Source organism: Erpetoichthys calabaricus, chromosome 6 (genome assembly GCF_900747795.2).
Source record: "Erpetoichthys calabaricus chromosome 6, fErpCal1.3, whole genome shotgun sequence".
NCBI lineage: Eukaryota > Metazoa > Chordata > Cladistia > Polypteriformes > Polypteridae > Erpetoichthys > Erpetoichthys calabaricus.
In genome coordinates this window covers 73,613,203-73,715,173 of record NC_041399.2, presented here as the reverse complement: position 1 = coordinate 73,715,173, position 101,971 = coordinate 73,613,203, and the positions used below count along the sequence as shown (strand labels likewise).

Below are 101,971 nucleotides of genomic sequence, written 5' to 3'. Positions count from 1 at the left end.
TTTTTAATAAAATGTTGTTCAATAAACCACTTTTGTGAGTGAATGTGGGCACATTCAGACATGACGCCCTTCCTCTCACCATTACGTTTACGTTTGTGTGATATTCGTGGTAAACTGACCTGCTTGCTCGAGGCGTGCTGTTCATTACTGTTAGTCTTCTTGTACATCTCCTGGCACACTGCCGATACCACATGCAGCCTAATGTGGGCCAGTGAATAAGCTGTTACTGGGGTGGTCTTGTGACCAGTGAATTGGGGGGGCAAATGCTTGAGCGCATCTGAGTGTCCCGTGTTAGTTCACAAGAGCGTTTTCACACTTTGAGGGGATGAAGCATCAGTTCAAAAGCTACAATGAGAAGTAATCCTGTTTGTGGACTGTCTTCATTTTACAGAGGGGTTTATTTAACAATATTTTAGCAAAAATGCACGTATTTTGCACTTTGTGAGCATGTGACTGGATGACTTGATTTGTGCCATGGACTCTGCTGGCCGTAGACCACCATTCTGTCAAACTTCATGTTCTCCGTTCTGCATGGAAACAAGGGGAAGTTTTTCTCAGCTGCAACTCCACGGGCCAAGCAACTTAAAAAAGAGATCTTTTGTAGGTGGAGTATTCACACGGCTTCTTCCTTAGTTTTAATGATCCTGCTATCCAATGTCAGTGCTGTACTTGTGATTTTAGCCATTCATGTTGGAGTATGGAGGCAATAAACAAGCCAGGCTTGACTTTAAATATCAGTTTGTACTGCAAGTGTCCCACTCTGATCCCCCACACTTCTATTCAGACCACTTTCTCAAATTGTAGCCAAGTAAGGGTGCTTATGGGACCTGCTGCTTTTGGGGTCAGTTGAAAGGACATTTTTGATGAGATTTAACGGCCTCATTTTTTTTTTTCCAGCAGCCAAACAATGAGATGCAAAGTGAGCCATCATGGCCCGGGTAACTTGAGCCTACTTGCACCTAAGTGTCAAGCATAGAAGATCTGTTCCAATAAAGTATTTTGGAAAGGGAAAAAGTGAAGGGCTAAGAAGTACTGATGTGCTGTGAGCCACAAAACATTACGATGGAGCCGTCACAGAGAAAGACAACCGAGCACAGGAAATGTCAGGTGAAATTTGCATTTAATACACGAGATTTCTACTGCATTTTGGAGAATAAAATATTAACCTAAAATCAAGGAATTCATAACAGGCTTAGTCACATGTAATAATGAGCCACAAAAGGCTGAACTTGACTTTTAAGAATCAGATTAATGCAAACTTAATCCACAAATACTGTACATTATACCAAGCCTGGTGGCAAGATGGCAGAGGTGCTTATGTTTAGGCAGAGCATGTGGCCATAGCACAGCACAACAGAGTCACTGAGCTCGGAGCGCCTGTTTGTAAACACGGTCAACCCCGAGGGTCTCTCAGTTCAAGTCGTCACGATGGTCAGGACAGTATGCTGCTGCCACCTAGTGGAGAAAACCACATACTGCAATAAAAATGGATATCTCTTTGTGTTTTGCCACTCTGAGTTAACTTAAATATTCATGAGTGGGGTGAAGCGTTCAACCAAAACACAATGGCATGTGAAGGAGAAGATGTTAAGCCAGTTTTAGAACAAACTGAAAGTGAACCATACGTTGAACTAAGGGATAGTGATGGCAGGGTGATCTGGTCATCAGAAATTGACAAGCATATAGCACTGTAAGACTGAACCGCCATGATAGGCCTGGTGACTTCAGTCACAGAACACTGCAGGCGGGTGGCAAAATGGCATTAGTCTCCAAAGCACTGTTCCCAATGCAGCAACTGGCAAGGTTAATGTCAGAGGAGTTGTGGAAGTCGCAGTCTTGTGCTGTGGGCATCGCTCGTATGCATCAGGCACTGAAATTCTAACGTCTCGAGCGCAAGCAATAGGAAAAAATATTAGAAGTGTGCAAAGAAACACGCTTGTACTGTCCTGATTACGACAGCAAACTGAGCATCGGCGACCATCTCCAAACTTGTCACATGAAGGCCGTGGACTAAATCTGCAGCAGTACAGCAGTGGAAACTACACACACTTTTCCTACTACATCTATGATGAGGTTTTGGTATTTAAATGTTTATCTTGCACATTTTCCATGTTAAAAATAACATTTTTGTCTAATTTTCCAAAGGGAAAGAATGCAAAGGAGGCTACAGGACTTTCAGGTTCAATTCAAACATTTTCTGAATTACTTTTCTTCTGCAACTGGTGATGGTTCTTGTAGTAGTTTTGCACACAAGACTGGAGTCACCCCTGCACCCAACCTAACTTGGTGTCTCCAGTTACCCTAAGGCTGGGTTTATACTTTACATATACTTCTGCATATACTTTTTTTTACATATACTTTTGCATGCTCCAGCAGACGCTCCTGCTACGGAAGTGTTTTACTGTTTATACTTTATGTAAATCTGGAGGAATCCACCAGGTGGCAGTGTGAGATATCACGGTGAGAACAGGTTTGACTTCGCTGTGTTGTGAATTGCCTGGAACACCCATTAAATTCTGATGACACCTCACCGTAATATCTCTGAAAAGGATGTTTAATGATTAAATCCATCAATCCAGGGATGTGTCCATTCCAGCTAGCATTGGCACAAGGCTGAAACAATCGCTGGTCGAGCATCAGCTCGTTGCAAGGTGAATACAAGCACTCACATACACTAACGTCATTTTAGTGTAACCAAAGGAAGGAAACTGGAGCACACTGAGGAAACCCAGCAGGGAAACATGCAAACAGGCAGCCATGATGTGTGCGCATATGCGTTTTGAGGGTGAAGTATAAATGAGCCCTGACGTATATTTTGGAGATTAAATCATGGCCAGAGGGCACACGAACCAGGGGTGCTGGGCCAAGAATTGAACTGAAGTCCCCCAAGGTGCCAATAGCAACATTTTATTTTAAGACTGCCCTTCCTAAACAGGAGTAATCTTTGCTGGGTGGGTAATTACAACTAAATCTTCAAGCCTTAGTCAAATCTCTTGTGTCTGCTAATACCACACTGGTCAACAGAAGACTTTAAATCCGCAGTCTGCAGTGCTGCGTTAAACTAACTGCTCCTTGTCATTTTCAGATATGGTCCATCTTGTCAGACATTCATTTAGTTCTACACTGATGAGCCAAAACATTACGAGAACCTGCCTAATACTGTGGTTGCTCCTGTGTGCTGTCACAACAGCTGTGAACTGCCAAGTCATGGACTACACATGACCTCTGAAGGTGTCCCTTGTGAGATCTGTCAGCAGGGCATCAGCAGAAGATTCTCCAACTCCTGGAAGTTGTGACATACAGCCAACGCATGGAGAATTGCAGCTACGGCAGCACCTTGAACTCTTCATTATGGTCCTCCAACTATTCCCAAAGTCTGCTGAAATATGTCACTTCCATCTGGGAAATACTATTGCCATGAAAGGATGTGCTTGGTTTGCACCAATGTTTAGGCAGGTGGTATGCATCAAATTAACATCCACATGGACGCCTGGACTTAAGGTTTCCTGGTAGAACATTATGTTAAACTGTCACACTCCCTCCAGCAGCTTGACTGTGTTGTTTACCTGGGAAAACTTGGTACTAAGATGTACAGTGCAACAGAAAACAGCATTCCTCAGACCAGGTGCTGCCTTCCATTGGTGCAAAGTTCAGTTCTGACCCTCCATGCCCACCGTAGGAGCTTTTGACAGTGGACAAGGGTTTAGAACAAGCACCCTCATGGCACTGTGGCTCTGTAGTCTCCCACACAGCAGATGCTATGAACGGTGTGTCGTGACACATTACTCCTGTAACCGTCACTAGATATCTGCTATTGGTGGCACAGCAGTTCTGTTGGTTCGTATTCATGCCAGGCAGGATAAATTTCACATCTATAAGTCTTGACTGCCCAACCCCCAGCCAGCAGTTTGTGGTTTTTCCCTCCTCATACCACCACCCGTTAAGTACTCAACCCCCCAGCTCACCACGAGCATTCTTCTGAATTGAACACACTGCAGGACCAAATCATCTTACTCCGGATACAAATGCCAGCACAGTAGCACAACAAACAGGCCCACTTGCCAATCAAAACGATCGATCCCCTCCAACAGCGAGCCATTCTACGTGTGCCCACCTCTTAAAGTAAGTGGAAACTCAAGTTCTCTGCTACTTCAAGTCCTGGGCATTCATTTTCCTCTCCAAGTCGATAGCTGCTTGCACAGCGCTTACTATTTTGTTGACGCCAATAACGTGGGATGTAAAATTCAACAGACAGGATTACGAAAACTTTGTACATGTGCATGTTTAATAAAATAATAAAGTTTACACTTTGCCTATACATTCTGATATCAGTAACTTTACAGTTCAACATTAATACCTAGCGCAAGAGGCAAGATTTGGTTAGCAGTGCGTTAGTTATTAAGTTGAGAAACATGGTTACAAGAATATAAAAAGGTCATTTGTAGTAAAAGCCCAGAATGGGTTCTTTTCTGTACTTTAAGGAAGTTTAAAAAAGATAATCCCTAACTTGTTGAACATGAAGTTCAAATCGCCCTGTGAAAAAAAAATGGAAAAGTCCTGATTAGCGTAGTCGGCAATGCGCTTTACCCCTTCGTCTCCCACTAATCACCCGAGTTACAGAACAAGTCGCCATGTCCACAAAAAAGAGCAACTGTCCTCCAGCCTGCTCATCCTGGCATGGACTATGGAAGTGACACGACATTGAAGTATGTGCCATTGTAACATATTTTGGGAACTCTGTATTATGCTTATGGTGGTGTATCCGGGATTGGGTGGAGGGGATTACAGAGTCCACTGAAATAAAACAAAATCTCTGCCAGCGTTTCATCCATCATTTAACACAACGCATAAACTCAGAAGCAAATCTTGAATGCACCGATCTCGATGCACCTTCGTTACCATCAGAAGTAGGAAACCCCAAAATCAAAATGGTGCCAACAATGTGGATTTTGGCAGGGAGTGACAGAGAGGTGGATGTCAGAGCTCATGGACCGATCAACCTCAAGACTTCAGCCTTTCACAAACACAGTCACACTTTTCCAGAAATGGTTAGGATGCTCATCACATCCTGACACAACACCAAAAGGTGTCAACCTTCCCAATGCTTTCCGTATGAATAATACGAGCATGAAAGCTGAGCGATGCGCCAAGAGACTGAAAAGGGTCATCCATGCCAACTCTGACAAATCACTAAAAGGTTTTGAAGTCGTTTGCTTTATTTGAAAAATTACTAACAGTTTCCATCACAATTCATTTTCATGATGCTCGACCAAGTTCAGCTGGTGACTTGTGTACAAAATCTGAAAGAAAAGAAAAGGCCTTGATGATCATGAAAGAGAGCACCTTTGTGATTCAAGTTAAAATATCTTCAAGTATACGCGTGTCCCACTTTGATTTGTTACGCTTTTTAACAAGTTCTCATCATCTGGCATTTCATTAGCTGATGCCGCTCTCAGGCACTCGGAGGATCTGCATGTGGGAAAGGGCGGCAACACTTCAGGTAAACCAGGACTGGGAAGGCAGTGGACTACACGTCATAAACTCCAGCAAAGCTAGCGAGACTGCTGCTTCCGACAAATTCATTAAAAGCCCTCCTTTACGAGATTAGAAACTGGACATTTCCAGACAGCAGTGGCAGCGTCGCTCGATAAAACGCAACTGTTCTCCTGCCTGAATGGACTGTTCTTAAAACAGACAGACAGACGACTCCTCCATTCACAGAGACGCCCTCTGCAGAAGAGACCCCCTGCTGCAGCCCCCCACAACGCCAACTGCTCCTCTGACCAAGAGAGCTCGAGGCTTTCAAGTATTTACTTAACTGAGGAAGACGATTTTAAGGCTTCACCGGCAAGTACAAACATTTGAGAGAAGTCCAAAAATGTTCACAAAAATTAAATAAAAAAGTGAAAGATAAAACCGATGTCTTCTTTCTTTAAAGAGTACTCTGGGGATCCACAATGCAGGGTTTCTTTTTCTTAAATTGTGCCAGAAACCGCTGGACAACCAAAAAAGTCTCAAACTTTTGTAACAGGTTTTTGGTGATTCTGGGAAGTTTTGGTGCAGACAAGCGAGTCCCCGATAATACAATCGGCCTCAGTAAACAGGAAGACATCTTGGAACGACTGTAGGAAAGGCATTCAGTACGTCGAGGAGGCTGTGCTCATGGCATCATCCGCTATGCGAGTGCTGGCAGGATGAAAACTGGCAAAGTATTTGACATCCTTGTCATGATCCATCTGGAGTGCCACCAAGGTCTGCTCTAATGACTCCTGATGGGAGTTGGCAGAGTGCAAGAAATAATCTGGAAAAAGAAACAAAACACATTAATAACGGGACTGCTGCTGGCAATCACAGCGACTGCATGCACTGGAGACTTGGGGCACTTCGGCCTCATTCCTTAGAGAATACAAAGAGTATCCACTGTGTGTGTCCAAGTGTGTGACTGTCGTTTCAACAGATGGCGCATCACACACGTTAAACACTGCAGTACAACGCTCATATGAAATGGCACTGGACAGAGACGGGCACAGTGGTGCACTGCAAACGTCAACTCTGAGGATTACGGACCTGTGCTTTATTGGGAAAGCAGCCCAATTTTCGGGATCAGGCACAAATATGCAAAGTTGCTCTGTGACATTTTGGTTTGGGGTCCATATTTTTCCCCCCAGTTAACTTATTTAGTGAATGCACCTGGCACTGTTGTGCCTCACAGTAAGGGCACCAGGGTTCACAGGTCAGGTGAATTGTTCACATTAAACTGGCCCGTGTGTGTGTGTGTGTTTGCCCTTTGATGGACTGGCACCCTGTCCAGGGTTTGCTCCTGCCTTGTGCCCTGTGCTAGCTGGGATAGGCTCCACTCCTCCAGGAGCAGATTAGAAAATGACTGACATGACCTGGCACTTTATGCCACCCCAGTCCTGGAGCTCTGCATGGAAGGATATCGGATTTTACTTTTTGTTTCTGCTTTTTAGTGTTAAAACATAAGCACGTGAATACCAAAGCATCTGTGATGTCAACAGTTTTCTGGGAGAAGCAGTGCATTTTTACAAAGAAGTGCTGGGATGCCAATATTTTGGGTTATGAGAACACATTGGGGGGTTTCGTGTTTACCGAGGGTCACTTTCAGTTTGTTTTTTGTACGGTTTTCTGGGAGGTGGTACCTTTAAACAGACCCACATTAACACATTTAAGGTTCTTCCAAGGGAGTTCTGCGTTTTCCACGGAATGTCAATAGCCATTTTTTTTTTTTTTTAACTGCAGAGAGGCGAGTGTTGACAGCGAGTCAGTTCAATTCATAACAACTCTAAACGCCGCAGGGATCTGCTGCAGAACAGCATTTCTAAAAAAAGAAAAAAAAGATTATACAGCTGCTGCTGAAGAAAAAGATGGGCTGGAGAAAACCTCTGCATGCATTCAAAGTCCAGAAGAAAGACAAGAATGCAGATCCCACCAGGACGCAACATCTTTCCAGAATTGTCTGCTGGTAACATCATCTTTTTGGAAAGATGTTCACCAGTACACCAATGTGTTCACAACAATGATCTGTTAGAGTGCAATTATGAAACAATCGAAAGGTCATAAAGCTACTATGGCTAAATAAGTGCTGGGCCTCAGTCAGAGACAACAGTCTGCCATTGAGTTAAGAAGTCAATCACTTTATGGATTGGTTACCCTGCAAAAGTAACACAGAGCACTGATGTAAGAATGAAAGATCTGCAGGCACTTGTCTGTACCTCTGACACAATAATACGATAAAGCAGGTTATGGTGCTCACACAAACTTACCACAAAGAAATACAGTAGACCCCCGCGAAGTCACAGTTCAGAGTTCGCGGCCTCAGGTATTCGCGGATTTTTCCTTAGAACCTAACTAATAATTGTTAGTGGAAACTGCAAATATCCTCCGCAATTTTTATGCATTTGTTCGTTGTAATACTGTACTGTAGAGAGAACAGGAAGCAACTGTAGAGGAAATGCCACTTGGGATGGTGAAAGTAGCCAATAGAATTTGAAACTGCAACTCCCAGCAGTCCCTGCAGTGGCTGTGATTGGTCTTCTGCTGAGGGTGCTGGGGCTGTTGGGTCAAAGGATGTCAGCGCATCTTTTAAAAAGGGGGCTGGTGACCAAAAGCAAAAAAAAAGTTTTTGTAATTTGTGTTTCAAGTTCCTGTCTCTCTGCCCTTCTGTTGGGTTACCTGTACTTATTTGTTTTGTCCTGGATCGTTTCGTGTTTGGCGTCTGCATTGTCTGCCTGTGTACATGAGAACTGTAAGCGGATTCGTGGCCATCCTGCAAAGAAAGGAGCACACTTGAACCTGTCTTCACCATTTCAGGAACTAGCGGTAGGACTATCTTTACATTCCCATTCAACGTGCGGATCTCTGGACTATCTACAGTATTTTCATCATTACATTTCATCTGTTGCCATTTTTCATGAACATTTTTCATGATTTACTGTGTGTTTTGTTGTATTTAACGTGTGATCACTGTAAGGGGAACGGGGTGGTATCGTTGTTTTCATTTATTTCATTTGTTTTCATTACATTCTTTATTTGCTGTTTCATTACCAGTTTGCTTTGTTTTTGTCTCTGAGTGGGTGCTGGTCGGGCCAAGGTTGGATGCATCCCTGGAATCTCCACCATAAAAATAAATAAATCGCCGTCTTCTTGATGGTGTGAATCTTAGCGGCACCAGACCGCTACAGCGTTATTCATTTCTCTTTGCTGCTGATTGACTGTGATGCTTCTCCAGCTGAGTGCTCTTGTGTTTTCTGTTTAGTTCCTCTTAACCCTTAAACCACCACAACCGGTTAGTAGTCATTTCCCAGGGCCATTTGCGAGCACGCAGGAGCATTCGTTGAGCAGCCAGCTCATGACCACTGCCAGCCCCTTGTGAGCAGGGGGGCTGAACGCACCCCAAGAAGACACAGATACTCCTCAAAAAAAACCCTCTTAAACTCTGATCCACTACTTTCACATTGCTTCCTTGCTTGCTGGGCTTACTTGTGGCTGCGCTGTCTCGTGATATGCTACTTGCACGACGCTATACATACTTAAAAGCCTGAACAGCAGCTGTCCTTTTTGGCTGATTGCTTGGTTTCTCTCTCCTCCCTCAGACATCCTCTGCTCCTGTTGGGGGTCCCGCTCCCGCTGTGCTCCCCATGATGTTTGCCTATTCTTTTAATCGAGAACTAACTGCATACTGAGCTCATTTTACTTCTGAAAGAGACATGTTTGTTTGAAGTGTTTGAATAAAGTTCCTGTCTCTACCATCTCCTGTGTTTCTGTGACCCAGGCGTGACACCCTGCAGCCTCACTGTCTCTGGGATTGAGCCGCTGCACTAGACTAGCCTGCCAGCGTCAGCGCTTATCTCTGTGTGCTCGAGTGCAGCCAGTTCAAACGCAGCTGGCTCGGTGATTTACTGAATTTTATCTATGCCGTCAGTTACACTTTGTACATATTGTTCCAGTAGTTTTTTTAAAATAGTTTTTACAGTTCATTAGCAGTGTGTAAAATGATCAGTGTTGCAGTAATTGTGATGCTCTTTGCAGTAAAAAAAAAAATGTTCCATTAAAATGTCACTTTTTCTTTGTGAATTACGACGTTTACTTAAAGTACAGCAAAAAAGTATTTGGCATCCAGGGATGCATTAACCCCCAAGTATGTGGCAGTTTAAGGGTTAAAGCCCCAAGATGCCGTTGAAAGGCCCTGCACCTTCTAAGGCTTCTGGCAATGAATACACACTTGCATGAATTATATGCACATATAGCGGTAACATCAGTATTTTACATTCTAGCACTGCGGGAGACAGTGTACAGTATACAGGTTTACCTTTAAATTCTTTATTTTTAGGTAATGTAATAAGCTGAGTTTGAAATTAAAGTGTTTTGGGGGCATATTTAGGGTGTAAACAATAAAAATAGGCATTTTTTTTTTTAACAACATCCAAAATTTGCGTTTTTTCATGATTTGCGGGTGCTCTAGGAACATAACCCCCGCAAATTTTGAGGGTGTACTGTACACCACTATTCAGGCCAAAAAAAACAAACATGTAAGTCTTTCTTATGAAGTTATGCCCCATGGTTCTGGGGCAAGATGTCACAAGTTTAGGTTTTTGAAAAAAAGTACACAGCATGATGTTAGGAAAGCACAAAACATTGCATAGCACCAACAAAGCCTTCAAATGCATGGCAGAGAGCTTAACAGGTGTGGGACTGCTTCTGGTCCTTAGAGTTTTTCCCTCTGGACCTTGGAAGAATACAAAGCTTAATGATGATACCTAACAGAGGAGTGAAGGAGGACAAAGTAGTTTAAGCAGGTAAAACGTTGCACTTTAGATTGGCCAAATGAGTCCTGACCTCCATTCTGATAAAATGCTTGCCAAACACACCTAGAAACAGAAATAAACTGAAATGGCTTCAAGTCCTACATAGGCCTCAGAAAGCAATAGCAAGCACCAATGCCCCATAGACTCCTTTTTAAAAACCACATAAACAGGCATGGGATGTTTCAGAATTTATACACAAATGCTTCACTTTAGAATACACCGTGCCTTACTGCATAAATATATACCATGAGTGTGAAAAGGTAATCGGTAACTGATGTAAAAAAGTGCGGCTTTATGCAAAGATGGCTTTCAAGAGCTGTACCTTTGTCTAAAAGACTTTGCTGGAGAGTCTTTGCAAGTAGGATTCGGACATTTGGAACTGGATCAAAAACTAACTGAAGCAGAGGAGGTAGCATGTATTCAGCAAACAGGTCCATAGTTATGCAGTCATCTTCAATCACTGACTAGACAGAAGAAAAAGGGCACAATTAAAAATGAACGAGCCAATACAAGCATCAAAAACCCAGCATCCTAGTGAAGGGTGTTACATAAACAAATGTTTCTTGTTTCTCCTCCATTTCACTTGAAGCCAACATAGTCTATATGGAGATAGGTCAGGTACTGGTGGTCTAAATGGATACGAGATGTTAAAGAAAAAAATATAACCATAAGTAGACATAAATACAACAGATGCAAAAGTAACAGTGACAACCAGTCCAGTGAATTACCTTGTTTTTAGTATACAATGCCTATAAAAAGTATTCAACATCTTGGAAATGTCCAAATTCATTTTGACCATGTTGCACAGATGTGTTTTCACATTGACATTAAAGAGCTTTTATTTCTGTTGATCAGTCAGTGCTTTTACATGCACTTTAATAACCCAGTTATTCAAGGAAACCCAGTTTCTAAAATGCCATGTAAACACTTATTTTGGTTAGAAAAACCAGGATATTGGTGTCTGAGAACGCAGATTAGCACACGTGCATTTCTTTGGGAGTAGCCTGACTGTGTAAACCCTTAAGGATTCTGAAGTCTGGGCATGTCCATGGCCACCAGTCATTGCTTTGCACACGCATCCAGCAGCCACAAGGATAAAGGCCATGTCACATTACACGACAGTGATTTTTAGATGTAGTCTTCACAAACACAATCTTAGCAAGTTGGAGGCTGGCACAAGCATGCTGCCTTGAATCCACTTGTGTAAAGTGACATGTCCAGCAACTCACTCCACCTAGTCCGCAACTCACCCGGACAAAATCAAAAAGGTCTGATTGACTTTTTGAGTAACTATTTCCGATTAGACCTGGAGCGCTACCTCCATGGGACATGCTATATCACTGAAGACAGTCAACTCAACAACGTAAGCAGCACAAAATGCTGAGCCTGAGCGGCTTAGAATAGCACTGTGAATGTAATAAAGTGCATGAACCTTCACGGGCTGTATGTTAAAACTTGTTCAGTTTTACTGTTGTTTATCCCTGAACAGGAACAGTCAGACTCATAACCATTTGATCACCTCACATTTATTTCAAGAAAATCCTAACTAAGATTTTAAACATTCAGTTTTTAAAGCACGTCATGTTGCGAGAGTAGTCTTACCTGACAAATGAAAGCAAAAGCCTGTCTACCTGACCATTTTGGACAGTGACAGAACTTCTCCACCAACTCAATCAAAAAGTTGATGGCTAATGTAGAATCTGTAGCAAGTTTTCTAATGATTTCACTAATCTGGAGAGAGAAAAAAAAATATTTATAACACTTGTTATTTGAGTCACGTTACTTTTATGTTAGCAGATATGGTAAAAATAAATATCGCTCACTTAGGACACCGTGGATTACAAGACAAATATTTATTTTTCTTAAATGTAAAAGAACTTAGCCCTGATGTTACATTCAAATGGTGGTTGTAGGCAACATTGAAATAAATTTAAAAATAGCCAAGAACTACAAATTCTTATATAAAAGAAAGATGTCCATTATTATTCAGGATGGGTTTGTGTAATATTTTTAGGAGACTTTTTATGGCCTGCGCTGAAAAGACTTTGTAGCATCCTTTGTCACCTGTTCAGTCTATCATTAAGTCTACAAAAAGTGTCACTGCTGTAAGAAACATCTGGATTGTTCATTTGCAAAGAAGGCAGACACCTCTTCTTCTAATGACTACAGACCAGTGGCACTTGCATCTCACATTATAAAGACCTTCGAGAGATTGGTTCTCGACTATATGGTAGACCACCTGGACCCAATGCAGTTTGCCTATTGGACAAACATTGTAGTGGGAGACTACAACTTGCTCCACACAGCTTATTCCAAGCAGGCAGCACTGTGAGGATTATGCTATTTGATTTCTCCAGTGCCTTCAATACCATCCAGCCATTAACATCAGCTCACGTCACTTGCAGGAATTTTCTGATGATTCTGTACTTAGTGTGTATTGGATAAGGATGATGAGACAGAGTACTACCCCAGGAGTATAGGAGTCAGGTGGAGAAAGAATTGTCTGCAACTTAACATCAGTAAAACCAAGGAACTGATTATTGACATTTCTTAGGAAGTTGTGTTCCTTTACATTTCCTTCAAATTTTCTATGACTCTGTTATGGCCACTGTAATTTTCTATACTGTGGCATCTAGGGATAGTAACATCACTTCAAGAGAGGACCACTGAATTAACAAGCTAATTAAAAGGGCAAGGTTAAGTTATAGGACGACGCTTCCCAGGTCCTCCCTGCGTGGAGTTTGCATGTTCTCTCCTCTTGTCTGCGTGGGTTTCCTCCAGGTACTCCGGTTTCCTCCCACAGTCCAAAGACATGCAGGTTAGGTGCATTGGCGATTCTAAATTGTCCCTACTGTGTGCTTGGTGTGTGGGTGTGTGTGTGCCCTGCGGTGGGCTGGCGCCCTGCCCAGGGTTTGTTTCCTGTCTTGCGCCCTGTGTTATAACATCTCACTGTAACTGCCAAGTCAGCCTTTTTCTTTCTATTTAGTCATTCTGGTACATATTTAAGAGAAGGTTATTGTTTGCCATACTGTAATATCATATATTTATTGAACTTCTATAAAAAGTCAAATTCCACTTTAGGGACCAAAAAATGTTCAATATATCTACCTGACAATAGGTAATGAGTCACATGATAAATCGAAAGTTATCCGCAGGGCTGGTGGAGTATGCCAGGGAAGTTCCCTCATTCCCCAATTGTCGTGGTTTTTTAGAATGTGTATATGAGCCAGTAGTCTATCCTTACTCTACTGCTGGTAATTAGATATACCACATCTCGTATTCCACTTCATGTCATAATCTAGCAATCCAGTACTACAGTCTTCTGATATGCTCTCATACATACTGTAGTTCTTCAACAAGAACACATTTTACAGACCTATTTGCAATGTATGCACTAGAGTGAAGAATGGTAATTAAGTACCTGTGCAGTACAGTAGGTGTACAGTAGCTATTGATCAGCATAAAGAGAAGAAGCTAGTATTGTGCAAGTCTAGAAAAGCCATTTGGGTGAAACACTAAATGATATCATATTCTAGTGAATAGACTAAAACAACCACAAAATCCTGTGCTTTTTAAATATTTAAATAACTGTTTACGGACATAAAATGTTACAAAAAGAATAGTCACCAAGATAAATCATAACTAATCTTACCAATTTATAAGAGATCCATCGGACTGAAGAAATTCTATCTGTACATAGGCTGAATGCTAAAGGTCTCAAGTACTCGTATACATCCTTGCCACTGTAAAGCTCTAGTAGTAAAATTAATTGCCTGCAAACAAACAACACATTAAGAAATCACTAAAAGCATATAGCAGAAAATGAAACTTCACATATAACTCTTTGAAATAAACACCTTTAACTCTGTAAGTAAAATACAGTAAATAGACAGTAATATGAAAATTCTTAAAAAAAAAAAAAAAAGCTTATTCCAAGTCTGAGCTATTTCTCACTGAATGGATAACCAAGATGTGCCGGGTGTCGATAAGATGGGAAAATGAGAAACAAGAGTCAGAAATCACTTAAGTGTTAACTAGTAAAGTCTGAAGAAAGAAACCCTATAAAAAAAAGTCTACAATTCGCCTATTTTGTCCATTTGTGCTGCCACTTTCACAAGCTAGTGAATTAACAATAATTATGTTTTTTTTAGACAGGAACCGGTCCTTGCATCATGATTGGATTTTTAATATGTGTATACAGTGGTGTGAAAAACTATTTGCCCCCTTCCTGATTTCTTATTCTTTTGCATGTTTGTCACACAAAATGTTTCTGATCATCAAACACATTTAACCATTAGTCAAATATAACACAAGTAAACACAAAATGCAGTTTTTAAATGATGGTTTTTATTATTTAGGGAGAAAAAAAATCCAAACCTACATGGCCCTGTGTGAAAAAGTAATTGCCCCCTTGTTAAAAAAATAACCTAACTGTGGTGTATCACACCTGAGTTCAATTTCCGTAGCCACCCCCAGGCCCGATTACTGCCACACCTGTTTCAATCAAAAAATCACTTAAATAGGAGCTGCCTGACACAGAGAAGTAGACCAAAAGCACCTCAAAAGCTAGACATCATGCCAAGATCCAAAGAAATTCAGGAACAAATGAGAACAGAAGTAATTGAGATCTATCAGTCTGGTAAAGGTTATAAAGCCATTTCTAAAGCTTTGGGACTCCAGCGAACCACAGTGAGAGCCATTATCCACAAATGGCAAAAACATGGAACAGTGGTGAACCTTCCCAGGAGTGGCCGGCCGACCAAAATTACCCCAAGAGCGCAGAGACGACTCATCCGAGAGGTCACAAAAGACCCCAGGACAACGTCTAAAGAACTGTAGGCCTCACTTGCCTCAATTAAGGTCAGTGTTCACGACTCCACCATAAGAAAGAGACTGGGCAAAAACGGCCTGCATGGCAGATTTCCAAGACGCAAACCACTGTTAAGCAAAAAGAACATTAGGGCTTGTCTCAATTTTGCTAAGAAACATCTCAATGATTGCCAAGACTTTTGGGAAAATACCTTATGGACTGATGAGACAAAAGTTGAACTTTTTGGAAGGCAAATGTCCCGTTACATCTGGCGTAAAAGGAACACAGCATTTCAGAAAAAGAACATCATACCAACAGTAAAATATGGTGGTGGTAGTGTGATGGTCTGGGGTTGTTTTGCTGCTTCAGGACCTGGAAGGCTTGCTGTGATAGATGGAACCATGAATTCTACTGTCTACCAAAAAATCCTGAAGGAGAATGTCCGGCCATCTGTTCGTCAACTCAAGCTGAAGCGATCTTGGGTGCTGCAACAGGACAATGACCCAAAACACACCAGCAAATCCACTCTGAATGGCTGAAGAAAAACAAAATGAAGACTTTGGAGTGGCCTAGTCAAAGTCCTGACCTGAATCCAATTGAGATGCTATGGCATGACCTTAAAAAGGCGGTTCATGCTAGAAAACCCTCAAATAAAGCTGAATTACAACAATTTTGCAAAGATGAGTGGGCCAAAATTCCTCCAGAGCGCTGTAAAAGACTCATTGCAAGTTATCACAAACGCTTGATTGCAGTTATTGCTGCTAAGGGTGGCCCAACCAGTTATTAGGTTCAGGGGGCAATTACTTTTTCATACAGGGCCATGTAGGTTTGGATTTTTTTTTCTCCCTAAATAATAAAAACCACCATTTACAAACTGCATTTTGTGTTTACTTGTGTTATATTTGACTAATGGTTAAATGTGTTTGATGATCAGAAACATTTTGTGTGACAAACATGCAAAAGAATAAGAAATCAGGAAGGGGGCAAATAGTTTTTCACACCACTGTATGTCTGCTGAGTTTTCTATATCAAAAACAACAAAAATATTCATTCTATAGTGCATTCTCATACACAGGGTGCAGACCAAAGACACTTTACAAGATGTCAAAGAAATAATAAGAAAAGAAAAACAAATTAAATTAGGCAAGCATAATAATGTAAGTAACAAAAAAAAAATGTATATTGTGTTATTAGTTATTGTTTCCATTATATTATTTCACTGGGGCTTGATTGCAGTACTGCCACATAATGCAGTCAATTTTTCAATTTACAAGTACACTTGGGTCCCAATTTGAGGTGGCCCATCAAGGTAGGCGAGTGGAACATCTCGTCTCTCCAACATGATGATCATCTAACTCTGCTATCGGAGGAGCTTTGTAAACTCCGTATTTCAGTGGCGGCACTCTCTGAGGTGCGCAGACCTGGACTGGCCAGATCTGTGTTGGTGGGTACACCTTTTATTGGTCTGGTTACTCTGATGGCTGTCATACTGAAGGAGTAGCTGTTGCTGTGGCAGATCAGCTCTTTCCAATGGGGTCTGATGTCACTCCTTTCAATGACTGTTATTTGTGAGACTCTCTAGGTGCCTTGTCTGTTGTCTCAGTGTATGGTCCGAATGTGGTGAGTGACATCTTGGAGAGGGAAACATTTTATTTGCAACTTCGCTCGGTGGTTGATGGGTGCCCGTGAGGTGACACTCCTCTGGTCATTGGTGACTTCAGTGTGACCACTGACAGGACTGGCTATGAGGATTGTGTTGGATCCCATGGGTATGGCGACTGTAGTAAAAGTGGCTCCATGTTCGTTGACTTTGAAAAAGGTCAGGGGCTATGGATCACTAGATCCTGGTGTCAGTGCCCTGAGCCACATCGTTGGACTTGGTACTCCAATACTGGTGGTGGAGTGAAGGAAATCGATCACATTCTTGTTGGCAGATGCTAGAAGCTCAGTTTGTTGCTACTTTGAAGATCCAGCTTAGGTTCAGTAGGCTACCACCTACTAGGAGAATGACGCTGGACCTGGCCAGGCTCCAAGATCAGGCTGTTTCTAATGGGTTTGCATGCAGCTTGTGTGAGGAACTTGCAGACTCTGGTGCAACTGCTGATCCTAATGTGATGTGGGAGACCTTCTGTGACAAGACCCTGAAGGTTGCTGTGGGATGTGTTTGTATTACTGGTGTTCCCAGAAGGAGGTGTTTCATCTTGCAGAGCACCCTAGATATCATCAAGAGGAGTCACAGTGCACAGTGGGGGGCAACTTCGGTCTGTAATGGGAACTGATGGTGGATGACTGAGGTCTCAGAGCAGATAAGGAGGTGTTTGTTAGAGGAATCTATGAACAAGTGACACACTATATGTGGTCTAGTGATCCATGCCTGCTTACAGAGGAATTGAAGTATTACGCACATCTGAATCTGTCCTCGGAGAGTCGCCGTCAGGGTGGGTGATAGAACAGTCGTTAAGGATGACGCTGTAATTGTGACCTGCAGAGCTAGCTACTTTGAGCAGCTGTTTAAAGCTGATCTTCCGGCTAGGATGTTGGACATTTCTGGGTCCACGGTTCTTGAGACTGAACCTCCAATTAGCTGTGAACCACCCAATCTTACTGAGACTGCACAGGTGGTGAACCAGCTGAGAGGAAAGGAAGACTACAAGGATCTGTGGTATCTGGGGTGAACTTCTCCAGGCTGGTGGTAAGGCTGTCCTCCTTGCATTGCAAGCAATCTTTGCTTCCATTTGGGAAACGGGCATCATCCCAACTGACTGGAAAACAGGACTTGCCATTCCTATCTGGAAAGGGAAGGGTGATGGCCTGGATTGTGATCTGTGATCACTTGTTCACCTACCTGCGATCGTAGCAGTCTGGTTTTATGCCTATGAAGTGTACCATCAACCATATCCTGACACTAGGGGTTCTCATGGAGCACTAATGTGAATATCGGCAAAGTTTTATTACAGCCTTTGTCGATTTTCATAAAGCGTTCGACTATGTTGATCGAGCTGCCCTGTAGGACATCCTGAGACTTTGCAGGATCCAGTAGAAGTTGCTAAATACCATGGCCGGCCTCTACACTGGTACTGTGCAGAGTAGAAGCAGAATCTGTTTTTCCCAGTTGATTCTGGGGTTCTTCAGGGGTATGTGGAAAATCTGTTGGTGAAGAAAGATTCACTGATCTCAACTTTGCCAATGATGCTGTAATCTTCAAGGAGTCAAGGAAGGCTCTGATCAGGGCTCTTGAGAAACTGAGCAAGGAGTCTGACGGTCTGGGTTTGCGAGTGTCCTGGATAAAAACCAAGATCCAGGCCTTTAATGACCTCTTGGGCACAGACATTAGCAGTGTGTAAGTCTGTGGAGAGAATGTTGACTTTGTTGAGAGGTCTACTTACCTCGGCAGTGACATTCATGTCTCTGCTGTCTCCTCCTATGAAGTCAGTAGACGGACTAGGAGAGCATGGGGTTGTCATAAGGTCACTGGAAAGGGGTGTGTGATGATCCCAATATTACTGCATTGTGAGGAAGCGTCAGTTATGGCACTACGGCCATGTGGCACGATTTGGCTCACACGATCATTATTGAGGACCCGAGCGACTAGACCAGGCCAAGGGGATGCCCATGAAAAACCTGGCTGTGGCAGATAGATGGTCATTTATTGGGGGGTGGAACTGGACTTCATGTCTGCCTGGGTGGTTACCAACCAGGATCCCAAGCTGTTTTATTGTTTGGTGGGTGCAGTAATGCATTGTACCAGTGCATGCTCCCCAACCTGACCTGACAAGTGCCCTTATGGTTGTTTTTTCCTCCTGATGCAAGGACAGTTGGAGCAATTGCCATTAGTGAATGAAAGGTCAATAGGAAGGAATCCCTCGACAGGCCTACAGCGAGTTCCCAAGTGAATGTTTACAAGTTTGTCATCAACACAGATTTGCTGCAGAAGAGAAGCCTTCTAAAAAAGGTCATAAGAAGCACAAAAAAAAACAAACTAAAAAATGAGTCACACAATTTTTGTAAGTGAAGAAAACCTGCACGTGTACAGAGCTGCAGCTATCCGGGGACAACAAAACTGGAGGATTATGAGCTGGGGGGATCACTGGGCAGGAGGCCATCTTAAGCAGCAAGTATAGACGTACACTGGAGTAGTTATAGCAACTGAAGGTAGGATCGGGGTCATGCTAAGCAGCAGTGAAAAGGAGCTTCCCAGAATCAAACACTATGAGACTAATCCAGTTTAATTTGTCGGGGATAGAGTCAACTTTATCTTGTCTACGTGGTTTGTTTTCCTGTAACACTTTCCATTTATAACTGAAGTTACATTTAAACTGGACTTTTCTGTTTTGATCTAGGACGGTCTTATTTGAATATTATATGCGTATATTTTTTTAGATCATTAGGAAATATAGTAAAATTGGGAGTGTTAAGTTTTGTGGGATGAGTTTAGGGAGTTGTTGAAAGTGTATTTTATGTATTTTCTGTCATCTGTTCCACAATACATTTTGAACTGCTCACATGCTTAGAGTTTCTTTCCTCATTTTCCTTGCTGATAGGGCTGTAGGTGGATTTTGTTAGGGGATAGGAAGAGCTTGGGACAAAATAAAGTTGTTGTGTTGGCTGCCTTTTCAGACTTCACTCTGTCTTAGGTTGACCCTTGATTGATGGCATTTGTTACATGTTGATGGTCTTTCACTAGGATGTAATACAATACTCCTTATGTAACAGCTCATACCAGTTTCTGTGTTAAACCAGGTATTGTTACAAATTAATTATTGTATTAAAAGAAATGACCAACATCTTGATATATTTTCCTTGCTATTCTGGCATTACTCTTTGATATCCTAATAGAATATTCAGGCAGGTGTCGACCTTAAAGGCAGCAAACCAAAAAAGACATTTTTTCTACAAGTTCTTCAGACACTTTGTGTTATTTTATTTAGTGATGTAAACTTTCATTGTACTTGTAAAATGTCGTCATTTATCTGTAAAATTTGTTGATTTTACTTGTATTTTGACTATATAATTAGAGGAGAAAGCAAAAAGCAGAAATGTTAAATAAAAATTCTCTTATTTGAGTAAATATAAAACATTCAAAGACATTGCATGAATTACAAAGATCTGATTTTGCTTTAATTAATAAATCAAACATTTCAAAATAAGCAGAACAATAATTTCATCATGAAGGATGCATACAGGCAAATAATTCATAACAGGCTTAACCTTACATACATTTTCTACAAGATTTAATAATAAAAAAAAAATACATAAAAGTTAAATAGGTGGACAACAAGATTAGATGGGCTTGGGTACAAGAAAAAACGGGTAGCTCTATCACTGCAGAAAAGAATCAAAAATATAAACATTTATCATTCCATTATTTGCATGTTTGGCTACAAAGAAATCAAACTTGGCTAAGGGATACTTACTCAGCCAGTTCAGCTCTGAAACGCCAGTTTCTGCTATTATCAGTGATCAGGAATTCCTGCAGCTGGCATAAATATTCTCTCCTCATCTCCTCATGAAGCAGCTGGACACAACACAGAGCATGCTTGTTTTAACCTTACACAAAAAAGCTTTAGAGCATTTCAGGCTGATTACTCCTCAAGAAAGCTAGTAAAGTGCAAGGTGATGTCATTACATTGGAGTTAAACTCAAATGGATTGAAAGTCAGAAAAGACTTAGCCACTAAAAATAGATCTAAATATTCAACCCTTAATACTACTATACATTACATATACTGTATTGCAGTCAATACTCCAAAATGTAGTTACTGTTTTGAAGTTTTAATAATATCTCCGTATCATATTTCAAACAGTGCACAGATTGGCAAGAATGGCACACTCATGATTTTTATTTTAATAAATGATGTTGGTATCACACACAAATAATCAGAATCAGAAAACTTTATTAATCCCGAAGGAGATTACTTATGTTACAACTTAACAACAGACAAGGGACATGTTACATTAAGAGCAAGTATAAAGTAATCATGTAAATATAAATAGAGTATAATAAATGTAAGTATCAAACTAGAGTGCAGAGTGTTGCACCTTAAGTTAAATTGCACATTCTCCCATTCTGAGAACAAATAAGGTTATTCTCATGTGAAGAGAAGACAATTTATTGCACAAGAACAGATAGTATGTTGCATATTTCAAGTACTTGAAAAATGTACCTGGATATCCAATAAAGAAAAAAGGGTAATAGCTTAAAGTATGGGTGAGTGACCGGAAAAGGAGTTATAGAGTGATGGCTGTGGGTAGGAAGGATTTTCTGTGACGTTCAGTGGAGCACTTGATGCTAATCAGTCTACTGCTGAAAATGCTCCTCTGTCCAACCACAACACTATGAAGTGGGTGATTAGCATTTTCAATAATAGACCAAAGCCTAGACAACATTCTCTGATACTGTACATCACTGATAATGAACACACTAAACAAATTGTGATCCATAATATTTAACTAAAACAATTACAGTATTTTTAAAAACAAATATTTTTCCATTTTCACTCACGTTTGTTACAGAAATTCAATTCAATAATTTACTAAATAAGTAAAAGAATATAGAATGCATATATTTTACCTAAAGCCAAACCTCCTCTTCCTGTTGTATAGTGTCACACACATGCGCTTGGGGAACAGCTTAAGGGCTTAATTGTAATACAGTGGAACCTCGGTTTGCGAGTAACTTGGTTTACAAGTGTTTTGCAAGACGAGCAAAAATTAATAAATTTTGCCTTGATAAACGAGCGAGGTCTTGCAGTACGAGTAGTCTGTATGCTCTTTGTCTGCCGAGCGTCATGTGATCACAACTGAGCTGATGGTTCTTCTCTCTCTCGCTGCGGGATTGTGGGCAATCGTCTCTTATTCTCTGTCTGAGTCGGCGTGCCTCACTCATAGTAAACATCCGTACGAGCGTATACTGTTTACTACAGCATTAGCATTGTGACTGTGTGTGCACACATGCTTGTGTGTGTGTGTTGTGACGTGCGAGTCCCCGTCTTGCACACTAAAACACAAAGCTGAGTCTCAGTACTTTAGCAACACCAGCTTTATTCAGCTTGAAACAAGACACAGCAGTCAGGCAGGGCCCTGCGCATTTACAATGTTCCTTGTATCACCGATCGACGGCAGGCGCTTATAGCATGTCAACGATCTTTTCGTATTCGCTTTAATGGTGAACTGCTACAGTGCTGGGAGACTGCGATTGCTTTGGGACGCTATTCCGCATGTCATCCCATTGGGTGGAATCCCACAAGAGTTAGGAACTCGCTCACACCAGCCATGATTCTTTTCAAAGGTAAAGTGCAGGTTAATTTGTTTTTATGTATTTTTACTTTATATTTTGTATTAATCATTTTTATATGAATAGTTTTGGGTTGTGGAACAAATCATCTGAGTTTCCATTATTTCTTATGGGAAAATTCACTTTGATATACGAGTGCTTTGGACTACGAGCACGTTTCTGGAACGAATTATGCTCGCAACCCGAGGTTCCACTGTACTCTGCAGAGACACAAGGTGGTACAGACTAATACCAATCTAGATGGAATTCTGATATTCTGATAAAGTGCATGGTGTCAGAGGGAAAAGCCCAGTGGGAAGACTCCTCATTTCGGCCTGGAACACCCCGACACACAAACAGGATGACAAACATCCTGTGCGCATGGTAACCAAGGACTGAACAGCCATATTACAGACCCCAGCCCATAAGTTGCAGTCTTTAAATTGTCAATGCGGTTTAACATGCACTGTTCAATGCAGTCTGCAGCAGCATGGACTTCTTGCTTGCTGCCCATTGCTTTACAAACCTTTCACCCTTAAACAATAGCCTACTGCTATTATGCCAAGAACACCATCAATGTCAAAATGGCGGTGCATCACATTGTGTTTGGTTTTCAGATAAGTCCCAGTTCAATTTACTGCACCTTGACAGACTGATCCATTCATGCAGGAAGGCATCATGGCGTAAGGCTCCTTAAGGCAGGCATTTTACAGCACCATAAGGGGCCAGTAATACTGTACATGTTATGGAGTGAGGTGCTGTTGGCCACTCCCTGGTCCGCATATTTGTCACCAAGTAAATCAGGTACATGGTTGAACAACAACTGGAATATTAGAGACTACCATCAGTTAACATGGAAGTGCTTTAGGCATGTATAGAGAGGATGCATAATGTGCCAGTCCACCAATACAAATCCAGAGTCTCTTCATGTCCATACTAGGCTGTGCACAATTTCTCATCTCTGCCTGTGATGAATATACCAAACTCTAATTATTGTGGGTTCTGCGTGCGAGATCGAGCTGCTTATATTTATGTATGCCACGTATCATAAATAATCTGCCATGTAAATATCACTTTGATAACTCATTTCTGTCTTGGTGTTGCAATTTTAATGACCAGCAGTGTATATATTTTATAATTCTTTGCATTTATATAGCGCTTTTCTCACTACTCAAAGCGCTCAGCAATTGCAGGTTAAGGGCCTTGCTGAAGGGCCCAACAGAGCAGAGTCCCTTTTTTGGCATTTACGGGATTTGAACTGACAACCTTCCGATTGCCAGTGCATATCCCTAAACCTCAGAGCCACCACCCCGTTTTATAGCAAAAACCCCTGAGGATGGCTGCGTTGGTAACATGCTAAACAGCATATATTAGACAACAATCATAGTACTGTTATAATGTTTAAGTGTAACTAAGGACTACGGCTGGACGGTATGACCAAAATTCTATATCACGGTATTTTTCAAAATTATACCGGTTTCACAGTATTCAATGGTATTTTTTTCCCCATGCATGAGTGGATGTTAACCACATTTTCCACTGCAATTACTGCAGTAGACTGGCAAAGAATAACCTATTCCACTGTCATGAGAATTGTAGATTGTACAAACATACATTTTAATGTGCACACAAGTATTAATACAGGTTTGCATGGCCCCATAAAGTGATAGTTTTCAAGGGGGTGGCACTAATGAAGAGAAGGAATCACATTGCATGACAGTTGCAGTCAAAATATAGAACCTTTTTATTGAACAAATTTTGCAAACAACTTAAAACTATAATTTTTACAACATATTTTCAACCATTCAAAGAGGCATTTAGACTTCGTAAAATATCCAGAGGTGCTTGTCAAACGTTATATTCCACTGAACATGTCTTAGAAAAGGAATAAAGAGTAAATATTTTTTGTAAACCAACTACACTTTCTGTTAATGTTACCAATCTCTGTCCACTGACACATTAGCTATATGGATTGTAATGGTGTTGGTTATCTCGATCCACTGCTTGCTTTTTTTGTCGTAGGCAGTCCTCTAGCAAATGCGTCTACAAGTGACGTCTGACTGGAGTGTCCTCTAGCTTTTTCAGTTTTAGCTGAGGACGTGGAAGGTGCCAATCTTAGTTCTATACATTCATGGTACTCCAAAGCATGTTTGTGGCTAAGATGGTACAGCAAATTGCTCGTGTTACTGCCTCCAGCGACAACTTTAGCTCAACAGTATTTGCAGTAAATAGTTGTTTGGTCCACATCTGACCTTTTAAAACCAAAATCTCCAGACAACAGATGTGGCTCCTTTTTTCGGCAAAAGTTCTTCTGTGTCATCATGTTCAGCTTTATCATTTGCTACAGCCTCAATTTCGGAATGTTCTCTGTCAATTTTCACCGCTCAATACCTCCACTAACGCATGTACTCCGTTGCATGCGTGTTTAGCAGTGTAGCAGTGAAAAAAGTCCCCCCTTAAACGGTTTCCCACTGCGCCACGTTCTGAACATTGTTTAGGCTATTTAAACCGGTATTGCGGTATAAGAAAAATCCACATCATAACAAAAATAAAAAACGGTTTTCGGTATGAACCGGTATACCTCCCAGCACTACTAAGGACTTACGCACTGCTACACTACTGCTAAAAAGTCTTGCTGAATACCTTTGCTGATGTAGTGTTTTTGGGTAAATGCACATATATAGTAATTGCAACAGATTAGCCTAAAATGGAAATCAAATAAGGCAACAACTAGGATCTGTTGAAATGTTTTGTGGTTACTAAACCATTTCCAAGACTCTAGGACTCTACTGCCCTACAGTAAGGGCTACTATGTTCAAATAGAGAAAATTTCTAACAGAAGGGAATCTTCTAAGGAAATGCTTGCCTACCACAATGATCGCAAGGGCACACAGCGTTGACTCATTTAATAAGTTAAGAGGATTGTAGAAAAACATTCAAATAACTGCAGGTCTCTTTAACTTCAAGTAAGGTATGTGTTCCATGACTCCATGATAAGAAAGACACTGAGTAAAAATGGAATTAAGGAGCAAGTAGCTAACCAGGACAAATATTGGTACTCATCTCCATCTCTCACTTGCACCTAAACACCTGGATTATTCCCCAAGCCCTTTGAAATAATGTTTAACTTTCAACTTTGTTATTTGAAAACAAATTATTAAAAAAGTATATTGTGTGTTCACTCAGGTTCCCTTTCTTTAGTACTGCATTTGGCCTAAAGGTATGAAGCAAATCACTGCATAAAAAAGAGGCAAAAACAGAGGAGGTTATGAATAGGGCAAATACTATTTTATAGCACTACATTCATCTATTCTTTCTGTTAAAATGTAAACAAAACATACTAAGTTTTTTTCAAGCGAGCAGGGGGAAAAGATCCCTAGTACCTCAAAAAAATTAAATGACATTGGTATAATTAATGACACATTTTTTTGTTCAGACGAAGTAGAGGAAAAAATGTGGAATAACTTGTTGTAGTACAGCTCTTTCCAAATGCTCACTGATCTGTTCAGCTCATTCAGAATTCTGCATTCCCTTGATATATTCTGCCCACTGGTATGCTCATACTATTATAAAGGAACAATGGAACACAAGAAAAACATTTTGGATACAATGTATTTTTGATGATCTGTGTAGTAGTTTGATCAAAATATTTGAGATGCTAATCGAAGGAGCAAACCAAGACAGCAAAATTTCTTGACTGATGTAAGAAACATTGGAGAAAAGCAGCTCAGTTTTCCCTTGCAACATTGCAAGTCCTTAAAGAAATGACTTACAAGACAAGAGAGTTAAAATGAAATACATTTTGAATGGATTAACAACGGCTGTGAGGTCCAACTTAAATCAGGTACTGTATGCTTTTCTGAATTTTAAACTTATTAGTACTACAGGCTTCACCATTCCTGAGTAATTTTTAGAATGCAAAGTCCTAACTACCATTAACTTAAATGAAAAACATTTAAGTGTATCCTTGCTCCAAAAATGACCCAGCTTTTTGCTCAAACACCACTGATATAAATGAAAATTGACAGAATTGCTTTAATAACAATATTAATCAACAAAACAAACCCTAAAATGTAGTTTTGCAAAGCTGCATACCCTCTCTTTACCCCTTCAAGATTCCCATTTGAAGAAATGGTCTTTCAATCTTTCAGGGGCTTTTCCAACCATTTAGCTCTTTTGGAGCTATGATTGTCAGAATAATATGGGAAGACAGGTGAGCAACAAACATGACAAACTAAGTGAGCTATAGGTTATGAATGCAAAAGTTCACCTTGTTGCACCACATAGATCCTGCTTCACCTCATTTGGAAGACTGTTATAAGGAGCACTGCATCAGCTATGAGAATGACTAAGACTGGGACTACTCATCAACCACATCTAGTTACACACCAAGTACCCAGCCACACTCCGCTCCATAGGCTACAGTGAGGTGTAACTGGAATGACTATACTACACTAGGTTTTAGCTACATGTGTTGCAAAATTAAATTATAAAAACCTTCATTGCATACTTCAATTTTCACAAAGAAGCTGTTCGTAAAGCAAAGAAAGTCTTCATTTCAACCACCAGAAGGCAGCTGGAAGTTTTAAAAAAATAGAGATAGATATTATATATGAAACAAATTAACGTTGCCAGCAAAATATGTCATTCTGGAACACATGCTCATGCCTCTGTGCTTATGCAAAAGTATTTACTTTTTAAAGAAAAAATGTATTAGTCTTATTTTAGCATGAGCTTGTATGCAGAGAAGAATGCTCTGTGAAGACATGATGCCAAGTCCATTTATAGCAAAACTGAGAAATACATTTAAAAAATGACAATTTTCCCCTCAGAAAGCACTGTCCAGTTTTATGTATTAATATAGACACATTCATGCATCCTAACACTATACTTTAATTACTGAATGCCATAGAATTTCAGAATAAAAAAAATGGAACAGAAACCCCTCTCTCTCTGATTTGACAGCAAGCAAACTCCTTAAGTTTTACAATGGCTATTACAATTATGAAAAGACTGACTCACAATTATCTTACTCCAAGATATGATTATATTAAAAAAACATTTCATTAATTGGACATTTAAGAAAATGTGGTAAAGCACCAGAGTATTTTGCTGTACCCCAAATAAAAAAAGAGCTCCATGAACACCTTAACAATATCTTGTGTTTTGGGTTTCTTAGGAGACATCATATTTAAACTTGTATTTAACTATGGTGGAAGTGTTTTGTTCCCTTATCTAACCTCCCCCTATTTGTTTCCTTTTCTCATTTGTCCATACTGGACTAGGCTATGGTCTTGCATTATTTAATGGATATTATTTGGATAAAGTATTACTTGACTAATTTTAGATACCATTCATTATGAAGTTTGTATTTAGAGTTTTAATTTGGATGTTTGACTGTAGGTTGAAAGATTTTTTTTTTATGTTTAGGATTGGGGTAAAGGATTATGGTAAATTGGTTAGTATTAGGAATTTTCACTCTGTGTCTGTGAGTAATGTTAGGGTTAGTTTAATAGCTTTCTTAAAATTCCACAAGCTTAAATTAACTACTTTCTTCTAAAGTATCTGCACTGTCAAATGTATGTAGCACCCTCCACTGGTAAAATTACAATGAGGCTCATAGCTGAATGTTCCAGAATGTGAAATAAATTGCAAATAGAAAATTCAAAGAGATAGCTGAAAAATAAAAACTTCAAAAATATAACAAAAATGACTGAATATTTGCATTGAAATGCCCCTTAAAAATCAGATTTTTTCTAATAACAAATACCTTAAGAAAGTCATACAGGTGCTTGAGAACTCCAATCCTGACTTCATCCAAATCCTTAAGGAACCCATTAAAAATGGGAACAAGGTCTGCAGCAGTTAGCTGGTCTCCAAGAATAACTGCCAACTCATGGATTGAAAATGCGAGTGTTCTTCGGACCTTCCACTGTTGTAAAAATATATTAAGCAAACTGACTTAGAAAAAGATTAAAAGGTACACAATTACAAAAAACATGTTACACTAAAGTTAAAATTCATTGCATGGTTACTTGGGTACCAGAAAGATTTCAATGCAAAATTTAAAGAAGGTTCAGATAAAAAGTAGTAATGAATCCAGTGTTTTTTGCTTCCTTAGAATTACTTGTGCCATATATAGTGCTGAACAAAACATGTGGACTTCACTTCATCTTGAGTTCAGCAAAATCATGTAAATGTGCAGAAACTTTGCCAAACTCAGCGAAATGTAACAAAGTCAATGGAGAAGAAGGAACTTAACTAGTTTTAAGTGAATTATAATGGTGAAATGGTACTTTAAGTGTCCCTGACGGCTAGTGAAGCATCTGCCTGCCAGACTGGACTTATTATAGTGCCCAAAATGTGATCTGAACTTTGAGGAGACAAAATAAATATCACAGACACAATACAAGAAAAAGCCACAAATTAGCAAAAAGTAAATAAAATATAGATCATTGACCTCACAGTGTTCCAGTCTTAGAACACACATTAGCCGTGCCTTAAAGCAGTGTCATTGGACTGTCTCATTCTATTGTTTGAAGATGCAGCCCTGGGCACAACTTCCCAGGTATCTGTGCAGATGCTTCACACTTTTTTCTGCCATCAAGAAAAAAGAAACAACTTTCTATTAGTAGTAAATCTTTTGTTATTATTTAATCGGATCTCTATCTAACACAAGGAGGTTGGATCCTTTAATGCTTGTTTTGAGATCATAGTTTTGCACATGGCTAATTATGCATGCAAAACCAACATTCTCAGCTATGGTCAGCTAATGCAGTGTTTCTAAGCATTATGACATGCAACCCAGTTTTGCCTTATTAAATTCAATGATGACTCTCGCTCGCTGTCAATGCAAATCACCCGTGAAACTGAGCATAATCAGAACACACTTGGTGGGGGTTTAATTCACCCTTGATGAAACTTGGCTGATCTGATTTGGGGTGTCTTCTGTTGTGAGACAAGCTCAATTAGAAACAGTGAAACATATCATGCAACTCTAGTGATCACTTAGGAACCCCCACCGGAAACAAGCTACAACAACCCACCAGCAGCAACACATATCCCCCACAGTGGTTAAGAAATATGGCACTAATGAACCCCACAAATGATACACTGCATTTTTTTTTTTTTAAAATGATGGATAGAAATCCAAATGGAGTACTTGTTACTTTTAACCTGAAAAGAATGAAATTAGGATTGCATTCTGCTGTTTATTAATTTATTTTGAAAATAAGTTCATAATTATATTTTGATGTAATAAATATTATCTGCAATAGCTAATCCTAAAAGGATAACCATATTGCTTAACTTTATCATAGATATTTTGATTCAGTATTACTCTAACGACAAAACAAAGCATACCATTTTTATATGCATATAAACATGCCATACAATGTCATAAATTGATTTAATAATGCAACAAGACTGTATAAATCAAGGACACTTTAGAAGTTCTTAAATATACACTACTGTAAAAGGGCTGCATACAATTCATTACATTTCATCATTTTCATGTCAATGTGCATGCTGCTGAGCACACTTACCTGCATATCAGATGCCAGAGTTTCATATGTATCTTTTAAGCAGTGCCAGTTCTGTCTGCCAAGGGTGAGTGCTACACCAGGAAGGCTGTAGGCACAATGTTTAGCTATTTCTGTATCAACAGTCTGGGCACGCGATGGATCAGTCATGGACAAGTACTGATCCAAAAGCACTTGCGGTACAACATCCTTAAAATGAATAAGATGCATGTAAATGATCAAAAACGACAACAAACCTCTTGCTTTAGGATATTAAGTTTTTATGTCACTGCAGGAGAAAGCTGGAATTAAAGTTTAAAACTAATTTAGAATATATTACTTTTTGTCAAACACTATGACATTTTTTTGATATTCTAGATCTAGACCCTACATACCTAAGTACATTTCAAATAACTTTATCTTCATATTTGCCATATGCACACAGTGCAGTGACAGCATTTTTTGCAAGTCTCTGAAAGACCAATGAGAGCAGTAAAATATAAACAATGAATATTTATATTAAATACAGCAGAATATAAAGATAACACATATTCGGTATGCTAATGCAGTAGATAACAAAAACAGTTGTTGAGAAGCCTTATGACCGATCAATATAAGCTGCCCCTGAAGCTGGGGGTGTGATAATGTACAAAAAAGTCACAGAAATTGACAGCAATGCAATTTGTACTAAAAAGCTGCGCAATTACCATATAAACAGTGGAGTGCAGGTCTTAGTGAACACTGTGCTAAGATTTACAAGAAATAATTTGGGGCACATAATTTGGGGCACATTAACCTCATCATATTCTTGTATCACAGCCAATGAAACACACAGAAGGTTTGATTTAGAGAAGAATGAGCTGTACAGTTTCTTTTCAGTAGCAAATTTTGTGAACATACCACTTCCTTGAGGGTGGAACAAAGGAAATATGCTTGAAATCAAAACAAAAAAAATCACTATTTTTGAAACAGGTTAGTTGGTGGTGATGTTTATTATGCTTCTGATTTGTGCATGTAAAACATAACATTTTTATACAATTCCTCTCCCATTGTACCCATTCTTTCAATATGCCAGCATTCCTACTATTCCTCTTAAAACTGCCACTGTCTATAGTCATGAAACCAACATCAGCCAGGCAGATGAGGACAGATGCATCCAGACAAGAGGTAGGTGCCAGAGTGAACAAGTGCTTTTAATAAATCAGAAGGAGGAGACGCCCAACTGACAGTCAGAGCCAACAATCTTCTATAGGTCTGGGTCCCTGCTGTTCCATGTCTCCGAGCAGGGCTCCCAATCTGAAATTCATTTCCTAGGCCCAGGTCCCAACTGCCATCAGTGGCCACCACTGGACTCCCAATCCAAACCTTAATGACTCCCACTGCCTTCTCGGACTTTTGAAGGATCAAGTGCTGGGTCACTCCAGCTCCCTGGTCGTTCACATATCAAGACATCCAGTTATATGCTCACAAAGTGCAAAATGCATTTTTTTTTGCTAAAATTCTGTCAAATAAATACCTCTGGAAAATGAAAACAGTTCATAAACAGGAAGCCCCTTCACACTAGATGTGCTTTTCATTATAGCTTTTGGAAATGATGATCACATTTGACCATATTTCACAAGAACATTTTATGCAAGACTACATGTGTTTGGGATGTTGTGAGCACACAACTGGATGACTTGACATGCAGATTATTCAACACAAGTAACATTTTTGGTACTGTCTGCTGTCGTCTAGTGCTGGTAACCATAGGCTCCTGTTCTATCAGAATCGTTGTTGTGACAATTTGCCATGAAAATAAGACATGAAAATTTGTTCTTGGCCATCACTACAAACTATATGGGATAAATAATATAAAAATATATTAAAGGAATTCTCCACCCGAAAAAAAAAATATATATAGTGAACAACCAATTTCTACATGATAAATTTATAGTTATTTTGGATAATAGAACTTATTATAATACCTTCAGCCAGACATTTCCTGGTAGTAACATCAGAACCTTACAGTGGTGTGGATGAAATCTTGCCCAGTCTTCATCTTCCTCAGTCTACATGATTTCAGTAACATCTGTATGTTTTTGAGTATAAACTTCTCATTTTAAATCCTGTCAGAATACTGAAGTGGGGGTTTACACTTGGACTTTAAGTCATTCCAAAACACTATTTCCTTTCTAACAACATTTTGATGCAGACTTGTATGTTTTGGATCAATGTCTTCTTACAGAATCAAGAAATAGAGATGGCTTGATATTTTCTTAAAAAAACCCTCTGATAAAGATCATAATGAATAGCTCCTTCAATGATGGCAAGTTGCCCAGGCCATATTTCAGTATAAAATTCTCAATCCATGACACTGCTACCCATCATGTGAAGTTATTACTGTTTAATGTAGTGTCTTTGACTCATTACAGGTGGCACAGCTAGATACTCTTAGGGCTGTGCAGTAACTGGATAAACCACTTACACTCAAATTACTTGATGCTATAAACTCACTTCAAAGTGTGAAAGCAACTGGCTCTGATGGCTACCCAGTGGAATTTTATTAAAAAAAAAAGTTTCATATAAAAGTTAGCTCCACTATTATTAGCAATGTTTACAGAAGCTAAAGACAACAAAATTCTACCTCAAACTCTTCGCCAAGCATTAATTTTTGTCTTTAAGAAAAATAAGGAATTATTACAATGTGCATCATACAGGCCAATCTCACTCCTGAATAATGACATTAAGATACTCTCCAAAGTTCTAGACAGGATTGAGAAAGTGTTTCCTTCTCTAATATCACAAAACCAAGCAGGATTTTATTAAAGGCAGACACTTATCTTATAATCTCTGAAGTTTATTTAATATGTTTACCCAGTAAATCTAACAACCCAGAGATCTCACTCTCTTTGGATGCAGAAAAAGCATTTGACATGGTGGAATGGGACTACCTATTTACCATATTGGACAAATTTGGGTTTGTCCCAAAAATATGTGCATGGATCAAACTACTTTATAGTAGTTCAGAAGCCTCAGTTCGTATTAACATCAATATTTCGGACTATTTCAAACTAAAATGCGGTACTCGACAAGGATGTCCTTTATCACCATTGCTTTTTGCAATTGCCATTGAGCCATTGGCTGTTTATTTTCAAAATGCATGAGATAAAGAGGATTTTCAGGGAAGTACTTGAACACTACTTCTTTATATTTCCTGTTCTGTGCCCCAGTAAATGTAAATTATCGTTAATACACTAATCCAATTCCCCTTCATTCACTCAGAATATGGAACCAATGTAGGAAGCACTTTAACACTAGAATTACCAGAGTCTACAAAAAAACTCGTAGATCCGGCCCACCTTAAAACCGTTCTCACCTCTCTTTTGTCTTCTAAATGTGCCGATTAAGAGGAGCAGCGAGCAGCCGGCTATTCCATCCCCCACCGTCGCAGAACGTTCACTAAGTTTTCCCAGCTCATGCCTTGTTTGATTACCTGGGAGTGACTGAACTGCTGGAGTTTTAGAATAGAAATAATAGATCACTATTTGGAATACATGCATTTCATGCGTGTTCCATTTCTACAGTAATCTGTGTAAACACATTGCTAAAACAGAAACTTTTTCATATTTTAGTAATAAATGTTACAAAATGTAGGCATAAACTATAGAATGTGTAAAGCCCGAGTTCCTAAGATCAAATAAACACTTCCACAAAAGCTTCACACACCATATAACAGCTTCCGTGGCGTAGCGCGCTAACATTTGCCTCTCAGACTGAGTAGCTTTTCTCTGCCTCACAAACATGAGTTCAATTCCCCGCTGGGGATACAGTGTTACTTCTTTTTTTTTCTTTTTAACCTCAAACGGACATAAAATTTGTAAACTGGTATGCACTGTCAGTTAATGAGATCGTTATATTTTCTTGTGGGATGCTCCTTTTAAAATATTTTTTTTAACAATTGAGACTGCAATTAACATGAACAACTGTCCTTATAACTTATTTTTTTCAAGATCCATAACACACAGACAGACAGAGCACTGCGTAATACAGAGACAGACAGGCAGAGATATACAAACAAACAGGGAAGGCACATGTACTGAAAGAAAAAAAAAATCAACATGCGCGTTGTTTCTGCAGCGCTGTTACTTAGAGAGTCAGATCAGGGGAGGGGTGATGTTTGAGCGGGTGAGCTTATTCAGTGCTGCAGAAACAACGCACATGTTGATTTTTTTTTCTTTCAGTACATGTGCCTTCCCTGTTTATTTGTATATCTCTGCCTGTCTGTCTCTGTATTACGCAGTGCTCTGTCTGTCTGTGTGTTATGGATCTTGAAAAAATAAGTTATAAGGACGGTTTGCTGACTTGGAGCACCACTGCCTTTGCCACAGAGACGCGAGTTTGATTCCCAGCTTTGAAGAAAGTGTTTTTTTTTCCTCAAACGGACATTGAATTTATAAATTGGTATGCACTGTAAATCGTTAACTTTAAAATGTCAATCGCGGTTATTTCTGTTGATTAATTCATGCTTTTTTACTTAGAATCAGAACAGGAGCTTTTTCAGCTTATTCAGCTTCTGATCTGACTCAAACAGCGCCAGTATAACTTCACACCCAACCTGACGCTGTTCGTTTTCAAATAATATTGCATTACTTCGACGATGTTTTCTGATTGGTACTATTCGCGTCATAAAATGATTTCTTCAAAACGTCACATATATTTGTCTCTTTCTTTTTTTAAAATGTGCGTTGTAGCACTCAGCAACTGGCCACCTGCATGTTCTTGCACACACTAAATCAGACAGCGCTATATGCAATCATCAGATTCAAATGTTAACAGTTATATAGCACAGAATGGAAATCAGCAGTTCTTAGCATTCCACCTACTGTAACTTGCTTTCTGTTTTCTTCGGTTATAGTCTTGAATAAAAGTGCACTTGTTTTGTTATACTTTTACATCAACATATGTTCCTGTGTTTGAGCTACATGGGCATGCTCAAAAAATACACGTATAATGCCACGAAAAGTGCATGCAGACACTTCAGTTCGCAAGCATTGGTACGACAATGCAGTCACAAGTACACTGCAGAGCTTTAGCGCGTCTTTATGTGAAAACAGCATCAGATGGGGAGTGTCTGATGATTGCATATAGCGCTGAAGTTACTGCTCTTTACTATGCTTTCCTCTGCATGTCCTGGAGTACAAAAGAAACCGCATACAGCAACACGTGAGGACTGGCAATACTGGGGGAAAAAAACACGCGGTCGTATGTATCGTGATACACTGTAGAACTATAGCGCGTCTTTATGTAAAAACAGCAGTGTCAGGTGGGGGTGGTAGGGATGGATCCTGAACGCGACTGAGACAATGAAAAGTGAATTTTAAAAAAATAAAGCTAACCTTTACAAATATCATAAATTACACCGGCTGTTACAGACTGAAATCAAATGTATCATTTTATTCTAAAATAGTGAAAATAAGAACACTTCTCAAATGGGAGTTGTGCAGGATCGAACTCATGATCTTCTGATTCCCAGTCAGCGACTGATACTGTTACGCCACGGAAGCAGCGATAGTTAAGTCATGTCAATGTCTCACACTAAGACGGGTTTTTTTGGCGGTGGCTTTTTTTTGTACCTTTTGTGAAAGTGTTTCTTTGATATTTGGACGTCAGGCTTCATACATTATATAATTTATGCCTACATTTTGTCATTTGCTACTAGAATATTGTAAACCGTTTCTGTTTTAACAATGTGTTTACACAGATTACTGTAGAAATGCAACACATATGAAATGCGTGTGTTCCAAATAACAATCTTCACTCCCAGATTATCAATCAAGGCATTTGCTGGAAAAAGCTTGTTTACGTTCTAAGTCGTTGGGGGGATGGAATAGCCGGCTGCTGGCAGCTTGTCTTTATCAGTACATTTAGATGACAAAAGACGCTGGCGGAGAGGTGAGAAAGGTTTTAAGAAGCGATTTAAGGTGGGCCGGATCTACGAGTTTTTTCGTAGGCTCTGGTAATTCTAGTGTTAAGACACAAAAGCTGTTTTCTTTTGCACCTCTACATAATTACTATTTTCCACCCTCTGAAACAAAACACAGTATTTAATACTTGGAAAATATCTGAAATTAAAACATTTAGAGACTTGAATCTCAATAACGTTTTTGCATTCTATGTGCAATTAAGCTTCTCATCAACACGCTCTTTCCACTACTTTCAAGCTAGAAACTTTACTAAACTAAACCTGCCCAATTTTCCTCACCTTCCACCTACTGATCAAACTTGAAGACTCAGATAGCATCTCCAATTTATAAAAACGTTTCAAAGTCCCTTCCTTTCAAAGGTCCCAGGGCACAAAGGGGAAAGGATCTTTCATTTAACATTTCAGAAAAGGAGTGGAAAGCAGCCATGCAGAGTACATTATAGCTCCAAAGCTAAAAGCAGAAAGCAATTATTCAACTTAAAATGTTCTATTGAGATCATTTATCTTGATTAAAACAATCAAAAATGTTTCCACGGCAAGATTTAAACTGTGAACGTTGCAATCTATCTCCAGCCTGACTGGGCCACATGTTTTGGGCATGCACCAAATTAACATCGTTTTGGACAAAAATCTTTGAACGCCTATCAGATAGCCTTGGGAATCACAATCACTCCAAACCTATGTTCTGTGTACTCCTAGATGGGCTTAAAGCGGAGAGAGGGACAAACAAATCATAATTGCCTTTACCTCACTACTAGCATGTAGACTTATCTTGCTCAACTGGAAGAATCACAACCCGCCACCTTTAAGTCAGTGTGTAACTGATGTCCTACACTATCTGAAACTGGAAAAAAAAAAATCAAATTCTCTTTGTTGGCTGGCTAGCCTCTTTCTTTTGGCTAGGGGTTGAATTTTGGCTTTGTTAAGTTTTATCTGATTGTATGAATAATCTGCTTTTAATTAAAAAATTAATAAATGTAGTCTTAACTTTCTTTCAGACATAACAGGGTTTACTGTCCATAATGTTCAATTTTGATTTGCCTGACAAGTGTTAAGAATCACTCAATTTCACTATAGTAAATATGTTCAAGGGTCTCATCCTTATTAGTAATTAGTGTCTTTCACTTTGCTAATTAAACATGCTTCATATTGTGTCTTTCTGATAGAAACAGACTTAATGTGCAGTGACAAAACATTGCAAATGCCAAAATGCTTTTCTAGGTTTGTCTGTGACTTCATGGAAAAACATATGTAAAAGGGAAATTTTGACAGGACAACACTTCATCTAAAATTTCTCCAATTTGAAACTGCCCATTGGTCTATGGCAGGGGTGGCGAATTCCACGCCTCGAGCGCCGCAGTGGCTGCAGGTTTTCATTCTTACCATCTTCTTAATTAGTGACCAGTTTTTGCTGCTGATTACTTCTTTTAATTAACTTGACTCAGGCCCCACAGTGGTTTCTTTTTCTTTAATTAGCAGCCAAACAATAATGAGACACAAAACAAGCCACAACATGACCAGCTCCCCTGTGCCCATTACACAATATCTGAAATTAAAGAGAGGTGATGGTCTTGGTAAGGTTGATCTCTCAGGTCACCAAAACATTTTGACGGTGCTCTTAGAAAGTTTTCGAAATGTGTGCTGTGGCAGAATGACAGCAGCAACAAGCCATGGAATTAAATAACGGGGTTAATTAACAGCAAGAATTGGCTTCTCAATAAGAAAGTGATTGGAGTGAAATTGGTTGGAGTTTGAAGCCCCAGTTTAGCTGGTCATCTGTTAGCTCGTTTCACATCTCATTTCTGCTTGGCTGTCATTTAATAAAGAAAGGAATCAATTCAGATGACTGAACTTTTCTAACAGGGCTATTAAATTGATGGGGAAAAAGTTAATTAGCAGTGAAAACTGGTCACTGATTAGAAAATGGGTTACAATGAAAACCTGTAGCCACTGCGGCATTCCAGGCCTGGAGTTCGCCACCCCTGGTCTATGGTATGTTAAGGGAAAAGGAAAGGTCTACTGATTTATGAACTTTGTCTAAAATGTTCAAAATGTTTGGAAGATAGTTGTGTTTTTTTTTTTAATGTTGAACTGAATACAGCTTTCTGGAACATGCAATCAACTTCGAAGAAAATGCTTTTTTCAATGCAAAAAAGGTGACTTCATACAAAAAACCCAATTAGGTGATTTATTATCTAGAAGGTTTTTCCTTTCAGCTTCCTCTAGAGTTACTAGTAGTTGAGCTATATAATGTGTGTAGGTGAATGTTTTGAGGTAAAAGATGTGCCATTCAGAGTTAGTCAGTGTTTCTCTGCCAAAAACGGAACACTTTCCAGCTTTCTCAGATTGTAATTAAAAAAAGGATTGCTACCAACCACAAATTTCAGACCTGAAAACAAAAATTGCATGTGTTTTGGTGGGGAAGTGAAAAACAGGTGGTTTTCTTTTGCTTGATATCAACACAGAAGACTTAACTTGTAAATTTTTTGTGTAGTTTATGAGGGAACATGTTGCAACTTAACAAAAATCTAGTTGGGCCCATTTTCAAATTGTTTGATTCTGATCCTCATATTGCATTCAATAGATTAAGAATAACTGATATATATATATATATATAAATAGAAACTACTGTGCATAAAAATTACCTGCTGTTTGGATTTTTTCTCTTCTTCTGGGCTAAGACTGCCCTCACTTATCTCAGAATCATCTTCATGTATAAAATGAAGACTAGATTTGAGACTCTATTGTAAAACAAAAAATATATATATAAAAAGTTAAAAGGTTGTAAAAGGTGGCAATAGCACAGCTATACAATGAACACTGGCTTGACAATAATAAAGTATATTCTTACAATGTAAACACTCTATACAGTACAAGGTCTTATTGCTTCTCCATGGAACTTTTGAAGAAATGCATGGTAACTAAGTATTTTAGGGAAATATTACCCATCTAACTAAATCAAACAAGGATGCAGAAATGATCAAAATCATGAAAGACGGAACTGTGACTTTGGGCTTTGCACTACAACTTCTTGTACCTACTTCTGTTAGGATAAAAAATGTGCTGAGTTGTTGCCATTTAATTTCTAAATTTCTTCTAATAATTAAAAGTAAGATGTTTTTGAATTCACATTTTTACTCATTAGGATGTAGCACGCAAACTACTGAAACTCTACAGTAATAAATGCAATACATGGTAGACCTGTTTGTAGTAAAATCATTTTAACATTGGCCATGCTGAAATACATATATGTGAAAATATTTATGTCTAGGCTAATTTGATGCATTTTACTACAACAAAACAAAAACATAGTCAACAAGTTTACAACAAAATAAATCTATTTAGCTGTAAACTAATACATTAATATTACATTGATAACAGCATACAAGATATAACTACGTATTTGTCAAGTTTTTGCGACAATTAAATTTCTACCAATTCACTTTTTATAGGAATCAATATTTGGTATTGTCACTCCCTTGCTTAGTTAATCTTTATAATGGCCATGTAACATTTAATACGGAATATTTAAAACCAGCAAAATTTTAATTTACCATAAACTACTCTTTATAAATGGAAAAGTTACAGACCTACAAATTAATTCTAGATTTCAATAATATTAAAAGATGTATAACTGTGTTCAAATAGATTAAAATAAAAGTGAACTAATGGCATTTAGAAAGCACAATTTTGCTTTGTCACTATATTACAGCATGCAAGGTCATCTGTATTAGACTCCGTGCTGCTGCACACAAACATAATTTTTACCTCTACATTTAACAGTAGGGCAAAATAAAATCAGTAATGTTAATAGTTCCTATTAGTCTAACTACATTGCTTAGCTTTATATCAGTCCAAACAAATTAACAGTATCAGCGGAGTTTTCATACCTCAGTGTCTGCTGTGTTTGTGATTAAAGGCACTTGTTCTGCAGTAAACTGGTCCCGACAGGCTGTCTCTCTCTTGTGTTCAATCAGATCATCACGGTGCTTATGGCTGGAGCTTTTCAGATGGGAGTCTATTGCGGTGGCTCTCAGTGCAGCAGTCAATACATCTACTTGTGCTATACCAATTAAATACAAATATATTTTGTTTTTCTTAATATTTAATACTGTATTGAAATAGCCATGAGGAAACATTTGACACCTGTTTCAAATACAAAATATGTATTGTTTTTCTTCATTAGGAAGAAAAGCGATGTTTCATTAAAAGATAACTATTGAATCAAATTTTATCTTTTTAGTTAGTCATTTACTTTCAATTTTAGCTAAAACAACAACCAAGTTTATCTGGCACTTCAGACAGCTCTTGCATCATAGTAGGCTCAATCTAAGAGGAGGTCTGTTTAAGGCCAAACTACTTATGCTGTACAAGATCTATTATAACTCTGGTAACCTACAAATATTTTACTTCTGCAATTTGATCAATTGCAATTTGATGTTGTTGAGGAGCTTCTCATCAGCAGTGATGAGGAAGTGAATCTATCCTCAGGTGGTGAAAATTACCCTTGTGTCTGGTTGTCTGTTGATCCTTCTTCAAATAAAGCAGTGCCACCTCATTTTGATTTTGTGGGGCAACCAGGAATAAAAGTTGATGTTAACAGACAAGATCCACTCACCAGTTATTCCTGGAGGATGATGCGATTCCTGGAGGATGATGTGATAGACAGAATTGTTGTCAAGTCAAATCAGTGTTGGGCAAATAACTGTACACCTAAGCAGTTCAAAAAGATGGGAACCAGTAACTGCTGACTGTATGTGGGCCTTTTTGCGCTTATTGATATTGCAAGGACTTGTACTGAAACCTGAGCAGTGATGGTACTGGTCCAGTTCTTTGGAGAAACTAGGGGGCTTCGCCCACTGCTCACTTCGCTCGCCAACCCCCGTGTTTGGTTTTCCGGATACACACTTTTAAGATTTTTTTTCTTTGAATTGTTGCTATTTCATTAGTTTCACTTTTATTTCAGAACTTCTGTAAAAACAATATTTGTAATCTTGCGAGTCCCAATATGCTGAATCTTTGTAATGAGGTCAGGATAGGTTTCTCTGGAATTTCAGCACAGACAGAACGATCTACATCATCAGCAGTTAATCTTTACTTACTTTTTTACTTTGTAAAAAAAAAAAAAAAAAAAAAAGAGTTCTGCATTGGACTCCTGTCTGTAAAGCCGTGCTATTTTCCACTCACAGTTCAAAAAGTACATGGGGTTACCAAGGTGATACCCCAGCTAGACAGAATGTTTTTGACTCCTGGGGTAAATGTAGCTTTTTAAATAAGCAGACAGATAAATATATATACATGAACAAAGTAACCAATAAATGCATGTGTGGTAAACTCCGTTTTTGAAATTCTCAAGATTCTTTATTTGTCACATGCATAGTTATACAGGACAACACGCAGTGAAAGGCATCCTGATCCGCTTATCAAAAACTGTGCAAAGTTGGAAGAATATCAGATTAACAAAAAGTCATAGATTGAAAGGTAACAGTATAATAGAACATAATAAATAAGTACAATTATGTGAATAAAGTAGAATTAGGTGTTAAGGTGCAATAGTGTAGTAATTATTGTGCAAAACCAAAGTTAGACTGGTGCATAGTTAAATGAGGCAGTTTGTTTGCGCTACTGCGATCTTTACCTTTAACTTTCTCCACATGTGTACAGTAATCCCTCCTCCATCGCGGGGGTTGCGTTCCAGAGCCACCCGCGAAATAAGAAAATCCGCGAAGTAAAAACCATGTTTATATGGTTATTTTTATATTGTCATGCTTGGGTCACAGATTTGCGCAGAAACACAGGAGGTTGTACAGAGATAGAAACGTTATTCAAACACTGCAAACAAACATTTGTCTCTTTTTCAAAAGTTTAAACTGTGCTCCATGACAAGACAGCAATGACAGTTCCGTCTCACAATTAAAAGAATGCAAACATATCTTCCTCTTCAAAGGAGTGCGCATCAGGAGCACAGACTGTCAGAGAGATAGAGAAAAGCAAACAAATCAATAGGGCTGTTTGGCTTTTGAGTATGCGAAGCACCGGGGGCGGCACAAAGCTGTTGAAGGCGGCAGCTCACACCCCCTCCATCAGGAGCAGAGAAAGAGAGAGAGAGAGAAAAACAAACAACCGAAAATCAATACGTGCCCTTCGTGCTTTTAAGTATGCGAAGCACCGTGCAGCATGTCGTTTCAGGAAGCAGCTGCACAGAAGGTAGCAACGTGAAGATAATCTTTCAGCATTTTTAGACGAGCGTCCGTATCGTCTAGGTGTGCGAACAGCCCCCCTACGTCAGGATCAGAGAAAGTCAGCGCAAGAGAGAGAGAGAGAAAAGTAAGTTGGGTAGCTTCTCAGCCATCTGCCAATAGCATCCCTTGTATGAAATCAACTGGGCAAACCAACTGAGGAAGCATGTACAAGAAATTAAAAGACCCATTGTCTGCAGAAATTGTCCGCGAACCAGCAAAAAATCCACGATATATATTTAAATATGCTTACATATAAAATCCGCGATAGAGTGAAGCCGCGAAAGGCGAAGCGCGATACAGCGAGGGATTACTGTATAGCGCTTTTTTTTTTTTTTTTTTTTTTTTGAGCCTTTCTAATTGCCCTGGTTTCATAGTCTCTAACCTGCTCTGCATGTGTTTAGTGCCAACGTTTGTAAACGTCTTTATGAAGTTCTACTTTCTTTTACTCATTGTCTTTTAATTCTGAGCCAGATTGGACGTGCTTTTTTTTCAATTCCACTTGTTCCGGGCTGCTAATTACTTTCCTTATTTTCTGAATTTGCACCTCGATTATTCTTTTTTGCTCTTTTTTCTGTCCAACGCATCTGAGTTTCTTTTCTCAGCGCTGCTCTCTTCTTCGTTTAGATGTCGACATTTAATTTATACCATACTGTCCTTATACGCTTTATATGCGCTGAGAGCCCTGGATCTGTGTATGCTTAAATCCTTCATAAGACTGAATGTTTTGCTGCCTATTGTCCTATTTGATAGATTGTAAGTAGGGCGTGTCTTTGGTCTCGCGGGTCTTTAAAATGTCTTACGAGAAGATCACGTATCGTAGACTTGCTTTTTGCTTTCCAGGACAGGATTTCTTTTTATAATAGATATGTCCGAGTGTAGGTTTTCACTTATGAAATATCTGCACTTTACCAACAATGAAGACTTTGACGATAATACCCATCCAGCACCCAAACTGAAGAAAATTTGAGAGATATACCAGGCCATTGTAGCAAAATTTTGTAGCGTTTACATTGTGGACCATGATGTCAGCATTGATGAGTCTCACTGCTTATAAGGGCTGACTGTCATGGATACAGTACATCGCATCAAAAAGAGCAAGATTTGGCAAAAGTTCTATCTTATTAGTAGGTATTTTGCTGAATATATACCTCCCACAGAAAAAAAACAGAATCTGACTTGTACCTGTGCAGTGTGCTGCTCAAAAACTGATAAAAGTGGAAAGAAAATCTGAAAAGAAACACGCCATTATTGTCCCAACTGTGACACTGGATTACGTCTTTCACCTTGCTAATTTTGAGATTATATACTGTTTTGGCATCATTAGTAGTATTATTATTACTGTCATTTTTGTTATTATTGTTCATTTCATATAATTTTTTGTTCATCATTACTATTATTTGTATCATTATTATACTTTTGATATTTAGCAAAAATGTAATTTTTCATGCAAAAAATGCAATGCTTTTTGAAATAAAATGCAACTAGCCAACCCGCATAATTACGCCGCTTTTTTAATGATTAAGCACAGGGAAAAGAATGAACATTTGAAAAATCCATAATTTAATAAACCACCAAGAAGAGTAACATTGCAACAATGCACACTACGAACCAACATACAATCATCGTTCAGTACGCACTGCCTGCTCATGTGCCCGCCCCCAACTCCTCACCTGAGTCGCTTTTGTCTGTGTACAGTCCACATGCACCTGTGAGTCACGTTGACTGTTCATTTCCAAATACCGCCTCAGTCCCTTTTGTCTCTGCTACAGTCCACATGCACCTCTGAGCCAAGTTGTCTTTTCATTGTTCTTTGCGGTTCCGGCTGCTTTTCTATATATAATCCACCAAGTCACCCAACCATGGTAGTAGCGATGGTGAACAATGGGCAGGGACGTAATCAGTGTGAGTGTATGACCCGCACTTACTGGGAATTCCTCGTTCATGGGGAACAATTGCAAGTCCAAGTCTCCAGCACGAATGGGGTTCAACGGCTTACCCACGTCTCTCGGCGCCGGGTAGACACACGTTGATCCATTCAGTGTAGCGCGCGTGCAGTACCGGACATCCAAGGACATCACAGACCTGTTAATGCTCAATCTCACGTGACTGAAAGCCACTTGTCCCTCTAAGAAGTTGGATGCTGACCGCTCTTGGGTCGCGTAAAACTATTTAGCAGGCGGGAGTCTCGTTCGTTTTCTGAATTAACCAGACAAATCGCTCCACCAACTAAGAACGGCCATGCACCACCACCCACAGAATTGAGAGAGCTATCAATCTGTCAACCCTCTTCGTGTCCGGGCCGGGTGAGGTTTCCCGTGTTGAGTCAAATTAAGCGAAAGGCTCCACACCTGGTGGTGCCCTTCCGTCTATTCCTTTAAGTTTCAGCTTTGCAACCATACTCCCCCCGTGGAACCCAAAGACTTTGGTTACCCGGTTGGCCGCCCGGAGGGTCATGGGAATGACACCGCCGGATCACCTGTCGGCATCATTTATGGTCAGAACTACGAAAGTATGTGACCATCTTCGAACCTCCGACTTTCGCTCCTGATTAATGAAAACATTCTTGGCAAATGCTTTCGCTCGAATTGTTGTCGGGCGTGTGCCATGGTCGGCTGCTCAGTGAATTGCTGGTGGGCGGGGCCCTGTGTTGTCGGCGGGCAAGGCCCTGTGAGTTGTCATCATATCCCATGGTCTTCGCGTTGGTGGGCGGGTCTCTGAGTTAGCAGGAGTGGCTATGCCATGCATATCCCATGGTTGTCTTGCTTGTTCAGTTGGCTATGCCGTGCATATCCCATGGTTGTCTTGCTTGTTCTGTCGGCTTAGTGAATTATATATATATATATATATTATATATATATATAGATGCTAAGGAGGTTAAAAAACAAAGTAAGAAAAAGGTATGCATGCCTGTTTCACTGCTTTTTATGTACAGGCACTAGTGTACTTTCCTGATATAATTCTGGTTTATTGTAATTTTTCTAATAAGTTGTATACTCCTATATTATTGGTAGTGTTTGCTCCCACAAAGTATTGCCATAGATGCTACAGGTTTTTGTTCAAATCCAGTTTATTAATTTAAAGCTAATTACGGACAAAGAAGTACTTATTGCTCAAGGAAAATCTCTATGCTTCATTTTAGTTAACTTGTTTGTTAAGATCACCAAGCCTTATTTCCTTCTTTTAGTCTAATACCTGCATTTACTGATTTCATTTCACTTCACTTAACAATCAACCAATTTACAATGAAATGCACATGACAATGAAGCCAGCAGTTCACCATCTACCTCAATTGGCTTGCGGTCCTGTCCTGGAGATCCAATGTAGCTTTAAGTTATCACCCCAATCATTTTCTGGTTTTAACTGGACTCCTGACATAACTAAGTAAGCTGTTACTTCCCAGTTTCTATGTTTTGGTGTCATTTCATAAATACAAAACCTAGAGTAAGCAAAATTTTATTGGAATATAGAAAGCATTTATATATGTTATGTGAGAAATCTGTTTTTTACTTTGGTTTTAAGACTTTCAAAATCATTTTAAGTTTGACTTTGCTGTTCCTGGTGTTCTGGTTATTTAAGCCATTATTTCTAAATGACTAATAAGCATCCTTGCTGCCACCTTTTAGTGTCATTTGCTGAGGTCTTTCCTCTGCTGGTCATTAAAATGATTTTCTTAGATTACAATTAAGGGAGCAAACTGCATATAAAAAGGTAGGTTAATACAAAAATCATAAAAATTAGTTAATCATTTAAAACTCAAAAATAAAAAGATTTCTAAATTTCCTATAAATGCAAATCCTGCTCAACCTCATTTTTCTGAAAGAAAGAGTAAGAAAAAAAGACCAGCTAATTAAACAGATTAGAGGTAACATTAGTTACCATGAAACTGGTTGTAACAAAACTCTGATAACACAGTGGTCTCCCAGGAATGAGCTAGAAAAAATAGTCGATCTAACGTCCCATTTCAAACTGTACATGTTCATTGTGAAGTGTTTGGTTTAAAAAAAAAAAAAAAACACTGGAAAGAAAGAGCAGAAAGAAGTGAAGAACTGACAAATACTAAACTGCTCCATTACACAAAACATTATTCAAGGAAAGGAGAAACCTTCAATGCAAGATTAATCTAACATAGCAGAATAAAAACACTAATAGGCCATAAAATATCTGGTTTTCAAATGAATTAAATGCATTGGTAGAAAAACCTTAACTCCAGGAATGCTGCAGAGGCTGAACCCTTATACTACTATAATGATGTTTTACTTTACTACTGCTCTCTCCTATTCCTGTTAACCTGTTGAGATCACACCTTTCTTTCTCTCTCAACAATTCTTCAAACTTGGTACTTCTCCAGTCTAACCTTTATCAGCTGCAATGCAGGTCCCTATTTTAAATTCATATACATGTCTGGTCATTGCAATCTTTTAATTCCACTCAGCCTGTGACATGTACCACTTTTGCTCCATCAGTGCTGATTGGATGCTTGCTGGTATATTAGCTTCATGTCCAATGGATTATGCAGCATCACTATTTGAAATCGTGAAATCCATCCTTTAAAATGCAAATTGAGCTATAATGGATTATAATCTTAGTATTTTTGATGTGTTCATTATAACACATAACTACACTAACACTACACTGCTGTATTTTTGATTTCAGCAAATCAGTCCTTAAAGTTAAGAAACCACTGTATCAATATATTGTATGCATTTAGACTTTAATAAAAAAAAGAAACAAATATATAGACTGATTAATTTGTCATTTTCTTCTGCTACTAATGAATCCTAACAGTCACTTACAATATTCTAAGAAGGTAAAATGTTATTTTGTATCATTTCATAAAATGCTCTTAGATTTCAGTCCATAAGGGCAAAAATTACTTTCTACCCTATCAATAATGGCAGCACAACCAGGTCCCGACAAAGCTAGCTAAGTTTCTACAGAACTGTAGAATAGAAGCAAACACCACCTTAGAAACGGCAAAACCCAAATATGTACAATTCATAAACCCAAAAGAGTGCAGCAAGAAAAACAATATCCTTACTCATGCTTGGAAATGCACGGGAAATGTTCTTGGACCTTAGGGGGCAGCTGGTTTTTCCAAGTGAGATCACAACCACCACCCACATGACAGACATTGTGATGTGGCTGATGGCTGCACAGAGGGTCCTAATCACTGAATAAGAGGCTAGCTGGAATGCAACTATCCACCCTGTGGAAGTTGGATGCATGGGTTTTGTCAGCACAGCAACCATTCAACTTCTTTGCAGAGCTGGCATGACTGGGTCTAAATGAACAAAGGCTACTAGGGAGCTAGCAGAGGAGCTGCAGAAAGCAAGGTACTGGTTGTGGTTAAAGATAAAGAGCAGTGTTTGGAGGTCAACACTACATTAAGGGCAGCCATAGAGAGTGCGAACAAATGTCCCCAATAAGCCAATGTCGTCACCACCACCAGGAGATGTGCTGGGCCTGGGAGTTAAACATTAGAGAACGGTGATTCCAACTCACAACCCTGCAGCTAACACATGAACACTGGTGAAGGTGTAGCAGGCAGGAATGCTGAAACAGGAGCAAGAGCTACCTATAGGATCTGATGAGGATGATCACTTATTAATATTTGAGATCTTTAAAACAAAATACCAGGTCCAGCATTAATAAAAACATTTTTTGTATATTTGTTTTTGCAAGTGATTAATTTTTTTATCTTAATGCACTGTATGGTGAGATTTACTGTCTTGCTCATTTCTATGGCTAAAACTGCCCTGTAAATCAAATTTTAACAAATACATTTTTCACATCTTATATTTAGAAATGAGACAAATGAAAAATAATATACAAATTCAAATGAGGGCTTGTTTATATGGAAGCAACAAACCTGAATCTTCACACTATGGATTAGTTTGTTTGTGTTAACAGTGTTAAAGATCAGTAATAAAAGATGCTGTTTATTAAAAATCCACACTACGGATAAAAAGTGGTTTGAGCACTGACACAAGCTATTATGGCAATAAAGAAATATGCTAAAAGAAGCTGAAACTCCTCTTCTGGCCTTAATTTAAATACAGTGGTACTCTTCTGGCCTTTAGTCAAACTAACATTTAAAATAACCAGGACGCACCACTGTTACATAGCATTTTAGAGTACAAACATATACCAAATTATCAAAAGTAATTAAAAAAAATTTTGTAAATTCAGTTTGTGCTAAAATGTCTTTAGGGCTTTTTGTCCTTCAAGCATACTTTTTTTCTGGATTATATTCAACTTAGTTAGCCAGTGAAAAATTACAAACAGAAAAACATGAAAATACACGAGGCAGTGATATGTAGTGGAATTAAGCAGCTGAAGGAAAGCTGCCTCTCACCACTGTTTCAGAATAAAAGTTGAATGTTAATTTAAAAATGCATAATGGTTTTGAGAATATTTTTATATCACCTAGTACAATTTTTTTCATGTACATGCATTTCTTTATTCAAATCAACAGCACTTTAATATTTATAAACATACTTTTTGATTACTGTGCCTATATTGTCACATATTGTCCATAAAATTAGTCAAAAATGCTGCATGTCAAATTGCCATTCTTCAAAGTTGTAATGACACTGACATGTACAGTCATATGAAAAAGTTTGGGAACCCCTCTCAGCCTGCATAATAATTTACTTTCAACAAAAAAAGATAACAGTGGTATGTCTTTCATTTCCTAGGAACATCTGAGTACTGGGGTGTTTTCCGAACAAAGATTTTTAGTGAAGCAGTATTTAGTTATATGAAATTAAATCAAATGTGAAAAACTGGCTGTGCAAAAATTTGGGTACCCTTGTAATTTTGCTGATTTGAATGCATGTAACTGCTCAATACTGATTACTTGCAACACCAAATTGGTTGGATTAGCTCGTTAAGCCCTGAATTTCATAGAGAGGTGTGTCCAATCATGAGAAAAGGTATTTAAGGTGGTCAATTGCAAGTTGTGTTTCCCTTTGACTCTCCTCTGAAGAGTGACAGCATGGGATCCTCAAAGCAACTTTCAAAAGATCTGAAAACAAAGATTGTTCAGTATCATGGTTTAGGGGAAGGCCACAAAAAGCTCTCTCTGAGGTTTAAACTGTCAGTTTCAACTGTAAGGAATGTAATCAGGAAATGGAAGGCCACAGGCACAGTTGCTATTAAACCCAGGTCTGACAGGCCAAGAAAAATACATATGTGCAGGATTGTGAGAATGGTTACAGACAACCCACAGATCACCTCCAAAGACCTGCAGGAACATCCTGCTGCAGATGGTGTATCTGTACATCGTTCTACAATTCAGAGCAATTTGCACAAAGAACATCTGTTTGGCAGGGAGATGAGAAAGAAGCCCTTTCTGCACTCACACCACAAACAGAGTCGCTTGTTGTATGCAAATGCTCATTTAGACAAGCCAGATTCATTTTGGAACAAAGTGCCTTGGACTTGATGAGACAAAAATGTAGTTATTTGGTCATAACAAAAGGCATTTGCATGGTGGAAAAAGAACACCGCATTCCAAGAAAAACACATGCTACCTGCTGTCAAATTTGGTGGAGGTTCCATCATGTTGTGGGGCTGTGTGGCTAGTTCAGGGACTGGGGCCCTTGTTAAAGTCGAGGGTCGGATGAATTCAACCCAGTATCAACAAATTCTTCAGAATAATGTTCAAGCATCAGTCACAAAGTTGAAGTTACGCAGGGGTTGGATATTCCAACAAGGCAATGACCCAAAACACAGTACGAAATCTACAAAAGGCATTCATGCAGAGGGAGAAGTACAATGTTCTGGAATGGCCGTCACAGTCCCCTGACTTGAATATCATCAAAAATCTATGGGATGATTTGAAGCAGGCTGTCCATGCCCGGCAGCCATCAAATTTAACTGAACTGGAGAGATTTTGTATGGAAGAATGGTCAAAAATACCTCCATCCAGAATCTAGACACTCAAAGGATATATTTGCAAAAGGAGGCTCAACTAAGTATTGATGTAATATTTCTGTTGGGGAACCCAAATTTATGCACCTGTCTAATTTTGTTATGATGCATATTGCATATTTTCTGTTAATCCAATAAACTTAATGTCACTGCTGAAATACTACTGTTTCCATAAGGCATGTCATATATTAAAAGGAAGTTGCTACTTTGAATGCTCAGCCAATGATAAACAAAAATCCAAAGAATTAAGAGGGGTTCCCAAACTTTTTCATATGACTGTAAATAACCAAATTTAGTAAGACAATAGTGGTGACACAAGACATTGCTTCTCACTCATGCTGGTGAGCCTTAGGGAAGCACATTTGATCAAATATAGTGTAGACTGCTGTGTTTGTGTTAGAAGGTTAAAGTGAGTGCAAAGTATTACAGAGGGCAAAGCGACAGAAAGGTGTTTGGGGATACAGTGATGTAAGGAAGCAAACAAAAGCAGGAAAAAATAAAAAGACAGGAATATGACCGAAGGCCTATAAACATTGACTGTCACATCATTGAAGACAAGTAGACAGGGTTACGGGGTGACTGGAAAACTCTGCATCGATTAGAGAAGAAATTTGATATCTAAACACATCCCTCCCTGAGCAAGAGCTGCAAAGGCCATGGCATGAATATATTAATAGTTTATACAGGCATTTAGAGAAGGTCAGCAGTAGAGGCCAATACAACATTAGACTTCTATAATGTTAAACTTTTTAGAAGCATGCAAAATATGTTGATAATCAAACACTTACAGTACAGAACTGCTGAACTTAGGAGCTGGGAGCTAGGCTGTGTTATAATAAAGGACTAGATGAACTGTCAAGTGTTCTTTAAAGAAAGAATGTGAAGCCCAAGCATGGAGTGGAGGGAGATTTCAGGCCAGAAAGCTACAGACAGCTGGTTTCATGAATGGACATGGGCACAACATAAGAGTTGCTCACTGTCCACAGACAGACATTGATACTGGAGTTACTGGTGTCTAATTATTTTCAGGTCCAGAAAATGCTATTATCGCAAGACAAACAAAGAGTTAGGTTCAAGCATGAGGAGTAAAATTTTGTCTATTCCAAAGGTGACTCCAGATTAAGACTGAGGAGTTTAGAAGGTTAAATGCAGGACTGAATTACTAGGTCTAAGATAGAGTGGTACAAGTTAAAGGAACATTGGGTTAGCTTAGGGAACACATAGGACCTGTACTGCTAAGGCACGCAACAGCTGAAATAAGGTGGTGTAGGAGAAGAACTGTTCAATTATGGAAATGAGGTATGGAGTTTAGGACAGGAAACATCCATCCATCCATTTTCCAACCCGCTGAATCCGAACACAGGGTCACGGGGGTCTGCTGGAGCCAATCCCAGCCAACACAGGGCACAAGGCAGGAACCAATCCCAGGCAGGGTGCCAACCCACCACAAGGAAACATTTAAAAGATAATGTATATGAATGAACAGTAATATTAGTATTTAAAAGATAAATTTAAAATTAATAGCATATTGGCAAAATGCCATAGTAAAATTAGAAATAAACTAAATTAAAACATCCGTCTCAACATCGTAAGTATGGAATTGGGAAGTGTAAGACACCGTGTACAACTACAGTGGACATAAAAAGTCTGCACACCCTTGTCAAACTCACAGATTGTATAATAAAAAAAATTAAACCAAGATAAATCTTGTCAGAATGTATTCCAACTTTATTGCAAAATGTCAATCTATACAAAGAAGATGAAAACAAATCACAAACTGTTGAAAAAGGAAAACAAAATATAAATATCTGGTTACATTAGTGTGCACACCCTTCAAGGATGTGGCTGCATTCAGAATCAACCAATAAGTCTCATCTCAAATTGCAGGTAGCATATACCTGACATTGATTAAAGTGTCGTTGATTGAGATCAGATCAAGTTTGGCTGTTCCTGTAGGATTATTCTGATACCCTCTTTGCTGCAAAATACTCCAAAAGTCATGGTGCGCAAAGAGCTTTCAAAAAATGAACGAGATCTCATCATTGAAAGGTATCAATCAGGACAGGGATATAAAAAAGTACCCAAAGCATTAAACATCTCATGGAGCAGGGTGAAGACAGTCCTCATCAAGTGGAGAAAATATGACTCAACCGTAACATTACCAAGATCAGTTTAGGTGGTGTGCACACTAATGCAGGCAGGTTTTTGTATTTTTTTCCCTCTAAAAACTTTGATTTGTTTTCACCTTCTTTGTATGGATTGCAATGTTTGCAATAAAGGTTAAAGAAGTTCTGACAGGACTTCTTTTGGTTTCACTTTTTAATCGCACAAAACCTGCCACTTTGGCTGGGGTGTGTAGACTTTTTATACCCATTGAATGATGTGAGAGAACCCTGGCTAAATGATTGAAATTAGTTTAATGAAACCAATATACAGTGGGGCAAAAAAGTATTTAGTCAGCCACCAATTGTGCAAGTTCTCCCACTTAAAAAGATGAGAGGCGCCTGTAATTTTCATCACAGGTATACCTCAACTATGAGAGACAAAATGAGAAAAAAAAAATCCAGAAAATCACATTGTCTGATTTTTGAAGAATTTATTTGCAAATTATGGTGGGAAAAAAAGTATTTGGTCAATAACAAAAGTTCATCTCAATACTTTGTTATACAGTAATCCCTCGCTATATCGCGCTTCGACTTTTGCGGCTTAACTCTATCGCGGATTTTACATGTAAGCATATTTAAATATATATATCGCAGATTTTTTGCTGGTTCACGGATTTCTGTGGACAATGATTTCATACAAGGGACGCTATTGGCAGATGGCTGAGAAGCTACCCAACCACAGCGCATATTATGTATTAAATAAAACTCCTCAAATATATTGTGAGCATGGGGGCTGATCGCACCCCTAGAGGACACGGCCGCTCCTCAAAAAACGCTGAAATATTACCTTCACAGTGCTCCCTTCTTTGCTGGGCTTACATGTGGCTGCTTTGCAAGCGATATGCTTCCCGCATGGTGCTTCCCATACTTAAAAGATCAAACAGTACGTATTGATTTTTGATTGTTTGCTTCCCCCCCCCCCCCCCCTCTCTCTCTCTCTCTCTCACATTCTCTGCTCCTGATGGGAGGGGGTGTGAGCAGAGGGGCTGTTTGCATACTGGCCTAGAGGATACGGATGCTTCTCTAAAAAATGCTGAAAAATGCTTGCTCCCTTCCTTGCAGCTACTTTGACCGGCGGTGCTTCGCATACTTAAAAGCCAAACAGCCCTATTGATTTTTGACTGTTTGCTTATTTCTCTCTCTCTCTGACACGCACTCCTTTGAAGAGGAAGATATGTTTGCATTCTTTTAATTGTGAGACGGAACTGTCATCTCTGTCTTGTCATGGAGCACCGTTTAAACTTTTGAAAAAGAGACAAATGTTTGTTTGCAGTGTTTGAATAAAGTTTCTGTCTCTCTACAACTTCCTGTGTTTCTGTGCAAATCTGTGACCCAAGCATGACAATATAAAAATAACCATATAAACATATGGTTTCTACTTCACGTATTTTTCACCTTTCGCGCGGGGGGGGTCTGGAACGCAACCCCGAACCCCCGCGATGGAGGAGGGATTACTGTATACCATTTGTTGGCAATGACAGAGGTCAAACATTTTCTGTAAGTCTTCACTCACTCATGATCTCTTCAAGATCATGTCTCGTCGCAGGATTTTCTTTTATAATTGAGAGATTTGATAAAGTCCCACAAGAGAAGATGGGCATCAAACTAAAATATACATGCAGAAAAGACATACCAATCTCTTAGTTACTATTATGAATTCAACTATTCATTTCATTACAGGGGAATTTCTACTTATTGCACCTGCCTACATGAAGCCATATTAAGCATGCACAAGCACTTCCAAGTAAGCATAAATAAGTAAGCACCAAGTCTGTGAAAAGAAAAAAAGACTTATGAAAAATAAAAAGATCAGAGACAACATTCCACCTTTTTGAGCCTTGAGCAATTATATCAACATTTGAAATATTAGTGACAGTATGCATCTTTTACAGATACATGCCATGAATCTTTCTGAAATACATCTACAACTTTTAAGCTTTCTTTTTAATGTGCTGCAGGGTGCTGTTCATTAACATCAGTGTTTAAGCAACATTAAATTATAAGCAAATCTACACAACTCTATTGTAATTTTTGAAGATGGGCCACAAATACTAAGATGGCACAATATCATAACAGCTGAAAATAAAAGTAAACCTGTATTTTATTCCAAAGTGTAAATGAACACACAGATTACCTCTTATTCTTTAACACTGAACAATGCACAAGTAAATTAAATTAAAAGAAACTGCTCTTTCACTGTACATACCTTTTACATCTGGGTCATCCACATGTGGTTCTAGGTTTTCAATCATTTCCTCTAGTTCCTTTCTCCGTGCACGACTAATAGAAGACATATTCTCTGTAGAAATGGGATTCTGGAAGCTTTTTTGAGTATCCTCAGTTGCTTCTTGTGACAGTAGTTCTAAATCCAGGTCAATCTGGGGAATAGGAGTTCGCCAGTAATGGAATGAGTTGTATAGTTCTTGATCTGGTATAGAGTCACTTGCTGCAACTTTGCTTCTATAACATGAGGGAACACAGTCTGAAGACAATGTGGGCAAAGTTTCCTTAGAGCTCTCAGAAGTCTGTAGTGAGTCTGAATTATCCAGGTCGTCTACAACGGGCAAGATGTCCTGCCCTTGCGGGTTGCAACAAACTTGTAAATCATAACCCTGGGTGTTCCCTGCTGGCATTACACTAAGTGAGCCTTGCTGGTCATAGAGTTCTTGACTGTTGTCCTCATGACAATTATTGCTTTCTACAGCTTCACAAGAATGAACATTCTGCATAATCACATAAGGCTGGTTGACCTCTTTAACTTCTGTTTCCTGTTGATGGTGTTCTTCTTTTGTACAAAGGATCCCTTTCTCACAGTAATCAGGATTAGACTCTTCTGAAATTCTTGATGTCGGTCCTGGATCCGAACTATAAGATAAGAAACTGTTAACTACGGAAAGTCTGTTGTGTCTATAAATACTTTTCAACTTTGAACTGAACAGCAGGTATTAACTTGAAACCATTTGATGGACATGACTGTCATTTAGCGCTGGGCGATATAGACTTAAATTGACATTGTGATTATTTTGAATCAAAATGTGATATTCAATATAACTCAAATACCTCAAAAGATTGAACATCAACACTATATAGACAAGCATGTACAAACTTGGTATGTTTTCTTCACTCTAATAGTATGAAATATTAGCAAAGGAAACTTTTTTTTTTTTAATTTAACAATTTCACAAATAGCTGTACCTCGAGAAAATATCTTAACACCCCCCCCCCCCCAATTTTTGTTTAATTCTCCTATACTTTTTAAGTTTGTATGTACAGTATTGCCTTCTTTGCGCATCTGTGTCTGCCAGTCAGTAAACACTGCTGTCTCCCCCTCTAGCCACTTGACTGTTTAATATAAGGAAACACAAACTAATGTTATTTCCTATTTTCTAAATATGAAGAAATACAGATCTTCAGTCTTACATTTGCATGTGTGGCCTAAAATAAATAATGAAACTGAACAGTTAACAGGAATGATGAGTAAAATACAACACAGTGCTTTTGACAGCTCAAGTGAAAATAGTTATGGAAAAAAAAAATCCAGTTCTTGAAACAGAATTACAAAACAAATGTAACTGCTCTTTCTTAACACTACAAGGCACAAAGTACAAAACGTGCAGGGTTGCCAGGTCCTGAAAAAATTTGCAGCTTAAGGACAGCTCCAAACTCACATAGTCGTGCAAGAAACCAGCCCAGTACCTGAGGTGCACAAACTATCACACCAAAAAGCAGAGGACAGGGCCTGCCTAAAAGATTTGAAAGCAGTGGATTAGGTACATGCCATCAAATACATACCATTAAAGAGCATGAAGAGATTTGAGAGCAATAAAGTAGGTGTAAAGGTCCAAACAGCAAGGGAGTGGGATCCTTAGTGATTGAAAGGTATGCTTAATAGAGAGGAGGAAAGGTCTGTAAAGCCACCCAAAACTGTGCATTGTTTTTAAAAAAAGAAGGAAAAAAAAACCGCACACACACACTTTTGTTTAGTACTGCATCTCTCATTTGTAATTAGAAAAAGACAAAGACGAATTTCTCCTCGATCCTTAGCCAAATGTGCTGATTTTATATGTAAACTTGTTAAGCAAATTAGCCTTATATCTTCTTGATAAAAATGGTGGCTTACAATAATAACAAGAATTTTATTTTCTTTTATGGCACGTGCAATATTGGTAAATGTTTTTGTGCATGTTTTATTATATATTATTATATTTTATTATATTACTATTAAAAAGTATATTTTAAGACCATTTTATCTATTTTAGTATTCTTTATGGTCACTGAACAATAAGTCTATAGAATTTCATTTTGTTAATAAAAAATGAACAGGTAGCACCTGTGGACTGCAATTTTATTATAAATATACCACTTTAATATAGAACATAAGGGTTGCACATGACTGGCTAGACAGGAGCTTTGTGTGTGTGGGGGAAAAAAATTAAAGGACATATAAAGCAAATCTGAATCATTTTCAAATTCAGCCTTAAAAAAAAAAAAAAACTGATCGGAGCATCCCTATTTCAAATACAATTCATGATCTAAATATGACACATTCACTTTACACTCAAGCAATAAGACATTACCTGCAACACTTCATCAAAATTATTATTTAAATACTGATGCAGGTAATAAGGATGACTGAAAAAAATCAATAACATATTTCATTTTATACAAAGATGCACAGACTAAAATATTTTTATTATCCTCTTTATGTGGTTTTTAGAAACTTTCAGCTTTACATAGCTATGTATAGAACCAAATAAATCACTTTATTAATAAAGTGGTCAAAGTCACAATAACTCATGACTATCATGTTGCTTTTTGAAAAGGGGGTGAGGCAAAAGTAAACTTAAGTTATTATATTTATTGCATGCCACTAATCCTTAGCTCAGTAATGAAGGCCCACCTGTTTGCTGATGTTGCATTAGTGTTATGCTCTTGTAATTCATTTCCATCTTTGAAGTACTGACCAGAACTTGTTGGACTGGCAAATGTGGAAATAAACTGGCCAAGAGACTGAAAAGCAGCCTGACGAACCTAAAATTAAATGCAAGTTTAAGTATACATTTTGAATAAAATATCCAAAAATAAAAAGGTAAAGAAGCGACTCTTTTTGGGACCATTGTTTCTATTTGAATTGCTGTTTATATAGATCTCATTACAAAGAATGTTACTAAACTTTATAAAATGGCCAAAAAAAAAAACACACACAGAAATGTGTATGATAACTGTATACATGTTAAATGAAATTGTATAAACATTTTAGACAGGAAATATTCATTTGCCATTTTAGAGTTCTTCAGCTTGACATGAATAGCTCAAGTTTTTTAAATCTGTCAACAATATGTAGTATTTGTTCCTATGTATAGCTAGCAGGGAACATATCAATGCTTCTCCCTGAAATACAGTTTGATCTGCCAAAGGAGCATTAAACATAGCTCAGATATCACAACTCCTCTCCTTCTGAATCTAAAACCAGTATAAATCTCCCAACTTCTGACCTCCTTTTCTCTGAAAATGTGCAATACTTGCCAGTTCTGATTATCCTTTGCACATCTGCCTGCTTCATTCTCTCAATATGTTTTGAATATCTGGTGCGTGGAAATTACATTACAAAAAGAGCATTATCACTTAAATTTAAATAAAGAAGATTTTTTATGAAGTAATGTTTTTCATTTATCTTCATAGCAAAATTACTAGAGTTTACTACACAATATTTGCAATTTTCATCTCACATTTCTTAATACCCACCACCTATTCTGCATGTAATTTATGTATAATACTATAAATGAATAATTACTAACCAGTCAAAATAATAATGTGACCCATAAAAGCTATGATTTGAAATTTAGCAAATACTAAAGGTGGGATTGAATTTGAACCTTTTACAATTTTTAGAATTGGAGTTGAAAACATTTTCAATGAATCCAGAACCCCTGGTATTCTGTTGCAATTAAATGAAAGACAAAATTTGTTAATTTGTTAACTGTAAAACTTTATAGATGTCTCATGGAGTTTGATTAAAAAGCAAAATATTTCTTTATTTTGGTAAGAATGTCCAAAAAAAAAAAAAAAAAAAAGAAACTGTTCCATTTCCTCTCAACACATCACCTTAAGCTTGGTTCCTAAACCACTTAGCAACTGGGTGTTTAATAAAGGCTTCTTTACTTTCAAATTATTTTGTTCAACACCAGATTTAGGACAACACAAACAACATATAGTAGTCATGTCACTGGCCAATGTGCTCCACCTTTAATAGGTGCCATACTCCTAAGTCCAAATGCCACTGAGGCAGACATCCACAGAAGTGGGATCAACAGTGAAGGCTTTTTACATACAGTCCATTAAATAAAACAAAACCAAGGAGGTTCGTCTTTCATCATCTAAATTGCAAACCTTTACACAAACAATAAGAGCACAGCACAAGTGATGGAAGAAAAAATGCATCTGATTTGGAGTAGCTAATAATTAAGATGAAAGAACAACAGATATGAGAGGATACAGTATGTCTGGAAATAAAGGAATGCCTAAGTAAGAATTACAAGAGTTTAGTAAAACAAGTGGAGAGTAAAATTATTAACAAAATGGATATTGCTTGGGGTACAACTCAAGTCAGTGAAACATCTATTAACAACCCGTATTACACGTTTAAAACAAAATGGCCAGTACTACAGATAAAAGGATGATCATCTTAGAAAACATAAGCAACATGACTCAGAATAAACTGGTATTCCAGACACAATGGTGCTTGGAAATGTTTTTCACTCAAATTCTGGGCAAGGTCATTGAGGAAAATTACTAAATTGAGTATGCATGTCGCTTACCTGGGAATGTTCTCCACGGACTTTTACCATTAAATGTGATAAAATGTGCTGTTCTATTCCAAAGAAAAAGGAGACATCCCTTCCATTCCAATCTAGTGGCAAAGAAACCATCAGAAATAGGGCAGCACACTAAAAATTACATCATAAGTCCAACCCTAATGAAGCAGATGCCACTTTTATTCCAGTTGTCTAGTAATAATAGATGACATACTGGTATCAAAGGCACAAGTGGAGCAAAGACTCAAAGTCTGTCTGGTCTTTTCAGGATGAAAGAGTTTGCTTATATCAGAAGCAAGGAGAAAAACTAGTGAAGTGAGTTACAGTGAACATTCCTTAACAAATGAGTTCAGAACTGGAAGCAGAACCATTCAAAACAAGAAGGCAAATTGCACATAGTACAATGGTGAACTTAACTTTGAGAGTGTGGGAAGTGAAAATGTATCAAGACTCAGCATTAGCCAGAAAGAAATATGGAATATGAGGATTGAGCACATTTAAAAGGGAATTTTAAACTCTACAATGCTACTCAGTTCAATTTACATGGTCATTTTCTGGTTTTGCTCCAGAAGTGTGGTTCTCTGTTTTCATTTTATCACTCAAAATACCCTGCCCACCCAAAAGCACCAGATTTCTTTTCTAACTGTGGTTCAGTCATTTTTAAGGATTAAAATATTATAAACAATTAACTATTAAAAATCTTGCATGAACTTTCACCACCTAAAATGTCATCCTACAAGCTCCTTCAAATAAGACGTGCTACTAAGGTGACAAAGAAAAAGAAAAAAAACAACTGCTGATAAAACATTAGCAACATACATTTTCTGAGAGCTGGAACACTACTATGCATCACACTTTACATTTTTCCAAAAACTACAGAGATCCAAAGATGGCACTCACCCATCTGGAAGGGTCACTGATGAGGTTAATAAAAAGTGCAGAGAGCTTTGTCCTTCGAATTTCCTGAGATGTTGCAGAGGAAACTGTCATGAAACATTCAGCACAGGCTTTCCGCACACCCCAGACATTATCAGAACAGAGCTGAAAGAATCTAGGCAGCTGTACAGGAAGAATGAGGGTGGAAAAAACAGTAAATCAGGGTCCTGCAGCTTCCCTTTCTGTGCAACAGCCAAGATGCCCAAGCTTAGCTTTCAGACACTGTTCTTTGTAAACATTAAGTCAATGCCGAGTAAAGCAACACATGCCAAACTAACAAATAGATTAAATTCATGCATTCATTTTTCATTTACTCTATCCTTGTCAGAGCTTTTTAAATGTATTCGAGCACTAGAAAGAATAACCAGTGCAGGATGCAAGACCAATTTAACAAAGGGCACAATGCCCTAACACACACACAGGAACAAAACTTTTTAACTGAAAGAGACAAATGCAAAAAAAACTCCAGAAGGCATTCCAGATAGGAAATTAAACAGGCCATGTCCGGTAAAGCACCAGCATTACTGCATATGCTGCTCCATATTTTTACACTGATAACACTTGTCTATTAAGAAACAAGTTAACACTGTTCCAGTCCATTAAAATAAAGGTTTCGGGTAAGTCTATAATTCATGTGTGGTAAGGCAGAGGATTCTGTTCAAAGCAGGATTTAAGACATCATGGCTTTCATGTCAGTTTCCAGTTATGGAGGACAAAACTAGACAGGTGAAAAAGAAATATTAGGAAATGGGTTGCATCCTAGGATACAGAAAACTCAAAGCTGGGAGCCAGTGCAAGATTCCTCACTGGAATGAGTAAAACCTAACTGAGCCAAAAAGAAAGCAGTCACAGAGCTTAATTGACATGGTCTGATGCTTGTTCCAGCAAGGGGGAATGAAGGGGGAAAGGTGTACAGACCACATGTTCAGTTTTTATTTCAGCAAGCCTAAAGCTAATTATGCTATGTAAGACAAAATGGTCAATGGTGGCTTCTACTTACAAATACAGTGAACAACAGGAGGTAAAATAACTAATATAAAATAGCAAAATGCTTTTGGACTTGCTTTTATTTTATTGCTTATTGAACACTACAGAGGAGATTTTTGACTGAGGTTCTTTAAGCTGCCAGTAAATTTATTTGCATACATTTTTATTACTATTACAACGGTTTAGTTTTTCTTACATGGAAACATTCCTCCCAAGCTAAAAGTAAACACTTTTTTTTTAATTAAATTCATTATGTCCAAAGACAATTAATTATATCAAAGTTATTAGAAATGGAGGTATAGAACAGTTATGTTCTTAAAAAGCTGTCCTTTAAATAGGACACTGGTACATAATGAGTTTTAATATACTGATGTGCGGAGTTAGAAATGTTTAGTATGACCCAACAGCAGTCACACTGAGGAACTGTAATTTACTTAGAGACCTCTCAAAGCAGAGATCATGTTATACATTCATATAGCTTACCAGGAGCTCTTCTGTGGCTTCTCTGCCTACCACACTGCAAATGTCTCCAAAATTTGCTGCACATACCTAACAAAAAAAAAAAAAACTATCATTGTATATAGCAGGTGAATAAAGTATAATCCATCTACTGTATACAAACCTATAAATTATAGTGGTTTATTACTTCCATAAAACCTATAATTAATTTTAACCAAATAGAAATTAAATAGTTTACTACATTTTTCTACAACATATGTTTGAATGTTAGTTTCTTTAAAAAAAAAAATTAATGAACTTATGAAACTTCAATAGCTCTTCTCTTAATATTTTAAAAAAGTCATTAAAGAAAGAATAGGTTACTAGACAAAAATCTAACATCATTTGTAAATAACTGCTGTTTATACTCACCTTACGAACATGAAACATTCTACAGTCACAACACATCTCACAAAACCTGGGCAGGAAAAGTCTCTCCGTTATATCTTTACCCACCATGGGTGCCATTTTACAAATAATCTTAAAAAAAAAAAAAAAAAAAATGTAGTTAGGAAACCTTGAAATTGTTATATTAGATTAAAAAGTAAATATTTGTTTAATACTTGACATTATATGTTGTTCTTAACATTTCTTATGAACAGCTATTTAAATTATAACCGCAATCACTACTCAAAAAAGCATCTAACAAATGTTATTTAAAAAAAAAAAAAAAAAGATAACCATTATTTATTACGAACTGTGATCATAATGTTGAAAATCAAATAAAAAAATGATACAATGGATAAAAAAGGAATACAAAAGCAGACAAGACAAACATTATTAAAAAAACACATACATGGTGTAACATTTAGGTGTGTTTGGAAGCCAAGATAACAAATATGAAATATGGAGCATTGCACATTTTTTACTTACATTATCCACAAGTCAGCAATCACATTTTTGTTTATTAAATATTTTTGTAGCAATGATTAATACTGAAAAATAACAGTAATAAGATAATGCAATTACATGTGTTTATAGATTACAATAAATATGTGCTTTATAATAGTAACATATTTCATATAGTTAAAGACTACACAGGCTTGTGATGGAGCAATAGATTTCATACACAGCAGATTCCAATTCAAGTGATGAAAAAACATTATGAATTGATGTGTTTTAGTGGTAGTGGGTCTGTGATGAACTGTTGTTCAATTTTCTTAAACATAATATTTTGAAAGTATAGTAATCCCTCGCTATATCGCGCTTCGACTTATGCGGCTTCACTCTATCGCAGATTTTATATGTAAGCATATTTAAATATATATCGCAGATTTTTCGCTGGTTCGTGGGTTTCAGTGGACAATGGGTCTTTTAATTTCTGGTACATGCTTCCTCAGTTGGTTTGCCCAGTTGATTTCATACAAGGGACGTTATTGGCAGATGGCTGAGAAGCTACCCAACCAGAGCGCGTATTACGTATTAAATAAAACTCCTCAAATATATTGTGAGCACGGGGGCCGTTCGCACCCCTGGAGAATACGGCCGCTCCTCAAAAAATGCTGAAAGACTATCTTCACATTACTCCCTTCCTTGCTGGGCTTACTTGTGGCTGCTTTGTCAAGCGATATGCTTCCCGCACGGTGCTTTGCATACTTAAAAGATCAAACGGCACGTATTGATTTTTGATTGTTTGCTTCTCTCTCTCGCTCTGACATTCTCTGCTCCTGACGGAGGGGTTGTGAGCAGAGGGGCTGTTCACACACTGGCCTAGAGGATACGGACGCTCCTCTAAAAATGCTGAAAGACTACCTTCACATTGCTCTGTTCCTTGCAGCTGCTTTGTCCGGCAGGGCTTCGCATGCTTAAAAGCCCAAACAGCCCTATTGATTTTTGATTGTTTGCTTATTTCTCTCTCTCTCTCTCTCTGACATTCTCTGCTCCTGATGCGCACTCCTTTGAAGAGGAAAAAATGTTTGCATTCTTTTAATTGTGAGACGGAACTGTCATCTCTGTCTTGTCATGGAGCACGTTTAAACTTCTGAAAAAGAGAGACAAATGTTTGTTTGCAGTGTTTGAATAAAGTTCCTGTTTCTCTACAACCTCCTGTGTTTTTGTGCAAATCTGTGACCCAAGCATGACAATATAAAAAAAACATATAAACATATGATTTCTACTTATCGGATTTTCACCTTTCGCGGGGGGTTCTGGAACGCAACCCCCGCGATCGAGGAGGGATTACTGTATACCCAATAGAGTAGTATTCAATAATTATCAAAACCAAAAAAAAAATACAAAATGACTAATACTAGCATAATATCACTATCAATATTATCCTATGAAGGGAGAAAAGCAATTGAAATATGTTGCCTATCTAGGAATAAGTGATGAGCAAACTCTGCAGTGTTCTCTTCGCCTAGAGTTCAGAGAAATCACAGAAGCATTTGCAAATATCTCTGAACTCTTCGAAATGCACTGAAGTTAATGAGGATGGACTAACTGATCTAGATTTGACTGGATTATAATGGTGCAATCATATTTCAAGTGTCCCTGAAGGGTAAAGGAAATGTCTGCCAAACACACTGGACTAATTACTATGGCCAAAGAGGTGACCTGAGCTGTGCCTAGAGGTCTATATCACAGAGGACCTAAACTGGTCCAAATACACTGACACCTTGGAAATGAAGGCAGATCAACATTTTTACTACTTCAGACACCTCAGGGAATTCAGACTGCCTTTCCAGTTACTAAAGAACTTCTATAAATCTACCATTAAAAGTATCCTGACAAGATGCATTACCGCCTTGTTTGGGATCATCATGGTCAGCTAAATGCATCACTGGGCTGGGTGTATACTTCACGCGACGCATGCTCCAAGGGACGCTCCTGCTACGGAAGCGTTTTACTGTTTATACTTGCGCGCATACTTTACGTAAATCTGGAGGAATCCACCAGGTGGCAGAGCGAGATATTATCACGGTGAGAAGAGGTTCAAGCTTTGCTGTGTTGTGAATTGCCTGGAACACACATTAAATTCCAATGACACCCTACCGCAATATCTCTGAAAAGGATATTTAATGAGTCATTTTAGTGTCACCAAATCTGCATATCTTTGGAAGGAAACCGGAGCACACTGCGGAAACCAAGCAGGAAAACATGTAAACTCCAGGCAGGGAATACCAGTGACGTGACTCCCTGTGAGACAGCAGCACTACGGCTCCACCACCGTGTCACCCATATGTGCATAATTATTAACAGTGTTCATTATTTAAACGAAATTAACGATTTATCTATAAAATATAACAAACATACTTTAATGCATTTCATCATGAAAGTGATATCAAGTATAAATCTTAGGATTCTAAATGTGCAGATCATAAATTTAATGTGTTCTGTGCTGCTGTCAGGTGAGGAGGAAGTCCCAGAAAAAAAGACGGCACAAAAGATGGTATATGAGACTTTTAAAATTTATCGTGTCATTACAATCGGGACTATGCGACGCTTGAATATAAAAGCACTGCTTTTTTTCATTTGTATGTCGGCATTTTGCTTCAGCACATCGAATATCGAAGCACGCAGATCGAACCTACTAGGATCCGCATAGCGGCTTTCTGTCACATGTAGATAGTAAACAGAGACTCTGATGTCACGTTCTTACTTTTATTACACTGCGCCCCCCGACTTTTTGCTGGTACTGCAACTTGCGCACGCATCGCGTTAATTTCTGAGGACCTGCTCAGAGGATGCGTCAAATGAACGCAGTGAACACATGGCAGCCTTGATGCGTGCTCGTATGTGTTCTGAGCTTGAAGTATAAACGAGCCGTAAAACTTCCAGGGCATCTACACCAACCAATGCCAGACCGGGTCAGGTCAGGGAATGTCCGCACTGGTACAGTGCGTTGCCACATCGACCACACGACGAAACAGCGTGGGATCCTGGTTGGCAACCCCCCAGGCAGACAAGTGGTCTAGTCCTCATCCTTCGGAAACATCCATCTATCTGCCGTACACTTGCAAGCCCAGACACTCAAGACTCATCACCCCCGATCAGAGCCTCCATTGGCTATGCAAAGATCACAGTATTGTCAGCAAAGTTAAGATCAGTAACTCTTTCTTCACCGACAGATGCCAAACACCCAATCCATGCAAGCATCGGACAGAGAAGGAGCAAGAACACACCCTGATGAACCCCAGAATCAACTGGGAAAAACAGAGCTTCTGCATCCACTCTTCATAACTCTCATGGTACTAGTGTACAGACCGGCCATAATATCCAGCAACCTTGAGGGGATCCCACGAAGTCTCAGGATGTCTCACAGGGCAGCTTGATCAACCAAGCCAAATGCTTTATGAAAATCAACAAAGGCTGCTAAGAAACTGTTGATATTCATGTTTGTGCTCCATTTGAACTCTCAGTGCCAGGATTTGGTAGAGGGTAGACTTCTTAGGTGTAAAACCAGATTGCTCCAGTTGTGAGTAAGTTATCACAGATCCTATTGATGATGACCCTAGCAAGGACCTTACCTGGCACCGAGGGCAGTGTTATCCTCCTGTAGTAGCCGAAATTAAGTGATCACCCTTCCCTTTCCAGATAGGGATGTCAAGTCCCGTTTTCCAGTCAGTTGGAATGACACCAGTCTCCCAAATGAAAGCAAAAATTGCTTGCAATGCCAAGAGGACAACCTTACCACAAGCCTGGAGAAGCTCACCCCAGATACCACAGATCTTTGCAGTCTTCCCTACCCTCACCTAGTTCACCACTTGTGCAATCTCAGTGTGATTGGGTGGTTCACAGCTAATTGGAGGATCCGCCTCAAGAACCACAGACCAGAGATATTCAACAACCTAGCCAGAGGATCAAATTCTTTAAACAACTGCTCAAAGTAGCCAGCCCAGTGGGTCACAACTGCAGTGTCATCCGTAAGGACTGTTCCATCATCTGCCCTGACTGCGACTCTCCAAAGAACAGATTTAGATGTGCGTAATGTTTCAATTCCACTGCAAGCAGGACGTGGGTCACTAGACCATAGCTGGTGCGTCACTTGCTCACAGATTCCTGTAACAAACACCTCCTTATCTACCCTCAAAGCCCTCACAGCCATCCTTCTCCGTTCCCAACACAGACCAGAGTTGCCATCAAGCCTTGCGCTGCGACGCAGAGTGCCCTGCAAGACGAAACACTTCCTTCTGGGAAAACTGGCAACACCAACACAACCCTCAGCAACTTTCAGGGTCTTGTCACAGAAGGTCTCCCACATCACATTAGGATCGGCAGTTACACCCAACTCTGTAAGTTCCTCACAAAAACTGCATGTAAACTTGTCACAAACAGTCTAATCTTGGAGTCTGGCCAGGTCCAGCCTCATTTTCCTAGAAGGTGATAGCCTAGTGGCCCTAAGTTGGGTCTTCAGAGTAGCAACAAGTCAGTGGTCAGAATTCACAAACTAGGCACTTCTGTAGACCCTGCAGTTTTGTAAGAGCCACCAGCATCCGCCCACAAGGATGTGATCAATCTCCTTCGCCACACCACCAGTATTGGAGTACCAAGTCCAACAGTGAGGCTCAGGGCGCTGGAACCAAGATCCAGCGATGCACAGAACCTGACCTTTTGCAAAATCAAGGAACATGGAGCCACTTTCACTCCGGTCACCAGACCCATGGGGACCAACACAGCCCTGTCAGTGCCAGTGCTTGTATTGAAGTCACCCATGACCAGAGGAGTGTCACCTTGTGGGCACCATCAACCACCAATCGAAGTTGCAAATAAAATGTCTCTTTCACAGAGACATCACCCACTGCTGTCGGAACACACATTGAGACAACAGACAAGGCACCCAGAGAGTGCCATAAACTTAGTCTCATAATATGCTTGTTGAAAGGAGTGACATCGGATAGCATCGGAAGGAGCCAATCCACTACAGTAACAGCTACTACCCGAGTACAACAGCCATCAGATCGACCAGACCAATGAAAGGTGTACCCACCTACAGAGATCTGGCCAGTCCCAGGTCTGCGCACCACACTGAAATGTGGAGTTTACGCAGCTCCTCCGACAGATGATCATCATGCCAGAGACATGACATTCCATGGACCTACCCAAACAGGTCACCTCAAATTAGGACCCGAGTGCTGGCATGCAGCGGGCAATGCCTCAGCACCACACCAGTTCTCATCCCAACAGGCCTGACCCCCTTGATTCTCTGATGGTTTTGTCTCTTCCGGGGATAGGGCTCATGAGGGCTTCCCTCCATTCTCTTCATAATGCAAGCAGCCTTCGCAACAGAGCTACTCCTGCGGAGAACAGAAAGAGGTCCTCTCTGTCATCCCAGGGCTGCATGAAGTTTTTTTTTATTTTTCCCCCTGCCACCAACCCCCATGAGTTCCCTGCAGGTTGGAGGACCGCTTGCAGGGCCGGATGCAGTTTAACATCATACCCAGAACCAGTGCAAAGAAAATTATCGATTACACTAGCCACTCCTACAACGGCCTCTTTTCAGTGCTGAGGTGAGATTCCACTGCCTAAAGCCCAGTTCAGGGAGACTGAGGAGAAGCTTTCCCACAGTCCATCTGCATCTTGAAAAAGGAAAATATCTAGAAATACAGGGTGCCCTATTGTAACTCTCTTACACCAAGTTATTTAAGTTACTAAACTATGTATTTAGATATTTAATATTGATCACATCTCATATATATTTCTCTTCTGGTTTGTCCCACTTCCATTTCAAAACCGGTCATGCCCACACGGCATTTCTCGTTCCTATCCGTCCTCTTCCAAACCCTTCCCCTCGCTGCCTGCAGCCTCCCATACACCTTGCTATTTTCGTTATACTGCGACGGTTGTTTCCGAAGCCTTTGTTATAAAATGAACGACAGTATCTTCTCTGTCGACAGGTTTTTGTACAACATCATGTTATGGTTTACCCACTTTTATTCCCTTACAGAGACATTGGCTGGCACAAAGATTTACAACATGATCCCGATAAAAGAACCGCCAAGCGAATAAGGCTTACTCAATGCCAATTTTACACGTACAGATTAGCAATTAGGAATACATTTAGTATTTTGCACTCCAGCGACAAACTATTCCAACAGTACTTTATAGATGTGTATGTTAAAACGGAGGGCGCCCGTCTCAACTATCTCAGATAAGATCAACAAGATCTGCGTGTGGAACAATACAAAGGACTATCAGACACACTGCAAGCAAACACTGAAAATAACATACGTGTAGGCAAAATGATCGTATTACTATCCACATTTCCAGGAAGTCCAAGATGCATGCAACAAAGCTAACAGCAGAACTACCTTCTCAATGTTTACCACAACAAGACCCAGTTGCTCAACTTTACTGTAATATTAAATCTCTCGACAGTGACGCCCCAATAACTTGCTGTAAGTGCAATACTTAGCGTCACAAACGACGATTCTCTACATATTAACAACAAACTTCTTGATCTTACACAGGGTGAAAAAGTGACCTTCAAGAGTGTAGATACAGTAGTCAGTGACGATCCTAATGATCAACTAATGTACCCACAACAGTTTATACACACCCTCACATCAACTGGCATACCTCCCCATATCCTTCATCTGAAGGTGGGAGCTGTAGTTATGCTCCTCTGAAATATTATGCCATCAAAAGGTCTTTGCAATGAAACAAGACTCATCGTTACCCGAATACATACAAATATTATTGACTGCAAACTGATCGCGATCCAAAATTCTGAAACAATCTTCATTCCCAGAATCTCTCTCCTTCCTTCTGACACCAATCTCCCCTTTACATTTAAACATACACAATTCCCACTCAGACTCGCCTTCTCCATGACTATCAACAAGTCCCAAGGACAAACGTTTGCAAAGATTTCGTTAATCTACAACAACCAGTCTTCAGCCACGGTCAGTTCTACGTGGCTTTTTCTAGGGTTAGATCTTTCGACTCATTATCTGTTATCTCTACAAAAACATCTATTCACGACTACATCTTTCAAGAAGTATTTATTTTTTCTTGATTTCTGAATTCAGCTAGTATTTATAATTCTAGTAATGATTTTAACTATTATAAATCACATACTGTTATTGTCTTTTATATTTTTCTTAAATGCTCAGTCATTGTAGCTAAGTAACCAAGCCTTTCGGTACATATTGTGCTGTATCAATAATGTGTATGTGACAAAATTTTATTTGATTTAAGCTATAAAGCACATTAGCAAATCCTCATCTGAAATACTGGGAGTAGGTTTGAATTGAGTATTACACAAAAAAAAAAAAAAAATCACAGCATTACATAAGGTTCAGCAAAGAAAGTTTAGCATATAGAAGAGGAGATATGAATGAAGAGTTCAAAATTACAACGGGAATTAATACATTGAATTTTCACCTTTTATTTTAAAATAAATTTCAATAAAAACATAAGGCATAAATGAAAGTTTATTAAAAGTAAATTTTGAACAAATGCTGGAAGGTTTTTGTTCCACTCAAAAAAGCTACCAATACGATTAAGGGCAGCATAGGCAAGGGTGGGTGTACACTGGTGAAAATTAAACAATAGAAATCTGTCAACCGGTTGAAATTTTTGTGTATCTTTTCTACCGTGGTTCAGTACATCAGGAAGCTAAATTTGTTACTTGTCCTTCTGACACAACACAGCATATGTTGGTACAACTGTGGAAATGAAAGCCCACACAGTCTTCATCTTGCTACAGCTAAATTTAGAAGTTCACAAGCAATTAAGCAGTGTACAGCCTACATGACCTAAGCCCAAAAGTATGTTTATATAAAACATGTGTATTGCAGAAAAGGCATGCTATAATGATAATCGTGGACAGTGCTATCAGATGGCAGTAGAGTGCTAACTACTTTTGTTAAAATTTGTATTTTGCAATGTTATTGTTGCAACACAACCTGTGAAAGAAGGGGCAGAGCCATATGAGCTTAAGAAGCTTAAAAGGAGGTGTGTAATGAACAGCAAAGCAGGTTGGATGGTCCGACTTGGACTTACAAAGGAAAGAATGCGTATGGTACAGTGCAAAGCCCAGTGGGGACAGTGAACCCCTTTGAAGTGAGAAAGCAGCATCTTCTGAGCCTAATTGTGTAAATGATCAGGGTCCTTTCAAGGACTATTAAACATCTAATTGAATCTTGGTGTCTTCCTCTGCTGTACCTTGGGTTATTACATTATATACCGTATGCTGTATGATATGATGAAACAACATAACTTTTTTTCTCATCAAAACTTTAAACTATAAACTTTTCAACTGGCAGGTTCAAACATGCAATTATAGCATAATCAATGCGTCTTTCTGGAGAATACTAACTATGCATTTTACAGACACTAAACAACTGAACAGCTAAAAATAATGTAGAGATGCGAAATATTAGAAAATAAAGTACTACAAAACCACTAACATGAATTCTGTGCTGCCAATAGAAAATAAATTTGTGATGTGATTTAATGCTTGCCGGAAGATATAGTCGATGATAAAAATAATAAAATAGCCTTGGATTAACCATAATAAACATGCTTAAGAAAGAAAGGGAAATGTGAAAGTACAGAGCCCCTGCAAAAGTATGAACACTTTTAAGTATAAATAGTTATAACTAGGCAACAACATTCATTAATTTTTTTTTTAATCCAAGTATGTTGAAATGCTATATCACAACAACATTAGAAAGCAATGGAATTGAAGATGTTTTGTTTGGAACAAATAGGGATTTTTTAAATTAGAATATCTTTTAAAAATATTTCTACCAACATTAATTTCAGCAGAAAGAGGATTTTGAAATTTTTTGGAAAGTATGCTCTCAAGATCACTTAATATCAGTAGTGTTACAGGTTTGAAAACTTTCTTTAGTAGCTTGTATTGTAGAGCTTCTTCTGATAGCCTATGCTAAGGCAGTTTTCAATCAATGTAAAGGTACAGTTTCTTCGTCTTTATATAATTCTTCATGTTCACAAAAATGTTTTTGAAGACAACATTAAAGTCTACTTGGGCTTGCTTGTTTTTGTTCAATGGAAAACCAGAGAAATTGGGAACAGATTTTTAAATGCTTTTTCATTGTTATTCTTGTTCAATTTTTCACTGTATAGTCTATATGGTACACATTTTCCAAGATTCTGTGTCTTTAATAGCATGTGCAATATATGTTTGTTTCTTGCCGAGTTCATACTTTAATAATTTGCACATTACAAATATTTTGGAAATTACTAGAGTTGATAAAAAATGGTCCTTATGAAAAGAAACACTACAGTTGAACTATCCACTGTTAACCTATGAAATCTGGCCAACAGAATCACCTAAATTGGATTCAATCTGAAAAGTAAATGCACATAAGATTATACCGTGTTATATAACATAACAATTTTTAATTACATTGTGATATACATTTTTGGCCATAAACCCAAACACCTAGCCTGGTGTAAACACAGCAGTTATAGATACACCACTACCAGGAAGACAACAATAACATAAATGAAAACTTACAGCCATTGCTTCCGTTTTAACATCATCATTGCTGTCAGGGGCAGTAAGGTCCACAAGGACTGGACACACTTTGGTTTCCACATCACACCTTTCAATAAGGTCCTGTTCCAGTAGTACCAGCAATGCTGCTTGACTTGTTTTACGGACCTATAAACCAAAAGGAAGGACAACGTGATTTTAGTCCCCTTAGAAGCAGTCTTGAGAAATATGTTTGTAACTAAAAAGTTAGAGAAGCACAAAACTGGACTATTAGTAAAATAGTTACCAATACAATTACACTAGTACTGTATAAGTGAAATTGAAAAATTATTGACAATGCCAAGGAGAAAAGCAAGACTCAACTTACTGTGACACAATGGGATTAACTGTGTTACGGGTGATTGCCAAACATACCAAAAATTATGGATGACATATGCAATAAGACTCAGGGTAAAAATGAGTATCTACAGACAACAGGCTTGCATATTTTAATCACTCATTATTATTGCTGATTTAATTTCTTGACAAAGTTGTAAACTGCTGTGCTTCAGACATTTGACTGCATAGCAATTTTACTTCATCTACACCACTCATTTTTACAAAAATAGGGCTAGAGGTAAGAACAAAACACTCAAAGAAAACCAACATACAACAAATTGTTACATAAATCAATTATCAATTAAATAATCTAATTTGTCTTTTGTTAAATGTTGTTGACCATATTCTGATATATATTAATGTAAAAATCAGTATATTAAAAAAATAAGTACATAAAGGTTGGAGATAATTAGTACTTATTTACATTGAAAATTGGGGGGGTAGAGAATTATGGAAAGGTGTTTAAAAATAAAATGCTAATTCTCCTTAGTAAACATTACACTGTGACCTGTCACAATTCAGATTCAGAGATGAACAACTCCACTGTGACAAGTGAAGAAGATGGACTATTCCGTTTCACTACTATGCAGCTTTTACTTTGACACATGTAAATCTATAATTTACTATGTGTGCAAGTATATTTTAAGTAGTCTATATTAGTATAAGAGCCAATCTTAGAAAGTTAACGTTTGATGTTAAATTCATATGTTTGCTTAACTTCTATGGAACATCAGCTTCTTACAGCTACCTAGAATATAGTATAGCCTTTTATTCCTATAAGTTAACATGAGATAGAACATGCTTAGTTATATCTGTAGACTAGTTAGGAAATAGTCTTACTGCTAGTATTAACTAACAGATATTTTTACTAATAGAAGATGACATACAGTTTTCTGACCATTTTGAACGTGTCTTTAACATGTTTAACTTGCTTAACATGCCTCAAGTACAACTGTATGACCAAACTTAAAGAAATTAAACAAGATATACAAGTCTTACAAACAGAAATTTTCTTTATCATCAATTATTTTTTCTATTTTTGTGTGAATTGCTTTGAAATTTTACTAAAACTTTTAAAATGAAGATATCCGGTCTGTGGAATTATTTGAACACGTGTCACACTGTTGCCTGAATCATCATATGAAGCAAACTAACAGCTGCATAACTTTTGGTAATTTTGGATAAACGCAGAATTAGAATTACAGGTAATTGCAGAAATATTTTAATTCTGACTAGTTAAAATGTAGTTCAGATATTTCTAAATAAAAAGGGAAAAGTCAAAATGAACCTAGAGACTATCAAATTGGGTGGCACGGTGGCGCAGTGGGTAGCGCTGCTGCCTCGCAGTTGGGAGATCTGGGGACCCGGGTTCACTTCCCGGGTCCTCCCTGCGTGGAGTTTGCATGTTCTCCCCGTGTCTGCGTGGGTTTCCTCCGGGCGCTCCGGTTTCCTCCCACAGTCCAAAGACATGCAGGTTAGGTGGATTGGCGATTCTCAATTGGCCCTAGTGTGTGCTTGGTGTGTGGGTGTGTTTGTGTGTGTCCTGCGGTGGGTTGGCACCCTGCCCGGGATTGGTTCCCTGCCTTGTGCCCTGTGTTGGCTGGGATTGGCTCCAGAAGACCCCCGTGACCCTGTGTTCGGATTCAGCGGGTTGGAAAATGGATGGATGGATGGACTATCAAATTTGAAATTTGAGTAGTCAAAAATTATCGAAAGTATGTTGAATCTGAATCCTGATTAAGGAAAAGTCAAAATGAACCTAGAGACTATCAAATTTGAAATTTGAGTAGTCAAAAATTATCGAAAGTATGTTGAATCTGAATCCTGATTAAATCAAGATTTTTATTACATACATTTAATATACTGGTTAAAATAAATTATTAAATGTTAACTTGGCTTGCTAACTGCAAGTGACAAGAAAATTACACAAATAGAAAAAATCCTGAAGTTACTGGAATTAAAATAAACTTTTCAGCCATCTCCTTCAACTAAAATGAAGCAAATATTCTGCTAAAATATAAAAACAAAATTCAGACCAGTTTCTAAACTTGATATTTATAGTCATTTGTTCTTCAGCACAACAACCCGGACATCTTCAACTCCACGTTGTGCAACTGAATTTCTTTCAGAGCCTAGCCTCTGAATATTTTAATGGTGCCAAATATAGGGCAGCTGAAAATAATCAAGAAAACTATAAATCAACAGGTATTGTAATAGCTTCAAAAGCTGTAATATTTTAACAGTTACAGAAAACACTCAGATAATTTCTGCATTTAAAAACAGTAATTGTTCATAAATTTCTTTTAAAAGAAATTTTACATTCCTTAATCTCGAGAGTTCTTAGTCTTCTTTTACATTACTTTCTTCTCTGTTGGTCCCAAATTTTTGAAATATATCTAAAGTTTAATTGGGTACATTTTTATTCTGCTTCATTGGAATAACTAAATTCAACCTAGTAAGCATATTCATAGCATTACAGACCTCCCCTCATCGCTTCAGTGGACCAGGTTCTATAATATAAATTTTCAGCCTTTACTCGCTGCTGCCAGATTTGAAAGGTATTAAAAATATACACTGGGTGCTATCAACTTGAAGATGATAAGATTAGGCTCTGCAATTAAACCTGACACATTTCATGATAAAAGGCAGCACATAGTACCGAGATTTAATAAACATGGCTTCATCTGATACTATAGCTTCACTTTAGAGTAAGGGGAAAAGTACTGTTATTACCATATGCAGATTCTACTCGGCAATTTCTATATCACTATTCATCCTAAATATTCTGGAGTCTAGAGGCACCTTCCCACCACAGGAACTTTTCTTAGAAACCAGAGACTAGCATTCCCACTACAGGAACTTGTGGCATTTGTAGTTCCTGGTACTTTTTTTTAGCTCCTACTCCATGACATGTATTTTTAATTCAACCAGGAACTATAGTAGCCTGGGTTCAGGCGATGAGTTGTGCCGACTGGTTGACCACAAGCACAGGCAACATCTGGGAGTACACCAAACACTGCTATTAATGGATTAGGAGTTATTGACACACCAAGGCTGTCTGTTAGGCATTTAAAAATTATTGTCCAGAATGATGTTAAATACACACCCAATATATGTGGCCTAGTTAAGTTGGAGCTCGATTACAACGTTCACAGGTTGGATCTTGCCCTGGAAATATTTTGAATGAAGGTGACAGACCCTTTGGTGTGATGGAATTGCACAACAAACTACTGTGGCCTAGGACCACAAGTGACCCAGTGTCTACATTGTACAGGAACTCATTGGTTCTTGAAAACAAAGATCGTTTATAGGAAAATGCCTATTTATTTAATATTTTTATCTTCGACACTAAACAGCCCAACAACAGGTCGCTATTCTGCAACTATTTACTCCTCACAAAAACAGCTATACCTGTAACACCCTCAATACTCCAACAAAAACAGTAAAACAGAAATTAAATTTGAATTTGTTAACATTAATATGTGCTAAAGAAAAACAAATGCAATGCAACGAGGAGAAAAAAAAAATTACTGCAAAAATCTTAAACTATTTTAATGATAATTCAATAAAATTACATCAATGTGTTAAAAAGAGTAAAGCCCTTAACAAGCTTTCAGGGATTCTTTACGTTTGTTATAAAAGTAATAATTTTAATCTTAATTTAAAACTTTTAAACTTCTGAAAGAATATATACTATACAGAAGCTTTATGCACAAAATTTAAAATGTTAAACTTTTTTTCCTAAAAATTATTAATACTGTATATAAACTTTTAGACCTACCTGGTTATTTTGATCTGCGAGGTACCTAACCACAATTGGTAACAAATATTTGGAGAAAGCATATGGAATGGAAGGCCTGTTTTCTTGACAGAAAATCGCTATCTGAGGAACCTGCTCCATTAGTTCTGTCCGCACTGTAGGCTCTAGAAAACAAACATTACTTTAATGCTAACATCAAATTCATCCTAATTACTTCAAAATTAAGGAAATGCAATTTCAGATTTACAGTGGATTCAGAAAATATACAGACCCCTCCACCTTCTGCACACTTTAATATGTTAGATTTAATTTTAAATGGATACATTTACCATTTTTCAATCCACACTCAATAACCCATAATGACAAAGTGAAAGAATGTTTTCTGAAAGGTTTGCAAATTTACAAAAAACATCAAAAACTAAGTATTCAGACCCTTTTCTACATTACTTCAAATTATGGTCAGGTGAATCCTGTAATTATCCTTCAGATGTGTTTAAAAATTGATCAGAGTCAATCTGAAGCAAATTAAACTAGTTGACCAGAGTTTAAGTACATACCTGTGTATATGTTTCCACAACTTAGACTGCATGCCAGGACAAAAACCCAGCCATTAAGTCCAAAGAACTCACTATAGATCTTTTATAGTCAAAATATTGGTAAGGCAAAGGTATAAAATAATTTCTGAAGCTTTGAGTGTTCCGAGGAGAATTGTGAAATGGAAGTCTGGAAACACCAAAGCACTACTTAGAGTTAGCTATTCATCCAAACTGAGCAACTGGGCAAGAAGGGCCCCAAACCAAATAATCATTTTAACAAGCTTCAGAAGTCCTCTGCTGATATGGGACAACCTGTTGGATGGACAACCATCTCAGCAGCACTCCTCCAATGAGGCTTTTATGGTAGAATGGCTAGACAGAAGCAGCTCAAGTAGAATATATTTGCTTCTCAGGGATAGTAAGACTGGTCAGAATTGAGGATAGGATGAAGAGACACAAATAAAGAGAGGCGAATGAAGAAAACCTCCTCCAGAGTCCTTGCAACCTGAGACCAGGGCAACAGTTCACCTTTCAGCATGACAATGACCTGAGTCATTCAGCCCAGAAAACACTAGGCAGCTTTGGAACAAGTCTCTGGCTGCCCTTGAGTAATCCAGCCAAAGCACTCTACATGTGTGGACAGACCAGAAGATGGCAAGTTACAGATGCTCCTCTTTCAGCCTAAAGGAGCTTGAGAGGATCTGCCAGAAAGAATGGGATAAACCTTTGACTATGCAAGTAATCTAACCTATATCCTGTTTGGCAAACCTGAAAACTATACAAACATGACATCCCATTTAACACATTTCTTAGATAAACCTAGGAAAAAATTAATACATGTTCTTTAAATATCAAAATATGTGGTAGCAATACAAGAAATATGTGGGAATACTCCTTATGAGCACATAAATAGTTAACATTTTAAGGGGAACTAATTTATAGCAAATGACCCCAAATTTCCAAGATCAATTCAATCTCTGTTTAAGGTGCAAAATTTGATTAAACATTTCTGGATGAAAGCAACCAAGAGGTTGCCTTTTAACTGCTTTACAAATTATCAATGAAATTAGTTTTTTTTCTGTTGTTTACAACTATAGAAAGTAGTTTGGGATTATAGTATGGCAACAACCTCACACAACAGTTGCTTGAACCTATTCTCTCACTTTAATAAATGCTTAATTCATAGAACTTAAATTAGTCCTCATCTGTTAACAGCCGTATCACAAAGTGACACATACCTGAATCTTCAGCAAGTCTGCTAATTCTCTCCAGCACAGCAATGCAGTCCCTTTCATCTTCACTTACTGCTTTTAAGGTGTCCAACAAACTTCGTGCTACCATTTGTCTGTTTTACAAAAAGAATTAATGCTATTTAGCAATGCTTATACTATAAAGTCCTCAGTAATATGTATTCAGCCACAGCATAAAACAAATTATAGAATTTTATAATATGTTAAAAAGGATAATAAAACTGCCTTGAGCGTAAAAACACAAACTATGCACAGCAGAATAATATTTCCACAATAAAAGTTCCAAACATTCAGTTTTCAAATCATCTTACAAGAATGTTAACGAAATAAGTACATAGCCATAGCACGCACTTACTTTACCAAAAGACATACGGTCTTTAACATTAGATTTCCTGCTTTTAGCCGTAGAATTGTGTTCCACAAAAAAGTGTTTGATGCTGTCATACTTGCTGTCACTAACACCACATGAGAATGATAGTGTTTTCACAGCCTTTGAATTCTAAAACGGTGTCCTTTTTTTGTATATATGCAAAGCAGAATTTTGCTCTGCAGGATGAACCTATGATTATTTTTTTACATTTTTAAGAAAGATTTTCACTTGGTTGACAAAGCATTACCCCTCTTTCTAGTTTCAATCTGACCGTACAAGTTTAATTTAGTAGAATGCTGGGGTAAGCACTGAATTTGAGAGAGGAGACAGAAGTTACTTTAGCTTGTATTGTCAAAGTTCATATTTCATGTGCATACATGTATAAAACGTGCCATTAGTTACTTCAGCATGAGCAGTGGAGTTCTGGTACTTTTCACTTAAAGCAATTGTTTCACCTGAAATGCAAATTTATACGACCCATGTTTTGCCTGCTACATAACTCCATTAAATAAAAACTCCATTGTTCAGCTTGAAGGCAGAAGGACAACCTTATGTGTGCGACACCAGAAATTAAAGTACTTAAAAGTCCTCCAAATGTATTTGCTATGACTTATGAAAACTAAGAGGTTGCAGGAAAATTAAGAGGGGCTTTTATACTGGGTTGGTTTAACAATGTATCAGAACGAATAAACACAAAACAAACAAAAGGATTAAATCATTATGAACAGTACCGTCAAATACTCAGCATTCTGAAATACCATGGTATCAGAAACATAGTAGGTGGTTTAAAAGAGTGCTCTCCACTTGTGCTTTTACAGTTAATCTAGCCTTTGAGCCTGTCAAGCACTTTGAGAATTTATCCTTCAAAAGACAAAAGGAAATGGGATTTATAAATAATGACATACTTCCACAAATTTCATCTACCATAACCAACCTAAAGAACAACTAAAAATTTTTTCTTTAACAATATCAAATAATGAATATCATTAATTATATATTTCAGCATAACTGTTTCAGAAATTACAGGTATATTACCAGTCATCTGATAACTGGCAAATATAGTAATTAGTCCAATTAAAAAAAGCAGTATGTCAAGGGCAGTTATCATGCCCCATTCATTAAGTTAGGCTGGAATGCACCAGTTTTTTGGCCACATAAAATATTTGGGCAAAAAACTAAACACATTCAAGGTTCAGCTGGAGATAAAGAAAAAAAAACAAAAAACAAAAATAACAGTTAAATATGTTGTATTGGGAGTGAGAAATACGTCACCCCAGATTGTATTATGGAGTATAGATATTGTTTTTACAGGATTGCCCCGTTTTTTTTTTTGTTTTGTTTTGTTTTACAGTGAGGAATGCTGGTAGTAGTGATGTAACTGCGAGAAACCACAATGCTTTTTACAAAAGTAAAAACGTATGGACAAAGAGTGAAAGACAAAGAATCATGCCAGGGCAAACTGAATAAGGAAGCAAAAACACATTTAATTCAAGTTGAGATTATTAAACGAAGTGGATCCATAGAACTTGCCAGCCAAGAAATGGATAAAGAATCCCAACAAGCTAACTCTGGTCTCATTTAGATTTAGTGCATAGATTACAAAATACTGGAGGCACATAACCAATGTATTAATGGCTAGGTATTCAAATTTACAAGATAGCAAACTGCAAAAACACAGCCATTACAGCCAAGGTAGCTTGGTTAAGCTGTTGGTACCTCTACCTTCTTACAACCGTTTAAGCTCTTTTCTTTTTCCTTTTGTCAGCATATATGGACATACTGATATACAGTACTTGACAGTCTGAAAAAGCCATTAATTTACAAAACTATTTTGTTATTGCTCTGTATCCATTTTCATGTATGTTTTTATGCCTTCCCATTATAAACTTAAGTTTTATAAATTCCAAGAATATACATCTTAATTTCTATTTTATTTAAATTAACTGGGTTGAAAAGACAGAACTGTGCTCGTTCACCAGCTGTGTGGAGATTACATACTCGCCCTATTCTCATACAAGTCTTTCCAAGGTATTCTGCAAGTTGAGCTATAAGGCAGCAAGCTCTAAATTAGCCCAGTATCATTAAAGCAGAGTCGTATGCATGACGAATTGAATTATGGAATGGCATGATAGGTTTAGATCCTGCCAGTACAGGTACTAGCATTTCATTGGCAACTTAATGAACAAAATGCTTTTGTGGACTTACTGTTAGAGCCACATTATAATAAAACACTCAAAAGTACAAAGTGATTATTCAAGTGCTTGGCATCCTTGTTATTTCCACCTCTTGTTTTCTGGTTAAGAAAAAAATTAAAAACACAATTCTACAATTTTAATTAATGACTGAATCCAAAGTGAAACACCAAGAAAAAATGTAAAGTACTGAATGTACTCCTCATTAAACACCACAGACACGATATTCACCCTTTTAATATTATTAACTTTTGAGACTAAAAATCAAAAAGTTCAATTTAAATTATAAACCAACATCAAATTTGAAAACTGGGCAGAAACAATCTGTATTATGCAATGTTATATGGCTACATTACCCAAAGAACTTAAATGTACATGAGCAACCTTTTTCCTTCACTCTACCTCATTAATACATGTATTAATGACCATGTATCTGCAGCAGCCAGGTGTTAAGTGGGTGTCCCCTAAACCTGTCCCAGCTGCTCGGGTCCTCAACAATGAGGATCCCGCGAGCAAGATCAACCTTGGGGAATCGTGTCACATGGCCATAGTGCCATAACTGACTCTTACTCACAATGCAGGTAATGTGCCTCATTCAGGACTCCTTTAGCAACCGCTCGTTTGACAGAAAGTCGAACCAGCGTTACCCAAGGACTGTCCAAAGCGACACAGTACCTAAGGAGTCCAGTCTTCGTCTCAGGTCACTGGACAGAGTTCATGTCTCGCAACCATACAGCAATACAGGAAGCACCTGGACTCTAAAGACTTGGATTTTCATTCTTTTGTAAAGATATCGGGAGTGCCACACGCCCCTTTCCAGTGGCCTCATGAACCCACCCCCCCAATTGCTCTCCCAATGTACGTAAACCTCTCAACTTTTCAGTTTTTATGGAAATGCATGCAGTTTGTAATCAATGTTTCATGAAATCAAGGCATAGAACAAATAAACAATGGCAAATAAAAAAAGTCAAGGAATCATAAAATGTACAAAATACAGTATTATTCAAATTTTTGATTCATGAAAGTATCCACCTCTTGCTGATATAACAGGAAAATCATAGTAACCCTTTTGATTCAGAATGCCAGTCACTCTAAAATTCACTAACTCTGCTCCTACCAAAAAAACTCCAGACTATCACACGTCTTCCTCCAGGTTTGACAATTGGTGTCACACACTAAGGAACCATCCTTTCACCAACTTGAAGGCATACCCTGAGTGATTTAAAATTTTGATTCATCGGTCCACAACACTTTCTTCCAGTCTGCAGTAATACACAGATGGTATTTCAAGATCCTATTTTGTCCTTTAAGGAATGGCTTTCTTACTGCCACTCACCCTGTCAAACCTGCAGCACAAAGTCTCCTCTTTACAGTTAAAACTGAGACTTGATTTTTTCTGAATATCGTTAAGCTTGTTGTGCTGTGAGGCACCTATCACACAAGCTGGTGACCCTCAGAAACTTGCCTTTTGATTGGGTTGTAACTTTGGGTGTGCCAGATGTCTTCCTATTAGAGTTTCTTCCAGTTTCCTTTGGATTATGTAGAACACCATACTCACTGGCACTTAGTTTTTTTGTTTTTTTTTTGCAATTTCTCTAAATGAAAAGGCCTACACTTATAACTGACATAATGCTCAGTCCCATTTCATTTGTTAATTGCCGTTTTCTTTCCATTATCAGTAGTGTCCAAGCAGTCCTTCAGAGGGTGCAGTAACACAGTCTCTTCCAATTCTGCTTTAAGACAGACAGAGGGTTTTTAATCAACAGGACACTTGTGCAAATTGTTTGCTTCAACTTGCAAGGCTTAAATTTACTTTGATGGCTGGAGAACATCTATAGGGTCTAACTTATTAGTTGTTCCCTGAAGAAGGCCTATTTGTAATATTCTGAAATTTCCTTCTTTTTCAGTTTTTGCTAACCTAAACTTTCAAATTAAACCTATGACAGTTTATTAGTTACCATTTTAGGTCGTTCATTGTATTATTACATTGTACCTTATTAAATTTGAAAGAAAAACTGAGGTGTTCTAAAACTATTCACCGGTAATGTATATCAGACAGAAAAATAACAGTATAACAAGCCAACAAGTCATACTTGCAGAAAACATGATAAATCAGCAATAAAAGAAATGTTTTCTAAGAATTCCTTTGCTTAGAGGAAACAATTATTTGATTTTTATTATTCAAAAAACTGTTCGATTAAGGCAATATCCACACTACCACTTTTTCATTTAAAAAGTTTTTAAACAGAAATGCAACTGACGGTGACCTTTGCCTACACTGGGTACGTGTGCATTGGTAGCAAACTCCTTGAAAGGACTGTAGTGAAAAATGTAGTGCCCTGTGAATATCAAATTACCGTGTGCTTTAAAAACTATCATCGCATGTTCACAAAATAGAAAAAAATTCTTTAGAGAGTCAGAGCTAATTGCCCCCATGTCACTTTAATGCACAAATTACAGCTGAAAGTAAGTGTCTTCAGAACTTTCGACGGTCACCTTGTCATTAAATAAAAACAAAAAAAAATGTTAAAGCTACAATTAAGGGGGAAAAAAGGTTTAGCTCTATGCTCATTCATGAGAAATCAGACCACATCATGCACCAAAGGAAAATTTTAAAACTAACTCAAGAAATAAAGCGTGTGCATCCATACTGCTGCTTTACTGCATTGTGCTTTCGTGTCTCTTTTCTTTAATATTGTGAGCTCGGCTGCATTCTATACCCATCCAATGTGTCAAGCACATTTTTATTAATTCTGCTGTGGAATGCGCTCCTCCTTACTGAGCAAATTAAGTTTAATAAACACTGATAAGAGGCTGTCAACTTAGTTATTTAGAATTTGATTTTCACAGGGCTCTGAATTTTTCACTACAATGGTGATGTCACTGGCCACAGAATTTATTGCAAAACTGTAGCGACTGGTAAGTAATTTGGTTTTACCACTTGTATACAGCATTTAAACTTTACAAAACGCAATTCAGATACATATAGGTAAGCAGCACAACAACCACCATGGAAAGAAGCTATTTTATGCCCATTATGTTAGTAATGTTTTTTTTTTTTTGTGTAATGAGCTGGATCCAATAAGGGAAGGGCCACAAAATAAGCACAACCCAATCAGAGCACAATTATAGCATCATTTTCAGAAAAGAAAAAAAAAAAAAAAAAAAAAAAAAAAAATCACATTTATTACCATCCACAATGAAATTTTTAACCTCATATTTAAAAGCCTGTATAGCAGCTACTGCTGCCATGCTGCGTGATCTGCATATTGTGCTGCGCGACAATCATTTAAAAGCCAGTACAGCAGCTGTCCTTTTGTCTCACTTCTTTAATGTTAAAGTGTCTCCGAGAAATTGTTTGTCAGTAGGGCATGACATTGCAAGTAGTCTCGCAGGACTTCAAAGTGTCTCCCTGAGATGATCACGTCTCGACTCAAAATTATTTTTATATAATAGATAGATGTATATAAATATATATATATATATATATATATATATTAATATAAATCAACTATGCTCCTTACGAAGGTCACAGCAGCAAAACCTAAAGCTAGATGTACCAGGCCACTCTAACCTCAATAACAGTTTCCTGCTCCTTCTGGTAAAAACCTAGGTACCCCCAGATCAGTGATGCACTGCATATTCCCTTCACTGTGCTCTGGGTCTGCTGCTGGGTTGTGGCTAGAACACTCAAAAAGAGAGGCACACAGACACTCCCAATCAGCAGAAAGCACAGCTCTACTGAAAAATGTTATAACACTGCTTAGCTATTCATCCTAAACCTGAGGCTACATCACACTGAGCTACAAAACTCTTAAGTGTGCACAAGAGATCACAGTCTCATGGGTTCAATAGGAATTCAGCAAGCTTCAGATGTGTCTTTTCAGTCTGTCTATAAAGGAGTAGATAACACTCAAACTTAGAGTCCCACATCTACACTTCCCAGATGGTACTAAATATCAAAGCCCTTGGACCCCACATTCTTTGTAGCACATTGTTTACACTGTGTGGTGTCTTGCTCAAATATAAGGTTTTTCAAAGCAAGTCCTCTGCTGGCTCCCTGTCTCACAAACAGGAAAAAAACCTATATACACTATAGAAAAGGAATCTCTATTTGTATATTTATGAAACTCAATTCACTTCATTTACAAAATTTAAATGGATGGCAATACAAATATCATATTACATCAAATAAATCAAGTAAGATAAAAGAGAATTTCAAGGGTTTATAAACACATTCTCACATATACAGTACACACATTAGAAGTACAAGCCTTTTTGTAAATTGTTTCAAAACCCAACCAAATTCCTATTGTCTTTCAGATTTATTTATAAGTAAAAGCAGATTAATATTATGTTGCACCCACACCCCCATTTGTTTTCATACCTGTTAAAAATATTTTCACTTGCAGCGTATTTATCCAGTCTTCCCAAAGGCGTCAACATCTCATCTTGTGACACAAAGTCCAGTGCTGAAGGTATAATAATGACATCAGACTCTGAGCTGTAGTCATCCACACCAACTATCAGAGATACCAGAAAGCAGTTAGACTACAACTATAAATACAAGAAACCAGACCAATATTTGCTTGTAAAGCAATTTACCCAAATGAAGGTTTGCGGGAAAACAAAATATGTGCAAAGGTATTCAACTTCACTGTAATGTTTGTACTCCTAACAAAAAAATCTGTACAATAATAAAATACAAGATGATGTGTTTTAACAGGCTACTTTATCCTGGCATTTTTTTGGAAAGAGCATGCATGCACACATGCAAGAGTGTGACCTGTGATGGACTGTTTCAGGTTGCCTCCTAGCTTGTGCCCACTGTACTATTAGTTGGCATGTTTTAATACCACAAACTATTAAGTACAACAGACCTCTGAACTTTCCAGAGAACACGTCATTTCGACCAGTTGAAATTTCTGAAATGCAAATAATTAAGCCAGGCTGATATATCACATTTATTTCTAAGTAAATTTGGGCAACATGACCACAATACAAAGTACAGGCAACTCAGCTCACTAAGAAATACATAGTGAAAATACAAAAGTAAAGCTGTGCGTTAAGGTATTTTGTATTTTCCCACTTTTGAAACGGCACTAATAGAAAAACATAATTGTGGAGCTAAATATGTAGAAGTCAGGAAAGAGTTAATGTCGGGTGTCAGTACATTTTTAACCTCGTAGAGTCTGTCCATAATTCCAGCTAATCTGAAAAGGAAAGGTGACCCACTTCTAGAAAGGTTTAAACAGAAAATCAAAGGTAAAGAAAGCACAGCTGGGCTCAGGCAATAATTCATTGCCAGACTCACACGCTGGCCATATATATGTACAGAGCCCTACATTATTTTTTCTTAAGTGTTCAAATATGAAATGTTTCATTTATGGTGCATTTTTACTCTCCCACCACAACATTAAAAAAATCTAAAAGATAAAAAGTACAAGGATTTATCATTGACACTAGCAGCAAAATCTAAAGTCTAATTTAAAGAATAAAGTGCACTTGGCCTAATTCACCTATGTATTTTCTTTCAGAAGATTCATGTTAATTTAACTCTGGCATCTTTCAAATTTTGCTACCTCTCCTGCAATGTATAAATACATGTATTACTTAGTTCATGCAAAAAAAATACAATGTTATGCTGGACTCGAAAGATTCATTTCAGAGGAGGAAGATTTAAATGTGAAACAATTACTTCAGAAGAGATAAATGAGAACTTCACACATTAATGATAAATAGGCAAGTGTACTGTATATCCCTAGGGAGGCCCACCAACAAATGCAAAGTGTTGATGTTTGTAGAATCATTTGTCCACAAGGGAGAGTTTACCTATGAAACAAATGCAAAAACATTTCTCAACGACTTAAGCTGACAAATGAATCTGAAGAGATGAAGTTGGAGGATCTGGTAATAGAAACAGCAACACCCTTCTTTGATTTCTTTATGGAAAAGGGTAGAGAAAGGTCTCAGTCTATTCTTAAGAAACCACCAGAACAGTGGGCAGAAGATCCAATCTTTAACACATTTTGTGAACTGTTGGCTGTCATGACTGTAGTGGATGATGTAGATGAAATATTAATTAACCTCATTAAAGGCCGCGCTTATGTTGTAGACCTACAAGTGTACAACAGCCGCCTGCTATTCAGTTCAGATGACATTAAAACTTACAAATGGAGTGACCACTAAATATTGTTTATTTTCATTAAAAACGTTTGTGTGTTGATCATAAATATGATAAAGAATAAAACTGGCCTGATGCTGAACCGGAATCTGTTAAAGTGATTTTTTTTGGACCATCTTAATGAACCATGTTTTTTATATATTTTACAAAAACAGGGCGAATGAGGAAATAAATTAAGAATTATTTTCAGTTAAAACTTCAGTAGGACATGCAGGGGACTAGAGCTTTGTTCAAGGCTGGTTTCTGACTTGCTGCTGGGAACAGGCACCAATCCCAGCAACCCTCAATAGAAATTAAAAAAGTGATTTAAGAAAACGATTAAAGGATAAAAACATTCAGAAATACTCATGTCGACTGTGTTAAAGTTAAATTATCCTTCTCTATTGGATTACCTTTTATAATTTGCAAAATCCAAAATGTGATGTTCAATTTAAATATAAAGCTATCTCAGTCAGTGTACAAAATAATTCCATAAATTATTGAAGTTCACAATCAGAAGCTCAAACCTAAGACAAAGTCTTAGACAGCAATTAATGAAGGAATCAAGAAATCCCAATTTTATATAGCATTTACAATACACTTATGGTTATTCCCGTCACAGTAGTTTACACAATAATAATGTTTCAACTTCCTAAACTAATTATCATATTATTAAGTCACACAAACTGCTCAAGTCTGTTTTCCGGTAATAAGATTGGAATTCTGTTAGACTATTAAGAGCACTACCCAACAAGGTATGAAGTTAATATTTATTGAATAAATATTCAGTCTTGATATGTCCCTTTAAACCAGTGTAATCAACTGTTAGCTAACTGACAGTAACATGAACACCACCAAATAACAGAACAAAATCTGCAATTACCTCAGAGTTAATATTGTATATGTCAGTTTTAATAGAGTTTTAACAAAGGGTATAACACAGGAGCATTTTTATATTTATACATTTCTGATATATTTTGGTGACAGGCAGTCTCAGGTGATTAGACTTTAGAAGAAATACATTTCTCTCTCTCAGATATCTCAAACAATAAAATACACAATTCAGGCTAAACTGATGGCATGCACCTAGCTTCATTTCTGTGTGAAATGCAAGGCAAATGCAATATTCGCCAAGTCTGAAACAAGTAAGCATATTACAAAAAATATTAAATCAAAATGCAAATTGCAGACCTTCAGAGAGTTTTAAGAAAAGTTGCATTCTTACCAACTGGACAAGTAAGTATAAAACAGAAAACACAGACACACACACCCAAACACAAAAAAACACCTGAAAAAGTGTAAGGATGGCATAAACGAGCCTAGGTTTACATTTAGAATAATGCAAAGAATACGAAAGTAAATCAAGAGCATGCATCCTGACCATGGTATTTTATAAATAAAACAGTAGCTCAATATGCTTAAAATGAACTGTGAACGTAACTCTTCACTGAAAAACAAGACAGCACGTTAAAAAAACCAATAACATGCTTATTGTATAAGCTGCAGTGAGAGGAAAAACCAACAAAGTGCAAACTTTTTTGAAAATGCAGCATTTCCTTGTCCTTTATCACTGATTAAATCTCGAACAGAAAATTATAGACCTGTAATTCTAATTTCAGCAGATCCAATTCTTTGCTCCATTCTGCTAGTGTTACACATGAACTTACTCAGTTCAGATTTTCCATTGCTGACTATAAACATATGGTTTGTATCAGTCCTGTAAAGCAACTGTTCATGCATTCGCTAACTAACCCCAACTGTAAAATACTTTTGCAGTGAACCAAAACCTCTCCTTGCAGGATTCACCTAAAAATAAAAAATGCATTCTTGGTGCGATGTCACCAATCAAACAGATGTGGGAGGCAGCAAATTACTGAGAAACCTCACAACAAAGATGTAATAACATGAAACTTAACTAAAAACTCAGAAGAAAATATGCAAGCTGCCATATGGCAATGTGTAAAATTAAAATCTCATTTTACAAATGACAACTAACCATTTCACAAGTTTGACATCTATAAACATTAAATTCAAACACTGCAATAAACTCAGATTTAACACAGATATGCTACAGACTTTGGGTTTCATGCAACCAAGATCAAGGTGCATTTATTTCAGTAAAAGTAACTTGAGATTTAGTGACAGACACAACGTACACATCTCTGCCATGCCCCACAAACAAGTAAGCACTGTGCTGTCCTCTATAAATTTAAATTTTGTTTGGTTTTCTGATATCAGGCAATCTGCTGCATAAAGAAAGTCTTACTAACAATCTTTAACAGGTCAAATATGTGGATTTCCTAAGCAGCAGAAGTGCAGAGTCCAGAAGTCTAACAAGAACTGTGTGAAAATTTCCAAGTTCAGATGAAGGCCTATTTACAATATTTTCACCAATTTCATTTTTAATTCAGTTCAATGCCTGTTGACTGGCAGTGTTGCCCTGTATAAAAACAGACAAACAATTCTCTCCTTATTCTGTACACTGCTTTTCATTAAGTGCATAGCATTAAAGCCTTATAACAGCTAGTTACATTATTGCCCACTTACTAAGTGCTTCTCCACTCTCCAGATTATAAAATTAAACAATCCCAGCATTTCCTGGCTCTTGGTACACAAAAAGTACAAATACAACAGAACAAGTGCGCTTTTATTCAAAAATATAGCTGCAGAAAAAAAAGCCGCCTTAGTGTGCGACATTGACACTCATTTACTACGACGGCCCCGTAGTGCAACAGTATCAGTTGCTGACTGTGAATCAAAAGGTCACGAGTTCGATCCTGCACGACTCCCTTTTGAGAAGTGAACTGCTCTTATTTTTACTATTTTAGAATATAAAGATACATTTGATTTCACTCTGTAACAGCCGGTGTAATTTATGATATTTGTAATGGTTAGCTTTGTTTTTGTTTTTTTTTTATATTCACTTTTCATTCTCTCAGTAGCGTTCTGGATCCTTCCCGAACCCATCTGAAACTGCTGTTTTCACATATTGACACGCTATAGCTCTGCAGTGTATCACGATACATACGACCGCATGTTCCCCCCCCCCCCCCAAACTTGCCAGTCCCCACATGTTGCTGTATGCCATTTCTTTTGTACTCCAGGACATGCAGAGGAAAGCATAGTAAAGTGCAGTAACTTCAACGCTATATGCAATCATCAGACACTCCCCATCTGACACTGCTGTTTTCACATAAAGATGCGCTATAGCTCACCCATGGAGCGCCCATCCTACATTTACAACTTGTGTACTTGTTGCAGTGTACACACCTCTCTGTGCTATGGTTCCTATTACACTGAATAAGCACCTGTAACTTGCAGCTCTATTCATTATCTCAAAACAAATATACAGTGCATCTGGAAAGTATTCACAGCGCATCACTTTTTCCACATTTTGTTATGTTACAGCCTTATTCCAAAATGGATTCATTTTTTTCCTCAGAATTCTACACACAACACCCCATAATGACAACGTGAAAAAAGTTTGAGGTTTTTGCAAATTTTTTAAAAATAAAAAAATTGAGGAAGCACATGTACATAAGTATTCACAGCCTTTGCCATGAAGCTCAAAATTGAGCTCAGGTGCATCCTGTTTCCCCTGATCATCCTTGATATGTTTCTGCAGCTTAATTGGAGTCCACCTGTGGTAAATTCAGTTGATTGGACAGGATTTGGAAAGGCACACACCTGTCTATATAAGGTCCCACAGTTGACAGTTCATGTCAGAGCACAAACCAAGCATGAAGTCAAAGGAATTGTCTGTAGACCTCCGAGACAGGATTGTCTCGAAGCACAAATCTGGGGAAGGTTACAGAAAAATTTCTGCTGCTTTGAAGGTCCCAATGAGCACAGTGGCCACCATCATCCGTAAGTGGAAGAAGTTCGAAACCACCAGGACTCTTCCTAGAGCTGGTCGGCCATCTAAACTGAGCGATTGGGAGAGAAGGGCCTTAGTCAGGGAGGTGACCAAGAACCCGATGGTCACTCTGTCAGAGCTCCAGAGGTCCTCTGTGGAGAGAGGAGAACCTTCCAGAAGGACAACCATCTCTGCAGCAATCCACCAATCAGGCCTGTATGGTAGAGTGCCCAGACGGAAGCTACTCCTTAGTAAAAGGCACATGGCAGCCCGCCTGGAGTTTGCCAAAAGGCACCTGAAGGACTCTCAAGACTCTCATTTTTTTTCCTCAGAATTCTACACACAACACCCCATAATGACAACATGAAAAACGTTTACTTGAGGCTTTTGCAAATTTATTAAAAATTTTAAAAACTGAGAAATCCCATGTACATAAGTATTCACAGCCTTTGCTCAATACTTTGTCGATACACCTTTGGCAGCAATTACAGCCTCAAGTCTTTATGAATATGATGCTACAAGCTTGGCACACCTGTCCTTGGCCAGTTTCGCTCATTCCTCTTTGCAGCACCTCTCAAGCTCCATCAGGTTGGATGGGAAGCGTCAGTGCACAGCCGTTTTAAGATCTCTCCAGAGATGTTCAATCGGATTCAAGTCTGGGCTCTGGCTGGGCCACTCAAGTACATTCACAGAGTTGTCCTGAAGCCACTCCTTTGCTATCTTGGCTGTGTGCTTAGGGTCATTGTCCTGCTGAAAGATGAACCGTCGCCCCAGTCTGAGGTCAAGAGCACTCTGGAGCAGGTTTTCATCCAGGATGTCTCTGTACATTGCTGCAGTCATCTTTCCCTTTATACTGACTAGTCTCCCAGTCCCTGCCGCTGAAAACATCCCCACAGCATGATGCTGCCACCACCATGCTTCACTGTGGGGATGGTATTGGCCTGGTGATGAGCGGTGCCTGGTTTCCCCCAAAACGCAACGCCTGGCATTCACACCAAAGAGTTCAATCTTTGTCTCATCAGACCAGAGAATTTTCTTTCTCATGGTCTGAGAGTCCTTCAGGTGCCTTTTGGCAAACTCCAGGCAGGCTGCCATGTGCCTACTAAGGAGTAGCTTCCGTCTGGGCACTCTACCATACAGGCCTGATTGGTGGATTGCTGCAGAGATGGTTGTCCTTCTGGAAGGTTCTCCTCTCTCCACAAAGGACCTCTGGAGCTCTGACAGAGTGACCATCGGGTTCTTGGTCACCTCCCTGACCCCCCAATCGCTCAGTTTAGATGGCTGACCAGCTCTAGGAAGAGTCCTGGTGGTTTCGAACTTCTTCCACTTACGGATGATGGTGGCCACTGTGCTCATTGGGACCTTCAAAGCAGCAGAAATTTTTCTGTAACCTTCCCCAGATTTGTGCCTCGAGACAATCCTGTCTCGGAGGTCTACAGACAATTTCTTTGACTTCATGCTTGGTTTGTGCTCTGACATGAACTGTCAACTGTGGGACCTTATATAGACAGGTGTGTGCCTTTCCAAATCCTGTCCAATTAGCTGAATTTACCACAGGTGGACTCCAATTAAGCTGCAGAAACATCAAGGATGATCAGGGGAAACAGGATGCACCTGAGCTCAATTTTGAGCTTCATGGCAAAGGCTATGAATACTTATGTACATGTGCTTCCTCAATTTTTTTTTAATAAATTTGCAAAAACCTCAAATAAACGTTTTTCATGTTGTCATTATGGGGTGTTGTGTGTAGAATTCTGAGGAAAAAAATGAATTTAATCCATTTTGGAATAAGGCTGTAACATAACAAAATGTGGAAAAAGTGATGCGCTGTGAATACTTTCCGGATGCACTGTATGTGACGTTTTGAAGAAATCATTTTATGACACGAATAGTACCAATCAGAAAACATTGTCGAAGTAATGCAATATTATTTGAAAACGAACAGTGTCAGATTGGGTGTGATTTATACTGCCGCTGTTACTTTGAGTCAGATCAGAAGTTGAATAAGCTCCTGTTCTGACTCTAAGTAAAAAAGCATGAATTAATCAACAGAAATAACCGCGATCGACATTTTAAAGTTAATGATTTACAGTGCATACCAATTTATAAATTTTATGTCCGTTTGAGGCTACAAAGAAAAAAAAAAAGAAAAAAAAAAACCATACTTCCTCCCCAGCGAGGAATCGAACTCGGGTCTCTACGGCGCGGCAGGGCTGTCGTGCTGGCAAATCTCAGCGTTACGCCACGGAAGGTGTTGTTACATCCTTGAACCTTTTGTGAAAATGTTTATTTGATGTTTGGCCGTCAGGCTTCACACATTCTATAGTTTATGCCTACATTTTGTAACATTTATTACTAAAATATGAAAAAGTTTGTTTTAACAATGTGTTTACACAGATTACTGTAGAAACGGAACACACATGAAATGCGTGTGTTCCAAATAATGATCTATTATTTCCACTCTAAAACTTCAGTTGAGTCACTCCCAGATAATCAAACAAGGCATGAGCTGGGAAAATTTAGTGAACGTTTTGCGATGGTGGGGGATGGAATAGCCGGCTTTTTGTTGCTCGTCTTAATCGGCACATTTAGAAGACAAAAGAGAGGTGAGAACGGTTTTAAGGTGGGCCGGATCTACGCGTTTTTTCGTAGACTCTGGAAATTCTAGTGTTAAGTACTACTCATGATTGAAGGTGAACATATTACATCTGTTAGAGTGCTATGGACCAATAAACTAATCTGTTGTTTGTTAACTTTTGGACTATAATTATGTAACTTTTATAAGGTTACTCATTTTTGTTTCTTAAAAAAAAAAATACTTTCACGTATTAGTATTGACATATTTTATTGGTAACTAATAAACCAGTATTGTTGACACACCGCCATCATATATGAAGTCAAAACGTTTGATTGAAAAGAGTGAGACAGCTACATTTGTTAGCTTTCAGACTTTAAACAGCTGTATTCATTTATGCCATATATGTCCTTTTCAAGACACCTCTTCACAAAACACCCTGCCCCCTCTTGAGCGTTTTACTCTCTATCATCCACTGTTTTTCTTCCTAAATGGTGCTGTGCCATAAATTCTAATGTGTAATACCAAATAATTCTGTACTTGGCCAACCCCCAAAGCACCCCCAAGGGCTACCAAATGCTTTTGACTCGTGTCAAAACCAAAAATGATGTGGCTTAGGTGGAGGAAGTCTTAAGAGACTTTTAAAGACCTGGGAATATATGAGGCATCTCTAAAAGTCCGCGTATGATTTGAATTTTTAATTATTTCTTATATAAACATGAAGTTATCTATAAAATGTAACAGAAAGGAAAAAAAATTTAAGATTTTGATAGAATGTTTAATGGTTCATTTATTCCAATTTATTTTTTACTTTGCAAATAATAAACTTTACTTCAGGCTGAATAATTCTTCTTGAATAAAAGGTCAATTGCTTTCTCTGGTTAACACAGCTAGGGTTTATTAGCCATTAAATTTGTTCTCATTTATTTTATTTTTTTTCCTGTGAAGCAACATGAAAACTGAATTTTACTCAATAAAACCTTGCTCTCTAAACAATCTTTGTGCTAGAATAACAAAAGTGATCAGTGACTCAAACACCACTGAATATATATTTTATTTTATATAAATAAAGCCAAATACCACTGACTCACTCATCACGAAATCTCCTGAACCACGAGGACTTGGGACTTGAAATTTGGAATGTAGGTTACCCTTGGCCCATAGGTGCTCGCTAAGAAACGGTTATAAAACTTGTGTGGTCCAAGTGCGTTCTGTCTGTATGTGTCTGCTTTTCATGAGCGAATTACTTAACGGATTTAGATCTGATTGTTCTCTATAATTTGCTTGAACTTTCCAGTTGATTTTGCAACTTCTCATCGTGCTAAGTACCATGGTTTGCTTGCGGTACTAATGTATTTATGCAAATCCAACAGAGTGACTGTGGACCGAGAGCAGGGGGACAGGCCCTTCCTCATTCTCTCACCAACCTCTGTTCGAGTTAGCCTACGTCTCGCCACGTGCACCTTGCCTCAGCTTACCTAGCGATCCCTGTTTGTTCAATAGACATTATCATTTACAGATTATTAAGGAGTAACATTTGACGTTTTTGAGAGAGAGATCAGAGCTCCATGTGTTTTAGAGGGTAGCTGCTAATTGCCAGAGATATCACGGCCATGTGCTTTCTCCCCACGCTGGGAATGCTTTCCTGTCAGAGCTGAACGTGATCAGATATAGTGCCAACGTCTATTGATTTTTAAAGTTTGTCCTATTCTCATTACTATGTAGGCGAAGACACGGGGTACAGCTAGTCATATGATAAATGTTAAATTTCCCCTTGGTCACATTAAACATTTTCTAGATAAAAATACAATTTGCACAAGGACTTTATACTTATCCTGTGCTTATTTACCACACAAATGACCTGCAGGATCAACATATACAGGTATATCCTCATTTAACAAAGAATTTTATTTTTTCTTTAATTTTATACTTGCCCAAATTGAATTTTTGAATACATCACAATTAGTATTGGTATTTCATGTAACATGTTTTTTTTTTTTTTACAAATTTGTGTTAAGAAAATATCCTGTATGATCCAAGAGTTTAAAGAGGGTTTAGCTTTTTACTATTATTTCATTAACAACAAAACAGCTATTGTAAAATTATTTCGAACCATAACTGATCTGTAGTCAAGTCATTTAGTATTAGGATAATAAATAGTTTTCACTAATACTGTTTTCCACATTAACCAGACTTAATGCATACCCAACACAGAGGGGTGGGTTATGTGGTTAGATTTTCACATTAAACACATTTCCTGGATAAGTAGTGGAAAAATTATTTCCTAAGGATTAAAAAAAAAAATTCAGTATGCAACTAAGTAAAGAGGAAACCTTCTCTAAGTACTGGAACTAAAAACCTTGACAAAGTATTTTTGAAGAATAAAAAAAACATACTAATGCTTAAAACCCCTTCATAATTAAATAACTTTCACATATAGGCAATATACATACATAGCCTATATTTGTATTCAGGAACATTCAAATCTCCCAGATTGTTCCTAATATAGTGATAAAGTGAGCATCCATAAATCCATTAACATAGCTGTCTAAACCCAATTCAGGGTGCTGATTGGCAGTGCTTATTTCAGCAACATGGAATGCAAGGCAGGAACCAAACCTGGACGGGACAATGGTGATAAAATGTTTACATTTATTTTCTTATATACACATTTCATATTGTATTGGTTATTTGATTTTGAAACCGGTAAAACCATTAAAAATTGTAATGATTAAGGGGATTTATTTGTGCGAACAAAAAGCATGCATGACTTTTACAGAAGTATGCCTCTCCAAAATGGAGTTTAAGACAATGAAAAATGTTCATCACATATTTAACTTTTTAAGTTCTTCTTTATATTTCAACATATTAAATGGGCTGCAAAATAACCATATTACCCATGGGGGGTCTACAACAAAATCCTCCAATGTCCAAACAAACAACAAAATCAGTGTATTTTACAGATTTGGGTGTGCTCTATTCACTTCCAAAACTGGAATTTCTCTACCACAAATCATTTCTGTAGGATATTGTCCTGTTCAGCCTATATACATCGGACTTCCAATACAACTCGGAGTCCTGCCACGTGCAGAAGTTCGCTGACGACACTGCTATCGTAGACTGCATCAGGAGTGGGCAGGAGGAGGAGTATAGGGACCTAATCAATGACTTTGTTAAATGGTGCGACTCAAACCACCTACACCTGAACACCAGCAAAACCAAGGAGCTGGTGGTGGATTTTAGAAGGCCCAGACCCCTCAAGGACCCCGTGATCATCAGAGGTGACTGTGTGCGGATGGTGCAGACCTATAAATACCGGGGAGTGCAGCTGGATGATAAATTAGACTGGACTGTCAATACTGATGCTCTGTGTAAGAAAGGACAGAGCCGGTTATACTTCCTTAGAAGGCTGGCGTCCTTCAACATCTGCAATAAGATGCTGCAGATGTTCTATCAGACGGTTGTGGCGAGTGCCCTCTTCTACGCGGTGGTGTGCTGGGGAGGCAACATTAAGAAGAAAGACGCCTCACGCCTAGACAAACTGGTGAGGAAGCTCTATTGTTGGCATGGAGCTGGACAGTTTGACATCTGTGGCAGAGCTACAGGCGCTAAGCAGGCTCCTATCAATTATGGAGAATCCACTGCATCCACTAAACAGTGTCATCTCCAGACAGAAGAGCAGCTTCAGCGACAGACTGCTGTCACTGTCCTGCTCCACTGACAGAATGAGAAGATCGTTCCTCCCCCAAACTATGCGACTCTTCAATTCCACCCAGGGGGGTAAACATTAACATTATACATAGTTATTGTCTGTTTTTACCTGCATTATTATCAATCTTTAATTTAATATTGTTTTTTGTATCAGTATGCTGCTGCTGGAGTATGTGAATTTCCCCTTGGGATTAATAAAAGTATCAATCTATCTATCTATCTATTGGATTTTGTGAAAAATGTCATTTTAAAAATAATTTTTGATTTTTTTTACCATTAGTTGAGGTGGAAACAACCCAACATTAATTATTTGCCTTATAAATTTTTGCTGTGTTTTTATTCCTTCAAAATAACCAGAGATTTATATTTAGAAGGTTAGAAAGATGCCTTTTTATTGTCAGAATAGAGAAAGTTTTGTTTAAATGGTCTTTACCGAAGCATGCAAAGTCAAGGTGATTCATCCATTGTCTTGACCAGGTAACAATTAAGAAAATGGTGAAAACACGGGGAAGGATTCAAATATGTCAGGAAGACGTTTCCTCGCATTACCAAAATAAAAGAAGGAATCTTCACTGGACCTTTTCAAGGACACAATTTTCAACTCCTAGCTGTATAAAGTTAAACAAAAAGAGCTTGGGAGGTATTTGAAAGCATGTGTCACAATTTTCTTGGGAATACATGGAAGGAAAACACCAAGGAACTAGTTTAGGAGCTTCCCTTTTCCTTGGGTGTAACACGTCTTCAAAAATCCATTTCCTACACACTTATTTCCATTTGAACTTTTGAGAACATGGGAGGGGTCTCTGATGAACATGGGGAAAGGAGCCACCAGGACATCTCTCAAATGGACAGACATTATAGTGGAAAGGGAAGTAAGTCTACAGTATGTTAGCAGACATCTGTTGGTCATTCCACTGTAAAACACCTTCAGAGGAATTTAGAAGTGAAAAAACTACCAAGTGACTACTTTTTGTAAGTAATGATTATTTTTGAAACAACTGTTTGATTTATAATTTTTTCAAGCATAAATGTGCACACTCTTTTGCATTTTAAATGTTCATCTCTCAAAATATGAATGTGATAGAGGATTTCTGCTGCTAGATTTGAATTCAGTACCCTCAGATCTATAAAGAACCCCAAAGTATTTGACAGAAGTGAAAAGAAAATTAGTTAGCAGACTCTGAAATAAAAAGGTTGAATACTGTTAAGTACTGCTCCTATAAATAGAAATACCAGGATGGAATTTATACTATTATCTTAAAAAAGTCCAAATATACCCTGAGATACATACTAGAACTCCCACAAGTAAGGCTGGTAGAGGGCACAATCTTTATGATACTTGCAAATTTTGGTGGTGTTTGCATGGGGTTCACCAAATATGCCCTCTAAGCACAGGCCAAAAATGTGCATGTCAAACCATTCTTAGACTTTTCTTGGTTCAGTCAGTTCACAGTCAAAGGGGGGCTAGAGCATGACAACAACAACAGTCACCACTAAATTACTCTGGTGAGAGTATATGCAGACTGCAGTATGAGGGAGGCCTGTAATGGACTTGGCAACCTATAACTACTTTACTTCTGCCTTGTTTCCAATGTCGTCAGGCTAAATTCTAGCTTGTTGCATCCCAGTGCTATGAAAAATGAACTCCAAAAGTTTGATTGAATGTACAAGTAAGGCTGAAGTTTGCTGTCATTTTTAAACAGGTTCTTCAGGATGAACGTGGGTGTCGTGAAAAGACCACTTTAAACAATGACAGAAAATGCACCTTCATACAAGGAGTAATTTCTGGGGGTTTTTTTGCTCATTATTTCATCTTATACAAGGAATTTGTTAGTTTTTGCATATCCCTTGGAGTCAGAGCGCAGGGTCAGCCATCTTACATTGCCCCTGGAGCAACTGCAGGTTAACAGACTTGCTCAATGACCCAGCAGAGTAGGATATCTTTTTAGGTAGTAATGGGGATTCAGGGCCACCTCTCCGTGCATTAAAAAGTAGAACTCTGTGGCCTTTAGATTTTGACTTAATATTTTGGATACACTTTGGGGGGGGGGGGTTTGGAACTACTTTTGTTGAGCTGAATGCCTATGCATCCCCAAATTGTTCATACCCTTGCCCTAAAGTCATTCTTAATATAAATGTGCACTTTTCATGGGAAGGTACATGACTATTTCGATTAAATGGGAACGATGGACTATAAGGTTTAATGATTGTGAAAAACTGGCACAATATTAATGTACTGCAATATCCAGCTACTACTACTACTGTACTGTCCAGTACATTCACGTCCACTGTGCTATTGCCGTTCTGTCGGATTGTTCTGTGGCTTCAAGATCCCGTCGTTGTAAATGTGTCCGACGATTCCCCCTAAGATAAAGCCATATACTCTTCACTGATGGAACGAAAGGGACCCGGAATACGAGTGAGAGAACGCAGTGTTTGAAATACCATGTGAGCGTGAACAGTATCGTTTCCTTTTAAATAAGAAAATCTTTTTTGTGTTTGCTAGGCGATAGATACTCGGGAAACGCGAATACACTCACAAAGACAACTGCTATTTACCAGCAGCTAAAAGACGTAATGTAGTGGATCCATTAAAAATAAAAATCGACAACATCCAAAGTAAAATACTGACGAAGCTATTGCCGGACTCGATAAATGGTCACATAAATCGTCAATGCCAGAGGCTGGCATCTGCATTAGGTGTGGAGCAACAATTATCTTGTTTAAACGTAAGTGTTGAGAGGTTTTCCTGCACTTTTAAAGACTCTGCAATTCAAATGTCAAGAAGATTAGCGCGTAAATTCGACTGCATTTGCAACCCAATGTCGCGTAAGAAACGCGCACAGACTACGCAAACACCTACCGGAAGATATGGCAAAAATCGTAGCCCCTGATATAAGAAGCATGCAATGTATTGAATAACAAATTAGCAGGAGACATATACTCACATTCCTCTCACTTATGCCGGATTGCTCATTTCCTTACTTACCCGACAATAACGAAATAAACCTCACATACCCAGACATTCTGATCGTTTCACGCTATAAAGACAAACGTATTCGCAGGAGCTCGGCAAGCACTTAAAGGCTGCCCCTTAATCGATTTTTTTAAAAGAAAGAAACTTTAAACGTTGTTTATTTCCGGATGCAACTCCCAAGGCCTCGGAGCCCATCCGGGAGATCCCTAATCCGCCTCAGTATGACGGGGGAAAGTTGCACCGGGCAAAAGGCAAGAAAATACAAGTCAGCCGGACACCAACACGCAATAAACAAGAAGTGAACTTACATCCGTCAATCTCCTCCGTCAAGTCGTCCTGAAACAGGGCTAAATCTGCAAAAAGAAGAGAGAGTCATCAGGCGCGAATATGGGGGCACAAGCAAGCTCTCAAAGAGATGCGGAGCGAAAACCCCAAATACGCTCACTTGTTTACACAAGTCAAACTGCACCCTTCAGCTGAAACAACTGAAGTAAACTATGCGTACCCGACATCTTGTCCTGGTGCTACATTTAAAGAGATTTTTTCTGGAGCGCAAAACATCCAAACAACTGGAAGCCAAAGAAACAGAAAACGAGCCAACAGTAGAACGGCTGTGAAAGCAAGCGCGTGTCCGACAACGGGACCGCGCACGTTAGCGCGCCACCTGGCGGAGTCATCCATTCGGGATTGTGACATCACTCTGAGTACGCAGCCGCAACTGAAGCAGGTTATACTAGACCACGTAACGTACGGCTACAGTTTGACAGTTCATTCATCTCAATAGGATTCTCCGGAGTAATTCAAATCACACATCTTCAAGTCGCCAAGTTAATTTTTGTTTCTCCCGTATGAATCCGCATAAATAACCTTCAAGTTTCCAGAGGCTGCAACGCTTGTGCTCTTACTAACCGATAGGCGTGTTTTCTTTTATTTAGTGTATAACGTCTACAATATCACTCAAATTCTGTTAAAAGTATTACTAATCGGTGATAACACCATGTGTGGAAGTTCACGTATAGGAATGGAAGAACTGAAATAGCCAATCGGAATAGGCCAGATTATCTGGAATTAAAGTGAATGAAACAAAACAACACATGTATCTTTCCATGTACATAGCCAGGTATTTAGACGATGAAGAATTTCGCTAATTCTAAACAGTAACATGGGATGTCATCGTATTTCTTATTGCCAAGAATGGTAAACACACCGTTAAAAGTAATGTTTCTTTAATGGCACATTATTTGGGTTTTGTGGTTCTTGTAGACAACGATGTTAAAATGATAACATCTTGCAGTCATCAGTGAGGGCACCCTGGAGTCATAGGGTATTTTGGGGCTTCCAAACATCATACACCCTCGCCCAGAAGACTCTGCCAGCGTTGATCAGACCCCAACTTGTGCCTGAGCAGCGTTCTGCCATGGTTCAATCTGCTTTTTCTGCAGCCATTGTGACTCTTTCTCAGCCTCCTCCATGATGTTTTTGATGGCTTCCCTCTTAAGGGTACCTGTTGTGCCCAATCAACTAAGGGCCTTCAGAGAGATTGGCTGGCAAACCCTCTGCATCCTGCCTCTTTTGGCATACACTGTGCCCACCACCTCTTCCGGTGGCACTCCTCAACCAAGCCGTGATACTTGGCTGTCTTCCTTTTATATGCATCTTACATTCGGTCTTCCCAGGGAATTGTCAGCTCGAGCATTACCACCTGTCTGGATGACACTGATAGTACTATGTTAGGCGTAAGCGTAGTCGCGGAGATGATCTCAAGGTCAACCATCAGCTGCCAGTCCCTGGTTGTTCCCAGAATGCTTGACTGCCTACATGGATGGTTATGTGGCTTCTCACCTACTTTAACAAAGGAAATGGTTGTTCTACTTGTTGGGAATTGCTTGCTTTGGGTTATAGATGTATATCTATCTACCTCTGGCTCTAAATATGCCAGCTACTGTTCTGAGCACCTGGTTGTAGCACCAATGATAGTATCTTTCTCCCAAGGCTTTCACATAACAGCTGAGAATACACTCCAGTAACCAATTTAATTCTGGAAAGAGTTCTTTGCATAGGAAACTGTTTTTTTGGGCTATGAAAATGTGCCTAATATGGAGTGAACAGAAACATTGAACATATAGTAGTCTAACAATCAGGTTACTAAAAATCAAGAAAACCAGAACTTTGCCTGTGCAGTTTTATGCAGGCAAGAGTCCTTTTAAAATTATAAACTAATTATAGTGCTTCAGAAATCTGTTAACATCAATTCATGACCATTTATGGAACCTGTTATGAATCTAAATAAATAAAGGTTCTTTCTGGAACTTTCATGTGGCTGGTTCT

The 101,971-nt window shown here is 38.3% G+C and overlaps 1 protein-coding gene across 3 annotated transcripts; it reads right to left on the bottom strand.

The window, feature by feature from the left end:
* Positions 1-4,266: 4,266 nt before the first annotated feature.
* ppp4r1 (protein phosphatase 4, regulatory subunit 1) lies at positions 4,267-100,302 on the bottom strand. 3 transcript variants are annotated; one of them, XM_051928870.1, is made up of 20 exons: positions 100,149-100,302; positions 99,952-99,996; positions 84,749-84,884; positions 77,788-77,894; positions 76,035-76,177; positions 71,897-72,043; positions 61,843-61,950; positions 61,456-61,521; positions 59,950-60,108; positions 57,135-57,265; positions 54,441-55,099; positions 39,783-39,955; positions 38,538-38,633; positions 29,952-30,137; positions 28,178-28,339; positions 20,550-20,650; positions 13,978-14,098; positions 11,928-12,056; positions 10,648-10,789; positions 4,267-6,301 (listed from the first exon to the last, which is right to left on the bottom strand). In XM_051928870.1, exons 1-20 carry the CDS (start codon positions 100,153-100,155, stop codon positions 6,138-6,140), a joined length of 2,982 nt encoding a protein of 993 aa, XP_051784830.1. In that variant the 5' UTR covers positions 100,156-100,302; the 3' UTR covers positions 4,267-6,137. The 3 variants fall into 3 exon arrangements, with proteins under 3 accessions (XP_051784830.1, XP_051784831.1, XP_051784832.1); XM_051928871.1 differs by having other exon boundaries at positions 84,749-84,833; XM_051928872.1 differs by lacking the exon at positions 84,749-84,884 and having other exon boundaries at positions 100,149-100,290.
* Between the last annotated feature and the right edge of the window lie 1,669 nt (positions 100,303-101,971).

Bases quoted from the DNA above. Each gene is read 5' to 3' on its own strand.
- ppp4r1 (XM_051928870.1), bottom strand. The intron at 61,951-71,896 runs GTAAGTTTTCAT...TTTTTTTTTAAG, and splicing joins TTAAAACGGAAGCAATGGCT to ATTATTTGTAAAATGGCACC. The intron at 12,057-13,977 runs GTAAGATTAGTT...TTCTCTCTCCAG, and splicing joins GATGGATCTCTTATAAATTG to ATTAGTGAAATCATTAGAAA.